General features: G+C 40.9%; 1 protein-coding gene and 1 non-coding gene across 2 annotated transcripts; one reads left to right on the forward strand and one right to left on the reverse strand.

Moving 5' to 3' along the window:
* Positions 1-40,192: 40,192 nt before the first annotated feature.
* DCHS2 (dachsous cadherin-related 2) lies at positions 40,193-106,577 on the forward strand (the record flags this gene model as incomplete). The annotated part of the gene is made up of 19 exons (XM_068136752.1): positions 40,193-40,402; positions 43,771-44,002; positions 57,845-58,081; positions 59,657-60,679; positions 62,199-62,386; positions 62,875-62,974; positions 69,059-69,213; positions 70,591-71,434; positions 72,018-72,257; positions 79,925-80,059; positions 80,289-80,498; positions 81,704-82,561; positions 88,157-88,267; positions 90,092-90,303; positions 91,750-91,901; positions 94,689-94,819; positions 96,460-96,743; positions 99,487-99,625; positions 101,074-106,577. Coding segments are annotated over 19 exons (8,070 nt in total), but the record flags the coding sequence as incomplete, so codon positions are not given.
* Positions 97,341-97,447, reverse strand: LOC137440962 (U6 spliceosomal RNA). Its single transcript, XR_010987272.1, has one exon. It is a non-coding gene; the product is annotated as a U6 spliceosomal RNA (small nuclear RNA).
* Positions 106,578-144,179: the final 37,602 nt, after the last annotated feature.

A 144,179-nucleotide genomic window follows, 5' to 3' on the forward strand; every position in this document is an offset into this window, starting at 1 on the left:
TCACCTCGGAGCCTTCTCTTCTCCAGACTGGACAGCCCCAACTCCTTCAGTCTGTCCTCATAGGAGAGGTGCTCCAGCCCTCTGATCATCCTCGTGGCCCTTCTCTGGACACGTTCCAGCACCTCCACATCCCTCTTGTAATAGGGGCTCCAGAACTGGACACAGTACTCCAGGTGGGGTCTCACCAGGGCTGAGTAGAGGGGGAGGATCACCTCCCTCGACCTGCTAGCCACACTTCTCCTGATGCAGCCCAGGATCTGATTGGCTTTGCGGGCTGCAAGTGCACACTGAGAGCTCATGTTGAGCTTTTTGTCCACCAGCACCCCCAAGTCTCTCTCCTCAGGGCTATCCTCCAGCCAGTCACTGCCTAGCCTGTATTTGTGCCTGGGATTGCCTCGACCCAGATGCAGGACCCTGCACTTGCTCTTATTGAACTTCATGAGGTTGGCCTGTGCCCACCTCTCCAGCCTGTCAAGGTCCCTCTGGATGGCCTCCCTTCCCTCCAGCGTGTCTGCTGCACCACACAGCTTGGTGTCATCAGCAAACTTGCTGAGGGTGCACTCAATGCCACTGTCCATGTCCCCCACAAAGATGTTGAATAAGATAGGTCCCAGGACTGATCCCTGAGGGACTCCACTTGTCACTGGCCTCCACTGGGACATGGAGCCATTGACAGCCACTCTTTGGGTGCGGCCATCAAGCCAGTTCCTTATCCATCTAGTGGTCCACCCATCAAACCCATGTGTCACCAGTTTGGAGACCAGGATGTGGTGCGGGACAGTGTCGAAGGCTTTGCTCAGGTCCAGGTAAACGACATCAGTTGCTCGCCCCTCATCTATTAATTTTGTCACCTGCTCATAGAAGGCCACCAGGTTGGTCAGGCAGGATTTGCCCTTGGCAAAGCCATGCTGACTGTTCCCAATCACCTCTTCACTATTCTTTTGAGCGAGTAGTGACTCCAGGAGGATCTGCTCCATGATCTTTCCAGGCACAGAGGTGAGACTGACTGGCCTGTAGTTCCCTGGTTCCTCCTTCTTGCCCTTTTTGAAGATGGGGGCAATGTTTCCCCTTTTCCAGTCTGTGGGGACTTCACCAGACTGCCAGGACTTTTGAAATATAATAGAGAGGGGTTTAGCAACCTCATCTGCCAGTTCTCTCAGTACCCGTGGGTGTAACCCGTCGGGTCCCATGGACTTGAACACTTTCAGGTTCTTCAGATGATCACGAACCTGATCTGCACTTACAATGGGCAGTTCTTCCTCCCTGTCCCTGGCTTTGACTTCCATAACATCAGGAGTGTGGCTAGAGGCCCTTGCAGTGAAGACTGAGGTAAAGAAGTTATTAAGTACCTCAGCCTTTTCCTCATCACAGGTGACCATGTCACCATTTTCTTTTCTGAGGGGGCCCACACCTTCCCTAGTCTTCTTCTTCCCATTAATATACCTGTAAAAGTTCTTAGTATTCCCTTTAATCTCCCTGGCTAGATTCAACTCAAACTCTGCTTCATGCATGCTGTATCCTAACCACAGAACTTTGCTCTCTAGGCACTGCCTGACCTTGGACACAGAAGGTTTTGTTTAGTTTTTCAGTGCATGTGCCTGATTGAACATGATTCACATGTTTTCTTAGTGACTGCATGGGCTACATGGGACATGGCTGTTTTTCCAAACTTGATGTGATTCAGTGGAATTCAGGCATTTTCATACTGAACATCTGTGACTTGGGGAGGATCCATGCGTTTTCTCAATGAATATGAATGAAACTGGCAAGGGCCTCAGTGTTTCCTTCTTGCTTCTATGCTTGTAATTATCACTGTATATAAATATACAGAGACTGCTTCAGAATGTGCCTAAGATCTAACAAAATCTAGCTTTTGCTCAGCCCTGTCTCTCTGTAAGGAGTCAAATCAGATACAGTGGATGCAATCTTGTGTGTTTCCCCTCCTGTGTATGCAGATGCACACATGCACTAAGACTTCTAGATTTACTTTAGAACCTAATTCTCCTTCTTACCTGGATATGTGGAATTGTTAGGTCATAACAGTGTTGGAAAAACTACTCGTCTTCTGCTTCTCCTCTCCTGCACAGAAACATCAAGGGCTGTTACTGGGGGTTTGTCCCCTCCTTGGGGAATAGGTACTCTGGAAGTGGTAATTGGGTAGTCCTGTGACTGGGGAAAGAGGCAAAAAGCAAAATGCCTGCCCTCCCAAGTGCCCCATATGGGAGGGCTGAACTACTCTTTATTGGTTTTGTCCTGATTTCACTTGTCTGTACTTTTCTCTGACCAACTGCTAGGCTCTTGCCAGAAAGGTGACATTAAGTTTGGTAAAGGAACAGTGTGAACAGCAAGAAACTCGCAACTCCAAGTTGCACTTCGCTTTCACAAAAAAATGGTACTCAGTGTTTACATAATGTTGTACACTCTCAGCGTCGCTGAGGAAACACTAATTCAGCCCTAGCCCATTCCCAGTTAGGTATGGGAGTCAGGAATAGTGAAAAAGGAAAGCAATTTTGATCTTGGTGAAGCTGATGGAAGCTTCTAGTTAAAGCTCATTTCCAGTAAATGCTTCCCTGCTGTGCTGAGCAATGCTAGAACAGCGAGCAAGCCTTTTCATCGTGAACGGTGACCAGAGTACTAAGGTGAGAAAACTCCTGGCTGAATTCAGCAATCCCGTTTATCCTCGCCGATCTGTGTCTCATTTAAATTCCTCTCCTCCGTGAGCCATGCCTCACCGCTTTTCCACATCAGCAGCTGATTCCCCGAAAAATCAATTTCGACCAAAGACGTCTCCGACCCCAGGGCGGCCCCAGAGCAGCGTCGCGCTATACAAACCCTGCGCGACGTGTCTGCGGGTAGGAGACGCCAACCTCCGGGCGCGGGTGGGCGGCGGCCCGGCAGCGCTGCGGGGGGACAGCGGGCCCGGCGGGGCGGGGGCTGTACGGGGCGGCAGCTGAGGGGAGCCGCCTTCCCCGCCCCCTCGCCCAGGCTTGTCTTTCCTAGCACCGGCGGGGCCGTGTACGGGATATCCTCCGGCGGCGGCAGGGTGAAGGCACCTGCCCGGCGGCGGCAGGGTGAAGGCACCTGCCCGGCGGCGGCAGGGTGAAGGCACCTGCCCGGCGGCGGCAGGGTGAAGGCACCTGCCCGGCGGCGGCAGGGTGAAGGCACCTGCCCGGCGGCGGCAGGGAGCGGCGCGGAGTCGACAGCCCTCGATACTCGCTCAGAGGCGCGGTATGGTGCGACGGCTGCAGGGCTGCAGGTGCCGAGGCGGGCGAGGTTGCGGTCCCCCGAAGGGGTGGGCGCTGGTGCTCCTGCTGCCGCTGTGGCTATGCACGGCGGCCGGCGGCTCGGCGCCGGTGTATAACCTTAGTTTGTCAGTGGACGAGGGGCTGCCGGCCGAGACGTTGGTGGGAGACATCCGCGCGGGGCTGCCAGCCGGCGCAGGACCGCCGGGGGGCTTTCTGCTGTCGGAAGGGAGCGGCGAGTCGGCGGTGCTGGCGGACTTTCACGTCCAGCCGGAGACGGGCATCATCCGCACAGCGCGACGGCTGGACCGAGAGCGGCGGTCCCGTTACAGTTTCGCAGCGGCTACGCTGCGCGGCGAGGTGGTGCATGTGGAGATCGCGGTCACCGACGTGAACGACCACCCGCCGCGCTTCCCGTGGGACTGCCTGCAGCTCAACGTTTCCGAGCTCAGCCCGCCCGGTACTGCCTTCCGCCTCCCGGCCGCACGGGACCCAGACGCCGGCCGCTTCGGCACGCAGGGCTACGCGCTGTTGGAGGAGGGCGGCACGCCAGGTGAGCCGCCACTCTTCCAGCTGCGCTACGGACACCCAGAGCCGCTGGAGCTGGTGCTGCTGCGGCGGCTGGACCGCGAGCGCGCGGAGGCGCACCGGATGGTGGTGGAAGCATGGGACGGTGGCAGCCCCCGGCGCCGCGGCCGCCTGCAGGTGTCAGTGCGGGTGCTGGATGAAAATGATAACGCGCCCACTTTTAGCCGTGCCGAGTACCGGGTGCGGCTGCGGGAGGACGCGCCCCCGGGCACTGCTGTTTGCCGCCTGCGGGCTACTGACCCCGACCTGGGCGCCAACGGCGAGGTGCGCTACAGTATCAACCACCGTCAGAGCGACCCCGACGGCTACTTTGCAGTGGAGGAGCGTAGCGGCGTGCTGCTCCTCCGGCGCCCGCTGGACCGGGAGACGCGGTCCCTCCACCGTCTAGTTGTGCAGGCGCGGGACGGCGGCGCTGAGCCCGAGGTCTCTAGCGCCCTGGTCTCCGTGGCCGTGCTGGACGTGAACGACAATCGCCCCACCATCCACCTGCTCTACCTCACCGAGAGCAGCGACCCACGGGTCTCCGAAGGGGCGCGACCCGGTGACTACGTGGCCCGCGTCTCCGTCTCGGACGCCGACGAGGCCAGTCGCGAGGAGAGCGACGGCATCGCGCTAACCCTTCTGGGAGGCGACGGCACCTTCGCGCTGCGGCTGGCCGGTGCTGGCATCTTCTTCCTGTTCGTGGCGGGGCCGCTGGATCGCGAGAGCCGCGACCTTTACGAGCTGCGGCTAGTGGCCACGGACGGCGGCGTGCCACCGCTCTCCTCCGAGGAGTCGTTGCTGTTGCGTGTCGGCGACCTCAACGACGAGGCGCCCGTCTTCCCGCAGCCTCATTATCACACCTCCGTTTCCGAGGCCGCCTCTCCCGGCACTGACGTGCTCCGCCTCAGCGCCTCCGACGCCGACGAGCCGGGCTCGCCCAACGCCGAGGTGCGGTACGCACTGGAGGGCGAGCCGGCCGTCCTGGCTCTGCTGCGCATCGACGCGCGGACTGGTGCTGTCAGCACCCGAGCCCGCCTGGACCGGGAGCGGCAGGCGGCGCTGGAGCTGCGCGTCGTGGCGCTGGACGGCGGGCGCCCACCGCTTTCCGCCACCTGCCGCCTCAGCGTCCGTGTGGAGGACGCCAACGACAACGAGCCACGGTTCGAGCGGCAGCTCTACCGCGGCCGCATGCCCGAGCACGCTCCTCCCGGCCGCTGCCTCCTCCAGGTGAGCTGCCGCCTCGCCGCGGGAGGGGGCTCGGGCGCCGGTGCAGCGTGAAGTAGTCCCGCTGCTGATCCAGTGTCGACTCTCGTTAAATCCTAAGGGGAGCTGAGCTCTGACACTAATTTCGAGGGCTTGAGGTCATCCTCACTCAGAGTAAAACTAGTAAGACCCATCTCTGAGGATGAATGTGACCTGCACGAAAACAGAGAGAAGGCCAAACGATGTAACAGAATTAAAAAGCACTCCTGGGACTTCGTAATATTTCCAGAGAGCTCTGCCAAGGAAGAGGCAGTTCACTCAGCCTCCACGGAAACTGACTAATGTCAATAGTCAAGTGAGGTTGGGTGGAGGCTTTGAAGGGCCAGGAGTTTTCAGGTAGCCCTTTTGCCTTTATCTTGGTAGAACATCTCAGAATTTATACCTTTGAATATTCACTGCAGTTGATCCTAGCTAACAGGTAAAAATGTTTCAGGCTCTGTGCAGAAACTTACATGAATTTGAGGAAAACTTGCTTAAAGGGAAGAGACCTAGGGAGAGCTGTAGTGTGTTTTTTGAAGAAAAATTCAAATTGAAAAGAAAATCCCATCATTGCCTTTTCTTTTCCCATCACCCCTGAGGTGAGATATGCTGCAGTGATGGCCCCAGGACCCCCCAGGGGAAATTTAATAATGCAATTCTAGAAGTTAATCTTCTCTCATGAGGAGTGAGGGGCCCCATGGCAGCCCTAGACACTGCAGGCGAACATGGGAGAGGGAGCAGAAGTGGAAGGGGATGTGAGTGTCCACAGTGTTGAAAGGCAGCAGCGCAGAAGCCTCCGCCACCACGAGATACCATGTCTGGAGATGATGAATAGCCCCTTTTTTGCTTTTGATTTAATCAGGTGGAAGCATCCTGAAGGATTCCGGAAGGATTCCTGAAGTGCTTTAACGAAAATAACCTGTGATTGTGGGTTTGTTTGCTTTCTTGTACTTTTTTTTGTACTAATAGTGCAGATTTTCTAGCAGGTCAAAGGTATCAACACACTACTGATGTCATCTGTGGTCTGTATAATTTTGAAAGTGTCACCCTGCTACCATAATCTTCTTTAGAGAGTGGGAAGAAGTATTTACATATTCGTGGCTGAATGATTAAACCTAGGATATTAAAGAAGACTGAGGCTTGTGTTGGAATAGCAGATGAGCATCCCATGGGCTGCCAGCTGGTGTCTCTGCTTGTGGGTTAATCCTCGTCCATCATAGTGATGTCCAGATTTGATACTAGAATGTATAGTAGGCTTAAGCTTTAAACATGCTCACCTTTTAATCTTTAACTATATCTGTCTTTTAAAATAATCCTATTTTCCTTCTACTCAACCATTATGAGTAGGAAAAGCTATCATGAAGCAGGCAGCTTCATTTGTGTTGCTCCAGTAGGGGCAGCTCAAGACAAGAATGGGAAAAATAGTTTCTAGGTTGACCAGGTTGTTTTTCAGGGTGTGTGGGATGGGTCATGTATTTGTCTGGGCTCTTGAACTTGAAAGCTAGCATGAAAAGGAGGTAACTATGTTAGTGCAATGCTTGGAGAGCTGGAAATGAACCAAAACACCTAAAGAGGTGACTCCTGTCAATTTCTTCCACTCCACAACCAGGGGGGCAACAGAAGAGGACTAGGGCTGTTTATGACACATTTGTGGTAAATATTTGTGCTCTGTTTTATATTTGGATCACAGTCATGGTAGCTGGAAGTCTTCCAAACTTTCAAGTCTTTCTCTGCTGCAGGCAGAGGTGGGTCTTGGAGTAGTGCATCACTGAAATCTTCATTAGTAATGTTTGTTTGGGAACCAACTGATTATGAACTTTATAGATCATGCGTTTGGGGCTTTCAGCCATACTGCTTTGCTGTATCTCTGCCCAGCCACTGACTACTGGACAGTTTATTCCCTTGTGTGCTTGACTGTGTTGGTAACAGGAGATTCCTTTCCTTCTGAGAAATCTTCCACTCCTGCTGTGATTATTGTTTAGGTATGTCCGTATGTCTTTTACTGTTTTCTCCTACTCTGCAGGAGTTTACTGGTTAGAAGAGCCAGCTGTGCACTTGGAAGACATAGTTTTCAGCCACTTTTGAAAATACTGCTTTATTTCAGGACTTGTATGGGATTTTCTGTGGTGACAAAAGGCTCTCCCTCTAGTGCTGATTGACCAGTAAAGGAGAATCTGTGTTTGAAAAATAAGTGGAATTTGTTGACATCAGCTAACACAAGAAATAAAAATCATTAATTTAATGATTGTATCATTGGGGAAAATAGCACAGCTGGAGATCAGAAATCTGGGCACACAAATGTGAGAAAGTCTAAATGAAAAAGTGAAAACGGGGAAGTAAAAGGATGTTGGACATTAGAAAGTTAAGCAAAGGTATGCAGTGAAACAAGTAAGTAGGGTTTTTTAAGATGTTGACAGCATTTGTCACATTTTTGTCCATTTTCAGATACTGAACTTGTGATTTACCACCAGTTATTATTGACACACCTTTGTTAAAAATTAAGCTGTACTGGTGGGATGATTAAAAATAAGCAAGACAAAAAATAATAGAGGCACAGACAGAAGAAGGCGAACACAATTGTAGATCAATTTGCAGTAACAAAAGTGGAAGCATAAGAAGCACTCTTTGTGTGATGTGACATTTCGGTAACACTTTGGATTCTGCAGATGTATCAATATCCCTTTTTTCCCTGTAGAGGTACTGCATATTATTATTTTTGAGTAGCCATTGCTTTATAGATGGCATTTCTTACTCCGTGTGATGAGCTGTCAATGTGTGACACAATGTAATGCGAATCTGTTTCCTGAAGATTTTTAGCATGACCTAGAAACAGGAAAAGATGGAGGAATGGGTAGGAGCACCTTGGTCTTTCTCCTGTTTTTCGTACTTTTATCCCATTCTCAAGAACCAACCTGATCACAAGTGCCTGTGGACTGTTGAATGATGATGATCATGTCCTGTTTTTGCTCTCCTTAGTGCCAGCTTGACAATCTTAGGGTGGATTTAGCATCTGGTGATGTATACCTCTGTGATGATTTTACCTCTGTGGCTCAAGAACGAGGAGCATGACAAAGTGTCTTTCTTCTAAGCCATTTCCTTAATCCTTATGAATAAGTTAAGGAATTTGCCGTAGACCTGCCTTGCTAATACACGTTTAATGCTGATGACAATGTATTTTCAAGCTTTTTAGGAGATTACAGTGCTTCTCAATACTGACTCTTAAGTGTCTCCAAATTAAAGTACTGAGTTGCCAGGTTTGTCAGGATTTTCAATCTTTGAGCCGAAGTGACAATACATTATATTTCTCTCATGGAGCAGGCTAAAACTTCATCTAAAGGGAAATAATTCAGCATATTAGGCTGGTACTAGTTTATCTTATATTGTACCTTTTACCTTGATGAGGTGCAAACACCCCCTTCTGTTTTGTATCCTGCAGGGACTCCTGCATAAAATAATATTTCTTCCTTATTGGGCTGTGCAGAGCTTTTAGTTAGATATTTAGTGATCATGGTAGCTTTCAGCTGAACTCACATTTTGAACTTAACAAAGGTGTTTATTTTGTGTTAATATAGCATAGTACATTCTGTATATGTTTGGGGCTTGTGGGTTAAACTTCCTTCCACTGCCAGGGTATGCTGTAGCTTGTAAACTCTGTGACAGAAATGTCACTTACTTTATACTGTGCATGCATTCTTAAGAAAAATATAATGAGTTCCCTGCAATTGCATCTAAAAAATAAAACCATCATAAATTAGTGACAGACATGTCACTAGGCTTTTACTAAATTTATTTGCTTTTACAGGTTATTAGAAAACACGTTTGTTTGCTTTGGAATCATCCCTGACAGAGCACAGGAAGAGAAAAAAACCATATGTTATCTGTCAAATGATAAAGACCCACATGCATTCCACTGTTATGACAACTTGTCCTTTGCTGGTCTGTTAAGGAGGCTGTTTTAACTCACTGGGTAGAGCTCCTTAGTTCCTTTTATTTAAAAAGAACACACTTTCTGATGCTGAGATTGTAGGAGGTTTGTAAATAAAATGACAGCAAGGGAAGAATTTGTTTAAAGCTCTTAAAGCTAGCCTGGGTGTACCAGAAATTATGGAATAATAAACCTGTCAGGTTTTAGAAAATAATATTTATAGCATATGTAAGAAGGATGTATGTGTTCTGAGGGTTTTTAAAAAAATGCTTAGTGTATTTGAGACAAGTTGTTCTTTCTTGAAATACACATTTTCAAGAGGTACTTGCAGAATGAAAGAGATCTTAAATAAGAAAAAAGCATTTTAATATTAATCTTCCTTTCTCCCTCTGCTTTCTGCAAAAGAAAAAGAAAACTAAAATGACAGAAAGAGATGGAGGATACATCCTTGCTGTGAAGGATGGAGACTTGGAGACTGTAATCAGTTGTTGAACTATTGAGTGTGTAGCAGCTTCTGCTGCAGACTGTGTTTTATTTCCTTTTCTTTCCCTGTATATTGAAGCAAGGAGCTTTGGTTCTGGATCATTTACTCCACACTGCAATTACTGAAACCAGACATGAAGCCAGGAAACTAGGTTCACCTAAGCTATAAAATCCAACTCACCCTAGTTAGAGGTAAGACAAAAACAAGACAGAAGAGATCAAGCCAGGCATTCCTTTGTTGGCTTCTTGAGGTTTCTAGGGCTAATTTTCACTACATCCAACTTAAAGAAGCCAGCTGCAGAGAAAATAGATTGTTGATGTAGAATGCTACTGTGCTTTAAAATTAATACAACTGGCAACAAGATGACCAACCTCCAGACTGAACTAGAGTTATGGGAAAGAAATTTATCATCTAATCTGTAACTATAAAGCAAAACTATTTATTTGTTAATCCAATTCATATTATTATCATACCAAATCTGAAAGCAGTTATGTCATCATGTATCTGTTATTGAAATATCATTATGTATATGATATTTTAGTAATGATTTCTTTTCTTTCAGATAACATGTTTTTTCTCTTCCTCTGCTCTGTCAGGGATGATTCTAAAGCAAATGAATGTGTTTTCTACTAACCTGTAAAAGAATTTGCAACAAACATTCCTTTGCACTTCAGTCGATTATAATAGCTTTGTGTCTATAAAACCACTTTGCAAGGCTATGCACAACTTTTTCTAATCTATTGATATGTGACTTCAGAAATATGGGTGGTCTGGGCTCAGAGATTGATAAATGTCTGTGCGGTAGTCTGATTGCAGTGCTGAGCTGATTTCATGAAGGGAGAAAAAAATCAGCAGTTTATTATTTTAATAATTTTTAAAGTAACTTCAAATGAATAGGATTTCTACATAATCTTAAGAATTCTTATTATGGTGTCCTTCTATTTTTTAACAAAAGGAAAACCATTCCATTTATTAATGTCATTGTTTATAAGAATGAGAGGCTGTTCCTTAATCCTGTCCTTTCAGTGCCAGCATCCAACATGAAATTAATGCTTTGTAGATGTAAGAAGCTCTGATCCTAAGAATGCAAGGATGTGAGAAGTGGGAGATGGAAGACTTTTCACTTCTGCTGTTCTTAGTTTGTAGTTATCTTCAATATGGCAAATGTGTCCAACACCTGTAAAAAACCTGTCTCTGGAGGTAAGTAATTCTCCCCACCACCAAGCCGTAATGCATCTACAGCTGTTTACTATATAAACCCACCACTCAGAGAACATATGAAGTACTGAAACATCAAAAACATTGTCATGGAAACATTTGGCTTTTATTTGAGAATAAAAATTCTGTGAAAGTTTGAGAACAGAAACAGTTTAAAGTTATTGCAGAAAAATGAATTGCTTTTCCAGTTCTCAGGGTAGTCTTTTAATTGATGTCAGCAGGCTGGGTCTGGAAAGAGGGAAATTTTGAAGGCTTGTGTGTGGCTAAGACTGAGATCATCTGCACACCTTGCTCTACAGCCATGAGGAGAGAAGAGACACATGATAAAGATACTGTTAAATAAATTGGATGTATCCCTTTCTTTGAGGTAGTTGAATATGGGTAATGATACTAAACAGTCTTAATCACGTACTTTATATTCTAGAAATCTCTGTTTTAAAATATTTAGCTAAAAGACCTCTCAGAGCACCAGTAGCAAATGCAGAGTCCTTGAATGCTGCTGGCTACAAAGTTTGTAGAGTTTTATGCATTATAATGAATAAACATTCAGTTATGTGTCCAGCAAATGTTCATTCATAGCCACTGACCTTCTGAAATAAGGATGGTGAACTAATTTATTAGATGGAAAGCATTCCAATTCAGTAACGTAGTGGTTTTGCTGGTGTTCACCTTTATATGAAGAGCTGACTTCAGCAGTTGCATTATATACCTGACCAAACTATGAAGAAGCTGTAAATGGCTGGGTATAGCCTGTCTGATAATTTATCAAATATTAATGTCAGTTTATCATCCATATCGGTTTTCATAAATTGCTAGATCAGCAGAAGGCTTAGTCTTTTCCTGGAAGGTTTCCAAGTGTCAGGAAACATAAGTTAGTAATCTCTTCAGTTTCACCTTGCTATGCAAGCAGACTGACACACTGCAGAATGAGCCTTTTTATTTTACTTTGCTGCTCACTTCATTCTTGCAAACAAACTTTTAATTGTGTGCTGAAAAAACATGAATGATTTACAGAGACTGAATTTCGCTTTTAAAATGCATGAGTTTGATTTAGAACCTATCTTGAAGTTTATGGGCCTCAGTGTGTGTGTAGATAGCTTGTAGAAGTTTGTTCTGCAGTGCAATTCTTAGTCCATGTTCAGTGTAAAATGAGAATAGGAACACAGCTGTAGGGAGGAGTGGGGGTCTCTGTCCAGCTGAGTATCCATATCCTGCTGCAGGTGTCAGCTGTGCAGAGGCAAAAATACCAGCTAAAAAAATACTTGGGGGAAAATACCACACAGCCCACTTGGCACGGGTCTTAGCATGTAGGACCCTGTGTATGTATTGTTTTATACTAATATCCCATCTAGCCTGATACTTCTTCTCACTGATGCTAAAAGCCTATGCCCTGAACAAGCATAAGAACAGGGCAAACATACGTGATTCTTTCCCTCATGGATTTTTGGTATCCAACCATTTTCAGCTCAAGGACACCTTTATGTGTTTTTAACCTTGAATGGATTTTTTTTTTATGTAAAACATACCTAGCCCTCAGCTTTTCCCAGTTATCATCAGCCACAGTGTACTGTGGCTAGGGGTGTGCAGATCCATGAGAAATAGCCCTTTTGCTTTTAAGCTGGAGCTAGGGAAAAGGAGTGGTCCAGACTAATCTTATTTCACACATCTGTCACAACACCACTCCATCTTATTTCCAGTATTCATTAGCTGGTGGGGAAAAAAAAACAACCAACAAAAGATCCCAAACAAAACCAACCAACCAACCAAAACCCCAAAAACCAAACCCCAAACCAACCCAAATTAGTACTTGGCCAGCAGCTACCTTTGAGCACTGAATGTTGAATTGTGCCACTGGTGAAAATAGGAAATTAAGCCTTGTCTGCAAAGCATTTTAGGAGGAGTAATAGACTTTTAAAATACTACTTATGAGTCATGGTTCATCCAGTCAATTCTAAGATCTTTGGGACTCCTCTGCAAAAGAAGCTGGAAAATCTCAAGACTTTTTAATTTCACTGTCACTTAGGTGAAATAATTTTGCTGGTGAATGTTGACTTGCGAGGGATTTACATCATGCTAGGAGAACATGTCCAGTGGTAGTGTATTTAGCATTGCAGCAGAAGATATGCAGATACGTCTCACCTTTTAGTACTGAACTGCACCCTATATATGTATTTGTATATATTAGAATATTTATATATGTGTAAAACTGTGCAGCACATTAAACAGTTGTGTCCTAACCCATACATAGCCAAATGTAGTAACTGTCAGCATTTACAGTAACTGCTGCTGCACTCTGTTGCAGAAGGGATATTTGTAAGGACCTGAGTGCTGGTCTGGCTACACTTTGGTGTAAAATCTCTGCCAGTTCCTCTTGATAATTACATGGTTAGGGTTTTCAGAGTTGATGCCAGAGCTATGTTCCAAAGCAGGCTAAGATTGCTGATGAGATTGGGCTGCATATGAAGTCAGTTTGTGTTTCTCATTCCATCCCATTATATCAAGCAGTGTAAAGAAAGTTTTGACTCAGCCTTTTGTGTGTGGTAGCATCTGACAGTGAGAGCAGTTCATTTTTTGAAGGACAGCATATATATTGCAGTGATTTTTGTGCCTGTGTCCTCACTTCCACAAGCTACCCATCGATACATGGGTTACTCTAGGTGCATCAGTTCTATGGACTTTGAAATAGTACTTTGTTCAGAAGTAGCTTTTTGTTCTGTAACTGAAAACACAGCATTAAAGAGACAGCTCTAGGTTCTGTCTTTTCCTCTCCTTTGCACAAAATGAAAACAAGTATTACATTTATGCCAGATTTTAATAGCTCTGTTTCCTGCTGGGTATGACTTCAAATAAAAATCGGGATACTGTCATGCCTCTTTACTTGTGCTCATAATCGGTACTGCTTTAAGCATAAAACTGTTTGAGTACCATCAATATTTGCTGTAATAAAAGCAAATGTAGAGCCTTGACAGATGTCTCAGTCTCCTGCACCGACATTGTGTAAATTGTTTTTGTCTCCCCTGTCCCTAGCTACTTCCCTCATGCAGAGAATTAGGTTGTCATGCCTGTGTCTGCTCCACTTCCACTGGCTTATGGCTACATCTGGTACTGGAAAAGGGGTAACAGGAAGGGCAGGTTTTTAGCTAATGTCCTACTCAACATATGCGAGATAAACAACTTGTATATGCTCTGTTTGTTTTTTTAACATTTATAAACAAACACATATGCTTTAATGCATTGTTCAGGGAACTTGATATATCTTACCAGACAGAGAAACTGCTGGAGACAGCTGTATTCAGCCTCTGGTACATTAACTTATACATGACCTGTTGTTTTCAAATGAGTAAACCACCACTAAATACAATTTTATGCTACATATTCTATTTTTCCGGCTGTGTTTTGTAGTGGTTTTGAATTCTGAACTCATGTCCAGACTTTCCAGAGTAAAGATTTAGCAAATCCTTTTCTCCCAAGGGTCCTTCTGCGATGGGGCTGTATTGATAGCAGACCTGTTACTTGTGCAAAACACTTGTTTCCTCGTAGACTGGTATCAGTCGCAGAAACATTGGTATCTTTATCTCTGCTTCCATACAGAAATGAGTTTACATATGAAACATTCTCCACAGATATATAGGACCCTAATTATGTTCACTTAGAGATAGATTATTAATCTTCTAACATATATCCAGTTTGATTCTGTAAGAAATTCCTAGTGTTTTTATTAGCTAATTTTATGGATACATTTCAGTTTGGTACTTGTTGCTTAAGGACATTTCTGTGAGCTTGACGTGCACTTAGGTGTGCATGGGCTCAATAAAATGTGTCTGTCCTTCTCTTCTGAAAAGATTTTCAGATGTCCTAAGGTGCTCTCAAATGTAGGAGAATAAGCTCTTTGAGAGCTCTGTGTTAATGCTTATGCTGTATGTTGTACCTTAAACACATGCTGTATAGACAAGTTTTTTGGTGTACTGTTAGAAAATTTGGTAATGTCAAGAATGTATCAGCATAGAATTTAAACCTTCACATTTGCAGTTACATTTGGGAGAAGGGAAGCAGTAACCTAAATGTAAGTTGCTCAGTTTTCAACAAGCTGGTGCCCATTTTGAGTGTTTTGTGTACTGTACTGTTACTCTTGCTCCTGAAGGCATCAAACAGAGTTTGATTTTGCAGCTTTTTGAGAAATGAAATCATGGAAAGATTTCTTGGGTCCTGCTGTAATTACTTCAGTGTGGTAGTGTGGCTCTCAGGCAGCTTTTAAGCACCACAGTTAGCAAGGATTAGCTGGTGTTTGGTGCGCTGTGAGGATTCAGTCTCCAACTCATAATGCAAAACCAGGATGGAGCAAAAATTACTCATATTGCAGACTCTTTAACTTGGAGGACAAGATTCAGTAATGCTCAATTTTAATGATGACTGAACCTGGCAATTCCTGCCTGCTTTCTGCTTTGTGTAGGTCTGTAAGCAAGAAGTGTAAAATGCTACCATGGGGAAATAATATAGAACAACATTCACTGACCTGATATCTGCACAAGTTGTGAAGCAGTGGGGAAATAGGAGGCTCTTTTCAGAAAAGCTGTTATGCCACAAGCATACAGGAGGCTTAGGAACAGAAGCCACAAAGGAATCAGCCACAGCTTGTTCTCTGGGGACTTCTCAGGTTCTCTGGATTTTGGTGTCTGGGGGTTTCTGAGGGGAGAGAAAATGCTGGATGTGTGACACTAGGAGTAAGGAGATGAAATAAACTCCCAATACAAATGTGACCTGCTTTCCCAGAGCACAGAACTACTTCTTAATGTGACATATTTTAGAACAATATGTGGTTCCATCACTAGTAATAGTAGAATAATTGTTTTCTGCAAAAGTTTGATTTGAATACAAAGAGCTTGGAAAATTCTTCCTCCTTTAGATTTATGTTTGTATAATTTTCAAAGGATCTAAGGGTTTCATTCTGGTTTTGAAAAGAAAGAAGAAAGGCAGACTTCCATACATTTGACCATTCTTATTTGTTTCACAGTATCACAGTATCACTTAGGTTGGAAAGGACCTCGAGGATCATCGAGTCCAACCTATCAACACAGACCCCATGACTAGACCATGGCACCAAGTGCCACGTCCAGTCTCCCCTTGAACGCCTCCAGGGTCGATGACTCAACCACCTCCCTGGGCAACCCGTTCCAATGACGAATGACTCGCTCGGTGAAGAACTTCCTCCTCACCTCGAGTCTGAACCTCCCCTGGCGCAGCTTGAGACTGTGTCCCCTTGTTCTGGTGCTGGTTGCCTGGGAGAAGAGGCCAACCCCCTCCTGGCTACAACCACCTTTCAGGTAGTTGTAGAGGGCAATGAGGTCACCCCTGAGCCTCCTCTTCTCCAGGCTAAACAATCCCAGCTCCCTCAGCCTCTCCTCATAGGGTTTGTGTTCAAGGCCTCTCACCAGCCTTGTTGCCCTTCTCTGGACACGCTCAAGTGTTTCAATGTCCTTCTTAAACTGAGGAGCCCAGAACTGGACACAGTACTCAAGGTGCGGCCTAACCAGAGCAGAGTACAGGGGCACTATGACCTCCCTGCTCCTGCTGGCCACACTATTCCTAATGCAGGCCAGTATGCTATTGGCCCTCCTGGCCACCTGGGCACACTGCTGGCTCATATTCAGGTGGCTGTCGATCAGCACACCCAGGTCCCTCTCTGTTTGGGAGCTCTCCAGCCACTCCGACCCCAGCCTGTAGCTCTGCATGGGATTGCCGTAGCCAAAGTGCAGCACTCGGCACTTGGACTTGTTGAAAGCCATCCCATTGGACTCTGCCCATCTGTCCAGTCGGTCGAGGTCCCTCTGCAGAGCCTTTCTACCCTCTAACTGACTAACATCTGCCCCTAACTTTGTGTCATCTGCAAACTTGCTGATGACTGACTCTACCCCTTCATCCAGATCATCAACGAATATGTTGAAGAGGACAGGGCCCAGCACTGATCCCTGGGGGACACCACTGGTGACTGGCCTCCAGCTGGATGTGGCACCGTTCACCACCACTCTCTGGGCTGGGGGTGCTTAGCTTAAAGAGGAGGCCTTATTGCTGTCTGTAACTACCTGAAGGGAAGTTGTAGCCAGGTGGGGGTTGGTCTCTTCTCCTAGACAACCAGCACCAGAACAAGAGGACACAGTCTCAAGCTGCACCAGAGGAGGTTTAGGCTGGATGTTAGGAAGAAGTTCTTCATAGAAAGAGTGATTGGCCATTGGAATGGGCTACCCAGGTAGGTGGTGGAGTCACCATCACTGGAAGTGTTAAAGAAGAGACTGGATGAAGCACTTGGTGCTATGGTTTAGTTATTAGACGGTGTTGGGTGATAGGCTGGATGTGATGATCTCAAAGTTCTTTTCCAACCTGGTTAATTCTAATCTATTCTATCTATGGTTCTTTTGACTCATAAACTTGGATGTGAATTAATTCTGTTTTTCTGTGTTTGGTTGGTTTGTTATTTTTTTCCTTTAAATAATATACAGGTTAGCTGCAGTTTTTAGTAAAGTTCCTCCTCAGGTTGTATGTTTCACTGATTGATGTGTTAGGGATTTATTTTGTTAGGCCATTTGGTTTTTAAGCTCTTGAAATCTGAAACTCTGGGGGGTCTCTAAGCACCTGCTTGGAGATACCATTAATCTTTCAAGAGATTGGTATTCAGCCCAGCTCCTCTTGGCTTCTGCACTTTCTGATTTTTCTTTATAACAACAAAGCTTTTCTCACATTTCATTCTCACATGAATCTTACATCTCTCCAGTTAAGACTAGATCTTCTTTCTTCTCTGAAAATTTCTAAGATTGCCCACTATTTAAGATCTTCTTTCAAATCTTGTAAACTTTGTGGTTTATCTGCTCTTAGTAAATTTTAATTCCTTGGGTTGTGGAAAAGCAGGAGAAAACTTTTATCAGCCTCATCCCATGAAACAGTTTTTATTCTCAATGGCCAGTCATTTCTGTCTGGTTGGGTTGGTATGGTTGGAAATGGTAGGCTGAAAAAGCAGTACTACCGAAGGCAATACAAGATACAGTTTTAGAAGTCAAAGTTCATGAGTCGTTTACCGGGAAGGTTCCTGGACTGCCACAGTGAGCGTGGTTCTCACTGTGCTTATCTGGAGTGGAATTGTTAATGAGTCCTTCAGAGACACTCAAGAGTCAGTCACCTGTCATCCTACTTCTAAAACTATATCTTGTATTGCCTTTGGTATTAGTTTGCCTAATACCATTAAATCTGTTTTCATTTGAACCTGTTGGTCTCCTTTTCCTGATTGCCCTTGGTTTCTGGGGAGGGGTGACAGAGCAACTACTAGAGTTGAGCCCCAGATACAGTGTAAATCTAGACAGACATTTTTCCTCTTTATGTATCTGTGTGCTTTTTACCAAGTAGACAATGATCTGTCCATTCAAGATTCTTGTATTCCTTTGTGAAGTGGTAGTGTGACTTCTTCTTTGAAAGATAATGAAAATGAGATTAAATAACACAAGAAAGCATAAGTTGAGCTCTCATTGGATGATTTTGTATAAAATGTGAATTTTGAGAGCACTCTTTCATGTGTAATTCCTTTAGAATTATTCTGCTTGCTGGGTAGTGCAGTTATTCTAGACCTTTTTGTAAACTGTAATGTAGTACACAGATTTAGATACCAAGAACATCATGTGTATTTGTGACAATTTTAGGAGGACTTCATATCTTCAGAAAGTTAGTAGGCTGTAAACATATTAATCTCTTCCAGCTGGGGCATCAATGATGTGGATGATCTTTATGTGATAAACCATTCAAAAACTTTAAAGATGGTTTGACCAAATTGTTTAGATTTGTTTTTCTTCTGTATATCTATGTGTTTTGGGATAATTCATCAATTTGCTCCAGCACCATCAGTCAGAAGTCCTTATAGGTTGATTTTTTTGGATCATCAGTGTGGTGTGATGTTTAGACCAGCAGCACAGAATAAGTAGTAGCAAGATTAGGCTGTTACTGATGTTTTTTCTCTGGCTCACATTTCCAGAGTTGTGGCTTCTGTTAGCTCTTTTATCACACTTACTCAAATTCAGTACATAAGATCTTATCCTGCCTTATCTGAGCTGAAAAATTAATACAAGCTTTCAATTACAGTGAACCTGAAATTTATTTGGTTTTTATATGGTTGTTACTGTTGTTTGTTTGGGTTTTTTTCAGGTTAAATATGACATTAACATGGTGTTGGAGTCTGGCTTTTGGTGGTGGTGTTGTTTGGGGGTTTTGTTGTTATTGTGTTTGGTGTGGGGTTTTTTGAGCCTTCAAGAAAAGCAAAGAAACTCAAGTAAATGATCTTTTTCTGATAGCTCGGTTGCTAATTATCTTGTCCAGTCACCAAGGCAGAGATCAGACTCCCATTATCTGGAAGGAGGTGTGTGATACCTGTGAGATACAATTCAGACTATATTTTGCACAATCACAGCTCTGAACTTGTGCTTGAAAAACGCTTCTACTCTTGAAGGTATTCTTAATCACTGTGTTATTATCCTGGCTGAGGCACTGTAACATGCAGGAACTGATGATAAATTAAATCATGGAATTCATCTTGCAGGAAGAGGAAAGGGAAGAGAAATGTCCTGGACAGGAAAGCAAGGTTGCCTTTCATAATGGAGAGGAGCTATGAAATTTCAGTTTTCCTTGTTTGTACTCCCACACAGTCACTGTTGTTGGTTTGTTTCCCACAGAGGACTCTCTAATACTGAAAGCCTGACTTTATTGTCCTGAATTAAATAGCTCAATATAAAGTGGCAGACACTGAGTATCAGTGGTTGACCTGGGAGGGACCTTTAGTGAAGTTGTAGAAATGGCACAAAAATGTGAAAGTTTTCAGGAACTCCTTTGCAAGAGCACTGGAAATGGTAAGGAGTTACATCGGAGCCTAATTGCTTTATGCAGATGTTGGCAGTCTCAATGGGGACAGTCTTGGCAGAATGTTCATGGTGGGATGTAACACTTTAGGTAGTGAATTGCCTAATAGGTTTAATTTCTGCAGGAGATTAATGGATTCTTTTCCATTCCCTTAACATGCCACATGTGGAGCATTTATGTACCCCCTGCCTTTGCTTGCTAGTGGATTATTATATCACTACTCCCTGTGTTGTCAGTCTTTGTTTAGCTAGTGTGTGTTTTAAGCAGGAAAAAGGGATTATTGGAAATGTAAACCCGGATGTCTCCTGATCACAAAGCTTGCGTTTTGGTAGTTATGCATGCAGGAAGGCTCCAGTAATTTCAGGTATTTGCAAGTCTGTCAGGCAGTATTTTGCTTCAACAAGGATTACATTTTAACAAAGTATGCCTTATCTGTCTTATGTATATTATATGTAATATGTAGTATTTCTACCCTTTGACCATGTGACTAATTTGTTTTTCTTATTTGACATAAAACTGAAGCTGTCTTGGCTTCTCACATCTGTCTTATATGTTCTATCTGGACAGGCATCTTCCTCCCAGAATTACTCACACAAAATGCATCTATTGCTGCACTGTGCTGTAATCCATGAAACTATTCATATTGTAAGCAGTAGCATGGTAAACTAACAGATACATGAACTGTGAGGACTGATTCTGATAGAATGTTTCCAGCTGTATAAGGACATTAATTACCAGGGGTTAATTTCTATCTTTTCATATTAAACTTTTGCATTACAATAATTATCAGCTCAATAGAATTGTTAGAATTTTTCATACATGTGCCAGGATGGTGACCTGCTGTATGTGCCACTAAAAAAACTTGCTCATGTGAGAAATGTTTTTAATAATATAGATGGCAGTAGATTATTGAAGAAGCTTTGTGTTTGTCAGCAACATTCATGCTTTAGCAGTCAGGAACACTTGGTTACATCAATGTGACAAATGCATAACATTTAGTCCTGTTATGATGCATTTTTCATGTGTGGTGGGATTTCTTTTATTTAAGTCAGACAAAGACTGTTCTGTTTCCTTGTCTTTCTGCAGTGTGGTTGGTAAGTCTCAGTCTCAAACAAGATAGTGGTCAGTCTGTTTCATTCCCGCAGAGAACTGCGGGCATGTATTGCAAACTTCTCCAAACATCATAGTATCAGTCAGGGTTGGAAGGGACCACAAGGATCATCTAGTTCCTTCTGTGGTTCTGTAAATGTTACAGTTCTATATCAAAAGCTACATTTTCCTCCTGTATTCCTGCCATCATGATTCTTTGCTTCTAGTTCAATAATTGCAGACTTTAGCGTGTAGTCCTATTTCTTCATTCTTTGTCCCCTCAAGTAGAAAGTTTTAATTGGTAGCAATGGGGTGAAACTAAGCACTCAGGGATGATTTCTCAGTTCCTCTTCCTGCTGGTCTTCATTTTCCCTTTTAATACTGTCTGAGTGGAGGAGAAATGAGAACAAATGACTTTGTCAAAGCTATTGATTACTCTACTTGGGCAATGCTGTCTAAAGTTTTAAAGTAAAAGTAAAATCTCTCTTCCAGTCTAGTCCTGTCTTAAGGAGCACGTTAGGTCTGGTTTATAAAGCTTGTCTGTGTACTGGGCTTTTGTAAGTGTAAGAAAAAGCTTTTTCTTAATTGCATATGTGGAATAACAATACCGCAAAAATACTGTTTTCTTAATGCATCCTTGTGAGGTTTTAATTTAGTAGTTATATAAATTCTTAGCTTTTTGAAGCAGTCATACTGAAAACGTGTTGTACATATTACTTCACCTGTTGTGAGTGATATCTTAAAAAGCATTAAGATCTCCTCAGCTATATTCAGTGTGGTTTTGAAAATGAAGGAGTTTTTTTAGGTCTGTCAGTAAGTATATAGACTTCATAGGTAGTCAGGGTGGGGTAAATAGTGTTGAAAAGGTGAGAATTCGCCTCCATCTCCTCAACATTGTGTCAGATCTAATTCTTCCTGTAGCAGATGTCAGAAACATCTTTTTTTAGGCCACAAATAGCTAATTTTTTTTCTTTGCTGTAAGTCGTCTTCTGTGACTGGATTTTTTCCCTCTTGTTGATGTATCTGTTGTCCCTGAGTGTCCTCTGGACTTTTCAGAATCTCGTAGTGCTTATGGAAGCCTCCATCCTTGCATTGTGGCACCTGACTGATTCTGTAGATTCTTGCCGCTGAATGGCTACTTCAATGTCTAATGATTAAAGTGTTGATCAATGATCAATATAGCCATGGATGAAGTCAGATGATCTTTAGAATTGTTGTTGATGTTAATTCCTCAAAGAATGCAGAGGGGCTGCATATAAAACATGCAGGCATACTGCAAACACATTCACAGTAGGATTTGTTCACTAAAGACTGAGAGTTTCTGCAGTTCATCTTTTGATGTATGTCATTTGCTGTCATGTAATTCTTGATTTTTTAACTAATGAGTTTGTTTTCTCTGTGAGATAACTCTGGAGGAAATGATTATATGATGAGGGGGTATTCATTAAGGGTTTAATTCTTCTACTGAGTTCTGTGCTAATTTTAGTCACTTGAAGAGGCTTTGAACTGCTGTATTTTGCAATGAGAGACATTTCTCACTCAGTCATGAAATGATCCTATCCAGTATTGGCATACTCTCTTTGCTTTTATTGCTGGAAGTCCAGAAATAACCATAGCACTGACTTTTAGAAGGGGATTTTTTACACTTAGTGCATGAATTCTACAGCTTGTTGAATTCCTGGAAAGCATTCCTTTTCCCTTTGCATTCAATATTTGGGCACTGGTAGCTTGAGCTGTGGCCAGGGCTCTTGACTGTAGTATTATCATCCATAGAAGTAATCACGCCTGCCTGAAGTTGCCTAGAAGCAGAGGGCTCTCATGAAGTTGTAGTCCAAAACACCTGCTTGTTCCAGACTTCCTGTCATTCGTCTTTATGCTTTTAGTTTGCAAAACATTGTCAGTACTCAGTAGTAATTTTGCTTTCATTGTCTTTGGGAAAGTTATCTCAATATGATTGATTTGGGCACAGGTACCAAACAAAAAAGCAAAATCATGCTGGCACATGTTGTATCACTGATACTATTGCCATGGAGTGATGTTGTTTTCTATGCTATGTGAAACAGGCCTTGATAAGGCACAAAGTCTTATGTTCCTTTCCCTTTAGATGCCAAGGTGATAATAGTCTAAAGCTAATGATAATTTTTCTGAACATTCCCAGTCTGTTGCTAGCATCTTTAAAAACAGTGGAATTCTTTACAAGGGGAAAGAGAATTAAAGGAGGGTAAATACACCATGGCACAGTTTGCTTTGAATTCTGTATTAATTTTTTATTAATAAAATAATTAAATAAACAAGATAAATAATTAAATAAACAAGAAATTTTATGGGTGTTTCTTGGTGGGAAAGTTGTAGTTGAAGAATTTTGAAAAACTGAAGATGTAATTCTCCTGTAATTCAAGTCACTGAAGCTGGAGGAAAGCTACAGCAACTTGTTTTTTGGTTTGTTTCATTATGCTATAAACTTTAGATGGTGGGACAGATAGGAGACACTTGCAGGGAGGAGAATAATGCTGAGAGAGACCTTTTCTGCATGCTGGCCTGCAAGAAGGGCTTTTATTTTGTCTGGAACCCACAGGTGGTGACAGTGGGGTTAATTTCAAAATGTGTTGGAGTGTAGTCATGGTCAGTTCAAATCAGTCCCTCAGGATTTCATGCTGTAATAGAGAACACTGCCTATGCTGGGAAATGGATTTTCACATACTTTTTGCAAATGCCTTTGAGTGCTACTGTAGTAGTGTTATTAGAATGCTGAATTCCTTGTGCTGCACAACAGTAGGAGTTCACAGAAATGTTTCCATGCTTTTTTTCCCACCCCTTTTGCACAGAAACTGTCATGTTTTCATATTTTTATCTATCTAGTATAGGTTTATATTATTTTTATAGTAGAATTTTGTTCCTTCCTTCCTGTCCTTTCTTAGTGGGTGAAAAAATGTTTACCTGTATTTTTTCTGTACTGTCTCATGGCTTTAGAAATTTTGGTTGGTTGTTGGAGGGTGGTTTTGGGGGGTTTATTTTGTTGTGGGTTTTTTTCAGACTTTCTACAGTTTTCTTTCTGTCCTTGCTTTGGTCTCAGCCTATCCTTTTGCCTTCTTTGTATATTATGTACTTTTTAAAGTATTGGCCTGTGGCCATGTATTTACAAAACAAATTCAATTGAATTTGCTCCTGGGATTTTGAGTTTGCTGTGTATGCAGAGCTGCACATCTTCCTGGAGGAGGTGTGTCAAGCAATAGCAGTGCATAATGCTGGTGTCAGCATCTTTACATGAAAGTTTACTCTTCCCTTTAGTTTTGTTGTTGGGTTTTTTTTGTTGTTGTTGTTTTTGGTGGTTTTTTTTTTGGTGTGGGGTTTTTTTTGTGCCTTACACACCAGCAAAATTTAAATCCAGTTTGCCCTTTCAACTTGTCCAACTTACTCTATTGTTTTGTTTTAAAATTGTCTTTCTAGTGTAATTTAGATTACTAAAGTATTTTTCGTGAACTAAAGAAGCCTTTTTTCCTTCTGCTAGAAGGCTGAGATGGAGGAACCATAATGACTTGAGTGTATTTTTTGTCTCTGAAATGATCTTTGACATAGATGTTTGGTTTTTTTAATGAGTGGGTAAATTACTCTAATTGGTAGAAATGGGTCTTTACAGGATCAGAAAAGACAGACCTTTGTACTGTGGGCTATGAAAAGCCTGATGCCATAGTTCATGTGATGGTAGTATTGAGAGCAACTTCAGTATGAAGGACTGTACCACTAGATACCTGTGATGTGTATCCATTGCTTTCTCTGAACGCTGAAGGTGTGGATTTCTCTGATCATCTTGTTTTCCCAGGGTTTTGTGCTGAGTTTCCGCTTTGCTCCGTTTCTGCTTTTGTAATGAAATTGCACATCATCGTGTTTCATAGTCCTCAGTCTATGGGATGATACTCTCCTAGCTTGTATTTGTTATTACTAACCATGATAATCCGAGTCTTGGGTCTGTATGACTAAGCAACTCCTGATTTTTATGTATTCCCTAGCTTCTTAAGCAGTGCCTACAGATGGCTATAGAACTTTGTAGAAATAAAGTATTTTTTACAGAAAAGAAGGTAAAACACACCACAGGATTTAATAGAGGATCAGTTTGCAGTTCCAGCTTTTTGAACTGCCATAAAGAACAGCTTTTCATAATAGTGTAGGAAATTTAAGAGGTTAGAAATGAAATTAACTTGGAGGGGTAAAAAAACCAAACTGCTTTTTCATGCATTCTGTAGTTTTATTATGATTCTATATTTTCTTCTGAAAATAAAGGAAACATTATTTTGTTTGTTCTTTAGTCATGTCATTCCAGGCCAGATTTAGTACAGATGTGTGCTGTGATCCTGCTGTGATAGAGAAACCACTGATGAACCAAAAATCCACTGTTACTCTTAGGACAAGACAACTGAACCTTCTTACTGTTATTTCTAATTAGAAGAGAGGTCAACTCAAACTCAGATTGGTAGAGAACAGGTGAGCTGGCTCTTCATACTTGCCTGTATTATTGTCTGCTCTACCTACAGTAACGTGTGGCACATATGCAGTAGCAGGTTTAAACTTGACAGACAGTTCATGAATGACTGTGTATGGCACACTAGTGTTGTCTGCACAACTGGAGTTGCTCAGCCACTGTTAGGGATGTATTTTAACTGCTATGATTAAGCACAGAAAAGTAAGCTGAATCCAGCAGAGGAGAGAATGAAGGGGAGGAGGCTGCAGGTCGAGGGAGGTGATCCTCCCCCTCTACTCAGCCCTGGTGAGACCCCACCTGGAGTACTGTGTCCAGTTCTGGAGCCCCTATTACAAGAGGGATGTGGAGGTGCTGGAGCGTGTCCAGAGAAGGCTCTGAGGTGATCAGAGGGCTGGAGCACCTCTCCTGTGAGGACAGACTGAAGGAGTTGGGGCTGTTCAGTCTGCAGAAGAGAAGGCTCCAAGGTGACCTAATTGTGGCCTTCCAGTATCTGAAGGGGGCCTACAGGAAGGCTGGGGAAGGACTTCTCAGGATCTCAGGTAGTGATAGGACTAGGGGGAATGGAATGAAGCTGGAGGTGGGGAGATTCAGGCTAGATGTGAGGAGGAGGTTCTTCACCATGAGAGTGGTGAAACCCTGGAATGGGTTGTCCAGGGAGGTGGTCGAGGCCCCGTCCCTGGGGGTGTTTAAGAGCAGGCTGGATGAGGCTCTGTCCAGCCTGATCTAGTGTGGGGTGTCCCTGCCCATGGCAGGGGGGTTGGAACTAGATGATCCTTGTGGTCCCTTCCAACCCTGAATGATACTATGATACTAAGTGAGACCATATTGACCAGTCGGCAGGTCTCAGAAGGATCAGCAGATGATGTGAAGGCTCTTTTAAGAATAGTTACATTTAACTAATGAATCTGTTTTCTTTGGTTTTACTGGAGACCTCTGAAAGAGTTTGCTGGAGTTAATAAAGGCAACTTCTATTAGCTATTATAGTGTGTTCATAGCACAACTACTAGACAGAACCTAGGCCCTTCTTTGCCTTAATTCAGCAGCTTATATTTTATGAAGTATAGTACTACTGCTTGTGCATGCATGAAACAGTGTATTTATTTGCTTGATATTTTCTCCTGATATTAGCAATCTTTTGTGAATAAAGAATACTTCAGTTCCTGTGGACAGTTTTCAGATACAGAAACCATGTAAAATTGTCATTAGTGAAAGAAAATAAATGAAAATCTTACTGGTTCATCTAACGGTGCCTTTTGGAGACTGCCTCTCCAGAGGCAGATGAAGAATGCATTGTAATGCCAAAGAAAGTTTTGCCCCTCAATGAGAAGACAAAGTATATTTTTCCCCCCTATAAATCTTTATCTTGCTTAAAAAATTGTTTAAGCATATTGCACAGCCCAGCAGATCATTATTCTAACCAATATTTAGCAAACATCCTCTGCAGTGCAGCAATCCTGTTTAGTTCAGCTCCTCTCAAGAAGGAGCATTGTCTTTGTTCTGTGTAAGCTGTTTATGAGTGGGTGTTAGTTTTAAAGTGGCTCTATTAAGAATTATTAAAGACTGCTCACTGTTCCTGAGCTTTGCCTGCTACTGACATAATCGGTGTGCTTCATTGTTTTTTCTAGATGTACTTCCAATTATTTCTGCCTTTGCTTCAAAACACACTCATTCTATATCATCCCACCTGTGCTCCTGGTGCATGCAAAATGCATAGTGTTACCAGATGTACATTGAGACTGGGCTGCTGGAGTGGTAAATTTCAGATGTGAAAGCAGCTCAAATTACAGAGTTATGAATTTTAATGGAGCACAGAGCATGGTGGCTGCGGAGATCATATTTCTATTTCCTGTCACAAAAATCTGCATCTGCAAAATACAGCAGTAGACTGCTTCAGTGTGCAGGCTTCTCTAATTCTCTTAAGTGTGCTTGTGTAGAGCTGAATGCCCAGATGGACTAGGCTGACCTTACAGTAGAGCAGGTGCTTTCCCACCAAACCCTGTCACTCTTAGCGTAAATAACTCTTTCATAAAATTCTGGAATGTATTAACACCATAGAAGAAGAGTCACATTTTTAAATGTAATTTTCCTACCTCTTTCTTGTTAAGATTGCTCTCCTCTCTTATAAGTCTTTGTTTTCACCTCTTTGAAAAGTAATTCTTCAATGGTGGCACACATGTATATTCATGGTGGGTTTTTTCCCCTTGGATCAGACTTCTAAAAATGTAAATTTTTAATTTTTACTTGTATAGTCAAGACATTGTGTCTCCTTCAACTGCATGACACACCCATCCACCCCACCCCAGGGTTAATTTGACCTGCTCAGGTGCCAATGTTTGCTTTAGGTCATGTGTTCTTTCTTTGCTCCCTAATGGCAATTTGTATTCTTCAGCCTTTCTATCAGTTGACTTCAGTCCTGCTCCATGCATCATTACGATGTCCTACCTTCAAATGTACACACCGAGTGCTTTTAGGGTTGCAATAAATGGCGTATTTTCAAATGGAAAGCATCTGCCAGTTAAGCATATTCTGTACTTTATGATTAAGTGACTCTAAATGTCAGAAGTTGTAGGGGCATGCCACAGTGGTGTGTGGTACCAGTTCCCATGATGATAAAGATCTGAAGAAGGCAAACCAACCAGCTCTTCCTTCTTAACCAAGCACTCTGGAAATTCAGGTATGTCCTTTAAGAGATCTCATCGTGCCTTTTCAACTTTTCATGAGTATTTCATAGTATCATAGTATCATTCAGGGTTGGAAGGGACCACAAGGATCATCTTGTTAGCAATGATTAGTTGGTCATTAGCAGTGCTCCTACAGGCTCAAGAGACCTTACTGTAATCCCTGTGGGCAGATTAGTGGATGGGTATCAAGGATTAGTAGACTATCATCAGCGGAGAAAGAGATTGCACTGCACCTCCTTTTTCTACAGTGTTGACCAACGCCAGCTTTGTAATAGGTCAAAGGGTAGTTTTCTTTTTATTGCTGAATGATGAGATTCTGCAGATCCATTAGCCCAGCTTCTCAATGCAAGTTGTGATGGTGTCAAATACTTCTCACCTGAGAAATGGTTAATAGAAAAGAAAGACAGGTATGACTTAAGTTGCCCAGAAAAATTAATGAAGCATCATAGCAGAGAAATTGTGAAATAGTAGATCATAGTAGATATTAGGAACTTTCCTAATAGATTTAGAAACTTTCATTCATCTAAAAGTATAAAATACTCAAGTTGAAAAGGTATAAATTCCAAAAATGAAATAAATTTATTCCTAAAATTCTAGCTGTGACTTGTGTTGGCAAATACTTCGACATCTTTGGAGAAAGCTTGGACACTTAAGCATATAATAAGTAAAGACAGTTCATTTAGAGAAGTTTAGGAAAGAGTAAAACCCTGACCTTGGGTTAATAGCCTATTTAAGTGTTGAATCCTTTGTGGGGAAGGAGAAGAGAGTAGTTTTATTGACTATGGAGTTACTGCATCTTACTTTTTGAACTTTGGCACTGGCTGTTGTTCAGGAACAAGGCCTGGTACTGAAGACTCAATTCATTCTCCTTGTCCGGAAGTTTTCCATCTTTTTAATATTTGTTCAAAAGCTATAGTTTCATTTGGGAAAGAAGGAAGGGGAAAGGTTATAATGTGGTGGGAGAAACTGGGAAACAAGCTGTGATTCTGTGCAGTAGAACAAAATCTTGAGGATAAAATATTCTGGTATATTTACAAGCCAAGTGTAAGCCAGTGCTGCAAAATGGAAATAGCACATGCTGTAGCTCAGCTATCCCTATCTCTCTAATGTTTGGACTCTAGTGTTTCTTGTGTAGCTGAAATACTATAGCTTTGTTGTGAAATTTTAGCTGCTGTGAATCCCATATGTGTAGTTTAACAGGAGCCAGCTCTTTGTAAGAAACTGTTAAAAAATTTAAATAAAAGGGCTGTTGCTAGGTGTCTGCTCTGTAGCTGTTCGGGAGGGGAACCTGCAATTCCTTATGGAGGTGCTGGAAAAGATAGGACCAAGGCTAGGAATGAAAATGACCATGGGGGAAGTTGAGAAAAACAAGCTCTATTTTTGGCCAGATAGTGAAAAAAGACAGCTGAGATGAACTAGTGTCATGAGCAGGTACCAATAGGAAAGATGGAAGCAACTGAAAGCAGAATCTCCTTCCTCAGTAGTTCTCTATTCCAGCATATCTTTTTAGTTTCTCCAGAAAATGGGAGGAAAACCACTCCATAATGAAAAGTAAAGAGCTAAAATTTTAGCATATAGATGTGACAAACCTGCAGGGATCCTTTTGGCTTAAAAATATCTGGTCTGTTTATAGTTCAAATACCATGCTACAAATGGTCTCATCCGTTGGTTTGCAAAAAAATGTAATAAGGAAATGGGTTGTCTAACGGTAGCACATGCGATAAAGTGGTTTAGTATTAGAGGCATACTGTATTAATATCCAGGGAGGCCTCAATCCTCCCTAAACATGTGGCTGTACAAATAGTTGGACATGAACTTCTTTTTGTAGTTGCTGTGTTTTTCCATTTCTGTAGAGCAGGTACTGAAGGGTGTCTCTACTTAACAGCATCATCTCACTCTTGCTTTGACCACTGAAGGGCCTACATCCAAAGTATTCAGAAGCAGTCCCCAGAACAAAGTATTTCCTTTTCTTAAGAGATGGAAAAAGACCTCAGAGAATTCTGGAGCTGGGCAAATGGACCTAGTTATCTGTTTTGCAACATCTCCCACTTCAAACCAACCCTGACTTCCGCTGTGCAAGAAGTATGGGAACATTATAGGACTCCAGTGTCCTGTTTGTGGGAGAATTTCTTATCAGAAAAAAAAGGATGCTTCCATCTGTACCACTGATGTGGGTAATTTATACCCTGTCAGCCCTTCTTATTTCCTTCCTGGAATTTAATCCATCTGCTGCTTTTGCTAATTTAAAATTTGATGCTAGAACACAATGTGCTTTCTTTACATGTTATACTATAAAATATGCTTGAGCTATTCCCACATATGATGTTCATTTTGTTACGTGGTGTATTTTCAAAGGCTTAAGGTTCATCAGGTATTGGATCATGCTATTTAAAAGCTCTTTCACTGCATAAGTTGAGGTATTGATGAATAAAGTAAATGGAGTTTGTAATGCATCAGCCGGGGTGTAATGCATGGGATGGAATCTGCCTGTGCCTCAGGTACATGGCTGCAGTATTGGTTATTTTCTCCCCTTCCTCTTTGCTTTGACCCTCTTAGTTGGTTCTGGACTATTCTGACCTGGAAACTTTTGTAAACTGGCGTTTTTCAGCTGTCTAGTGAGCATGGCCCACAGAGTACTCCTGGGTCCCCATCTGATGATAGGGTCCCTGACATGCTGTCAAATGAAACATGTATGTAATGCACCATCTGGCTGTGTATCCTGACTTTCATGATGTAGTTAATAACGTAGATGGTACTGAATTCACTTGAAGATCTGTAGCTTGTGGAAGGATGTGCACACAGCAATTATTTTAATTATTGGTATATATGACTTAGTTGGCATGGTAGTGCCTAGCAGGTAAATTTTACTAGCTCTTTACTGAACAGGGGTTTTGTTATATACATGCATGTTATTCTCATAATACTAGTTGGAAATGCTAATTAGGATTTGTAGTTTGGAAGCAGGAAATAATTTATGGCAAGCTCTGGTGTAGATAAATAGAAGCATTTAAAAGCTCAGTCTTCATAACGTGTTCGCTTTAGAGTGGTGGTGACTTTGGTGCCTCTATGTGTTGTTGCTTAAACATCATGGATCACAGGTGATGTCCTTTAACTTTTTACCTCCATATACTCAAAGCTGAGCCATCCGAATCATATTTGTGAAAGATACTCGAATCGATTCAATTTTGATAATCGAAATTGAAGAACAGCTCACAGTTTCACCAAGGTTGGAAGAGACCTCAAAGATCATCGAGAAATTGTTGGTTTAGTTACAAACATATTGCGCACTCTGTGTTTTGTATTTCAGACCAAATGAAGTACTGCTGGCTTTTTTTGTTGTCGTTAGTAGCCCAGATTTTGCTTGGTGTCATGCGATTGAAATTAAGATTTTTGTCTGTTCTGTGCCTTTGATTTTTCTGGCAGTTGTTTATTACTGCACATTGTCGTCTGCTTACCTTTAAATTGTGTGAGACTTGTATAGAGCAAAAATAGCTAGAAAGATGTGCAGTGTTGGAGAGTTAGGAAGTAAAATTGGTGTGTATATGGAAAGTTGATTTAGAAGGGAGAGGGGGAAAACTGTTTCTATGCTTTGTCAGGCTTAATTTCTGCACCAATCATTAGGAGATATATAGATCCATTTTTCCTTTTTTTTTTTTTTTCTGTCTAAATTGGAACAAAATGCAAAAATATTTTTTCAACTGCTAAGAATACATTATTCAAGCTGTGAATTTGGCCACTTTTTAAATTTTCCATAACACCAGAAATGAACTAAGAGCTCTCATCTGCTTATTTCCAAATATAAATTTCCTGTGATTTATAAAGCTCCAGTTACACAAAATACATACTTTCTTTAGGGGAGAGTTTATTCTTTTTTGATGCTTAGGGGCACAGCTATTATAGGGAATAACTGAAAGTACTGCAGGCCATATTTCTGAAAGCCGAGCTAAGGGGATTATTGATGATTAGATGTAATAGTGTGATTTTGCACATAAGTGCATTAACAGATACTCATATGGGGATAGAGTTACAGAAGCTTGCTTTCTGAAGAGATTCAGATGCTGCAAACCTCAGATCCCTGTGAAATTTGCAACATTACGTAACTTCTCTGGGTACACAAAACCCTTCAGAAGGGGAAAAAAGAAAAGGGAATAACCCCCCAAAATCCACAACCAAGGTCCAAACCACAAATAAACAAAAAACCACCCCAAGACCCAAAACAAAGAAAACCAACCCCAACCCCCCCAAAACAACCCACCAAAAAACCCACACACAACCCAAAGCCCATTTTTTTCTCCTGCCCCACAAAAAAAACCAACCCCACCACTCCCACAAACCACATGAACCAAACAAAAAACCCACAAACCAAAAATGTCAACCCCCAAAGTCCCCTGATTCTAAATGATGTTTAACTCATCTGCAAAATGGCAGAGCAAGGAGTTGAACATTGTTAAACTCCAGAACAGTCAAGGATCTATTTTTGATTTTTTTTCCCCCTATCTCACATATTCCCTGTGAGGCAATTCAAGGTCATCTTTTATGTCATCTGACCCACCAGAGGACATAGGATAATCAGGCTCCAGAATGTTAATGAGCAGTGTCTGATTACTGGAAGGCATTTTATATTTGTTAATGTTTGGCAAACTGTTTAAATGAACATTCATATTCAGAGCTTTAGAGATACAAAGTGGTAGAAACCTTTTCCTGCCTATGCCTATATGTTGAAAAATCAACATGCATCATTCATAGTAAGGCGTTCTAATGGGAAAAAAGTCCTCAGCAATGAAATAGCCAGTTCCTTGGGTTGTGCTTTCTAAACCATCTTCTGTACTTTAGCAAGGATGTTGACTTGCTGGAACGAGTCCAGAGAAGGGCAACGAAGTTGGTGAGGGGTTTGGGACACAAGCCCTATGAGGAGAGACTGAGGGAGCTGGGGTTGCTTAGCCTGGTGAGGAGGAGACTCAGGGGTGACCTTATTGCTGTCTACAGCTACCTGAAGGAGGGTTGTAGGCAGGCGGATGTTGGTCTCTTCTCCCAGGCAGCCAGTACCAGAACAAGAGGACACAGTCTCAGGCTGTGCCAGGGGAGGTTTAGGCTGGATGTTAGGAAGAAGTTCTATAGAGAGAGAGTGATTGCCCATTGGAATGGGCTGCCCAGGGAGGTGGTGGAGTCACCATCATTGGAGGTGTTCAGGAGGAGACTTGATGGGGTGCTTGGTGCCATGGTTTAGTTGTTTAGGTGGGTTGGATTGGTTGATGGGTTGGGTGCAATGATCTTGAAGGTCTTTTCCAACCTGGTCTGGTCTATTCTATTCTAAATATTTCTTTGTGTAAAATATAGTCAAGATTATTAAACCCATGACTCCTTGCTTTGTGCAGTTAACAAGGAATAGGGAAAATGTTGCTCTCTGCTGTTGCTTGGCAGAGATACTGACTGGGAGCTCAGTAGTTTACTAAAGTTGATGAATAAAAATGGATTTGCACTTAAAGTCTTAACAGCACATAGCAAGGTTTTAGCATGTTATAAAAACTAAAACTATAGCAGAGCATATGAGCAGCATTAATAAATGGGTGGAGCTGCATTTACTGAAAAGCAGGAATCTTGACTTTCATGGTGACTGCAAATATTTGCTAGTCACTTTGAAAAAGAATTTTCCTTCCTCAGAATTATATTCTCTTTCCATTTTTGTTCTTTCAGTTTACACATGCAATAAAAATAGTGTTCTACTTGTTTATATTTGTACCATAAGGAAGACAGGGTAGACCACACAGACTGACCGAGTAGAGGATCCTTTTACTTAAGCTTCCCAATTAAAAAAATGCATTTTATAACCACTGCTTGATGATGACATAATACCTGTTAGGGTCACTGCTGCTTGCTGTGAATTCATACATCAACGGTCTAGATTCTACTGGTGTGTTCAGAGTGATAAAGACGTGCCTTCCAGGCTGGACCTGCCTTCTACAGTTCTGGATCCTGGCTAGGATCAATGGGATCTAGCTGCCTGTGCCGTTTTGCAGGAGGTACAGCAACAAAACTGGAGGCATATTAGGAACATTTTGGTTAAACAGGAGTGAACTCAGGCTCTGGCTAGCATCAGAGCAGGAGGTGCAGATTACTATACAGACTGAAATGTTGATTTCTCTCTGGATCTGAACTTGGTTTGCTGGAATGTGTCTGTGTTTTCATGGAAGTGTCGTGCTGTAATGTACTTAGGCCGTTTTCTCTGGTGATTTTCATCTTTCTTGCTTTCTACAGACCAACTGAAAGCAGTAAATCAAAGATACATCAATATTTTTATTGGCAGATATATTCATTGTCATCAGTTACGCATTCAGCATGCACCTGTTGAGCACAGAGTATGTTCACCCTCTTTCTCTGCTTGTTTAGACTCCAGAAAGATTGACATTAGTCAAATTCATTGACCTTACTAGTACAGTGGAGATATTTTGCTTCAGAGCAAGGATGACTAAGGATTTTGCTATTCCTTGATTTTTAGACTATGTTCTACCTGTATTGGTTGGCAAAGTGAGTACCGATGACAATTCATCTTAAATTCCACATTTTATTTTGATTTGTGGCTTTGAGGACAGGACTCAGTTTGAGGATGAGGAGTGGAGCTTTCTCTGTTGTCAGCACAAGTTGTTCAAGAACAGGCTGTTAAATCTTCAGGCGGTTCCTGTTCTCGAAGTCAAGGCTCATGCCTTTAGGACTTCAGCAAGCAAATTTGAAGCTTTATTCCTGTTTGCGTACCTTAAACGTGCTCTGCCAGCAGTGACCATGGATGTTGAGACAAATAAAAATCCAGAGAAGTAATGTATTTGTAAAAAACTATTCAGGTTTGGTATCAGCATTATTGTTCACACTGTCTCAGGCAGCTATGACTTAAGATCAGTGGTTTTGTACTTTGTAATATTGTACAACCAGGGTTAAGAATGAGAGCATTGAACTGAAGATGTCTGATGGTGTTTCTGGAAGCTTGTACACATGTGAAATTCAGCATTGCAACACAGTTGGCTCTAAGGGTGCATGCTCCAAATCCTGCAAATTGCATAGGTCCTGGCCCTTTGATCCACATCGTTAATAAGATTGCATTTCCTGATACAGTTTGGTGTGTACAAGTAATTTCTTCCATTTTGCGTATCATACTGATTCTACTTTTCAAAATCGATTCTGTCTGTGGGTTGTTTTTTTTTTATATAACAGGAGACAACACCTAGGAAAGAAAGTAATTAAAATGTGTAAATAGTTTCATAGTTTCATAGTTTCATTCAGGGTTGGAAGGGACCACAAGGATCATCTAGTTCCAACCCCCCTGCCATGGGCAGGGACACCCCACACTAGATCAGGCTGGACAGAGCCTCATCCAGCCTGCTCTTAAACACCCCCAGGGACGGGGCCTCGACCACCTCTCTGGACAACCCATTCCAGGGTTTCACCACACTCATGGTGAAGAACCTCCTCCCCACATCCAGCCCGAATCTCCCCACCTCCAGCTTCATTCCATTCCCCCTAGTCCTATCACTACCTGATATCCTGAGAAGTCCTTCCCCAGCCTTCCTGTAGGCCCCCTTCAGATACTGGAAGGCGACAATTAGGTCACCTCGGAGCCTTCTCTTCTGCAGACTGTATAGCCCCAACTCCTTCAGTCTGTCCTCATAGGAGAGGTGCTCCAGCCCTCTGATCATCCTCATGGCCCTTCTCTGGACACGTTCCAGCACCTCCACATCCCTCTTGTAATAGGGGCTCCAGAACTGGACACAGTACTCCAGGTGGGGTCTCACCAGGGCTGAGTAGAGGGGGAGGATCACCTCCCTCGACCTGCTAGCCACACTTCTCCTGATGCAGCCCAGGATCTGATTGGCTTTGCGGGCTGCAAGTGCACACAATAGGAACTTCAGTCTTTTGAAATGGGAGGGTGACATGGTTAAATGTCTGCTTGAGGATGTTAAGGCAGTGGAAATGAAAATTTAAAAAAATAAAGGGTGAGACTTTTAAAATAGCTTAATGTTTAAATGCAATCTGGGCTTTAGGAACTGATAATTCTCTATAATGTTGTTTATTATTCATTTATTGGTAACACTGTGCCATGCTTGTGAAATATGGGGCCATCCTGCCTATTGCTGTGAGTTGTCACCATTCTACTGAAGTAAATGGAATCAGTAGAGGATTTGACCAATGTTTTCTTTTTATAAGCAATAATGTCTTGTGGCAGTCATAGCAATAAGTGGTGTGAGCAATCTGGCAATATAAGCTTAGAGCTTGACATGGTGGTAGGCCGTGCTTAGCATAAGTGTAGAAGTAGTTAGCAGTTTAGCAAAACAGTGCTGTGCCTACAGCACTGTAACTCAAGCAAGGTACTGGTAGCTATAAACAGAGTTATCTTGGAATAACAGGACTCATAGGGTGAGCAACAACTTCACGTGTTATTAGTAGTTTAACCAATAATCTATAATAGTACAATGTGGGGTCACTTGTGGGGAACCAATGAAGCGATGCCAGTGATGCTCTGCCAGTCTATATAAGCTGTAGAGGTTCCCCTAATAAACAAACAATACTAGATCATATGGGTCGTTTGCATTGATTCCATTCTCCATCATTGACAATGTCTCTCCTTTCTCAGAATAGCACTGAAAAATATTTCTATTCCCTCCAGTTTAAGTGTCTTGCCAGCATTTTTTTTTTCCTCCAATCAAACCTACCCATGTGTTACAGGGTTGAGGTGTACCTTTCGGTGAGGTTGATGATCCTTAAAACACAGTGGTTCACTTCATTTTGTTTTGAGATCATCTCCTCTTTCTGTATGCAGATGTTTATTCCAACACTGATTTCCTTCTTTATCTTCTTTTACCCTTTGTCTACTAGTTTCTACCAGGTATGGTCCTCATGTGCTAGTCCGAGCATCATACAGATGGAGCAGCTTTTTAAAGTTGTTCTCCTTAATGTTTTTCTAAGTCTCGCTTTTTCTCTTTCCTGAGAGGATGTCTATGTTCTGACCATTTATTACTTTCTTCTTTCTTGTTGACATTTGTAATAAAAATTTGGCTGCTTTTTTTTTTCTCTGCTCGATTTACAGTCTAGACAGCATACAATGAAGCTAAAGGATGTAGGTTACAGAGAAGTCGTCCAGCCAGTAGCTATCCATACTATGACTTTTGTTGGCTTTTAAAAATGATTCATGGGGAAATACTTTGTCCTGTAGTTACTTTTCCCCAAGTTTATACTTCTTAACATGTGTCTTGCAACTTAGCATATTGAAAACATTCAGTGAAAGAATGAGAGAGGCTCTGTGAGTATAACCTTTCCTTTTACCCTCTTTATTTTCTTCTGGATCTCAATCTAGTATTCAGTCTGTCAGGACAGAAGTGTTACAAATTTGATATTCTTGCCTCCCACATCTCCAAGACACACAAATCCTTTCAGCTCTGTCACCTCAGTGATACTGCTAACATACAACACTCTTGATCAATTCACTGTGAAAATTCCTACTGCTGCCTTCATTTCCTCCTGTTTGGACTGCTGTAATTCACAACTATCAGGCACTTAAGTGCTGTAATAGGACTGGTACTAGCACAGTGTAGTATCATAACCAAACATTTTCTGGGCTGTGATTACTCTGCTTTAATTTCTAAAATATCTGATAACTTAGTCTCTGAACTGTACAGAAAACCTGAATTTGTTAGTATGTTTTCACTGGATTCCTCCTTCTAAATCAGCTTGCATCAACTCACTGATCATAAGGATCTTTTCTAACCTAAATGATTCTATGATAATAGTTAATTGCTACTCTGATCTCAGGTGTAGTGCCATTCAACTTCAGCAGTCTGCTACCGTAAATTTCTAATTCACTTTTAATTCCAGATTCTTCCTTCTTCAGAATAAAGCTTCTATGTTGAATGATTAAAAAAGGACTACTAAGCAGGTGGAAATTGAATGGATGTGAGCAACTTGAACAGGGAGAAAGATTGTGCTTTTATAAATGCAAGAAATGATGCCACTTAGTTCTGCTCCTTGTGATTATTAAAGCAATTAAATTTGATCACAGACCTTCAAATTTATATTGCTTTGAACTGAAGCATTTTTATGTAAATGTGTATTTGTTCTGCCTTTGCTTGTGCTGCTCAAAGTCTGAAGACTGCATAATTTACAAGAACAGGCAAGTCGCTGAACATAATGGGCTGAAGTTCTAACAATACTCTTGAATTTCACACCTGTAATTAATGACACATGCTCAGCTGCAGACAAATGTTAGCATTTACACATGTAACTGCATGCAGGCACCGGGAAACAGAGCCTTTCAGTATTGCACCTGTGTTAGATTTCAGGAAGAAGATACAAATTTAAATACTTAAAAGAACCAATTGAGTTACTGTTCCATAGCATCAGGGTGGCAGAGTCCCAAGAGCACACTGAACTTACGGGATTTTCTTTTTATTTTTCATGACAGAAATGACAAGATACAAGGGTTGTGAAATATGTATGTTGCAGACTTGATTTATATACAGCTGTGAAGCATTTTTAAAGACAGGTCTTTGTTAACTGAATGCAAATGTGAGTTTTGCCTCTAACTTACCCAGAGTGAGTGGCTGTGTATTGCACCCTTGCTGCAGCTGTGGGATACAAACTGCGAGGGTGGGAATATGGGTATGGAGGGCTTTATGAGCATGGGGCTAGGCTGGAGGAGCTTTCTATTTACAATAGAATAGCCTTCAGTGCTGTTAGAAATTGTTTGGCAGGGGAAAAATGCACTGCAGTACGTGTTGCAATTACAGTCACAGTAATACCTCTTCTGAAATACAGCAAATCCCAAACATCCCATGCAGAAATGAAGAAATTCACTTAACCTTTGGTTGTCCTTAAACAACCAACAAACCACAATGAGAAAAAAAAATAATTGAAGTAACACATGTATTTTTTGGGCTGTCATTTAAAAATTCTCACAGAGGTAACTGATGCAGTGTAACCTTTTTGTTTGTACTTGGCTTCTTTTTTCCCACTTCTGTTTTTTAGCCTGCTCAAGCCATGTTTTTGTTCACTTGGTTTTGATTCTGTCCCAGTTCATTATCTTAATGCCAAAACAATTCCTCTCTGGGCAAAGAAGCAAGTGTACTATGAAGGCACTGGCTGGTCTTTAAGGCCGTGATTTTACTAGCAGGACAAGTAAAGTAGAAAATGAACTGAACTGAGGAGGATGAATCCTTTAGGAAGAAGTTCTATACAGAAAGAGTGATTGCGCTATGGAATGGGTTGCCCGGGGAGGTGGTGGAGTCGCCGTCATTGAAGGTGTTCAGAAGGAGACTTGATGGGGTGCTTGGTGCCATGGGTTAGCTGTTTGGGTGGGTTGGATTGGTTGATGGGTTGGACGCGATGATCTTGAAGGTCTCTTCCAACCTGGTTTGGTTTATTCTAATAAAGGTTTATTCTAATAAAGGTTTATTCTTTAACTCTAGTACTGACAAATTAGAGAGCTAAAAATACCGGCATTCTTCATGTATACATATTTTACAAATTATTTTCTTAGATATTGGTAAATTTAAGTAAAGCTTTCACAATAGAACATACCAGAGAAGAGCTTTTGTAATCAGAGATTTTAGGGCAATAAAAGGAACAATGTACGAAACTACTCTGTTTATCAGATATGTATTTAATCAATCTACCCCTGGTCCAAAAAACAAGAGCTGCACACTCGAATATCCAATTGACTTTATATTTGGTGGCTGATAAAACAGCACGGTTATGTCACAGTGCAGCCAGGCAGCTTTTATTCTATGGTCCTGCTTTGGGAGTTGTGTTAGTAGAACTCTAGCGCTTTGGACAGTGGACTGGAGATTAAAACCCTTCCAGTTCTTAACTTGTATGAATCACTGTGCCACCATGCCTTCTTTCTAAATTTAGCTCTGAGGAGTCTTTTAGAAAATAGGTAAGAATGTCTTGCAGCACATTTCTGATCTATGCGTGACATGGGATTTGTAAGACCTACCTCCACTTTTAAAAACAACGTGAAGGGAAAGTAGCTTAAGGTATGGCCTACTGACATGGCTTAATATGTATGACTTTTCCAGTCATGGAAAGTCTACTTGATTGAGGTAACTGCGTGATAAACAAGGAATGTTACAGACAGATCTAATCAATCTTACATGCTTGTTGCAGTAATTACACTGCGAGTAGCAGTTACTGTTTTATAAACTGCAGACAACTTAGGTAGCAGAGTGTGTTTGTATTTATTGTTTTTGCCATTTACTTTTACAATACAAACAGGTAACTTTTGAAAAAGTATCTGATTTTTCGAACAGTAGATTCACTGGCTTTGTTCTTTTGTTGTTGGGTTTTGTTTGGGGTTTTTTTTGTGGTTGGTTAGTTTGTTTTGCTTGTTTTTAATCTGTTGTTTCTTTGCAGGTCAAGGCAACAGATGCAGATGCTGACCAGTTTGGTGAAATTGGGTATTCTCTTTATGATGGATTTCATTATTATGAGAAATCCAAAGCCTTCCATATTGACCCACGTACTGGTCAGATCTGTGTATCTCAAGACATTGACAGAGAGGAGAATCCAACCACTTATGATCTCTTAGTAAAAGCTATAGATGGGGTAAGTTTTGCCTTTCCATACTGCCAAATTTGTGAATGCATTTGTGAACTTGGATGTGCTGTATACTTTTAAATAAGAATGTAATATTGGATTTTGAATAAATTATTATGCCTGTAGAAGGAAGAAAGTGTTACCTCATGAACCATAAATTTTGACCCAATTTGGTAAAATTGCCTGTAAAATCCCTAATTACTCCTAAAGTTGTTAAAAACAATTTCTAGGATGTGTTGGTCTCTGCTGATTTTCTTCCTCCTGTGGGAACAGGTGGAGTCTAGGTTACCCCTGCTCCCTGCTTTTCAAGATTACTACTGCAGTAATAAAACAGTAACTTGTGCCAGGGCTGTGTGGCTACTGTGAGTGCCAGTGATTTTCCTGAATAAATTCTGTATCCTGTCTAGCTAATGATGCCATTGCTGCATCTGTGGCTGGTTACAGCCTCCCTGCAGCAGTATGTCTGAAAGTTTTCCTGCTTTACAAGATGGGGTGCTTGGAAGTGGGTATTCATAAAGCATCAAGCACAATGTAGTTGTATGTGCTTGAAATAGTCCATTTCAGATCTGCTTGGCAAGGATGAGATGTTGATTGTTTAGGAGCACATCCAGATGTCTGGTGTACTCCACCTACTCAGTGCCACATAACAGAAAATTTTGGTAGTGCAACTTCTGGAAAAGACTAGAAGAAAACAGTGCCTTGATTCATTTGGTTGTGAAAGTGTCCAAAGGTGATTTGCAGTGAGAAGCCTGGAATGCATTTCCAAGCAATGCATTTCCTAACTTTCTTTTGCTGTAGTAGTGAACTAGTGAACCACTAGTGAAGTAGTGAACTAGGTTACTAGTTGGCATATCGAAGATGTTTTTAAAATGTAGTTGTGCTAGAATTTCAAATTTTTTTTTAAAGTTTTGTTTTGTTGTTTTTAATTAATGCCTGTGCTTTCTGTTATGGTGCTCTGAAGAAACATAGTGAAGGACTTAATCATTTTACTGAAAGCACTTTGTAGGTCCCATGGATTTCTCTTGTAAAAATGTGCATATCTGATATTTAAATACTAGAACACCTGAATTCAATACAGGCTTTTGTAAATTTTTAGTATTCAGAATTACAGCAGGATGTTTTGTCTCCTGGCATTCCGCTGTTGTTTTTGATGGATTGAAGACATTAGGAATGGATTTCAAAGTAAAGGCTATGATCTGGGGAGAAAAGATAAAGAGGAAGAGTGAAGGGTCAATGTTTACAAAGCAGGAGGAGATGAAAAGGAAAGAAAATAACATTTAATTAGAAACGTGGAGGAAAAGAAAGTATTTTCCAGGTGGTGCTCAGTTTATCTTACAGCAAAAGTATCCATTTCCTCCACCTGTTCGTGCCTACTTCATTACATGGTTTTGGATCTTGTCAGTCATGTCTTTTATGTGTTACATGGAGGAGCATAGTGGGAGAACTGAAATTGCACTCAAGAGCCCATGTAGGGGCAAGTGGAAAATAGATTGTGTTATGCTGGTGTAAATAAACATTCTGTGAGTGCTTGTTCCGGGAGCACTTTCACTGATAAAGTTGAGACAAGACTCATCATCTTTGCTTTAGCCTTTTCAGCTGGCAGCACCATTTGTGGTTCCAAAGTCAACGACTTCACATATATATTTGGTACTCATAATTGAAATGCTTCTATATGAAAAGACATCATGTAGCTAGGTTTATAGAAGGAGGTTTGCACTGATTCCCACATTGTCTGCATCTAACTCCCTCTCTTGAGCTGTGGCAAAGTGTAGAGCTGTTCCTGTAGAGAAGGTGACCCTCCTGTGATTCACATGCCAGCTCTTCCTGGAACATCCCATGTTCAAACTGCATCCTTAGTCATGACACCGGTATTTATGCATGTATGATAGATCAGAAACAGTTTCAGCAGGCATTTGGGGAGTCTTTGAATTTACAGGCAGGTGAAAATTTCTTGTAGTGGTGTTAAAATTGTATGTTTTTTCTCTGTCTGGAAAAAAAAAATCAGATGAAGCTATGTTGTTTGGGGAACCTCCACAAGCCCTTGAGAGAGATTTAGATCACACATACTGTGAAATCTGACAATACTGTCAATTCTGTCTTGTTGCATCAAACAGCAGAATGGAAGCTAAAAATTGAACATTTTAAGAAAGGGAATTTAAAAATTAACTGTGGCTTTCTGTTGCTTGTAACATATTTTGACAAATGTTATTTTTCAGCTAGCAACAGATTTGTTTAAAATCAATCTTCGTGTTTTTCAAGATATGCTATGTCATGCTTGATTCTGAGTAGATTAAGTGTATCCATGTGATTCAAAGTAGAAGCATTTTGTTTCTTCTCACTTGGGATTATAGTTAAAAAATTGTCATAGCCAAAACACGAACTGGGCCATAATCAGCTAACATTGTAAGTTAATAAGTTAATACAGTACTTGACTTGTGTGAGGGGAATGCACTGCTGCCTCAGGAAAAGAAGGATCTCTACCTATTGTAAAATTTGGTCTGTCTCCTGAGAGATCGATTCATTCTAAAGTAAATGGGGGAACCTAATTTCCAGAGACTTTTCAGTGTTTATATAACTCCTTTGGATAAATGCAAATTGGATTGGATTTTTATGTCTGTTTAGCATTATTGAAACTTGGAAAAAGCAGTTTAATACAAGTTCTCATGAACTTTTGCAGTTTGGTTTCATGCTGTTCCAACCATGTTTTAAGATTTTTAATCCTGACCTCACTTCTTCCTTGCCCTCTTTCCTTAATGTTTCTGATTTCTGTCCTAAAGTACATGACAGCTGTGGAGCTGCAGAGCATCTTCTGACAGAGCACATGGGCCTTCCCTTTTAGCTCCTGCACAGGGATTTCCCTTCCCTTTGAAATCAAGGTATTGGAGAAGGGATTCACTCTGAAGTAAGGTTGGCGTATTGGCAGTGAGCCCAGGAGGTCTGCACGTGTCTGCTTCTCCGTATTTGCATGGGGTTTCATGGCTCTCAGTAGTTTTGAGGCTAATGGAAGCCCAGTACTTGTCACAGTGGAGGAAGGAGTGGCATGTATGTAGGTGATTGTAGTAAAAACCGGGTGAGGTTAGACTATCAAGTATTTGACATGCATAATACTTGCTAGTATTAACAAAAATAATGTTTAGGCTCCACTGTCACAAGAAGCTGAACTACTTCTTGTGCTCAGTCAGTCCGCTGGAGTTGCTCTGAGTGCATGGTTGCCTAAATGTGGCATTTTGGGGTATTAAAGTTGATTTTTAACAGACATTTTCATTGCTTTATGTTGTTGAAGTATGTTCCATTTCCTAATGATGGGCTGAAGCCAGGTCTGCACTTCTAAAACTTATCTTGTTTTTCTATTTTTAACTTTTTGCTTTATCCAACAGGGTGGGCTGAGTGCCCAAGCTTTTGTTCGCATTGAGATAGAAGATATTAATGATAATCAACCTGTTTTTGAACAAGAGGTCTATGTGACGAGCATCAGTAGTCACACACAACCAGGAGTAGAGATCATCAATGTTGTTGCCACAGACAGAGATTCAGGAATATATGGCGTTGTCACATATGAACTGGTCCTGGGAGAATTTTCTTCTTTTTTCACAGTGGATACATCCACAGGTACTGTGAGCCTATGGTTCAGAAAAGCTATCATTATACAATATGTGTCTTTACTTTGACTTTGTTTGGGGATTTTTTTGGGTTTGTTATATTTTTTTATTTGGAGTCATGTCGTACAGTTGAAACTTAGATTCTGCTGGAAAGTATTTCTAGAGGAAGATGGAGGGTTTAGGTTTAACATGGAGCCTTTGCACTCACTGAAATAAGTAGGAGAATAGGAAACTGTATGTGCCAGTACAATACAGGGCAAGCAGTATGCCACTTACCCACTGTTTTCAGCTGCAAATCTATTCATCATTGTAGGGAAGTAATGAGGACATTAGTGTTGTATTTGTATAATAATATCCAAATTTCTTACTCTTGAGGAGCAACAGAGATCCTTCAAGATACTTGTCCTTTCATTTAATCTCTCTGTTTCTGTACTAACCTTTTTTCTTCATACTGTGCTAGGATAAATCCCCCCTGGCCATGGCCTTGTTATATCCAGCTGCTTCCCTGTTTGATTCAGTGATTAGCATTGTAAATCTCTTTCCTGCCTTTTACTTCCTAATGTGACTCTGCATGCCTCTTGTTTTTTGAGAGAGCTTCGGTAAAGGAGTGACAATGAGAGCAAGAAAACAATTATAGTAAAAGCAAATCTGGTTGGAATTTTTTGAAGGGCGGAATTTTGAAGGCAGACATTCAGTTACTGTTCCCATGGCCACAAAACAGCCCCTGTTTTCTGATCTTAAAATAATTATTAGCATCAACTGGGAATAACATGAGCAGTGTATCTACAAATGTGGTTGGTTAACCTGCAGCCGCTGTTTTACTTGAGAACCAGCCCTTGCATATGGATGCATCCTGATCAATTATTTTGCTTTATGATGGCCTTGGCACAAGACATTATGTTTTAAGGATTTTTGGGACTGTTGTATGTGTGTATATATTGGCTTTTTGGAATATGAAATATTGCAAGGCTCTAGTCTTTCAAAATGTTGAGTATTTTTGCTTTCTTACATGGTCCCCAAATTACTCTGATGAACAGAAGGAATCAACCTTCCTAGGAAGGAAGTTGGTCTGCTTGTCTTGGCTATTTCAGAATTTACCTAACTGTGGACTTTTAAGTCTGTCAAATCAGAGTCTCTGGGGCATAGCCAATGCCAAAAATACATAGATCAGTCAATAATTAGGGAGCTGGATCTCCACAGTTAAATAATTGGTCATTTGAAAACTGTCCCAATAGACTTGTCGGAGTCCCCATGGTCGATTTATTTTCTATATTATGGCATCTAGATTGCAAATTTGAAAATCTATACATTAGTTTTCTTTCCCTCCCTGATCATTTTTAAGAGAAATGGATAAAATGAAGTAAAAACCATAACCTGAATTCTTCACTGCTATGGCTAACTTAGACTGTTGCTTTATTAAAGCAATTGTATGCGTGTATCAAGAGAGCTTTTAGCTTTGCATCGGAGGCTGTGTTCAAGCTTCTTGAAGGGACTTCATTTTTTGTTTGAAGTACTCTTATAGGGATAATGTATACAGATAAATTTAATGGCAGTGAGAATGAAGAACCTTTTATTGAGCAAATAGATATTCCATTTAAAAGTGTTTTGAATTCTAAACAAATCTTTATTAATGATGCTTGTTTTAGCTTTTGGATACTATGTTTATTGCTTGTGGTAAGCTCTTATAAAACTTGCTGTATTTCCCTTCCCAAGTATTTCTTATTTGATTGATGATAGACTATCCACACAAAAACCCAACAACATTAAAGAACTGTGTGATCAGAAAAATGTATGGATAGGGAACTGTAAACCAGTTTCTCTGCTAGTTCGTGACTCATGCAGTTGTTTGTTTCTATTGTTGGTGTAAACAACATCTTGGGTTCATTATGTTTCCTTTTGTAGCTATCTGATCATCTATGAACAGCATTCATGAATTTATTAGAACAGTACAAGTTGAAAAGCCAATGGGTTTTCCCGTTGATTCCTAATAAACTATCTGAAGGATGCTGTATTTATAGTTAGAGCTAAGAAGGTAATTAAAGATATAAGTCACAGGATACAGTCACAAGTGTGGCAGAAAAACCTGTGCAGTGGACAGCATAGGACATCATTCAACTAAAACGTTCTCTAAGAGATGTGGAGCAGTCTAGCAGCGTAGCCATCTGGGGAAGAGTAAAAGGGACGAACACACCTAAAGACACATGAATTGAAGTGTGTAAGAATTATTAACTTAATTAGCCAAAAGACAGATAAAAGTCCAGTATCCTATCTCTTTAACAGTGCCTGGTAATGGATGCAAAAAGAGGGGTTAAGTGTAGAACTTGTGCAGAACAGTTTCTTTGCTGTCATATTTTTCTTGTTTTGGTAATGTGCAAATTTAGTGCTGTACTGCTTCCATTACTGTACTATGGCACCATATGTAAATACAATTTAATGTCAAACTGACTTAAAATCATTTTTCTAATTGGTTTAGAAGACCAGAATAGATCCATTACAGTTAAGGACTTTGACAAGCTCTGTTTTATTGAAGAAAATGGAAACATTAGTTTTTTAACAGTCACTTCTTAAAAGATTTTCGTTACTTGAAAGTTGTTGTTTTTAAATTACAATACAGGTTGAAACCAAAAGTTGAAATGCAAAAATTTCTTTTTGAGGAACAAAAAACCCAAACTTTCTTTAAATCCATGCATTACACCATGTTAATACGCAGCAGATTGTAATATGCATCAAAGTAAAATGGGGATGCATCCTTTTTTAAAGTAAACAAGGCAATTTTTATGATGATTAATGATGTTTTCATATAGTACTGTAGGGGAAAAATAGTTTATTTTTAAACTACTTTTGGCATTTTCTTACAGCATGGAGTACATTTGCTCAACATATGAAGAAGAGGTTCACATAACATTTTGAATTAGGAGTGTTTTATTTTGGAACATTTTGAGGCCACTTGCTTTTTTTTTGAAGCTGCAGTTTCTTCAATTACTGTTTCTCTGATCTTTCATGTGAAATTGATAGCATATTCATAATGCTGCAAATCAGAGGGACATGTCTAAGGCATTGGTTTAACATGCTGAGTTTTCATTTTGGAAGAATTTTGAGTTAAGTCACAAAGGAAAAAACTAATGGTCTCAGCTGAACAATTTTTGGACATGTACCTTCACTGGAATCTCATCTAATAAGAAATCTAATGTAAAGAATGCAGGAAATGGCATATTCTCCTTGAATCACGCACAATTTGCTGTATGAAGGGTGAGAGTGCAGATTCTGGCCTTTAAAGAAAGCTGTGTGGCAGAACAGTATTAAAAATACATCCATGGTGACAGTTAAGGTGTGTCTTTTGTTTTTATGAATAAAATCCGATAGAACTGACCATCTTCAAAGAGAAAAGTGCCCACAACCTATATGCCAAAAAATCAGCTATACGAAAGTGCAGTGATGTGTACTTGGTATTCACTGTGCACAATGCAATACAAACTGCTTACAAAAATATTCTAACCCACTCCCCTTTCTCGTAGTTAAGTCTGACAGTGTCAGATTGTATAAACAGAAGAACATGCTGAGCAAAGTGCCATGGCATTTTACAGATGTTGTGGGCTGATAACAAGAATGGAGAAAAGGTAAAAAATTACACCCAGACCTCCCATTTTTGAGGAGAGGAATAGTGTAAGATTTGTACAGTGAAGTCCAGACAGTCAACACTTTTCATTGAGAGAGGCTATATGGGTTTAAAGTACACATGTACTTAACATACTTCATGTTCTCAGTTAACCTATAGAAAAGAATAAAGTGGCAGGTCACACAGAAAGCAGACAGCCTTGGCAAAATGCATTCATGCTATTGAACTATTAAAGTGAACGTACTAGGGGAGTCTATGTAGTAGAAAATCAGTTCATGAAGATTAGGATGAGCATCTTGCATGTTTCTTAATGCTTTTACTATAAGAACAGCAAATACATATCATTGTGCTCATATCAGGCTTCATTCTGTACCTGTGCTGGAAACATGTATCTTTTGGTGCGGTGCCTTTAAAGAAATATCATCACTGTTTACCACGGCAGTGAAATTTTACTACCAGACTGTGCCTTGCACTTTCTTTGGATCTGCAGGCACAAACTTCATTGAAAAGGTCTTTGATTAAAAAGATAGTTTGGGGAAACTTCAATAAGATAAATAAGCAAGGTTGACCTGGTGGGGTGATGTGGCAGTGCTTGACCTTTGTAGGTTATGTAGTCAAGGCTCTGCCTTTGCCTTTGAAAATACTGTTCACCAGGCCAGAGTCCTGCTGACTTACTGGTGTATCCTTTGATTTTTGTGGGTTTTTGTTTTGTCTTTTTGTTTGTTTGCTTGTTTGTTTCTCTTTAATTTATGCTTTGTGTGGAAATGTTCTCTTTGTATGTAATAAGACAGCAAACATACTCAGAGTTACTATTACGTCTTTTTAAAGGAAATAAAATAAGGCAGAAATAGGGGGAATGTCCCTGCAACAGCAAATTATATCTCTTTGCTTATATGCTGTTATTGACAATTAGCATTTGAGGTTTTTTGATTAGGACAGAATTATTTGGATGTAATAGTACAGTATAGAGAAAGCTACATCAAAGTAGTATTTTTTTTTTCCCTATATTAAGTTTAGTTTTGATGTCCTAAGGTAAGCCATAAAATGCTTATTGTGCTAACTCGGCATTCCCAAACTCTAGTCCGGTCCTGTAAGGTTCATATAGTGAGATGGCAATGGATTAACATGACAGTTGGTTCATTATCCCCAGGTTTCTTTTAATATGGACTACAGAAAATGAGTGTTTTTGAAGAGTTGAGTGTTAGATTTGACAGTATTCTGAAGAATATGTAGTAAATATACATTTGTTGACAATTTGAGGGGGATTATGTTCAAATTTTAAATTGGAGATAAAGATTGAGCAAAATGTTCCTTTATTTTTAAATGGTCAAGTCAAATGAAAATCAGTCAGTACATTCACAAAGTAAGCAAGGAACTGAAAGCCCCAACAGTTTAACAGCTGCTGTGGTCACCAGAAAGACCCAGTTGGGTTCTTGCTTTGCTTTAAGCTTTTGCTTTCTGGTGGATGTTGTAATCACCTGATTGAAGTTAGTCATTGGACGTTTTTTCCCCCTATTAATATTTTTTCAATCATATTGGACACAGTGGTGCACCTTCCCTGCTCAGGAGAGCTGTGTGTACTGGGGACTGCATAGCTAAAATACTGCTGATTCTTGGTAACTGGGGAGCATGGGGCCATTCTCCTGCCAGCAGCTTGTTCTCTGCCTGGCTTCCAGCTGGAGGAAACGTGTTCAGCTTGCTTTATTTGCCCTTTCTTGAGAGCTTCTTCAATTAAATACTCATTTTGGAACCAGTATAGGGCTTTTGAAAGTTCTGACCAGGCCTGATCAGCTCTGTTTGAGACTTTCTTTGGGCTTTTACTGTTGCATACCTTTTCCTTAGGAATTCATCCTTTGTGAAATCAGTACTCCACCAAACTTTTTAGATACAATAGTATTACATCTGTTGCTCTAAAAAAAATTCCTTTCTTTCAACTCTGGGGGAAAAAAAGCATTACCAATTCTGTTTTATCTGTCCTTTCTCCTGATAGTTATTAAACCAGCTCTTCAAATGTATTTTGCAGAGCGTTTTTGTGTTTACCATCGAAGATGCAACTTCACTAAAAAGGTGCATTTTAAACACAGATAAACTGCTAAACCTGGAAACTAAATGTTAGGCTAAGGTTAGAGAATGGACAATGAGTCAGATAGTTATATAGCAATATCAAGCAGAAGCTATCATTCTTCCCTAGAACAATGCTGGGTTTAAGGTTAGTCTACACCTACTAACTGCATTCATCTCTCAGAGGATCACCCTGACTATGATCATCTGAACATTTTCCTGGCATGTAAAAAGCAGTGCTGTACATGTCTTGGCACTGAGAAGCTGGGGTGCTAGGCTGGGTGAGCCATGCTCTGAGCAGGTCAGTGGGTCAGCATTGACCTATGCAGTATCAAACAGCAGGTTCAGTAGCCAGCTTTGAAGGTGACTTGGGGTGATGACCTATATGTATCCTTTTGCCATCTGCTTGCTGTCTGAGCTGTGTCAGCTCATGATGGCCATGCCTGCTGACCCATCCTAGGATACTTGCTGAAGAAGTACAGCCATAATTTAAAGTTGTTAGGCTGTTCAGTTTTGTGGTCTTAGAGAGCACTGTTGATAGTTGGTGATTTTATTCCTCTTGCCATATTCTATATTTGCTTTTTCATTTCATCAACCATGAGAAAATACTGGAAGCTCTTTAAATGAGTACACATTTCAGAGCTATTCAAAGTTAGCACATTCTGATTTATATCTTTGCCTCTGCAGTGGGAAGTGTGGAAAATGTTTTGTTCCTCTATGAATGACTATAAATATGAGCTGGTTTGGTTTTGTTTTGTTTTGTTTTGCTTTCATAAGGACCCTGTGGAAAAACAGATACATTTTCAAAGTGGTCAGTTTAGAGTAATGTGTGGAAATCCTATTGGGATGGTAGCATTATTTCTGCCATACAAAATGTGCTTTGATTTGGTGATCTGTGCTGTTGTAATGTTTAGAACTGAATACAAGATCATGGAGAAAAAAATATGTTTTAAAAGAACCATTGTATGTGGGCCTATCTCTTGCCTTTAACTCTTGAGAAGCACCATGTAGCAGCTAAATCTACCTGTGGAACAGAGTACATCTTCATAAATGTAAGGTCAGCAAGATCAAGCCCATGAGAATTTATGCTATTGATGGAGAATGGCAGGTACCATGTTTGCATATTCTGTGTGACCATGAGCATCATTGGGAACAAAGTGGAAAACAAGAACTTCAGAAGTTAGTGCCATCACACATTTAGTGAGTGGGAAAGGATGAAGCAGGTCAGTCAGGGTTTCATCCTTCATTCTTACTATATGTTGGTTCTTCAGAGCAGTTCTAACTGCAGTAGCCAGTAAGCACAGATAGTTCTGCAACAAAACATCTGTAATCCACCCTGTGGCTGTGCTGAACTAACCTGCGCCAGTGTAGAACTGTTCCCAAACTCATGCCTGCAGTGGCAGTTGCTGTCATGCAACCAGCATTGCACATTCTGTCTAAAATGCACACGCAAATCATGATAGGCAGTCTTTGAGTCATGGTTTTGAGTTATAAAGATTGGAATATGTAGTCATGACAGTCATGCTGGTCTTGTCAAGAAAATGAAAATGCCAAGGTGTAAGTGAGGCTGGATATTAATACTTCCTCTGCTGTGTATGTGACTGTTCACCTGTGAAGCAAAATGGAATTCAGCTTGCTGTTCTGCAGTGTGGAGAATAACCAGAGGTAATAGAACTAATAAATCATTAGTATATGGAAATTAAATGCTATTAAAGCCAGCAGAAAAGGTTGTTCATATATATGAACAAGCTGCAAGAAAGGCGATGTGTTTTCATGCAGGGATTTCTTAAAGCAGGACCACACTTGTCTGTGTGGTCCTCTGCTGGGAGCTTTGGTCTCCGTAAAACATTCCTCACAAAGGAGCCATCTCACTATTCCTTTTCCATGGTAAAGTGTTTCTAGAAATTGCTTTTCATAATAGAAGCATATATTCTGTACAACAGCAATCTAATTGTCTTTTGAGTTCTCTGAAGACACAAACTGCAGGCTGCAAATGACCGTGGTAGTAACAATAAGCTACTGTCTTTTCTTAATTACAGAACAGGCAGGAAAGGAAAACTGTGACTAGACTTCAGTGTATTATTTAGCAAGGCATACATCTGCTGCGTTTGGCACTTCAAATGTGTGACTTACACAGCTTGTTCCAACAACACACTTCTTACAGTTAGCCCCATGTTTCTGCCTTTGCCATGTAGTACTGGGGGCTCTCCTGCACCATACTTCAGGAGATCCAGTTCACCTAGCCAGCCTGCTCTGAGGAATGATGGCAGCTGCTTTTGATGGCTGTTTGCTGTAATCACAATTCAGTGTATGTAACTAAGTGCATAGAAAGGGGAATCCAAGATGCTGCTTGCTTCTTTCCTGTCACGTGGTGCAGTTGTAGAGCCTAGTGTGTCATGTCCACCAACATGGTAGAGCTGTCTCAAGTGTCTGCACAGATTATGTCTTAGCTACAAAGCTAATGCCCAATCCTACAAATGCTGAATGAAACAGAATGTGTATAATTCGAGGTCAAACTGGGACACAAAAATTTCACATACACCTTGAAGTATCCAAAATAACAAAATATTTTTGGCCTAGTCAATAGAAAAATACACAATTGGTCAAGTTAGAAAAATGTTGTCCATTTGATTGCTTTCCTTTTATTTGACAGCAGCAGTGTTTTAAAATCCATGTTTATGCATTTCCTCACAAGAGGAGGACAGGGCCAGCCCAGCTGAAGTGCTTCTATGCGAATGCGCGCAGCTTGGGCAATAAACAGGATGAGTTAAGGGCCACTGTGCTGCTGGGATGCCACGACATAGTGGCTGTTACTGAAACTTGGTGGGATGAATCCCATGACTGGGATGTAGGCATAAATGGGTATAAACTCTTTAGGAAGGATAGGCAGGGAAGGAGAGGAGGAGGTGTTGCCCTCTATGTCAATAGCCAGTTGGAATCAGTGGAGCTCCAACTGGGGAGGGATGATAAGCTAGTTGAGAGTGTATGGGTCAAAATTAAAGGCAGGACAGGGGAAGAAGATATTACTGTGGGGGTCTCCTACAGGCCACCTGACCAGCAGATCCAAGCAGATGAGGCCCTCCATAGGCAAATAGAAGCAGCTTCCAGGTCACAAGCCCTGGTCCTCATGGGTGATTTCAACCACCCGGACATCTGCTGGAGGGACAACACAGCAAGGCACCAGCAATCCAGGATGTTCCTGGACTGCATAGAAGACAACTTCCTCTTCCAAATGGTGGAGGAACCAACAAGAAATGGTGCTATGCTGGACCTTGTTCTCACCAACAGAGAAGGGCTGGTAAGCAATGTGAGGCTCATAGACGGCCTTGGCTGCAGTGACCATGAAGCAGTTGAATTTAACATCCTCAGGGCAATCAGGAGGAAGTATTCCAAGCTCATGACCCTAGACTTTAGGCATGCAGATTTTGATCGCTTCAGGGATCTGCTAGCCAAAGTGTCATGGGACAAAGCCCTGGAGGGAAGAGGGACCCAGGACAGCTGGTCAGTATTCAAGGACCACCTCCTCTGTGTCCAGGAGCTCTGTGTACCAACAAAGAGAAAAGCAGGTAAGAATGCTAGGAGGCCTGCCTGGATGGGCAAGGAGCTACTGGACACACTATTACTTAAAAGGAAACTCTACAGGAAGTGGAGGGAAGGACAGGTAGAACAGGGGGAATACAAGGAAGCTGCCCGAGCAGCAAGAGTCCTGGTCAGGAAAGCCAAAGCAGAGTTTGAGTTGAATCTAGCCAGGGAGATTAAAGGGAATACTAAGAACTTTTACAGGTATATTAATGGGAAGAAGAAGACTAGGGAAGGTGTGGGCCCCCTCAGAAAAGAAAATGGTGACATGGTCACCTGTGATGAGGAAAAGGCTGAGGTACTTAATAACTTCTTTACCTCAGTCTTCACTGCAAGGGCCTCTAGCCACACTCCTGATGTTATGGAAGTCAAAGCCAGGGACAGGGAGGAAGAACTGCCCATTGTAAGTGCAGATCAGGTTCGTGATCATCTGAAGAACCTGAAAGTGTTCAAGTCCATGGGACCCGACGGGTTACACCCACGGGTGCTGAGAGAACTGGCAGATGAGGTTGCTAAATCCCTCTCTATTATATTTCAAAAGTCCTGGCAGTCTGGTGAAGTCCCCACAGACTGGAAAAGGGGAAACATTGCCCCCATCTTCAAAAAGGGCAAGAAGGAGGAACCAGGGAACTACAGGCCAGTCAGTCTCACCTCTGTGCCTGGAAAGATCATGGAACAGATCCTCCTGGAGTCACTACTCGCTCAAAAGAATAGTGAAGAGGTGATTGGGAACAGTCAGCATGGCTTTGCCAAGGGCAAATCCTGCCTGACCAACCTGGTGGCCTTCTATGAGCAGGTGACAAAATTAATAGATGAGGGGCGAGCAACTGATGTCGTTTACCTGGACCTGAGCAAAGCCTTCGACACTGTCCCGCACCACATCCTGGTCTCCAAACTGGTGACACATGGGTTTGATTGGTGGACCACTAGATGGATAAGGAACTGGCTTGATGGCCACACCCAAAGAGTGGCTGTCAATGGCTCCATGTCCCAGTGGAGGCCAGTGACAAGTGGAGTCCCTCAGGGATCAGTCCTGGGACCTATCTTATTCAACATCTTTGTGGGGGACATGGACAGTGGCATTGAGTGCACCCTCAGCAAGTTTGCTGATGACACCAAGCTGTGTGGTGCAGCAGACACGCTGGAGGGAAGGGAGGCCATCCAGAGGGACCTTGACAGGCTGGAGAGGTGGGCACAGGCCAACCTCATGAAGTTCAATAAGAGCAAGTGCAGGGTCCTGCATCTGGGTCGAGGCAATCCCAGGCACAAATACAGGCTAGGCAGTGACTGGCTGGAGGATAGCCCTGAGGAGAGAGACTTGGGGGTGCTGGTGGACAAAAAGCTCAACATGAGCTCTCAGTGTGCACTTGCAGCCCGCAAAGCCAATCAGATCCTGGGCTGCATCAGGAGAAGTGTGGCTAGCAGGTCGAGGGAGGTGATCCTCCCCCTCTACTCAGCCCTGGTGAGACCCCACCTGGAGTACTGTGTCCAGTTCTGGAGCCCCTATTACAAGAGGGATGTGGAGGTGCTGGAACGTGTCCAGAGAAGGGCCACGAGGATGATCAGAGGGCTGGAGCACCTCTCCTATGAGGACAGACTGAAGGAGTTGGGGCTGTACAGTCTGCAGAAGAGAAGGCTCCGAGGTGACCTAATTGTCGCCTTCCAGTATCTGAAGGGGGCCTACAGGAAGGCAGGGGAAGGACTTCTGAGGATCTCAGGTAGTGATAGGACTAGGGGGAATGGAATGAAGCTGGAGGTGGGGAGATTCAGGCTGGATGTGAGGAGGAGGTTCTTCACCATGAGAGTGGTGAAACCCTGGAATGGGTTGTCCAGGGAGGTGGTCGAGGCCCCGTCCCTGGGTGTGTTTAAGAGCAGGCTGGATGAGGCTCTGTCCAGCCTGATCTAGTGTGGGGTGTCCCTGCCCATGGCAGGGGGGTTGGAACTAGATGATCCTTGTGGTCCCTTCCAACCCTGAATGAAACTATGAAACTATGAAACTATGAAACTATGAAACCTCTGGGGAAAAAAGGGTTAAATCTATTTTTTTTTTCTTTGAGTTACAGTTGCTCAGATTACCTCAGGAAATGCCCACAGTTTAAGTCTTTAGAGGATTGCTTTGTTTGCCTGCCTTAACTAATTGTAAAACCCAGTCATCAGTAGACAAATTTTTAAAAGGCTAAGAATAAGGTTGATTTTTGAAAGTGTATCAGTTATTGGCATGGGAGCTGGATCAGTAAAGATTCAGAATCCATCTGTATATGAGTTTTTACTGTGCTTTGTCACACTGGAATAGTCACACTAACATTTGTTAGTGGAAGGCACTCTTTCTTGATCCTGAATACCCTTCAAATACATTTTAAGCATGTCAAGACACAGTTTATTATTCTGATGTCCTGACGGTATAATTGGATAGTATATCATGTGCACAGTTGAATATTTATGAGGGGTTTATGTATTTTACATCATTATGCTTAAAAATGCATTGTAGCAAATTAGTGTTGTGGCTTCACTATTTTGAGAGTATGCATTGTAGTAGAACCATGCACTGATTGGCACTTAGAGTTAAATTAGATTTTTTTACCTTGACAAATAGTACCACTAGATGTCTGACTTGAATGCCAAACATCATCCCTACTAAACCTTCCTGAAAGCCAGAAAATTGCAAAGGTAGCTCAACATTTAAAGGAGTGGTTCTCCTGAGCTGTTAGAGGCTTTGTGTCTTTACCAGCTTCTACAAAAAAGTATAGATGCTGTCTTAACTAATAGTAACAAATCTCTACATACTGACAAATATTTAAATCTCTTGCATTTACTACAACCTTATTACTTTGCTCACTTCAATTTTAGCATTCAGTTTATATTTAAACTGCGTCATTGCTAAGAATATTCTTGCATTTTGTCTTCATGTTTGTCTTAAACTTTTACAAATAGCTCTCTGTGTTGCAAAATCTGTGACCACCAAAGGGTCTTAGAATGTTGAGTGATTTTTGTCACCTCAGAATAAGTTAAAATGGTCTTCCTTCTGCCCAATGATAGAGAAGATTCTTGAAAAGATAAGACAAAGGGGTATTAATGCTCGCTGAAAGGAGGTTGTAGTGAGGCAGATGTTGTTCTCTTTTCCCTAATTACAAGTGAGAGGATAAAAGGAAACAGCCTGAAGTTGCCCCAGAGGAGGATGCATAGATGTGTTGCTGAGGGACAAGGCTTAGCACCAGATTTGGTAGAGTTGGAGTCAATTATCCTAGAGGTTTTTTCTAACAAAAAATGATTTTATGATTCTGTGATCCTTTATTCCATCTTTTACCTGGCTGAAAGCACCTGATCTTAGTGTGCTTCAGGCTATTAGTTATACATTTACGAAGTAACAAACATACTGTAATCAGCTATATTGCTTTATGATTTAGTGTGCTTCCCTAAAATTTTGAATATTCATGTTCACTTAATCTAGAAAAAAACATTCCAGACTACTCTAAAGACTAATGATGTACTTGTGCATTTGTATCTTAATTTATAAGTCCCTAATATGCTTACAAAGGACAATGAAATGACTGTCTCTCGTGAAACAGTTAGCAAGTAGCAGTCTGGGATAATTGTTGTGAACCTTCATGAATGTCCTATAGTTATAGAGCTATGGTTTGGATGTAATTGTCATTGCTGAGACTGAAATCTTCACTAAAAGTGGGGTTGTTTTTTTATGTTCATAAAAGCCTTTTCTGGAGGAGGAGATGGGTCAGTTTCTTGCCATGTTCATTCTTTCTATCCTTACTGATATTTTAGGTAATTGTTAAATGTGGGTTTCTGTAGAGTATTTTAAAATTGGGCATAGTTATCTGGTATTATAAAAAATTTATTTTAGCATTCAGAAGAGAGTGTATTGAGACATCTAATCCTACTTAAGATGATGAGGATAGAATTCTCTTCTCCTCTGGAGAAGAGGAGGCTCAGGGGAGACCTTATTGCTCTGTACAACTACCTGAAAGGAGGTTATAGACAGGTCTCCTCTCTCAGGCAACCAGCACCAGAACAAGAGGACACAGTCTCAAGCTGCACCAGGGGAAGTTTAGACTGGATGTTAGGAAGAAATTCTTCATAGAGAGAGTGATTGCCCATTGGAATGGGCTGCCCAGGGAAGTGGTGGAGTCGCCATCATTGGAGGTGTTTAGGAGGAGATTTGGATGGGGGGCTTGGTTGCATGGTTTAGCTGATTAGGTGGTGTTGGGTGATGGGTTGGACATGATGATCTTGAAGGTCTCTTCCAACCTGGTTTATTCTATTCTATTAGAATGGATATGTATTTATCTTGAGGAAGGCACATCCAAAGAGTTGTATTTCTGGACAGATTGTAGCTTTTTTTTTTTTTTTAATAATTACTAATTTCATACAATTATAAAAAACATAATTGGTAGCATCTTACAAACTCAACAGACCTTAGAATTTACTATTAACAGGTGTTCTACCAGGAACTTGTGATCAGGCAGCAGATGCTTGCCTCCCAGATACTTTTCACAATGTCCATTACTCTTAAGGTTTGTACTTTGGGGCTTCAACCATGTTTATGTGGCTTTTTTATTTGGAGATTTTTCTGTATACTTACAGGAATTATTTACCTGATCTCATCTCTTGACCACCTGGTTCATTCTGTGCTCTTCCTGACTGTTTCTGCTCGGGATGGGGGTGGCCTTCCCTCTGCCACCAATGCAGCCATCACAGTAAACATCCTTCAGACTGCTTCAGCTCCTGCCATATTTGAGAGATCCCAGTATGTGTTTTCTGTTCCTGAAGATGCACCTGAAGACAGCCCAGTTGGCACTGTAAAGGCCAGAGAGCCACCAAGTAAGTTGCACAGTCAGAGATTACACTGTGGTTTTGTTTTGACCATTAACTAGAACTATCTGCAGATAATTATTACGGTTTTTTTAATACTTATTATTTATTCAATCTGTCAAGCATTAAAGTGAATTTACTACGATATTTACAGCAGCTAGTGTAATCATTACTGTATTGGCATACTCTTCAAAATAGATAGACATTTTTGGTACTCTTCTTGGTGGTCCATGAGGATTAACAACTGCCTCTATTTTATTCCAGATGGATTGCTGGGAAGCACATTGTGAAAGTATAACGAAGAGTGTGCAGTGGTGTGGCTTATGTTAAAGCGCTAGATATGAAAGACGGATCTCAGAGCAGTACTTACAAGCAGACAGTATTCAGAAGTTTCAGAGAATTTATATGAAGGGTTGCTGCCAAAAAAACCCAAACAAACACCACTGCACTTTGAACCTCGAACAAAATCAAAACCCCAAACATTTCCCCATATTAACTTTTGAAGTCTGGATGAAGGTTTATGGGACCTTTTGAAAAATTCATTTAATTTATTTGTTGATTTGGATTTTTTAAAATCATTATTAGAGGAAGATGGATTAGCTTCTGTGAGACCTTAACCATAAATGATCCTGTCATCAGAGCCATATGTCATATAATCATAGAATGGTTTGGAAGTGATCTTAATGATCATCTAGTTCAAATCCCCTTGCTGTGGTCAGGGGCACCTACCAGAAGACCAGGTTGTTCAAAGCCACATCCAATCTGGCTTTGAACACTTCCAAGGAAGGGGCATCCACAACTTCTCTGGATGTGTGTGTGTGTATATACATAAAGAGAGAGAGATTAGATAGACAGACACACACATATATCCAGTTCCTGTGCAAAGTAGTGGGAGTCTAACAGCTTAACGATGGATCTGTATGTGTAAGGTGGTAAAGGCAGAGGTTTTATGTAAGTTTAATTAGTCTGGTCCTTTACAATTGTCCTCAGGGTAAGGTAGCACCTGTGAAGTAGCCTTGGTAATAGTTCTGAACTTTTAGATAGCTTTTGCTTTAGGTAATGTCTGATGTATAAGTGCTATAGCAATGGTAATCCATGAATAGTAAATTCAGTAAAACAGAGTTCTTTCAGAGAACTGACATCTGTTTCATTCCTTCCTATAGTGAATGCCTGCACATAATGAAATTGTCTGTAAAACTAATTTATTGGAGTGGTTTTTCTATATTTTAGATTGAGGAAATCCAAAAGGTCTCATGCTATTTTGTGTATAGAGTTTTACCATACGGGGGAGATGAAAATCAAACAGTGCACAAATGGACAAATCGTATACAGTCAGATCAAGCCTGTGGGGTAGTGTTTCTTTTACTGAAGGGCTCCATGGACACGAAGAAGGAAGTATTAAAAAACCCAGAAAAGTAAAACATCTATGTAGTTTACATCTTATTCTGATGAATTTAATGATATTCATTCTTCACAGATGTTCTCACCAACTTTCATGTTGCTACTTTTGGTTTTGGTTTGTTTGTTTGGGGGTTTTGTGCCTTTTGTTTTTTAACCTTTTTTTTTTTTAATCTTCATTTCTAGATTCTTTAGAAGTGGTTTCTTACAGAATTTCCTCTGGTGATCCACATGAAAGATTCTCTATTGACCCCCAGTTTGGTATCATCTGCACCAAAAATCCGCTTGACCACGAAACTCAGTCTGTTGTGGTGCTCACCGTTCAGTCACAGTTGGGTAACTTGCCTGTCTACAGTAGCACCCAGGTCAACATATCTGTGATAGATGTTAATGACAATGCTCCAATGTTTCTTACCAAATCTGATAAGGTAATTATTTCATATACCCAGCCTCCTGGCACTGCTGTCTACATTGCTCATGCAGAAGACAAAGACAGTGGCCTAAATGGGGCAATCAAATACAGTATTGCAAGCATGCAGTCAAATGCATTTAGCATTGATCCAAGCCTTGGAGTGGTAAACCTCACCAGGACAGTGTTTGCAGATAAGCAGCAGGAATATACTCTACACATAGCAGCTGAAGACTGTGGAAATCCTCCTCTGACTTCTTTGCTGATGTTGACAGTGGTTATTGAAGAGCAGAAGATGGCCCCTACTTTGGTTTTTCAAAACTTGATATATCAAATAGAAATCAGTGAAGCTACCTCTCCAGGTGCCCGAATCCTTCAGGTTCAAGCCCACTCACTTGAACCACATAGTGTTACCTCTAAGCTGGCATATTCCTTAGAACCTAGCACAGATTCTGTTGCATTTGGAATCAGCTCTGATACTGGCTGGATTTATCTTCGGAAACCTTTGAACTATGAATGTGCACAGATACTAAGTTTTAGAGCCCTGGTCACCACCGCCTCCAAGGAGGAAAACCTCAGACAAAATGCAAGTACAGCAGTAATAGTTAATGTCCTAGATGAAAATGATAATTCTCCTGTCTTTATGCATGAGAGCTACTTCTTTGAAGTGGAGGAAAATCCACTCCCAAGGGGTGTGGTTGGCACCATTACAGCAGTTGACAGAGACTCAGGAAGAAATGGACAACTTTCCTATTTCCTCTTATCAGATGGAAAGTATTTCAAGATGAATTCCAACACAGGTAGTATTTTTTCATTTGTAATATGCCTAATACTGCTTTTGGAAAGCATCCTTCCTTAAGAGAATAGAAGTAAAGTGTAAAGCTTTCAAGAACTTCTGTAAATCTCATGAGTTGATATATGTATATTCCAACCTAGAGCTTGGGGAATGTTTGGGGAATTAAATAAATCTAATACATGTCCATGTAGATTGAACTAACCCTTAGGACCTCATTCTGGTCACTTGGTTATGAAGTTCGGTGTTTGTAACAAATTAAAATGAGTTTTAAATTACAGCTTTAATAGGTAACTGACATTTGATAGTTACAGTGATTGAAAATTTGTGAAAACTTCTGTTATGCCAAAACTGAATTAATAAATGTACATGGCACTACAGAAATCACATTGACTGAAAATTTTCACTGCACAGTGTACTCTGCAGTAGGTTGCAAATGCCTTGAGTACTACCTACTATGTCCACACAGTATAGCACTATCGAATACAGCATGGGGAGCCCAGAGAATGGAATCCTATAAGGAACACAGGCATTGTAAATAATCCAGTTTAGCAAAGTGATATGTAATGAGTAAAGATCTGCTGTTTAAAATTCCTGTTCTCAAATATCTTGTCCTCATGAGGCATGAAGAGGCTCTCCTAGAACTTCTCTGTATGAATCTCAAAGTAAAACTGTCATTTCAAAGCAGTAAGATGTGTCAGAAAACAGGTATCATTAATACATGTCAAATTAAATGTAGTTGTGTGTAGTAAGATGAATGCTGACATATCTTTCTTAAGCTGAGGGACCCAGAACTGGACACGGGACTCAAGGTGTGGCCTAACCTGTGCTGAGTAGAGGCAGAATGACCTCCCTGCTTCTGCTGGCCACACTATTCCTGATACTGGCCAGGATGCCATTGGCCTTCTTGACCACCTGGGCATACTGCTGCCTCATGTTCAGCCTACTGTCAACCGGTACCCCCAGGTCCCTTTGTTCCTGGCTGCTCTCCAGCCACTCCACCCCCAGCTTGTAGCACTGCATGGGGTTGTTGTGGCCAATGTGTAGAACCTGGCACTTAGGCTGGTGAGGGGTTTGGAGCACAAGCCCTGTGAGGAGAGGCTGAGCGAGCTGGGTTTTTTTAACTTGAAGAGGAGGTTCAAGGGAGACCTTGCTGCCGTCTACAGCTACCTGAAAGGAGGTTGTAGCCAGGTGAGGGTTGGTCTCTTCTCCCAGGCAACCAGTGGCAGAACAAGAGGACACAGTCTCAAGCTGTGCCAGGGGAGGTTTAGGCTGGGTGTTAGGAAGAAATTCTCCACAGAAAGAGTGATTTGCCATTGGAATGGGCTGCCCAGGGAGGTGGTGGAGTCACCATCACTGGAAGTGTTTAGGAAGAGACTGGATGAGGCACTTGGTGCCATGGTTTAGTTGATTAGATGGTGTTGGGTGATAGGTTGGACTTGATGATCTCAAAGTTCTTTTCCAACCTGGTTAATTCTGTATAGTAAATATCTTACTCTTTCTCCTTCATTTTCATTGTCCATCAGGTGAAATCATAAACTGGGTTGCGCTGGACCGTGAAAAACAATCTCATCATCAGCTGACCGTGCTAGTGACCGACCATGGCTCCCCGCGCCTCAATGCCACCGCAGCAGTGTACATCGTGGTGAGGGACCTCAATGACAACCAGCCCCGCTTCCCGCAGGCGGGGCCTGAGCAGGAGCTGCGCCTCAAGGTGAGTGCTGCTGACTGATCCATTGCGTGCTCTGAGCACCACCCTGTGGCAGGAGCCCAAACCCCTTCTCCTGCGAAATACTGTACAGCACTGAAACAGAAATGTCACCTGTTTTTAGCCGGGACTCAGGCATGCTTGGGAATTTCAGCGCATGGTTACACTTCTCCACTGTGTACACGGTTTGATGTAAAGGATATACATACAGGTACAATTTTATTGGTGCATGCAGTAGAATCTCTTAATTTCTGACCTGTGAGTCTGCTGAACTAAATATTTGTGAATCAGCAGCCTATGCAGACCATAACTGAGGATGGCTACAACTGTATTATTTAACCTTTTCCTGAAATGCATTTTGCGCTGACCTTACATATTATTGAAATGGAAAACAGAGCAACAGCTAAACTCCTGTGTTATGGCAAGGAATTTATTTTAATACTTGCTGTTATCCCTGTGTATTTGCAAGTTATTTCTAAACTTCTTGATGACAGGTTTTGGAAGGGCAGCCACCAGGGACACTTATTACCACTGTCTTTGCAAAAGACTTTGATTCTGGAAACAATGGTGTTGTACTGTATTCAATAGAATCAGGTAAGAATTTAAAGTGCTATTCATAAGAAAAGATAGACTGAAATTCTGATGTGTATAAACACAGAATATTATGTCTGTTAGAATAAAGATGCCTTTGTAAATATGAATCAAGGCCATCATATGTCTTACAAAGTATCTAAGGAGATGCAAACGTCCCTTTTCCCTCTGCTGCATCTTCCTAAAGGTTTGGTTGCTTGTGTGGCTTGACAGAATGTTCAAACAGTACTCGGAAAAGATCAGGACTGTGATCTTGTATTGTACAATTCAGTTTCAGTCAGTTGTTCAACAAGAGAAAGATGGTTTCCCTCTTCTCATGACTACTTGAAAATTTTCCTGCTACAAGAATGGTTCATGACAGTCTGAGACAGTGATTAGATGGATCAGCAGATAATCTGGGCAAGCAATGAGGCTTGTGGGTTTAGTTCGTGTTTCACCCTTTGTTTAGCACTATGTTAGCCTGATACAGTTTGGCTGCGTGCAAAGACTTCTCTCTTCCTACATGTAGTATTTAATTTCTGGTGTAAGCTGTAAAATCTGGTTTTGTTTGCAGTGAAATCAGTAAGAGAGCAGTCATAAATTAGATCATAAGTGGAATTGGGGCATTAATAGTGGTAAGAGACATAGATGCTATCTCCAGGTTTGGCACATACCACTTGCTACATTTCTATGAAAAACAAAACTCCATTTGTAACCAGGGAGAAAACGTCTGGTCCTTCTGCTTTGCTTCACTATTGGTTCAAACCAGCAAGGTGTGCCAAGAATAGAACTATTTCTTCTAATACCTGCTCTATTCTACCAGCAAATCAATACCTTTTAAGCCTATGGTAATTTACACATAGAGCCTACAGTTTTATCAGAGCAAGAAAACGTTTTCAGTGTTTCCATCCACATGGTGCATTTCCTCAGGTGTTCTTTTCTATGAAGGCAGAGCTCAAAGGTGAGCTTGGTTAGTTTAAACTTTCTACAATTGTTTGTCACTGGTGAGTAACTAACAATACTGCAAAGCTACATTACTTCTCACTGTAGCTTCTTTTGCTGAGGTTGAAATTACCAAAATATATCCATGGCTTATGCTATACTGTCTTTACATACCCTTCTGACGTCTGTGGAGTAATAGAAGGACTTTAAGATCCAAACTCACAAGGGCCAGATGACCTAATATAGCTCTCTTCCACCAAGAGATGCTTTAAAAATGAGATATTTTAAAACTCTGTTGGAAATTTTACAGTTGAAGTATATGCAGATCATAAGGAGGTTTATTTTATAAGTTTATGGTTACACTATTATTCTCTTAATTTGGATGAAAGTGACTGCCTCTTTCAAAATGAGATGGAGAGAATTGTGGACTTTTGCCTTGTAGATAATAATATTTTGCATGAAATGACCCCCCCTTAAGAATAGGAATGTATACATCAGTATAAAACCAAGAAATTGAGTATACAACTCTTAGTTTGAAGGGTGATAGCCAGGCAGTAAGGAACATGTTCTTCAGAAGTTTCTGCCTGTCCGTTCATCTAGCTCTATTCCCCTCTTTCAAACAGTGCATCAAATTTTCTTACTGGCTTCCCTGTAGAGCCTCAGAGGGGAGTAAGAACAAATTCAAGTTGTAAAAGCGACTAGCAACACAAAATACAACTGTCTTGCAAGTGCTGTCTCTAGAAAGAACAAAAGGATAAAAACAGACTTAAAAAAATCCAAGCCCTTCCAGCCTTGGAACCAGATATTTTTCCCGATAAACAAATCCAGAAACAGCTGAGCTTCTCTGATACTAATTTTTGTTGTTGTTGTTTGTTGGCTCACAGCCTTTAACATCTGGTCTTCTGTTTCATGGTGAGGTTCTTGTCTGATTTATATTTAACATAGTATTTTCTAGTTCTGGGACATTGTTCAAGACTAAAATATGAAGAAGCAATATGATCTGATTTACAGCCATATTCATTAAACACAAAGACACCAGGTTAATTGGAGGACTGCATGCCGACCAGTGCTCTTTTCAACAGCTGAGGCATGGCCACAAGATTAAGAGCTACAAGTATCAGTGTCAGCTGTTAAAGAGTTATTGAGTAATTGTTAATATTCTTGAGACCTTAAATAAATGCCAAGGTACCAGCAATAGATTACTCCATGCAGGAAGGCTCATGGCAAATGCTAGTAAATTACATAAGTAAGAATCAGTAAAGAACTATGAGGTTTGCACACCAGCTGAATTTTAACCTTCAGAAGAATTGGGGTTTTTTTTCAAAATGTCCCTTGCTCTTTTCAGAAAATGCAAACATACCATCCTTAAACTCATGATCATATGGCCACACAAAAGTGATAACACTTTTGTGTTATCAGTCAAAGAGTAACCTCATTCAGAGTGAGGTAAAATGTGTGTACCATTCCTCAGTGATGCTGGCAATTGAAGTGAGTTATCTGGCCTTCTTTGTGACTGTCAATGGTTATAGAGTAGCATTTATAAATAGAAATTGTCTGTATTTTTAATGCATCATAAGCTATTGCTTTGTGTGTTAAGGAATGACATTGTTAGAAATTTCTTTTCTGACCAGGTCTCTTTTAATTTATTAAATTAAAATAGAGAGATTCTGGTAATTGTTTTTTCCTCCTATCAAATAAACTTAAAACCTTCAAAACTTCTGTGGACTGAACCCTATTTCAGTTGAGCATAGTTGTCTCTTCTGATGCTTGAAATGGAAAATAAGTATTGGTCTCTATATTATTAAGAGGTACTGACTGTCCTCGTCACTTCTGAAACAAGGGTGGATTCTTACAGCCTCATGCTCAGATAGTAGTTATTTACTTGCAATGACTTAATTTTCTGACTATTTAAAAGTAGAGGAGGCTCAGGGGAGACCTTATTGCTCTCTACAACTACCTGAAGGGAGGTTGTAGACAGGAGGGGGCTGGTCTCCTCTCCCAGGCAACCACCAACAGAACAAGAGGACACAGTCTCAAGCTGCACCAAGGGAGGCTCAGACTGGATGTTAGGAAGAAATTCTACACAGAGAGAGTGATTGCCCATTGGAATGTGCTGCTCAGGGAGGTGGTGGAGTCATCATCACTGGAGGTGTTTAGGAGGAGACTTGATAGGGTGCTTGGTTTAGTTGATTAGGTGGTGTTGGATGATGGGTTGGATGCGATGATCTTGAAGGTCCCTTCCAACCTGGTTTATTCTATTCTATTTTTTTTTTAATTCACTTTGGTTACTGGCTCAAAGTTGGTAGAGAAATGAAAGGCATAGTTTCCGTGCACTTCTGTTTACAGGGTGGTTTGTTTTTTGTTAGTTCTCCATATCAGTTATTTTAAATGCCTGTTTTAGCAAAGTATTATAAATATATGCATGCAATTCATGTTGTGTTCCATTTGTCATATCTTCTCTGCCTTTTTTTAGCTGGGATTTTGTGTCACAAAACTTTACATGGAGTAAAACAATGTGTCTGTGGATATAGACATAATGCTGGGACCTAAACCAGAAAATGGATGAGGGCATTGAGTCCATCATCAGTAAATTTGCGGACGACAACAAGTGGGGGGCAGGAGTTGATCTGCTGGAGGGTAGAGAGTCTCTGCAGAGAGACCTCGACAGGCTGGACAGATGGGCAGAATCCAAGGGCATGAGATTTAACACATCCAAGTGCCAAGTTCTGCACATTGGCCACAACAACCCCATGCAGAGCTACAGGCTAGGGTCAGAGTGCCTGGAGAGTGGCCAGGCAGAGAGGGACCTGGGGGTGCTGGTTGATGGTAGGATGAACATGAGCCTGCAGTGTACCCAGGCGGCCAGGAGGGCCAATGGCATCCTGGCCTACATCAAGAACAGTGTGGCCAGCAGGAGCAGGGAGGTCATTCTGCCCCTGTACACTGCACTGGTTAGGCCACACCTCGAGTACTGTGTCCAGTTCTGGGCCCCTCAGTTTAGGAAGGATGTTGACTTGCTGGAAGGTGTCCAGAGAACGGCAACAAAGTTGGTGAGGGGCTTGGAACACAAGCCCTATGAGGAGAGGCTGAGGGAGCTGGGGCTGCTTAGCCAGGAGAAGGGGAGACTCAGGGGTGACCTTATTGCTCTCTACAACTACCTGAAGGGGGGTTGTAGACAGGCAGAGGTTGGTCTCTTCTCCCAGGCAGCCAGCACCAGAACAAGAGGACACAGTCTCAGGCTGTGCCAGGGGAGGTTCAAGCTGGAGGTCAGGAGGAAGTTTTACACAGAGAGAGTGATTGCCCATTGGAATGGGCTGCCCGGGGAGGTGGTGGAGTTGCCGTCACTGGAGGTGTTCAGGAGGAGACTTGACAGGGTGCTTGGTCGCATGGTTTAGTTGATTAGGTGGTGTTGGATGATAGGTTGGATGCGATGATCTTGAAGGTCTCTTCCAACCTGGTCTGGTCTGGTCTATTCTATTCTATTCTATTCTGCAGCATTGGTATTTTGAAGCTGTCAAGAATAATGCAGAGTGTAGAAGTGTCTTGTTCAATACAATTACCTTTACATATTGTTTCCTTCTGTTGGCAATTTCCTTGTTTTCTTCCGCACTGCAAGAGTCAACCCAGAGGGGACTCACGGAGCATTAGAAACCCATAGTCAGTCAAAAATATAGGAACAATATTGAAAGCAACTCTTATTTGTTGATTGTGGAAACCCTGTTTCATAACTAGTCTGCTCAGTGCTTTTTTCAAATTCTGCAGGTGCAAATGTTTTACAGTTGTCAGTGAGGTGATGGGATATGAAATGGAACATCTGTGTGTGCAGCTGACTAATTTACATGGGCTGATTTGGAGAGCATAAACAGTTTCATGCTCACTTAGGTGCATATAGAAATAGAGTTCTTTGTGGGTGTTTTGTGTGCTGCATCTGCACTGAATTTCTTTTTGCCACAGTTGCTTATTTGGCAGCTGTTATTCTGCATGACTTTGTTTAACCCACTAGCCCACCTTATTAAAAATTCACATAGCAAAAAGTTGCTTGTAGTGTATTCTAAGAGAGAAGTAGTTAAGGCAAACCTGTTTTTTCTCACTTTTTGATAAGGTGTACCAAGTAATAGATACTTGCCTAACATTACCAAAAAATTGTGTGTAATTTGTATTGTGTTCCATGAAAATGGGGCAGGTGGGAGGTCAGTCTCTTTGCCCCAGGTAACAAGCAATAGAAGAAGAGGAAACAGCCTCAAGGTGTGCAGGGGAAGTTTAGGTGGGAAAAAATTTCTTCAGTAAAAGGGTGGTCAACCACTGGAACAGCTTACCCACAGAACTGGTTGAGTTACTGTCCCTGAAGGTATTTAAAAGACAGGTAGGCATGGCATTTTGGGACAGGATTTAGTGGTAAGACCTGGTAGTGTTAGGTCTACAGTTGAACTTTGAATTTGAGGATGTCTAACAACCTAATTGATTCTATGATTGAAAGTCACAAAGAGCTATTTACTCCTCTATGGTGGACTTTTTTCTTTGCAAGTCTAGAAAAGTATGTATTATGATGTAGTTGCAAGTAGTAATTTTGCTTACAACTTGCTTGTTACTAGCATGTGGCCAATCCTCGATGAAGAGTATTTCTAGTATTCACATGTTGCTCTGCAACAATTTACTGTAAGGTTTTATCTTCCCCCAGTTAGCTTCTGGTTCAGAGCACAGGCAGGAAAGGCGGCATCACTGCAGATATGGAATCTTAGGGCTCTTGGCTAACCCACAGTCTGCGAAGGACATGAGCCAGCTGTGCACCCTTCATGGCTTTGCTTGACCCTTCATGCCCCTTCAGAGACCAAGACATGGTTCTTTCTCTGGCTCTGCTTGCCAGCTTGTTTTGGAAGTACGAGTACCGGTCCTGCTGCTTTCCTGATGCGGGTGTGAATAAAGCAGTTTCTTTACTACTTCATGGAATTTCTCTCTGTATCTTTCAAAATTCAGAGTAAGTGGTTTATAATAACTAGGTACTCTGTGAAGGAAGAATTGAACCAAAAGAACCAGAGATATAGGTGAATGCAGCAGGTTCCCTTTTCTTTGGGTCCTGCTCTTTCTTAGTGTTAATTATGACGTTTGGTACTATGGAGGCAAGCTGGAGACATCTGCAGTAACTCATCCATTTTTTTCCCATAAAAGAGGATATAGGATACTTCCAGATTGATGCTGTCAGTGGGGAGTTAAGAACAACCCAATCTCTATCACATACTGAGAGATCAGACTACAGAATGATGGTCATAGCCAGGGACCAGGGGATGCCTTCACTTCAAGGACATGCTGCTGTTTACATTGAGGTACTTGTTTATGTTGTATGCATTTAAAAGTTATGTTAGATACTTAATTTCTTTGAAAAAACCAATTTTTGGGAGAAGCTAGGGAAATGAACCAAGAAAGGAAGAAGTTAAAAATTATGAACACCTTATCTCTCAGTAATTTACTTTATCCATTATTCTGTTGAGAGAAGAAAAGAGGGGGCAGAGTAGTTTTGATTTGTTAAAAATACACAACCGTGTTCTGGGCTGTTTTGCAAATAAGTTATGTTTGTGCTTCAGCAAGAGGTCATTGTGAACACTGGAAAAGAGAAGGGAAATATCCAGGTAGACAGAATGAAAAGCAGATAGCAGGAGGCACTGAAAGTGGGGGAGTACTTTTTATTTTATTTTTTTCCCTCCACTCTGTTACTTCCTTTTCTAAATTCTCTCTGTAACCCAGTATAGGATACCTTCATTTTTGCTGGTTTATACTGGTCTGCTCTGCATGGGAATGTGCAGTCCAGCATGTGCTCTTTCCACAACCAGCTGCCTGCTATTCATTGAGCTGTGGTGGGGTTGCTTTGTCCAGCCTGCCTGTGTGCTCCTTTGTATCACAGTATAACTAAGGTTGGAAGAGACCTCGAGGATCATCGAGTCCAACCTATCAACACTGACCCCATGACCAGACCATGGCACCAAGTGCCACATCCAATCCCCTCTTGAACACCTCCAGGGATGGGGACTCCACCACCTCCCTGGGCAGCACATCCCAATGACTTGCTCAGTGAAGAACTTTCTCCTCATGTCAGATGCTGAACATCACCACAGCTGATATTTTCATGTCACCTAAAATGCAGTTAATTGTGGGTAGCTTAGGAAAAAATGCTTCTGTCAAAACCAGGCAAATACAGTTCTCATAGTTAAAGAGATTCTTTCATTTTAAAGCATTAACTTGGAATGCTGCAGTAATCTATAATGAATGAAACCTTGTAACGACATAACTGTCAAAACAAACCCCAGCTATCTGTTGTGTTTGGCAAACTGTGTAATGTAGAGATTCTTTGTCAGATCCATCCTTGTCATGCTGCCCTGTGTGTGAAGACATAGTTGACGTGCTTCAGCGTAGGGGCAGAGATAGCTAGCAGCATTCAAATTGTCTGTCTGGATCCCAGTGATTCAAAAAGCAAGAGACAGTCTTGTCCCTTTTTATAAGATGGGAATGAAAGATAGAATTTATGGAATGACTGGACAATGACTATTTGAGCTCTTGAGAGCATGTTCTAGCTTTGAGGCATCCTTTGAGTAAATTTAGTCACAAATATAATACATTATTAAACTCTCAATTCAGGAAGACAATTTTTATTATAATATTCATAATAACAATGGGAAAATATTACAGTCTTTGTGCTTTTGTTGCAGGTAATCCCACTACCCAACATGACCTTTGTCATCTCTCAAGGTGTCAAGCACTTTGTCATACCTGAAAATTTTAAACCTGCACAAATGTTGAATTCTCTGAAGTGGCCTGATAATCATCCAACAACTAAAAGGAGACTGCATTTCAGTATTGCTAAAGATGGTGATGATGATGTTCATTTTGAAATAGACAGCTTGACAGGAAACCTTTTTCTTTCCAAGGAACTTGACTATGAAACAGCTACACACTTCCTTTTGCAAGTCACTATAATGGATTATAATGATATTCCTCCACAGAATAACACCGTCTTCCTAAGTATTGACGTAGAAGATGAGAATGATCATTCTCCATATTTTCAAGATGACTTTGTAGTGATTGGCATAGAGGAAAATGTACCTGTTGGCACTCTGGTGTATACATTCGATGCAAAAGATGGAGATGGCAGTTTTCTGAACAGCAAAATACAGTATTCCCTGGAAAAGAGTAACATGAGTGAAAATCCATTTCGTATTCACCCTTCCTATGGCACATTGACTACAGCTTTTCCACTAGATAGGGAGACTACTCCCTCCATGACCCTTACAGTGTCTGCAGCAGACCAGGCAATAAACCTAACTAATCGCAGGCTTGATTCCCTGGCTGTGAAAATTGTTATTTTGGATGTCAATGACAACAGTCCCAGTTTTATGTCTTTGCCTCTTTCCTATGTCATGGAGAATGTGGAGGTGGGCTTCCTCGTGCACCACATAATTGCAAAGGATCCTGATGAGGGAAGAAATGGACAAGTCACGTATCGCATTCTTTCAGGCAATGAAAATAAAGTATTTGTATTGGATAAATTCACAGGTACTGTATCTTCTGTTCCTTGGTAATTCTTCAGCCCTCTGAAATTCTCTGGCTCTTGAATGAACTCTGTAACTGTTATATCATCTGCACACAAATGCAAACGTTGCCCTAGCAGTTGCAATATTTTCTAGTTCTGATTCTGACTTTGAATCTACTACGTGATGTGACTGATTTGTAGAGTATCTTCCAACCAGATAACTGTGCTGTGCTATGCTATACTATTCTATTCTGTGCTATTCAGGTATATAACTTACCTGCAAAAGAAAACAAATATTTAAGTTAAAATTAAAGAAACAAAACAAAAAAATCAAACCACAGTTAAATAAAAAGTAATACCTGAGCTTCAGTTGAATATTCCATGAATCTAGATTTCCTCTGATGTCAAAATGTGTATTTCTGGGCCAAGTAGAACCTGAAGACAATCACAGGTAATGGTTGATTCCAGATGATTGAAGTCTGGAAGCCTGGCAGCAGTGGCACAGCATACATTGTGATGCTATGTTGAAGCTGTGGCTGCTGAAATGACTGAGATCCTAACCTAGACCAGAATATTTTTTTAATACCTTCTTTGTTTTTATAATAGGTCTGTTAACTACAGCACAGCTTCTGGACCGTGAGACTCAAGGGTGCTACAATTTGACAGTTATGGCTCTTGATGATGGCAGCCCAGGTCTCTCTGCCACACAGGTTCTAACTATTCTTGTTCTTGATGTTAATGATGAGACCCCAATATTTCTGAAGCAACTTTACAAGACTGCAGTTCCTGAAAACCGAGATCCAGGGGAGTTTGTCATAAAGGTGGAAGCTGTGGACAAAGATGCAGGTATTTTCAGTCCTATTTCCATTCATTTCATTGTGGACTATAGTAGATTCATAAAATCTTTTAAGCACACTGTTGCCTCATTTTCAACTTGCTTTTGACCAACACCTCTAGGTTCTTCTGTGCCAGGCAGCTTTCCAGCCACTTTTCCCCAAGCCTATAGCATTACATGGGGTTGTTGTGAGCCAAGTGCAAGACCTAGATGTTTGTAACACTCCCTAACATACAGGGCAACACCCTCTACCTTTCTTTCCTTGCCTGTCCCTTCTGTAGAGTTCTTAGCCGTCATTGCAACACTCCAGTTGTATGAGTCATCCCACCGTGGGATCAAATCTTGCTGCCTGCTGTGCCAGTGTGTACAGCTTTTGTCCTTTTCCCAAGGTAATGTTTGAATTTTTAGTTTCAAAACATGTCTACCGTTATTCAGGGCTTGGAGGCATTCTGGCCTGCACACTGGGGTAGCTTCAGCTCTAGCTGGTACCTTAAGAATAAAACATGTACTTGCGTGATACCAAGTTGCTCAGTGTACTGTAGCTTCCACGTGAAGATAGCATGCTCTGATTCAACTCAGTCAAAGTTAGATACTTGAACATTTTATTCCTCTCAGAGTATCTTGAATAGTTTGAATCAGTTAAAATAGGCAGGGTTCCTGGTTTTGCAGCAGAACTGGGTACATATGCACTGATCTTTTCTGACCAGAGAGGGGCACTGTCAACCAAGGTTTTCCATCTAGTTTTTGCATAAGTAAGAATGTTAACGCATTGCTTTTCAAAGAGGCAGAGTGGATGAGTAAGAAGGGGTGGTTCGTATGCTTTTTGAATCACAGGTAAGGACTAACCATGAGCGAGTCTTTGCTAAGCAACGAAAACTTCCCTACAGTTCTTCATCTGCCTGCTCTTCTGAAATACCTAAAATGCATATATTATAGGTAGTCTGTGTGCTGGAGAGAATCTTCTCTTAAGTAATGCTCCATGCACAGTCCATACAATTGGTGTAATGTGAAACAGTTACACAGAGTTTGTGGTCTGCAGTGAAGATAAAATCTGGAAAGAGAATTAAATGCCACAGTACTGCTGTAACTGGCCCAAAGGTTGTCTCAGCTCTGAATGACTTTCTTTTTACTGTGCATTAATTCTCTGCACATCTTTAGAATTATTTAAGGTTATGCTATCAAAAAAATAAAGCAATAGATCCTGCTAGCAAAATAATTTTCTGTATTCAGTAAGATTTGTCATCTTACTATGTTGGTTATAGAATAGGATAGAATTAACCAGGGTGGAAAAGACCTTTGAGATCAGCAAGTCCAACCTATCACCCAACAGGTGCTATGTAGAAGAAACATTTCCCCACAAGTATGTATTCAGATATTAGGGAAAGGGTAGATAGAAAGGGGCTACCTCTGTATGTAGCTCTTCCAACTATTTTCTTTATTTTGTAGATCATGCTATTAAAAAAATAAAAGGCAGTATTCAGAGTTAAAATTTTGCAACAGAGAAACAAAGTGGAAATTTGCTTGAATTTCTCTCCCTCATTTTGCCATCTTTTATTTATTTATTGCCTGTCTTGTGGGAAATACAGCAGAAGGGAAATTTTGGGAGCTGTTAGGAGAAGGGAGCAGGAGTGGCTTGGCAGAGTGAAGGGGAAGGGCATTCCAAGTGTACTGGGTGGCATGGTGTGCGCCTGCCTGTGCAGACACTTTGGGCTGGAGCACTGTTGTGGCTGATGTTTCTTTCCTGCTTTGTTATAAAGTACATTTTCCAGTAACCACTATCCTTCTGTTGGTTTTTTCCTAATGTTTTCCTGATTTACCCCTATGGCATGTGATTGTAACAGTATTGCTCCAATCAAATACTGAAGTGATGCTCGTAATTTAAGAAAAGAGTTGTATAAATATAATGCTACTTCTGCTTTGGGGACAATATTTTTGAATTGGATCACTTTTCTCATGATGTTCTTTATTTTTTTACATCAATTTTTTCTTTGCTTTGTTTTTATACACTCTTTAAATTGGCAGTTCACACCTCAGTAATACTTGCATAGTCTCAGTGGAGGACTTTCCTCCATCATGGATATAGTTTTATTTTGGGTTTTTTTGGTTGCTTCATATGTTCCCTGACTGACCACAGGAGGAAATAATTTTTTCTGACAATATCAGACATCATCAACCTTTTCTTTTTCTACTTCACTCACTGTGAAGAGAAGAGGGAAGAAAGCAGCAATCATGTTTTTGTTTCACCCAAGCATTAAGCTTTCTTCTAGTTCAAAAGGTCTTTTCTTTTTGGAAATCACTACTAAAATTTTTGCTTGTAATGTGGATATGCATGAAACACCTTGTTGGGCCTGCTCCCTCCTGCTCATTAGGACAGTTGCACTTGCTGCAACTTTATGTTCCGTTGCTTCCTTAAAGTCCTCTTACCTTGTGGGAGCTCTCCACCTGTCCCAAGGCTAACATCTAACAGTACAACAGAAGTAAATGCAAACATAAAGATGTGTATTAGATAGGTAAATGCTGGGCAAAATACATGGGAAAGAAAAGATACCCACAGCATATTTAAAATAGGTCAGGAGTTTGTCTTGAGACCTCTTTGCAGAAACTCTGTACTGAACTAGCATTTGTCAAGATCTGCTTTTAAGCTGCTGCACACCTCTCTGTTCAGTACTTATGTCTGGAGCTTCAGAAAAATCTCAGATTAACAGGGGCTGTTGACTTAGAGACAGGGTTTACTGACATTCACTAGACATTTTGTTGTGCTCATATTCATGGATTATCATGGTCAAAACAACACAAGCCTTATAAATTAGAGACTTGAGCCTAGATTTGGAGCAGCGTGGACTTTTGTTCCCATTTCTTCTTCAGTGATGTTGGCACTAGATGTATTCAATGTAATGTCACAGCTACTGCTTGTGGGAAGCTGTGGGAGCACAGGGGCTACCTGTGCATGGTTGAGGAGTGGGAAAAGGGGTTGAAGCTTTTCCTTGGCTGCAGCTGAGGCACCATGCATCTACCCTGCCATTTGACCTGAAGAGAAAGGAATCCTTGCCCCAGGGGCTTAGCTCCTCTTCCAGCTCATAATGCTCATTTCAGTTTATCATTTCAGCCCCTAAAATGTGACTAGCAGTATTGAATAATTAACTAACAGCTTGAATTAAGTGCAAACATGTCAACTGTTGTGATACATCATGTGAATGTGTGGAGTCATCATGCTCCTCTCTTAGGCAGATTGTGCATCTTTCTCTTACTGCTAGGTATATGCTCCTAGCAAATGAATATGAGAAAGGAGGCGGTAAGTATTTGGTAAATAAATGTAATTCAAGTATCAAATATCTGTGTCCTTTAAGAATTAAAAGTTTTAAGTTCAACAGTGTGTGAAGTTGGTTGACTGTTACTTTTTTGGATGCTGTTTGTAAATAATGTCTGTTGTGAAATCTGCCAGGCACTGGGTTGCAGCAGTTCAGTTGCAGAACCAACATCTAATAGTTAATATTAGCCCTGCAGCATCATGCATCTGTTTTTTCCATCTGTAGCATATTGGTGATTAAGGGTAAATAAATGCAGGCAGAGCTGTATCTTTTTTTAATGCAGTTGAAAGTTATCTAATGTGGGCATGTTGGTAACCTTAAACTTTCAATGCATTCTTTTTTATTGTCCTTCCTCCTCTGATTTTTTTTTTTTTCCTTTCTTCAGGAAAGCTAGAGGGATTTCTGGATTTTTTTAATATTTTTTTTTCTGCTGTATGCAGTATGAGTAGGTCCCTCCTTTGACTTAGTTTAGATGCAAATGCAGTGGCAGTAATAGTTCTCTAAAATTTCAGTAGCGTTGTCAGCTGTATAGCAAAACTATTCAAAGGCAAACAAAAGACATCGCAGATGGTAAAAACTCCATAAGCTCTGTTTTTCCTTACATTGGTGTTTCTCCATCAACTCCAGTGCAGATTGTCCTGCTTCAACTGCAGCACACGAGAACAGGCAGGCAGTGTTTGAACAGCAGTTTTCATATGACTAGGAGTGCTGTAGTTTTCCAGGTGCAGCGACTGTCCCTGTGCTACTAAAAGACTGATTGTTGGTTGGAAAAACACAGAATGATGGAATGAAACTTATTCTATTTCCAAATTTTTCTAACAACAGGACAAGGCCTTCAAGTATCATGTAGAATTAATCTGATTTCATTTAATAATGTAAGTATGATGGGCATAACATTATACTTTACTCAGGAGCATATGAAACTTGAAGAAATAAGAAACACATTATTTTATTACTATGATAGTTTCAACTCAGGCAACTTTGAAAGAGATTTCTAAAAGCTTGCACAATTTTAGCCTGTTTCCCAGAGAAAGACAGGAAGGCTAATATCCATGTACTACATACAAGTTTAATTAGGAACTGAAAGAAATTGGCATTCAGGAAAAGCTGTAGGTAAGGAAACTAACCTTCCCTTCTGCAAATCCTGTATGACTTCATAAAACCAGGCAATACCATTTCAGAGACTGGCTACAAATTGGAGCAGTCTAAAAGGCCTGATGCTTGCTGTGGGAATGTCCACCAAATTGGCTTTTCTGTTCAAGAAAACTGAGAGATGGCTATCTTGTGATCCATCATGAGACCTGCCTGCTCAGTATTATGAATATTTAGAACTGGTGGACATGCCAAGAACTGCACGTTATCTTTGAATGTTTATTCAGTGTCATACTGTGTAGACACTTGCATTAGCTTTCACTGAAGTTAACTGGAGAACCAGAGCTGTCACAGCAGCCTGATACTTTGCTTGTCATCCTGTTCAGAAATAAACTACCTGCTCAGGGAGAGCAGAAGACGAATGCATGGATTCCATGGTCTAAATTAATACTCTTTGGCACTATGATGATTTATCAGCTTGTTTGGAGACATGCCTTGAGTCCCTGGACATGTGGATGGGGTCACTTTGAATGGTTGGAAAACTTAGACACGAAGTAGCATCTGGAAAAGGATTTTAAAGATCCAAATTTGAAATTTGGATCTCTTGGATGAGGGGATTGAGTAGGTAAATTTGCAGATGACACCAACTTGAGAGCAGGTGTTGATCTGTTAGAGGGTGGAAGTGCTCTCCAGAGGGACCTTGACAGGCTGGACAGATGGGCAGAGTCCAACACGATGGCATTTAACAAGTCCAAGTGCCGGGTGCTGCACTTCTGTAGTGCCACATGTGTTTGTTGTGACTGGCTGGGGACAGAGTGGTTGGAGAGCAGCCAGGCAGAAAGGGACCTGGAGGTACTGGTTGACAGCTGGCTGAACGTGAGCCAACAGTGTTCCCAGGTGGCCAAGAAAGCCAATGGCATCCTGGCCTGTATCAGAAATAGTGTGGCCAGCAGGATCAGGGAAGTAATTTTACCCCTGTATTCAGCACTGGTTAGGCCATACCTTGAGTACTGTGTCCAGTTCTGGGCCCCTCAATTTAAGAAGGACATTGAGACACTTGAACGTGTCCCGAGAAGGGCAATAAGGATGGTGAGAGGCCTCGAGCATTTGCCCTACAAGGAGAAGATGAGAGAGCTGGGGTTGCTTAGCCTGAAGAAGAGGAGGCTCAGGGGAGACCTTATTGCTCTCTACAACTACCTGAAGGAAGGTTTTAGACAGGTGGGAGTAGGTCTCTTCTCCCAGTCAACCAGTTGCAGAACAAGAGGACACAGTCTCAAGCTGCACCAGGGGAGGTTTAGGCTTGAGGTGAGAAGAAAGTTCTTCATAGGAGTTATTTGCCGATGTTATGGAAGTCAAAGCCAGGGACGGGGAGGAAGAACTGCCCATTGTAAGTGCAGATCAGGTTCGTGATCATCTGAAGAACCTGAAAGTGTTCAAGTCCATGGGACCCGACGGGTTACACCCACGGGTACTGAGAGAACTGGCAGATGAGGTTGCTAAACCCCTCTCTATTATATTTCAAAAGTCCTGGCAGTCTGGTGAAGTCCCCACAGACTGGAAAAGGGGAAACATTGCCCCCATCTTCAAAAAGGGCAAGAAGGAGGAACCAGGGAACTACAGGCCAGTCAGTCTCACCTCTGTGCCTGGAAAGATCATGGAACAGATCCTCCTGGAGTCACTACTCGCTCAAAAGAATAGTGAAGAGGTGATTGGGAACAGTCAGCATGGCTTTGCCAAGGGCGAATCCTGCCTGACCAACCTGGTGGCCTTCTATGAGCAGGTGACAAAATTAATAGACGAGGGGCGAGCAACTGATGTCGTTTACCTGGACCTGAGCAAAGCCTTCGACACTGTCCCACACCACATCCTGGTCTCCAAACTGGTGACACATGGGTTTGATTGGTGGACCACTAGATGGATAAGGAACTGGCTTGATGGCCGCACCCAAAGAGTGGCTGTCAATGGCTCCATGTCCCAGTGGAGGCCAGTGACAAGTGGAGTCCCTCAGGGATCAGTCCTGGGACCTGTCTTATTCAACATCTTTGTGGGGGACATGGACAGTGGCATTGAGTGCACCCTCAGCAAGTTTGCTGATGACACCAAGCTGTGTGGTGCAGCAGACACGCTGGAGGGAAGGGAGGCCATCCAGAGGGACCTTGACAGGCTGGAGAGGTGGGCACAGGCCAACCTCATGAAGTTCAATAAGAGCAAGTGCAGGGTCCTGCATCTGGGTCGAGGCAATCCCAGGCACAAATACAGGCTGGGCAGTGACTGGCTGGAGGGTAGCCCTGAGGAGAGAGACTTGGGGGTGCTGGTGGACAAAAAGCTCAACATGAGCTCTCAGTGTGCACTTGCAGCCCGCAAAGCCAATCAGATCCTGGGCTGCATCAGGAGAAGTGTGGCTAGCAGGTCGAGGGAGGTGATCCTCCCCCTCTACTCAGCCCTGGTGAGACCCCACCTGGAGTACTGTGTCCAGTTCTGGAGCCCCTATTACAAGAGGGATGTGGAGGTGCTGGAACGTGTCCAGAGAAGGGCCACGAGGATGATCAGAGGGCTGGAGCACCTCTCCTATGAGGACAGACTGAAGGAGTTGGGGCTGTTCAGTCTGCAGAAGAGAAGGCTCCGAGGAGACCTAATTGTCGCCTTCCAGTATCTGAAGGGGGCCTACAGGAAGGCAGGGGAAGGACTTCTCAGGATATCAGGTAGTGATAGGACTAGGGGGAATGGAATGAAGCTGGAGGTGGGGAGATTCAGGCTAGATGTGAGGAGGAGGTTCTTCACCATGAGAGTGGTGAAACCCTGGAATGGGTTGTCCAGGGAGGTGGTCGAGGCCCCGTCCCTGGGGGTGTTTAAGAGCAGGCTGGATGAGGCTCTGTCCAGCCTGATCTAGTGTGGGGTGTCCCTGCCCATGGCAGGGGGGTTGGAACTAGATGATCCTTGTGGTCCCTTCCAACCCTGAATGAAACTATGAAACTATGAAACTATGGAGTGTGCTACCCAGGGAGGTGGTGGAGTCACCATCCCTGGAGGTGTTCAAAAAGGGACTGGGCATGTCACTTGAAGCCATAGTTTAGTTAGTCATGAGGTGTTGCATGATAGGTTGCACTTGATCTCTCAGGTCTTTTCCAACCTTATTGATTCTATGAAGAAGCAGTTACTGCATTAAAAATCATTTAATCCATAACCTGTTTCCCAGCAAGGGGGAGAAGAGAGACATATCTGACGTGAATGTAAGGAGAGTGGTTGTGTTTTACTAAGACTTCCATTCTGCTTTTAAGGACTGAATTCCTTGCTTCAGTATGAAATCTTACCCGGAACTGGTTTTGAGAAATTCAGGATCAACTCAAGCAGTGGAGAGCTTGTAACAGCTGTATCACTGGACAGGGAAACCCAGGAGGTCTTCAGTATTAAAGGTAACAGTGTGACTGTAAAACAGGAAGTGAGAATGAGTGTGATATTTCTATCAGTGTCATCTTTCTCTGTGCCATCTGAATTAGATGGGAGCAGTAAGACTTCCAGGTACAGAGGAGCATGTGCTTTTTGCATAGCACAAATAACTCTTTATTCTACTATTATTAGCGTACGTCTATTGCTGCACCCACAGCCATCATATAAAATTTGCTTTCTTTTTGTTAATCTTAGTTTTGGTTCGAGATAGTGGAGCCCTATCGCTGTCAAGCATGGTGACTGTTATCTGCACAGTGCTAGATGAAAATGATCACACTCCCACATTTCTCGTTCCTGACCCTGCGATCCAAATTCCAGAGAACCAACAGCCTTCCGTCATTTACATTACCCAGGCTGTAGATATGGATGCTGGCAATAACGGAGCTCTAAGATACAAAATAATTGGTAAGTTACACTCCATCATTTTTGTTAGTATAAATCAAGAAGCATATAAACAGCAGTACGCAAGTTTTAGACTGGTCTTGATTTTACCAGGCCTCTCTAGCTCCCATCTTATCCACATGCTTCTTTCATGTGGAAAAAAAAGATCTTTCACCCTTTTGTCAGTATTAATAAGCACTGTCCAGGCATACTTTCAGTCTGCTTTCTACATTTGAAATAGTACAGGAAAGAAAAACTAATAAATGCTGGAAGGAGGCATTAATCACAAAGGCATAATTTTGTCCTTTTTGTTATAGTTATGAAAGTTCTGAATATAAATATATCTCTGCAAATAACTGCAATATTTAATCTAATTTTATTTATTCTATCTTGAGAGCTTCTTTCATCCAGCAATTAGCAGTGTCATACTTGGGTTTTATACTGCTAAACTCTCTCAGTGTCCACTGTGCCAATGTAAGCACCACAGCTGTCTGAAACCTCCTTTAATGTCTTTGCACAAGTACAAGTTTGCTATGCTTACTATGATTTGTGGCTCTCACCAATAGACCAAATGTAGGCAGATAGCTACTGTCGTAACAGCCAACACTTCTTTTCTTGGAAGAAATGGTTAAGAATTCCTTTGTTTTCTTGGTTTTAATTTCACAGTGCTTTATGATGTTTAGTTATCCTTGGTCTTTCTACATGTTGTGATGTATGTATTCACTGTTACAAAAAACACTCACTTTTCTGTCGACTGCTTCGTATTTACCTCCCAACGCCCTCCAAATCAAGACCTTGCATAACTACTTACTTCCAAATGACAGGTTTGTACAAGAGAACAAGGAACAAGTAATTACAATTGTCAGCGATGCTTTTTAGGTTTCTGGAATTTGTAATAAGGGTTGGGAAGAGGTCACTTCATCCAGCAGTGTAGTTGCAGGAGATTTTATAAGGTGTGCTGCTTTGGGAGGAAAGACATGCATCTGGCAAAATAGCCACTCTGTAAATTGATATGACATTCTGTATTTACTGTCATTGCCACCCACTGATTTAAATGAAATGCAGATTTTAATTCATTTAAGAGGAATAAAACACGTGAAAGGCACATGAATGCACCAGCTGTGGGAGCAATTGGATCTTGTTATTGCAATTATAACGGTAATCACAAGGGATTCTTTTTAAAAAAACCCAGTTGTTTGTGGTAATTTTATTCTTTATCTATTTGAAAGGTGGAAATGATGGAGAATACTTTGCACTAAATAACACTTCAGGAACACTGATGGTCACTCGTAGCTTAGACAGAGAAGACATCAGCAACTTCACTCTCACAATTGAGTGCCGTGACCTAGGCAATCCTTCAAGAAGCTCCACTGCACAGCTCTGTCTTACTGTCTTGGATGAGAATGATCACAACCCATTGTTTGCAAAGACCCAGTATCAAATCTCTGTGAGAGAAGACCTAGAAGAAGGCTCAACCATCCTGGACCTCCTTGCTTCTGATGAAGATGAGGGCCTGAATGGTGAAGTTACGTACTCCCTCATTGACGACACCTTTGGAGTGTTTGCTATTGACACTGTAACAGGATCTATACTTACTACAAAGGCACTGGACCGAGAGACCAAATCCCAGTATACATTTAGGGCTGTGGCAAGTGACTGTAGCGCCGATTTGCCAAGAAGCACCACTGTCAGTGTTGTGGTACATGTTGATGACGTCAACGACAATGATCCAGTTTTTTTGCAGAATCCCGTCAGGGCCTTTGTACATGCTGAAACTTCTGTGAATGAGATAGTAGCCACTGTGAGAGCAGAGGATGTGGATCTTGGGTCAAATGGAGCTGTTGTTTATAGTTTAATGGCAGCAGATACTCTATTTCAGATCAATGTGAAGACAGGGGACATCACTCTTCAGATGCCTTTGACTTCCAAAGACTTCACTAATCAGCTGCTAGTGGTAGCTTCAGATCAAGGTATCTCACCTCGAATAGCCACAGCCGTTGTCATTATCTTGACAGAGGAACAAGAGGAGGAGATTTTATTCAGCCATAGCCTGTATGAAGCAAGTGTGCCTGAGAACAGTGCACCAGGTGGGCATCAAATCCTGGTTTGTGTTCTTGCATTTGCCAATATCCCCTCTTTTTGGAATGGTAATTGTAATGAATCTTGTAGGGAAACCTTTTATCCCCTCACAGAGCAGGGAAAAGCTAATTTGGATGTAGCAAACAGCAGCCTGCCTTTTGCCAGTGCACCAGCATGAAAAAGAAGCATGGTCCATAAGTTGGAGGCTTGTTTGGCTTTTCAGTTTGCCTGTATACAACGGTGACGCCCACGTTAATCAGCAAGCTCCCTTGTCAAAGGTGGTATGTTTCCATCAGTTAGCCTGGGAAGCCCTGAGCATCTGTGGATTCACTCTTTTAACAGAATGACTTTGAGTGGACAGCATTTACTTGTTTCACTTGTCAGTGCACACATGCTCAGATAAGCGCTGTGTACCAGATATAATGTGACATTTCTTGGTTTTTAAAAAACCCTTTGTGGGCTTTAAAGTGTCTCTGAAAACTACTAAAACCTTACTGAAGTTTTGGGCTTTCCAGAAGAATAGAGGGTAGGGTTGGGTGAAGGGGAGGTACTTGTGTGTCTTTGGGTGGAGCCTACACTATTGAGTAGCTACCTGCAGACAAAGTAGCAGCAGTCACAAAGTGCTTACAGACATGTTCAGAGATCTGACCTGCACTATATTCTTGATTCAAACACTGCCTCATGAGGTTCACTCTGAAAACAGTCATTTATCCTCTCTATAGATCAGATTTCCCTCAGTATTTGAAAATAGTCCTTTAAATCTTAAGTGTATTGTGCGACTAGCGAGTTCTTAGATATTGAGTAACAGCTATTATATTTGATTAGTAACTGGTGAAAAAGAAATGTGTTAATAATTCTGGAAGACTAATCAATACTCCTGGATAATTACAAAGTAAAGAATGAAGGGTGCAGATTGCTGTTGCAGTTATTACTGCTGTGGTTGCTCAGTCAAGTCCTTCCTCTGTTCCTATTTGGGATTAAAAGTCAAATTTTCAGTAGTGTATTTTAAGGTAAATGTAATACTGTGAATATTGCTGATGTTTCAGTTAACAGATTGAAACTAGGCCAGAAGGTGAATTTTTTTAAGCAACTTTTTTTTTTTAAACCATGGATGAACTATTTTGGTTTCACACTATTTTAAAAAAGTTGTGATGAGTGATCAAACCGCTGAGTTAAAATATCCTCCTAGCTGTCTCACTGTACATGGGGGGAAAAAAATGTGGGATTCTGGAACAAGTGGAAAGCTTCCAACAGGAAAGAGTGGAACATGCAGTAGCCTTGGTGGTTGTGGTGGGTTAACACCTTTTTCTGAAAACAAAAGAAGAAAGCAGGGTGGAGGGCTTGCGGGTACTTTACACTCCCTGAAGGGCGTCTCCCCCCTGGGAAAGCTGAGTCTGTTCCACTCCCCCCTCCCTGCCCAGCAAGGGTATAAAAAGCAGGACCTCATAGCTGTTGGATCTCCTTTTTGGCTCCTGCCTCTGCTGGATGAGAGCTACTGCAGCTGCTCTCCTGATCCTCAGCCACATGGCTGGACCTGATCCTTCTCCCTGCTGCCTCTGCGCCTCTTCAGAGACAGACTGGTTTTGTATTATTTTTTTTTCTATTCCCCTCCCATCCATTCTTGTTCCTTGCCCTTGTGAACCTTATTCCCTGTTATTGCTATGTATATATATATATACATATATATTTGAAGGAAAAAAAAAAATTATTTGCCTCTCTACTTCCAAGCTGACTCCAGATTGTTGATTAGTGGATTTGCTCCTTACCTTTTTTTTTCCCTCCTCTCCCTGTTTGGAGGGAGGAGGTGGGGGGGAAGTGGGGAAGAGATTCTCAGCTTTTTCCCCATTTGAGCTTTTAACTCTCAGTTAAGGCTCAAACCACTACCGTGGTTAAAACACTCTCCTGAAATATGAAGGGTCTCCTCAGGTAAAGGAGCCTTTAATTTCCCTTTCACTTCATACTGAGCACCCAGAGCACAGACCAGTTGGATTAGAAGTTTTCATTGTATTTTTTTTTAAACCAGTGCTTCATTTATTGCTTCTATTACAAACAACAACAAAAACCCCCAACCAAACAAAAAAAAGGCAAAACAAAAAAAATATCCAAAGCCTCAAACCTGCACACGTATGTCATGATATTTTAAAAAATACTCTTCATTCCATGTATTTGACAAAGATTTAAAAGTAGTTTTAGATACCCTAAAATTGATCTTTTCTGTGAATGTGAGTCGCAGATACCCCAAGGCCTGCAAGCTCTGTTTCACCAGAGTCGGCACTGACCAGTCATTAATTGCGTGTCACTTTGCACAGGAGGATCTGCCCTGGGGGAATTGCTTCTTCCTGAAGATAGTTGCAGAGCAATGTGTGTCATTTTCTGTCTTTTCAATGATCTACTTATAAAGAGTCAATCGTGCTGTATGGAGGCCTTCCATCTCAGGTGTCCAGAAAGTGGAGAGACCAGAGTGTTGCCAGAGACAAGCTCTGGGCTCTCGGTTTTGTCTCCCTCTTGCTGAACCAGGCTTGTATTTTGAGAATGTGTCCTGAGAACCTGTTTGTCAGGTCAAGGCCCTGGGATTGTTTTTTAAGGAGAGATGGGCTTGACCTCTATTAATCCTGCATTAAAATTTCTTTTTCGTTAAGAAAAAGTAATAAAAGAGAAGAAGATAGATTTTGTTATGTTTAAAGAAAGGAATCTATACGGCTTTGTGGCAATAGATAAACTGATTTGATCCTAAGTTTTCCTAAATGTAGATACATTCCTGGGTCAGGCTAGACAGTCTAGCCTGAAATTATGGAAATGCCCCAAAGAACTGTGGTAATAGAATGCCATAGTCGCATAGATAATATCAATAAAATTCTATTTATGTTGTTTTGGTTAAAAGACATTTTACAAAGTTTCAGGCTAAACAGGAGGGTTTAATCCCAAAAAGTTAGTTTGTATAATAAATAAAAGTCTGTTTGCTTAGAAGATCAAAATCTTCTAAGAATATGAGAGATTCAACTGAATACTGTTTTGGCTCTGTCTGTAGTATTGTCTCATGTATGTAAGCATAAGTCAATATCAAATACTTTACATATCAGAGGGGGAAAAAAGAATTACTATAATTATAAACCCCATAGAAGTTCGTTTACAGGAGATCTGTGATCCTGGGATCAGGGCATGGTACCAGTGTATGCCATCCAGTGGATATTTACATTACACACTGATTATTATAGAACTGTTAAGTGGCTTTTCCACCTAATTTTATTTTTTATCTAAATTAATAGGAAAACTCTTAAGTTTATTTTTAAAAGAATGAAAAATCAGAATAGTACATATGACAAAACCCAAAGCCAAGGGCCCTTAGTTTTAATTTAATCTTAACTCATTAGTTGGGTCAGTACCTCAGGAATTGGTCCTTGTGGTGAGATTTTCTTCAAGCATTTGACCTCCAAGTACAATGACATTCAGAAAACACCATTCTTTCTCTTTAATACTGAATATTTAATGTCTTTAAATATTTATAAATTGCATTTCAACAGTTACTTGAAAGCCAGTGAATGAATTATCAAATCACAGTAGTCTCCAGAGAGTAAGAAACCTTTATTATTCATCAAGTTTTCAGTTGAATGGTTGTTTGCATAGTACTTCCTTCATTGAATCATAATATCAGTCAGGGTTGGAAGGGACCACAAGGACCATCTAGTTCCAACCCCCCTGCCATGGGCAGGGACACCCCACACTAGATCAGGCTGGCCTTGGAGACCGATTCACCAGTAAAACTTGTTGACTGTTCTATATTTTTTCTAAAAGGTATAAAATATGTAGCCTCTTATTCTGTAAGTCATCTCTTGCTCTTTGTGCCCAGTTAGCTTTTTCTGTCTCGAGCAATTAAGAGGTCTTGAGAAATAATTAGAAGTATGAACCGGGGTGAGGTGATGGGAGTGGGAGAGACTACTGTAATGAGAGCTGAAGAGAGAAATGATATAGTGATACAGGAGCTCAGTTCTAGTGTATATGTTACATCCAAACATAGAGTGGATAATATTTTGAGCCAATTTGGCCAGGTAGGCAAATACTGTTTGTACTCCCATCCTTCAGTCAGCAGGTATAATGTAAAGGTTGGCAAATAGGCTGTTTAAAGCAGTTTGAGATACTTTCAAATGCAGTCAGATTGTCTATGATTGAACTGATAAAACAGCTAAGTATAAACCTCTCTGTGCTTCCCTTAATATTCTGAACTAATTCAGAAGTTGATTGTATAACATTTCAAGTCAACAGAAAGTTAATTGCTTTCTGCTATGATCTTGATGTGTCCCTCCTTCCTCGCACTAGCTTCAGCGCTGATCTTATCCTCATCCCACCATTTCAGTGTGCTTTGCAGCCAGAAGTCTACCTTTCTTTTAATTTGCTCCAGGTTAAGTGTTACAAATAGACTGCAGATAGCATCAGAAGATAAATAGTGGCATTCTTTGGACCTTGATTATTTATTTTTTTTTATTGTTCTTATTTTTAATGCTGCTCTGAGGATGCTGTGAATGATTACTCTTGCAGACTTTTGTGGTAAATCAAAGTTGTTCAACAATGAAAATTCAAACTGCAACCCCTTATTTTAGTTCCTAAAACAGCCTAGTGCAAAGTTCATTTCAGTCTTGATTGGATTTTGCTTCTGTAACTTTTCTGATAAATGTTTTCTGAATGTACTGAAAGAAAATTACAGCTGTCAAAATTGACAAATTTTTGCTTTTGACAGTCAGATTTTAGGAACAAATGACAAAGCACTTAAAAAAATATTTCCTGTTTTTTTTAAATTAAAAAAAAGGAACAAAGCTAAAAAAAAGTAACAGTTGTAAGAGCAACATTTCCTCTCATTTTTGCACCAAAGATAAGGCCCTTTCTTCTCGCATCCAGGACACTGTGTGTGAACAGCGTGCTCTTTGTAATGCAATAAAATAGCTAGCTGTCTGTAATCATGTTTGGAGGAGTTCAAGTTGCACAGTAACCTCACTCCATCACAGCTGTATAGGATCAGTTACAATTAAATAATTAATCCATTGAAATAAATTCCTGTATATACTAAACAATTTCATAACTCTTGTGAAAAGAATAGTTATTTTGGAGTCTTAGCAATGCTTTAAAAACTTGCTGTAGTTTTGTTAAATGTGGTGATTCTGAACAGTAAAATGTCTTCAGTTCCACATTTTTCTCTCAAACAGCATTTTTATTTCATGTGTCTTGTATTCTCTATTCAATTTTTGGTCTTCTCATGCAATTAGAATTCTGCTTGAATTGACACATGGGTGTGCATGTAGTTTCATCTTTTCATTATTTCTGTTGAACGATGTCTAATTCAAATTTTAAAGAATATTTCCTTTAGAACACTGTTCAAAAATCCAAATTGAACTCAGATAATGGAAAAACAAATGGTGATTCAGGAGTAACATGCATTCTTGTGATACACAAAAAGAGGACTAATATTCTTACAATAATTAATGCAAAGGTGAGATTTAAATGACCAAAGACAGCATAATCTCTGTAAAAATTCTGCTATTAATCACATTAATGTAAAAAGGTAACAAAACCTTTTAAGTGTGCATGATGAAAATGTCTTATTGCTTCCATAGGTACATCAGTTCTAACTGTGGAAGCTTATGAAAGCAGTTTTACAGGAGAAAACATAAAATACAGCATCTTCAGTGACAAGGAAAGCATATTCTCCATACACCCCATTACAGGTAATGTTTTATAAATATGTGGGGCTTGTTCAATAGGCTGTGTAGCATAAACAATATAGTCTCCGAGCATCAGGTGGAATACTGTTGTAACAAGCCATGCTGAGAAACAGTTACATGATTTTTTTAAATGAGTTTCTTAAGCACATTCTTCACAAACAGTGGTGGAATTTCTATAACAGTGGAAGTTACAGGTCTTACTGCGAGATGTATGAGCCATTGTGGTTTCTTCTGTTTCCTTTCTTCAGAAACACTTCTTCTGTTTCTTAATAAACAGTAAGTGAAGGCCTTTCAGGACTCTTAAAAGCAATTCTTATCTCAGCATTAATTTTGACACCAGTAACTCTTTAACTGTTATTTCTACAGCAGAAGTATTTTGAGCTATATAGATGCCCTTTCTGTCTTAGGGGTTCTAAACAGCCAAAGGTCTGTTCTACTTGTCTTTTCAAGTACTGATGTTAGTTACCTCACTATGGAGAAGACTTTCACCTCGCCTAGGGAACTTACTATGTCACAGGATCACATGAAGTACAGTAGGGAGTGACTCAAAGATACGAACTAGTCTGTGTTCTGACACAGAAGGGGAATCAACCATTCCAAAATATGACAGAAGTTTATCAGTCGTGTTCTTAAACTCCCAGTGACAGTAATTCTGTAAGCCTTCAGTCTATACAAGTCTTGGCTGTTGGCAAGTTTTTGTTATTTATGTGAACGTTTACTGAAATTATTTAAACGTTGCTTCTTAACCTAGTAACAAGACAGAGGAAGAAAAGCCCAATCTTTACTCATTTGAAGACTCTTAACCTAGTTTCATCTTCTTGTGGGCTAGAATGAACAACTGGTTCCTTCACTTGCTCCTACTAGGTGTTGGACCTCAAACTTGCTTACTTGTTCCATGCTCTGTTATTCAATCATCTTGAAGTGCATTCCTTCTGTTGCTGTCTTTCTGTATACAGAATGTGATCATTTTTATATGTTGTGCTGAAGACAAACCACCTGCCAGCTTTGAAATCTTTATTCCAAATTTGAATTCTTGAACACTGGACAGATCCATAGACGATATCTAATCATTGCTCTTTAGCTTAGAAAGTAAAAATTAAAAAATACTAGTTTGGAGAGCCACAGTTGATGGGTTCTTATGTTGTCACAGGTTTGGGATATAGATATTCATGGCATCATTACTGAAAAATTCATGTAAAAGTGAATTTAAATTCTAATGAAATTAACACACATATTTACTGTTTGATGTTTGGGTGTAATGAATAAGTTCAATTATAGTGCTGTATTACCCAGAAGATTGAAGCAACAACCACCAATTTCCAAGGACGTTTGAGTCTTAATGTCAGGATGTCTAGTTGTACTTGTTGTCTCCATAATTTTGGTGGAATTTTCAGGGGGTGCTCACTGCATCAGGAGTCAGTATTTTCACTGTATGTCAGTGAGATATAGAAACTGACACATCTATTGCCCATTTTGGATATTTACAGTGTGATAGATGTAGCCACTCTCAGATGTCATGTCCAGGAGCAGACATCATGAAGCCACTTTATTTCTTTATCCCTCTATCAGTAAATTGACTTTGTTTAGGAAATTGCCAACATGGTGGTTGATCAGTGAAAACTTAGCTACCTAAGCTTTGTACAGTAACTAGCATGTGAGAGGTGATACTAGGTAGAGGAAGGACACAGTGGGAAGCTTGCTGGAGTTCTGTCATGTGTCCAGTGAAGGAGACTATATATGTTAGGGGCTTCATAACTGCATTTGTGCAGTTTTATTTTTTTTATTAGGTTTGTCACATCTCAATACTTCATTATTTTAACAAACCAGGTGCAATCACAGTGAAAGAGCCAAAGCTTCTTGATCATGAAGTTAAGAATAAAATACATCTTTCAATTTTGGCTGAAAATAGTTTGACTTCAGCACTCTGTGGAGTGACAGTTTTGATACAAGATGTGAATGACAATGTACCTAAATTTGAGCAAAGCCATTACAAAGCATCGGTATGGGAAGGCCAAAGCCCTCAAACAGACATCATACAGGTAAGTGGAAATATATTTTTCCAAGCTCAGTGCTATAGTTAAAACCAAGTTTGGCTCGTCTGTTCATGACTGCAGTCCTGTCTGTTCTGGATCACTGTCTCTTGGGGTTCTTGGCTTTGCTACTACTGTGCTTGAATATCCAAAATATTAGATGATTTATTGCTTTTTTCTAGGCTACATTTTGAATCTTTTATTTATGTTTAAATTGAAAAAGAATTCTTTATCTTCTTAACAGTTGTGCAGATGAACTTTAAATTATTTTTAACAACATTTCTGTTTTTCTCTTCGAGTAGTGGAAAAATACCATTCAAATCTGTGCTTCTGGTAACAGTATAGACTGAGCCTTGCATTAATGCATCTACTGAAAGGGCTCTAGCAATAAAAAGAATACTTTCAACTCATCAGACTAGTAGAGTCAAACCCGAGTGTTCAATTTAAAATCTGATGCCTACAGAGCAGCTTGTCTTAATTTAAATGTGCAAACACTTCTTCCTATGAATGGATCCATTCTCCAAAAGTGTTTCCAGCTGGCCATGTTAGAGCAAAAGAAGACATCAGTTGGACCAGAAGAACGCATAATTTCCTCAATATATGTTCTTACATTGCAAGTGAGGTCACACTGAGGGTCATGTTAGGTACTAAAGATATTTCTCCTCTAGAGAATAAATAAATGGAAAGCTACAAATGCCTCCAGGGCAAAGTGATTAGAAACTGATGGACATTTTATTTAGAGAAACATATGTCTAGGAATGCTGAAAAATCAGAAGGCAGTCAACCCAGATGTGTAGTCAGAATTTTATAACAGAATAGATTCTTTTTCCTTTATTCAGACTGCTCTGTTTTGGATCCCATACTCACTAAAACGCTTGTTCAGCAACCAGAAGAATACAAAGACGACTCTTTGAATCAGAGGAGTCCTTGAGAAACCAGTTCACTGCTTTTGAATGCTATTTATTCTGTTGGTTTTAGACTTGCCTTTATCTTTTTTTTGTATTTTCTGGTTCATATTTTAAAAAGGAATTAATCAACTATTCCATGAAAGCTCCAAAACCAAATTCATTTAATTATTGTATCCCTTTTCTTATGACAGGAATGCTTTAATGGTCACTCCTTGACTCGTGATAAATTGTGTTTTTATGCACTAAACAGAAACAGCATTCTAACTGCAACCTTAATAGAAGAAATGTGAAATGATTACATTCAACCCTAGCACTTTATGTAGCTGAATTTCAAATTACTCAAGGAAAGAACTCCTGTGCATCCTATTGTGATACATGAACAGATTTTGTGACCTTACATGACGCTCATGTTGGTGACCCACGATTATTTGCTTAAATCTGTGCAGTCAAAAGGAAAGTAACCAGAAATATATGGCTGTAGTGTAAGGTTTTTCTTTCTGAAATATTTTGCCATTCTGAATTAAGCTTCAGTTTGGATCCCAAACAGGTATTTGCAACTGACCTTGACAGTGGGTTGAATGGAGAAATGGAGTACTCAATTTTATCTGGTAATGAAAATGCAGCCTTTCTAATTGATTCAGCACGAGGGATTATAGCAACTAATACAGTCTTGGATCATGAAAATGCTTCGTCTCACAGGTCTGTATGTAGGGTTCATATAAAAATATATTATTATTCTTGTTCACATTAACTTGATATTGTTTGTTACACATTTTATAGCTTTCTGTTGATATTCATTACTCATAAAACCTGAGTGTGAGCCAGACTGCCTCGAGAACAGCCCTAAAGTGCCCATTTGTACTACAGATCCTTGTGTACTCAAATTTAGGGGATGAAATTCAAACTTGTGTAACCAATGGCAGCACTTACAGATGTGAGTGTTACTCACTATGCAAATGATGACAGTTTCTGGATTTTAGTTTGAGAACTCTACAGTCATTCCCTCTCAGGAACCACTTTTTATACATATGTGAAGACAAAGAGAAAACAAACCGAATAGTTCAAATTTTCTTCTCCCTGGTATGATAGCACACTCCTTTAGGCTGTCTCCATCTATAAGCTGTCATGTACTAAGTATTTGCTACTTCCTGTTCTCAAAAAAAGTGTGAGTAAATATGACCAAGGGCGCATGACAATTTTTCTGTACAGATCACACCATAATTGGAATTAGAACGCAAATGAACCATGCATTGAAGAGAAACTACGACTTATTAATACACACTTTGAATGTACTGCAATCTCTATAAAAAGTAAATTTCTGTGTATCTGTCAGTCTAAATCACCTTTGTTTTTCCATATGGTTGTGGCATCAGTTAAATTTTCCTATCCTCTGGGACCTCAAAATTGTAAGCAGAAACCAAAATTCAGAATCAGAATTTTTATGATCTAGAATAACTTGTAGAAAACCCCATCAAAAAGATCAACAGAATATTACTTTTCTGAAAAAAATCAATGTAGTTTTTCAATAACATCCTAAGGGGCAGACTTTGGTTTAACTTAGTATCCACAACACATCATTTGGAGTTTACTTTTCACATTTTCACTGAATCAAAAACATCAGTTCTGATTTTTAGTCATTTAAATAGAGTAATATTATTTGTAACTAGTACTTTAAAAGGAAGCCTTTAATAAATCCTCCAAAGGAGGGATGTTTAATGCTAATGAAGCACTGAAGGTGTAGGCATAATAATTCTTATATCTGTCTTTAACTGGTAGTCTGATTTATTTCAGTATTTATGTTGGAATTCTAGTCTTTCAAACTAACAGTTTGTTCATGGAATCTGAAGCTTCATATTCATTCTCTTTATTAATGCACTATTAATATGTATGTTGATGGGTGAAAAGTGAATAGGAAAAGAAGGTTTCAAAATTGTTTTCCTGTTTAATTTTGAAATGTTACTATTCCTTCTTCCAGATTTGCTAGGAGTTATTTTATCTAAATTGAACATTTTGATCTCCAGAAGCTTTAAGTGCCTTAATAGGTGTTCTAATGAAAGTGTTGACAGAATCTTAATTTTAGTGCCTTGACTGAGATGTTTCTATGAGAGGTTTTTTCCTGAAACTGTGGAAAGTGATTATTTTTAGTAAAATATTTCCATATGTATACCTTATCAATATTAATTCTAGAAAAAGTATGCTTTCTCTATGGAATTATAGCTGGTCTCTGATTGAATTCTAGCCTACAATTCAAGACATGTCAAAATCCACAAGGATACCCATAGTAGAGCTGTTGTGGTTCAGGAATGGAAGTGATGCAATCCCCAGCTTGAATTACAACTTTGGTTTTCCATATTGTCATGTGAACATTTAGCAAGTAACACCTATTTGATGCTTTAAACAAAACCTGTGACTTAGAAGAAAGAGTGATAAATAAAGCATTCAGAAGATCTGCAAGGAGACCCAGAAAATACGACGTCACATGCAGTTATTAGTACACAGAGCACTTAATTGAGATGCCTGGCTCTGACTTGTGTATTCTTTTGCATAGATTGATGTCATCTTCTTTATTTTGTCTGTTCCTGGTTTTTTTTAGAGCACCTATTAAGTAAGAGTTGATTTCCAGTTCCCTTCTGGACAATTTTTAAATACTTGGGAGAGGTGAAGTTGTCTTTGTTTATAATAAATATTTGCTCTTTATTGTTCAGAAGCTAGCTCCCACAGAGTAAACATCCTTTTATCCATGTTTATCAGGTTGTTACTTACCATTTTCTTTGCTACATTGTTTGTAGACATGTGAAGGTTGTTAACAGAATCTACTACCCATCCTTATGCAGGTGTAAAATGGAAGCATACAGGCAGCTTCTCTTAATTTGACAGTAAGATTTTTGCCCCACTAAAGTCAGTGAGAACTTTGCCATTGTCAAATGGTGTTCAAGCTTTCAATTTTTCACTTATATTTATAATAAAATATAGGGGCTATTCGTTATCTCTGCAGACATTTTGGCTCAATATTACTGTGAGTGTTTTCATATTACCAAATTTTCACATTCCTGTTGTCTCATTAAGAACAGTGAGGAGTCAGGTTCTTAACAAGGACAATTTGGTGCTTAACTTTTGATTCCTGCTCTGAATTACCAACTGGAAAAATAATGTCATATTGGAAAGGTTCTTCTTAGCTTGTCTAACCACCTGCATTTGGTATAAAATTGGGTGAAATGAATACGGATGAATGCTTCCTTTTCTTTGTACAATTTTATGGTTTTGTCACCTAGAATCCTAGATATTTTTCCTGCAAGATAGCTAAAAAAAACCCCAACCTCCAGACAGTCAACCTTACAGAAAGATGGAGTTCAAGAATTGCAATGAAAAGCAGAAACAGTTAATCATTTAGTTTGGATTTTTTTTCCTCTGCTCATAACATTGGTCGATAATTTGATTATCTGATTTCTGACTGGTATTGACAATTACTGCTTCCTTTAATTTTAGGCTGGTTGTACAAGCTGCTGATAAAGGAAATCCCAGACATTCTTCTACAAGTCTTGTAAGCATACAAGTGTTAGATATTAATGACAATGCTCCGATTTTCCAACCTCTAGATGAAGTGGAGATCCTAGAAAGTAAGTGTGATGGTAACAGCTAAGTTTTTGTTAAGACTGGGATTTGTCAGACAGTGGTAGTGCTTTTGGTGGTTTATGTAACTAAGCAACTGTAGTAAAAAGGATAATGAATCATATTAAAACTGAAATACTAAGTAAAATGTGATCTGTTTTTCTTTTGAGAGGCATGATTCTTAATCTTTAGACATTGTGTTTAAGATTGGAACAAAACCCATAGGCAATTCTGAAAGACGAAAACAAACTCTGCAGAAATACATCTGTAATCTGTTCATTTTGGGCTCCAGTGTCGTTCTTCAGATGTCTTCAATTTCTGCTCTCTCCAGTAAAAATACTTGGTGTTAAAACCAGCATTGTTATAAATGAGACATTTTTAACTTCACTGTGATGAAAGAAATAATTTCTGTAAATTTGAAGGAGATGTTGAAATGCTCTATAGCTAGATCCTGTTGATCGCGAAGAGGAGGACTCTTGACCTCCTGAATTCTAATCTCATCACAGATTTGTTACTTCGTGTAACATTGGCTCAGCATTTACAGACCTAGAGTCTTAGCAAGCATTTTCAAATGCAGGCATCATACATGTTGCAGTGATACACATTAGAAAATTTATAAAGATTTCAGGTGCTGAAATTCCAGTACACATCTTAAAAGATACAAAGACTGTCTTTCTCGTGATAATGTTTTACCCTTTTCAAAATTTACCTCCCACTCATAATGACAGATACAGGAGTCATGGATGCACAGCAGCTGTAAACTACTGGCTAGTTATTTAGGGTTTTGTATTGCATTTAAGAGCACTTGGAATGGAATGGAGTGGAATTAACCAGGTTGGAAAAGACCTTCCACATCATCGAGTCCAACCTATCCCCCAACACCATCTAATCAACTAAACCATGGCACCAAGTGTCTCGTCCAATCTCCTCCTAAACACCTCCAATGACGGCGACTCCACCACCTCCCTGGGCAGCCCATTGCACAGCAATTTTTGAGGCTTAATGCCTAAGGCATGTAAATGGGAAACAGTTTAGTTTCTGTTAACTTCAGACTTTGTTAGATGATCACTAGTAGGTTTAGTTTGCAGTCCCTGGTACTTCACACATGACAAAAGCTGTCTGTATCCTGTTTCTTGATCCTCTAGACTGTATCTTGAGATCTTAAGATTTCTATGCCATGTAGGTCTGTCTGGAGATCTCATTTTCCTTTAGTGGCATTCTCCTTTGTAAAAGCTTAGAAATTGTATTCACTGGTTGTACACATACCAGGGGACTCTGCCTCATTTAAATATACTTATGGAAGTTTGTGACACTATTCAGTAAATTAACATCACCTACACACTTGTGGAAACCCATGAAACTTCCTGTTACTGGTGAAGAAACAGTTATGGTGACATTGCATCCGGGAAGGTCAGAAGAAGAACTGAACTAAAGTTGGGGTAAAGCTGTTGCGTTTGAAGAAATCCACTGCTATTTCCGTAGCATTTCTGGATATTGGTCTTGTTGTAAAATGCAAAGTCAAAACACACCAAAAGCTAATACACAAAGATTACAGATATTTAAGATTCAATATTACAAAACTGGCAAAATCGTCAGAAACTGTAACATCATTTTTAGCTATGACTTATTCTAGGAATTGTTGTTTCAGGTGCCCTGCCTGGTTTTATAGTGACTCAGGTATCAGCAAGTGATGCAGACTCCAGGCCAGCACTTCAGTTTGGTTTTATTTGTAATAGTTGTGGAATGAAATTTGCCATCGATCAGCACACTGGTGTAGTCATGTTGGTGGAACCACTAGATTTCGAAGAAACTGCTGTGTATAAGCTGAGAATCATCGTTTCAGATTCTGTACATCAAACAGAAGCAGAACTCACCATCATTGTTTTGGATGTCAATGATAACCCACCAGTGTTTACTCAGGATTTGTATCAGGTGGGAATGTAGCAAATAGAAAAAAAAAAAGTGATGCTTTTCTGTCTGTGTCTGTGATAAGCTTGTTTATATTTGTCTTAAAAATGCTTTTGAGCACTGAAAAGGAAGGTCTCTGCAAATCATTCCTCAGTATAAACACAGGAGAACTTTTCTGGGAAACACTAACCACTTCCTAGGAATTCTGTTAAGAGGACTGAGGGTATTGTTCAGTTTTCATGTTTGTAGTTTCTGATTTCAGAAGAAAAATGGTGTGGATGCTAGCTCTACTCCATACGCTGTGCGTTTGTCACTGGGAGTTGCGGGATATAATCCAAACCGATTTGGGGATATAAGAGTCTGGTGTTCAGAGCTTCCTTCTGAGAGAATGGTAAAGAAGTTGGTAGATCTACTCTGGCCCTATTACTGTGGTATAAATATCTTCATTTTCAGTTAGGCAGCTCCACGGAGGTATAGAAAATGCTCTTGCTAGTCCTATGAGCTAGACCAGCTGTTTATACCATGTTGCACCCTAGGCTGTGGTGTACTATCTTGGCTGCCAGAGCACACTGTTGACTCATATTGGGCATGGTGTCAACCAGCCCCCCTAGACATTTAATAAAAAGTAGTGAATGTTTCATGAATATGCATGTCATCCTTGTACAGGGGCCATGCTAGTCTGCTCTGTATCTCTCTAAATTTAGTATATATGCTACTGATATGAGCACAATATCATACACAAGGCTTTCGAGTTGGCTGCTAAAAGGGTTTTGCCCTCACTTCATTGATCCTAAGGTTGTGGGGCTTTGGCATGTGCATGTGGGCTCGGTGCATGTAATGGATTTAGGGTTAAGGATGGACAGAGGGACAAAGCCTAGAGCTCCAGGTGAAGTTAGGCTGCAGTAAGGCATGGGAAAGATGAGGCTGGCACAGGAGTTGCTTTGTTAGGACATGTTTGTGTGAAGCTATGCTGTGCAGCTTGAGCTGAGACCTGAGAGCATCTTGAGAATCTATTATTCAGCCTGGAAAAGGGAAGGCTTAGTAAGGATCTGTGTGTGTGCCAGTATGCGTGAGTGGAGTAAAAAAAGACAGAGCCAGACTCTCTTCTGTGGTCTCCAGTGACAGGACGAGAGGCAGTGGGCACAAGCTGAAATACAAGAAATTCTGTTTAAACATCAGGAATAACTTCTTTTTAAAACACTGACAAGTGACTGAGTAGTGGCATGGTTTGCCTAAAGAGGTTGTGGAGCCTTAATCCCTGCAGATAATCAAAACTCAACCACATACTCATGGGCCCCTTGCTCTAGGTGACGCTGCTCTGAGCCAAGGGTGGGACCAGATGACCTCTGGAGGTGCTTTGCTAGCCTCAGCTATTCTGTGATCCTGTGAACTGAGTTGTTTACTTGACTTGGTGCTTTATGTGTGTGATGGATGTGCTCAGAACCAAAAATATGAAGCACTACAGAAGGCTTGGATTGAATAATGCTTCATGTTTATAAATCTCAGCCAGATTGAATGAAGAAATAAGCCTAAACATTTGGTGTAGTAAAGAAATTTCAACTTCTGAGCATGTACAGGCACAGCAATTTAATTTCTTGGATAACTATGGGACAGGCTGTAAGCACCTGTGAAACTTTCAGGTGCCTGAGTTGTCAGGATTTGTGTAAACTGCCCACTTAAAACCCATCAGTCAAAATTCTGAAAAAGTAATGCATTATTAATGCTCAAGTGATTTTTAGACCTTGCCTTAAGTTTTGTCAGCCCCCATACATGTCTGATTTTAGAGAGTAGTTTGGGCAAGTACTTGCTTGGGCAAGTGCTAGGAATTTTTTTGTCTATTGGAGCAGGCGTTACAGACAAGGTTCTTAACTGATGCAAAGCAGTGTAGCTCTGGCTCTAACATAAATAGCTGAGCTTCTCTCGTCACAATCTTGATGTTTTGGTGTGTTGCTTGGACAGTGAAATGCACTGCTTCTTTCTGGTCAGTGGTATGTATAAATTACCTAGTTGTCATCCTGTAATTTTTACCCTTTTATTGTCCATTCATATGTTTTCATATTTATACTTTCCTTATACAGTTCCATATATATAGCCATTATATACATGCAGTTATTTGAATCTAAGGCTTGAAATTATGATAAAGGTTGCTGCTACATCATACTGTTAATCTGAAATTGCATTTGTATGGTGGAAGCAAACTTTGGTCACAGAAGTACTGTATCTGGACTTCAAATAATAGCAGCTCTTAAGAAGGGAAACCACTTTCTTGTTTTCATAGGTTGTATGAAGAAAAAGGGAGGAGTAATCCAGCAATGATTAAGTGCTCTGGTTCTGGAATTTTCAGGTTACATTTATAGCTTTTATTAATGGTCAATCCTATACTCCAGAGGGGGATTGCAGACTGTATTCCAAGTACAGAAATCAAAATGTTTCTGAAAGCAGGGAGAAAAATCCATTGTAGGTATTCCTTACACTACTGAAAAAAGAGATTCAGTAAATCTCTGAACTCATTGTCATAATGAAACAAAGCTAGATTGATATTACCACTCTCTAAAGTTTACAGTAAATTTTGGCTATACTGTATGTGGTTTCAGTATCTCAACTCTTTTTATAGTTTTGTTCCAGAAGAAAATGAGTAGGTAGAACTTTCCAAAGCTGGTAACTTTCAATAAGATCATTTGAAAGCAGATGTTTTTTTGGTTTTTTTTTTATATTAAAAATATTTTATTGAGTTCAATCAAAACTGGAATTTTGCTTTATATGTCAGGTGAGCTTGCCAGAGCTCATTTCTATGGGTGCCACTGTTCTGACAGTCTCTGCCGTGGATAGGGATTCGGAGCATAACGGAATGGTTTCCTACAAAATCCGCTCTTCCTCTGAGGGGTTTTCCATTGATCACAAGAATGGTGAGTCTGTAAGCATGGTTTATAACTTCAGCTTTTTCAGTGTGAATTGAAGAGTTCTATTGCATTTCCTCACCCACTGCCAGTAATTACTTGAGTTCTGGAAATACTTGGTCTCCTAAGTTTGCCATACATTTTGCCTAAATCTATCATTATCTATCACTGAGAAACTTGTCACATCAGAGACTGTCATTTTCAGGTTGTCCCAGAACAGATAGTTATGGCATCCTATAGGCGCTATTCTTATGATTTTTTATTTGTTAGACAAGTTGCTGTGTGACTTTCATTGGTACATAACTTTTCAGATCATGTACTGAATTTCACTCAAGTTCATATTTTTCAGTATAAGTTGAACCTATCATAATGGAGCTTCTCTAACAGATAGGGCTGTATGCTTTTCATATTGTTTTTTCAGAAAGCTTATGTTATCCTGTACTACCAAATGCAATTTAAATGTTTTCTAAATTGAGGACACTCTTTCCAAAATACATAATTTTCTTCAACAGTTAGGAGATGTACAGACTTAAATTTTCTGACCTGATGTTGTTAAAACTCTAGAAAGTCAGCGTGTCTCTGTATGCATGTGTACATAAGATTTTGGGGAATGTCAGATTCAGAGATTACTAGGCACAGCAAAAATGATGTGCAACTGCTGTTCAGTGAGCAGGCCCTTATCACTTCTTGTTCCCAGGGGTTTACATACATAAGCTGAATATTTGAATGCAATGTTTGTTGAGTGATGGTACTCCAAACTGAATATACAGTTATCTCACCCAGTTACAGCTGCTTTCTTATTGTCCATTTGTTTCTATGTATTCAGCTAACTGTCTTTGTTTGGCTAGTGGCTGTTTCCAGCCTCATCTTTCTCTTCAGCCCCCTGTAAGTATTGAAAGACTACAGTGAGGTCCCCTAAAGCCTTCTCTTCTACAGACCTAACAACCCCAACACTCTCAGCCTGTCTTCACAGCAGAGGTGTTCCAGCCCTCTGATCATCTTTGTCGCCCTCCTCTGGATTTGCTTCAAGTTGCACCCCAACCTAGGTGCAGAACGTTGCCCTTGTTGTTGTTGAACCTCATGAAGTTCACATGGGTGCATTTCTTGAATGCTGGTCTAGGTCCCTCTGGACAGGGACCCGTCCCTCTGCTATGTCAACTGCGCCACTCAGCTTGAGGTCATCTTGCCTGCTGAGGGTGCCTGAATGCCACTGTGTGTGTCACTGATGTTAAACAGTACCGGTCCAAGTGCAGATTCCCTGAAGCTTACCATTCTTCAGTGATCTCCATTCAGACATTGAGCTGTTGAGCCATTACTCTCTGGATGCCAGAGAGTTACTCTAGGGTGTGCAGCCATTACAGTAATTTTCAAATATGATTAGATTTGTCTTTTGAAATCATTTACTTGCCTTAGTGAGTATGAAGTGTGGGGCTTTGTTAATTCTGGTTTATTTTCAGGTTCAGTGTTCACTATGGGACCAGTGACACAACTGGGGAAGATTTCCTGTATTCGACTCCTGATAGAAGCCACAGATGGTGGCAGTCCCACTTTGAGTGCGATTACCTCCGTAGAAGTGCACATAGAAGATGTCAATAACTATGCCCCGCAGTTCACAAGGGTTCTTTACAATCTCAGAGTGAGCGAAGATGCCTCAGCTGGAGAAAGTGTCCTCATGTTTTCTGCTACAGACCATGACTGGACACATGAAAACGCCTATATTGAATACTCCATTATTGATGGCAATGCTGCAAATTTATTCTCTGTGGAAACAAGTGTGGTGGAGTCAGAAACATCCTACAAACTTGTTGGCAGGCTTGTTTTGAGCAATACTCTTGACAGGGAAATGGCTGCTTCACACAGTTTGGTCCTCCTTGCCTCCAATCGTGGAACACCCTCCTTAAATTCAACTGCTACTGTGCTAATAACTGTACTGGATGTAAATGATAATCCTCCAGTATTTAGCAGCTCAGAGTACCATGTTCACATCAAAGAAAGCGTCCCTGTAGGTAGCCATGTCACTGAAGTTACAGCAAGTGACTGTGATGCAGGCACTAATGCAGAGATCACTTATGCTATCATCTCTGGAAATGACAGGGGACATTTTCGCTTGGATGGGAAAACGGGAGCAGTGGATTTGGTGAAAACGCTGGATTATGAGGATACCATAACATTCACTTTGGTCATCCAAGCCACAGATGGCGGAGCTGATGTAAAAAATGTGGCTTTTTCTGTTGTTCTTGTTAGTGTCCTGGATGACAATGATTATGCCCCACTGTTTCTGTTTCCCAGCCTGAGCTGCACTGTCAGTGAAAATCTGCCTACCTTTTCTTTTGTGTGTGCTGTTAATGCACTGGATTTTGATAAAGGCTCCTATGGACATCTTACCTACTCCATCCAGTCCTCGTGTTTGGCTTATCGTGAAGTTCCTAGAGACCATGACATGTTCTTCATTGATCATTTGACAGGAGATATTCTTACGAAGCAAATGTTTGACTATGAAAGTCAGAATAGGTACTGTCTCATCATCCAAGCGAAAGACAAAGGTGATTTGCTGGCTACTGTTACAGTCCAGGTAGATATTGAGGCAACAGATGAATTTGACCCAGTCTTTACACAAGACCAGTATTTCTTTAATCTCCCCGAGAGGAATGAAGCAGGCCAGTTGCTTGGCAGAGTGACAGCATCAGACAGCGATGGTGGACTGGATGGAGTTGTTCATTACTCCCTGCTAAAAACATCTCCATTCTTTTCTGTGAATCAAACCACTGGTAATATTTATTTGACTCAGAGTGTTCACAGAAAGAAAAACAGCAGCAAAAGGAATGATGACCCCCTGGAATTGTTGATAAGGGCTCACAGCCCAAAAATGGAGTCAAAGTTCACAATATGCACCGTTCTGGTGAATATCTCCAATTCTCCTGAGTGTTATCCTATACTGTCAGAGTACAGACTGACCATTAGTGTTTCAGCCTCCTTGGTAGTGTTCCTACTGCTTGTAGTCAGTCTCATCGTGCTTATTCTGAGACATAAGCAGAAAGACCTGATGAACTTTTGTGTGAAAAAAGAAGCTGCAGCCTCCTCAGCTACTGATGTAAATTCAGTCAGTGAAGATAAGGACTGCCAGAAAATCCAGAGTACTGAGAGCAGTATGCTTCCTATGGGTGCTATAGCAGAATGGTTGAACCTAGCAGGAATTGGAGAAGGGAAGGATGATGGTGTCTCCTGCAGGCATTCAGACTCCAGTGGCCATGGTTCTACTGAAGGAGAAACTGCAGAGGATGAGGAAATCAAAAGGATCAATGAGCATCCTTGCAGAAAGAGTACTGTCTCAGTGCTTAGTGAGTGTGGCTCACGGGTGCCGGATTCGGGGATCCCAAGAGAGTCTGATCAGCTTTCGTGTGAATCTGGTGAAATGGATGACATAGCTACCACACAAAGCATGGAGAGTGTGTCGGCCATTAAAGGAGAAGGCAGAGAAGCAGCCTGTGAGATAGTCTATGCATATAAAATGTTGTCTCAAACACTGAAGAGAATGAAAATAAAAGAGAAAGACATAATGACAGACCTCACAAGAGAATGTGTCTTCATGTCAGAGAGGCAAGACTCTGGGTATGATTCCCTTGCAACTCTTAGCACCTCTGATGAAGATTCTGGAGGTGGTTGTAACTGGGAACCCAGATTTCAACCTTTTGCCTCAGTGTTTAATGATATTGCAAAACTGAAAGATGAGAATGTACACATTCATAGCTTCCCTAAGGAGAAGAAGTCTTCTGTTTTCCCTCCTCCCTTGATAACATCAGTAGCTCAGCCTGGTGTGAGGACAGTGCCACCACGAATGCCAAATACAATATCAGGACAAACATTTAAAAAATGTCCTTGTTCTCCCCTTATCCATAGTCCTGAATACCCTCCACCAACCATGACTCCCAGTTTTTCTCCCTCTCTCTCTTTACTCACCATGCAGACACCTACTGCTCCTCCAGCAGTGTCTGACAGGAAAATGATAGGAACATGTCTTATTGATCCAAGCCATGAACTTTCAACAGAGGAAGAAATTCAGGTTTAGGTTATTAACTGACAGTTTATGGGAAAAGGGAAAAAAAATAAAAGGCTTAAAGTGTATTTTGTTATTGTTTCTCAAGAAGAATATGCCTGTCAGAGCTATCTCACCAGTATCCTTTCTCTTTTCATAAGCTGAAAAAGTTGAAATACAAAAATAGCCACAAAGTTGGTAACTATCCATCTTGTTCTTCCCAGAATACACTGTGAGGTCATGAGGCTTCTCTTTCAGCTCCCAACTGTGGTTTCCTATGTAAATAGCACATCAAAGTGCCTGGTAACCAACTTAACTAATTTTACTGGTTTTCTCATAAAATATGTCAATAACAAAACAAGGTAATGAGTCTCTGCTGTGGAAAAGCTTTATTAGCATGCTGGTAGATTTGGACTGTTTCAGTGATGGTATTAGAAGAGGGTACTAGAGGGATGTGCATGTGCAGCAAGATTTGGGGTGAGTATAGAATAAAGCAAGGATGCCTATTAAGCTATTTCTCCAGTGTTTTCTCAGCCTTCCCATATCTCAGTCTCTGGGTCCCAACAAGCTATTGGGCCTGGTGTAGTTTAATCATCTGCCATGGCTCCCCAGTGTGCTTTATTAGCTGTCTTTGTGATGCGGAATCTCACTTAATGGTTTCTGTGTACCTTTTGTTTAACTCCTGGTGTAAAGTCAGACAGTTAAGGTTATCTAAGTAGTAACAGATCACCCTCAGAAAACAGAATAAGATAAAAGCAACTAACTCTTCTATTGCTAGATCTAAAATAGGTACCTATTTTCTTTCTGTCCTATTGCAGAAGCTGTTCTGGTCCCCAGGTTCCTCTATGAACAGTGTTACAGGTCTGAAGGGCTTGTGTGCCTTTATTCTGGTCTTTGGTCCTATGCTGGGCATATCTCTGCAAGACCTTGCTGGTTGTATGCATCATACATAAGGCATTCTGTGTATATGTATATCCAGACACATACACATGCCTATTTTATTGTGTGTGCTTGTATATTGTATCAGATCAATAAAATACACAAAAAATACATCTAGAGTAATTCTGGTTTCTCTTCAGTGTATATTTAGAAGTATTTCACATTATATGTATTAAAAATGATGTATAGGGAAGGGTGTAATCGGTACCTAGGAATCTGTTACAAGTTTGATGTGTACAGAAGTGTATGTTGTGCAGGTCAGAACAGAGGAAGAGCATACAGTGTGGTTAGACCGAAGTAATCTTGTGGGATCAGCATCATGCATGTAGTGGCTTTTGTCACTTCCTTGGCCATACCTGCCAAGATTTGCAGCCTGTGGGCTTATAACCTCTCTTTGAATAAGATCCTGTTTCTAAGGCTACCCTTATACCCATGCTATCATGCCACAGGATTCATGCTTACTACAAGAAAGATGTTGAGGTGGTGGAGCAGGTCCAAAGAAGGGCAAGTAAGCTGGTGAAGGTTCTGGAGAACAATTCTTACAAGGAGCAGGTGAGGGAACTGGGGTTGTTCAGTCTGGGGAAGAGGCTGGGGGGAGACCTTCTCACTCTCTACCTGAAAAGAGCTTTCAGTGAGATGGGTGTTGGTCTGTTCTCCCAAGTAGGAAGTGACAGGATGAAAGGAAATGGCTTCAAGATGTTTTAAGGGAGATTTAGATTAGAAGAAACTTCTTCATTGGAGTATACTCCCCAGGGAGGTAGTTGAATCCATGTCCCTGGAGGAGACACAGAGATGTGATGCTAAGGGACCTGGTTAGGTACCAGGCTTGATTGAGTTGGACTTGATCTTAAAGGTCTTTTCCAACTGAAACAGTTCAGTGATCTTATGCTGCTATGCAAGAATGCTTCTTTTAAAGCTGGTATTAGTTCTTTGTACTACCATGGATTATGAAACAAGACTTAGCTTAGGAATTCATTGAGATAGACAAATGTTATTAATAAAGGAGACAGGATGATGAGTTTTATAGTCAGATAACAGCCTGTGCCAGGGAGAGCAAAGCAAAGAAGAGGAGTCATTCTCAGTTCATATCTGAACATGGAGTACCAGTTAAAGGCCATTATTTCAGAATTAGTATTATTTTCCACCTATTAAACAGGCTATAGACAGCATAATGTTGACTCTTAGGTCTTAACTTGGAATTTCTAATAGAATGAGTGGTGTTCTTTGTGGTGTTCAGTTCTGTGCAGTTAGTTTCAGGAGGAACACATGGCTCAGGACTACCTTTTCTATATAGTCAACAGCTTAGCCAATGTGATTTTGGTTTCAGATTGTAATGGCCAAGTGCCAGCTATTGCGTTGAGGAGCAATGAACACATACTGTGCTGATAGGGAATAATTTTTCCAGTAGGTTATCAGTGAAAGAATAAATGCTGTTCACAGCAACACTGTCTGATCTTTCACATTGATGGATATGAAGTGGTAGCTATGGCCTCATTTCATGTATGGAGTCAAGGCTGATGGAAAGGTAGCTTTTTCTTCATTCGTATTGCTGTTAGAAATGGAATGTTATTAACATTAGAAATCATTAGGAAACTCATTAGAAAAATCATTAGAAAATTCAGTCATATTTAGCACAAGATTTGACCCTCACCATTCTAATATGTGCCTGCTTCCTATAGTTCTACTTAAAGCTTCAGAAAGGCTTGTTCTTGTTTGTGCTCTTTTTTCCTCCTTTGAATGCAGGTTGGTTTTGATGCCTTTCTGAAAAATTAGATATGTTTTACATTGTATTTATCAAGCACATAATATAGGCAGTGCATGCTTTATGCACCTCTTGAGTGTTACAGTGATCTTTATCTCTTACCTATTTGCTCATTCTGTATCAAAGGGGAAGTGACAGCCTGATACATTGTTGTTTTCTGTATAATCAGGCGTATAAATGTGTCCATTGAAACAAGTGTCCACAATAAATCATGTGTAATTCTTTTAGCTTCACTGCTTTCTTTTTCCTTAAGTAAATAGTATAACTTCTATAATTTATCAGAAGTTTAATATCAGCTTGCCTCAAAGAGGCTGTGTTACTTTGCAGTTCTGCACACCAGTTTTAGCACTTTGGAGAAGATACAGAACTTGTTAGTGGAAAATCATATTAAGCTCAAAATGCATAAGCTATAAAATAAAAGACAGTTGTCTCTTCTGGAATTTTGGCTGCCTGCCTTCTGGATTTGCTTGTTGGCAGCCTTGAAAACACTGGTGTAAATCACTACCAAATGGATATCAAAATTCCATCTACCAGTAGTAATCATCAAATTGACATTCAAACAGATTCCTGTGCAGAGAGGAAAGGCCCTCATATTTTTAGTGGATATATAATTTAGATATTATGAAAATATATACCTGTTTTCTAAAATTGTACTAAAACCACTAGTTACCTACACAAGTCCGTATTCCATTTGTATTTCGTCTTCAGCTGAAGACCGGAATTGTTCCTAAAGTAGCTTCAGATATAAACAGTTCAAATGAAACTGAACCCTTGTTGCTAAGTCTCTTGCGCTGATGATTCCTGCTACAATTTATATTTGGTTGCTGTCAATTTTCTGTGCCATGTAGTCACTTGTTTTCTTTAACTGACGTGTAGTTTCCTGAAGAACTGTTTCACTCTTCTCTTTGTGAGACCTCTAAGCCAAGAAGTGCTCCCATGACAAAAGTTGTTACTAGAACGTCAGCTAGCAGCAGACTGTGCCAGCATGGCTTTATACTTTAAAAATTCCCCCTTAAATACAACATTTTTTTAAATGTTGGAAAAAAATGTGGATGCCTAAGAACAAGAAAAGAGGCCTTACAGAAAGGAAAACTTAGATTCGAAAACTTTCTGGTTTAGGCTTGCATTTTACATTGCTATGAGGGCTATTCCTCATAAAAAGACAGATGCTTTTCTTCTAAAATGTATTAAATATGATGGAGCATCTGTAAGGAATACAGAGAGGCATCAGGGTAGGCTGGAGCTGCAGAATGGTTCTGTTTCTTGACACATAGGTGTAACTTGAGCAATGTAGAGAATACAAAATTCTTTAGCTGATGCTAATCACAAAAATAAGAATTGCTGCTCTGTTACTGTGTAAATACTTGGCTGACCCAAACAAATCCTGTGCCCACTGAATCGTTTGATGCCAAATCATAGGCCTGAAAATGCAGATAATCATGGTAAAGGACTGAAGTGATCCACCATGGTGTTCAAACTGTCAGCTGAAAATCTCATTACAATTAGAAATATCAAATCTTTTCAATATTATGTTCAAACCAAAAGGTTTGCCACTCTACAAACTACACTCAAAACTGATGTCCACATCACATTATCCACTTGAAAATGATGTTACACTTCCTTTTGTAGCTTTAGACTATTTAACACAATTTTGGACATTCCTCACCTTCCCTAAGGCTGCTTATGAGCTGTCTTAGAAAACAGAACTTAAGCTGTTAATTGTGAGAGCCTAACCTAGAGGAATACTTGCCTGGAATTTATATGCACCTACAGCATTTAGCTGAAAATTCTCAAAGGAGAATTTCAGAAGTTTCTAAAATGCTCTTACTGGTGTTATAACCATAAGAAATGAATAGCAAGTCAAGCCTGCTTGAATTGACCTCAGAAATTCCTGCCTCAAGCCCTGTCTGGCTGGGTGTAGACTCATTTCCAGCATCTCCCTTTTGACAAACTGTAGGGTTCATTTAATTTCAAATGGTTTGAATATACTGGGTTCTGATCCAAGACTCCAAGACTTCTTCCACCAATTTCTGTGGGACTTGAATAAAAAATGCACCTGAAAGAAATGGACAACATGTGTGTCTCCCTGGTACTGTAACAAGAGTCCCTGGCAGGAGAGAGCTGGCTTCCCAGCGTGCAGGGCTGTAAACCAGCAGGATGGAGCATTGAAAGAAGGGAAATCAAGAGCCTGGAAAAGAGACTAGAACCAGCAGGGGTGAGCAGATTTGGAGGTTCCTTTATGCTTGACTGATGCGAGCCTTGCTTTATATGCTTATTTTGGAGTGACTTTTAGAGAAGTCTGGAAACTGGCTAATGTGATGCCCATCCACAACAGGGGACAGATGGAGGAACCTGGAAACTACAGGCCTGTCAACCTGACCTCAGCGGCAGGGAAAATTATGGAGCAGATCATCTTGGGGGAAATCGCATAGCACCTGAAGGACAGCCAAGAGATTAGGCTCAGCCAGCATGGATTCCGGAAAGGCAGGTCCTGCCTGACCAACCTGATCTCCTTCTATGATCAGGTGACTGCCTGGTGGATGTGGGCCAGGCTGTGGGTGCAGTCTACCTGGACGTCAGCAAGGCCTTTGACACTATTCCCCGCAGCAAACCGCTGGTCAAGCTGTCAGCCCATGACTTGGACAGCAGCACTCTGTGCTGGGTTAGGAACTGGCTGGAGGCATGAGCCCAGAGAGTGGTGGGGAATGGTGCCACATCCAGCTGGCAGCCAGTCACTAGTGGTGTCCCCCATGGATCAGTGCTGGGCCCCATCCTGTTCAATATCTTTATTGATGATCTGGATGAGGGGATTGAGTCAATCATCAGTAAATTTGCTGATGACACCAAGTTGGGGGCAGGTGTTGATCTGTTAGAGGGTAGAAGGACTCTCCAGAGTGACCTTGACAGGCTGGACAGACAACATAGTGGTATTCAACAAGTCTTAAGTGCTAGGTGCTGCAATGTGGTCAAAACAACCCCATGCAGTGCTACAGGCTGGGGTCAGAGTGGCTGGAGAGCAGCTAAATAGAAAGGGACCTGGGGGTACTGATTGACAGCCAGCTGAACATGAGCCAGCAGTGTGCCCAGGTGGCTAAGAAGGCCAGTGGCATCCTGGTTTGCATCAAGAATAGTGTGGCCAGCAGGAGCAGGGAAGTCATTCTGCCCCTGTACTTAGCACTGGTTAGGTCACACCTTGAGTACTGTGTCCAGTTCTGGGCCCCTCAATTTAAGAAGGACATTGAGACTCTTGAACATGTTCAGAGAAGGGCAACAAGGCTGGTGAGAGGCCTCAAGCACAAGCCCTACAAGTAGAGGCTGAGGGAGCTGGGAGTGTTTAGCCTGGAGAAGAGGAGGCTCAGGGGAGACCTTATTGCTGTCTACAATTACCTGAAGGGTGGTTGTAGCCAGGAGGGGTTTGGTCTCTTCTTCCAGGCAACCAGCACAGTCCCAGGCTGTGCCAGGGGAAGTTTAGGCTTGAGGTGAGGAGCAAGTTCTTCACAGAGAAAGTTGTTAGCCATTGGAATGTGCTTCCCAGGGAGGTGGTGGAGTCACCATCCCTGGAGGTGTTTGAGAGGGGATTGGACATGGCACTTGGTGCCATGGTTTAGTAGTCATGAGGTCTTGGGTGACAGGTTGGACTTGAAGATCTTTGAGGTCTTTTCCAACCTTAATGAGTCTATGATTCTAAGGTCTGTAAGAGAAAGGTCACTTACTGTTTCCTCCTTGTACCATGTGCTGCCTGATTTATTACTGCATTTACTGAATGCACAGAATAATTATGCCTTCAGACAGCAATTTCTCTGCTTGTCTTTGTCTTGTGAACACTTCACCTGATCTCAAGTGCTGGGTAGAATTTAATCTTCAAAATGATCCTAATAACTGTTAACATTAAGGTATACAGGAAAGATTTGGGGTTTGTTGAGTGGTTGTTGGAATTTTTAGGTTTGGTCAGGGGTAGCCTTGTTGCTGAATACCATACACTGTGTTTGATCAGTGATATATTTGAACTTAACCAATTGTTCTCCAGAATTTTTCAATATCCAGCTAAAATGTTCCAGTGTTTCAAATCTTGTATGTTTCTTGTAACTTTTAATAATTGAAGATTGGGGGTTCTGATCCCTAATTGGTTAAGGTGTGAAGCCAAGATGTGAATGTTCTGTATTAAAATAATGCGGTATGTTCCATCCTTATAATTAGATATAAATGAGGCTTTAGTAACACATGCCTGTCTTACCAACAGTTTCCGGATGGATTTTAACGAGGTATTTTGTGACTTAAATTGAGTTAAGTAGTGATGTTTATGCCATAGAAACAAAAAGCAACAAGGAAATTTGATTACTGCAAGTAGTGTAAAGATGAAATGGTGGAGCACAGAGGACATCTCAATAATTGAATTTTAAAGCATGACGCCGAGTAAAAGGCACATCAGGTTCACCCGCCTGCTAGAGGCACGAACTGCATAGGAAGAGCCTGCCGTAGTTGAGACTGCTTGATAGTGCTTTGGGGAGTACAGAGCTGTCAGTCCTTTGTTACAGCTCTTTTGGTTTGTAGCAATGACAGTGCTTACAGGTATGAACAAAAGTGTCTGGTATTGTATCCCATGGCAAAATCAGTGACGCTCTGGCAGTAGTAGGAACCAGTAGAATACCATCTAACCCATCCCCTGCTGAGCTGCTTAATTTACAAAAAGCCTGTCTCAAATAATAATAAAAGGGTATTCTTCCTAAAAGAGAAAGTAATTATGAATTAGCAGAATCTAGTGACTGCTGCTTACATGCCTCTGAAATGTGTGTGTACATCTGCTTACCTGTGTGTACATCTAAGCAGAGATGTATCAGCAATGAATGTTTGTGACCAGCAAGGTAAGATGGACTAAACTCCAGTTGAAGGGAAGAGCAAGGATACATACAGACATGGAGCAGATTTGGTAGTGAGGACTTAGTGTTAAGAAGAAGGGAATGGAATGGAATGGAATGGAATGGAATGGAATGGAATGGAATGGAATGGAATGGAATGGAATGGAATGGAATGGAATGGAATGGAATGGAATTAACCAGGTTGGAAAAGACCTTTGTGATCATCGAGTCCAACTTACCACGTAGCACTATCTAATCAACTAAACCATGGCACCAAGCACCCCATCCAGTCTCTTCCTAAACACCTCCAGTGATGGTGACTCCACTACCTCCCTGGGCAGCCCATTCAAATGGCAAATCACTCTTTCTGTGAAGAACTTCTTCCTAACATCCAGCCTAAACCTCCCCTGGTGCAGCATGAGACGTGTGTCCTATAAAAAACAGGACATGTAAGGACATGAGGGCCTTCAAGCTCAGCTGATCCAGAAAACAGCATTGTGCTGCCTGCCAGGGACAGAATTACTGTTGAAGATATGATACTGTGAAATAACTTCTGAGGAATAAAAAAAAAAAAAGCTTCCTTTGCTCACTTGTGGTCTTAGTACAAAAGAAACTCTCTGCTAGAGTCTGTCAAAGATAGTGGTGAGAAGATGATGCTTCAAGACCTTGCAGTCTAGATAGATGATCTTCTGCAGAGTTCTGTCAGTCTCTCAAGAAGGATAGGGGAAGACAGTGCAAAGAAAGTCATGGAGGACACATGTAATTTCTCAAACCTGTTTCTGTTACATGGAAGGAAAAGTCAGGTGAGTAGGGAGGGGGTAAGTGAGAAAGAAGTCACAGAGACAAGAGGAATGGATGAGAGATTTGAAGGTTTACAGAACTAAGTGGAGCCCTGATCAAATTCATGTAACTTTGAAACTTGTGCTGCTTTGAGCAGGAGCTTGGATTGCAAACTTCAAGAGGTCTTTTCTGACCTAAATTATTCTGCAACACTATTGTACCACAGAACGTTGCCACCAAGAATAGTGATCAGGTAGATGATGCAGTAGGTAATGAAAAGTCAGGTATGACATTGAATGAGATTGAACAGCCACAGCTGAAGTTCCTCTGTGTTTCTCAAAAAGATTCTTTGCAGCATGGTGAAATTTCCACTGTTCATGCAAGTGTAATAGTTATAATTAGAACACAAGTGCCTAATAAATGTGTGCAGTCCAGGAGAGCAGAACTAAAGGCAAAAGCTGATGTGTTATCACCATTTATTATTAATGTGATAGGCTGTAATGAAATGGGAAGGTACAGGAAAAATAAAGCTGGTTTGGATTACTGTCACTTTGGAAGAGGGTGATTTTAAAAAGCTACTTCTAGTTTTGGTTACAAAACCTGCTGTATTCTCAAAGGTTGGCTTCTTTAAAATATGGAAGGAAAAAAAAAAACACCCAACCAAACAGACAAAAAAACCCCAAATAAAAAACCACCAACGCCGATGCCCAAAACCTGTTCAGAAGGAGAAACAGGTAACAAAGAATTATTACCCAGCTATATTTAGCCAGACATAAGAACTATATTAGGTCTGAACAGACTGATTTGAATATCTGAAGCTGTACAGCCACATACTTTGCTCCAGCTGATAAATTCAAAGTATATTAGGTCAAGTGAAACATCACACTGGCATAGTTACACTACCCAAGACAGCTTTGATCATATTCTTTTGTGTCATGTAAGCTAAATTCTAGGATTACGGACTTCAAAGAGTAAAGTTTCATAAATATAGAAGTGATGACATTGGGATCCAGTAGTCTGAATGTTGTGGAAGGTTAGAATTGTGTCAAGTTAAAGATGTGAACATTAGCAGGAACTGTGTGAATAGGAAAGACTTTCAAGGGCAAAGAAAACAAGGCATGGACTGTGCAGTAAGGAATGTTTAAGGGACATAATGTAAGGATTGCAAAAAGTCAGTGAATAGACTTAAGAAAATTGCAAATACTGGAGTTTTTTTGTTCATAAAAAGGAAGAAAATTAGTAGGAACCCTGAAAAATGAGATGGTTAAAAATAACCTCTCCTTGCTCAAGTCAAAGCATTTTTAACCTTAATTTGCAGCAAAGCTAGTTGTGATGTTGAGCATGGGATGAAGGGCAGGACAGAGCTAATAGTAAGGGCAGGAAAGGAAAGGAGAGTTATGTATAAAGTAAAAAAATGCCTCAAAGATCTTAATATGCACAAACAGAGGGGAAAGAAATAGTCCTAGTGGTAGGATTGTGGGAAAGTGTGTGTGGAGTTAACATGCCAAACAGCATGGCATGACATGGCCTTTAGATTTCATCAAGGAAGAGATGACAGCATGCCACTAGAAAATCATGATCAAGTTTCCCTAGCAAAGAAGGAGACAATAAAGTGATTCAGACAACCCTCAAATATCTCCATCAGATTAGAATCAGCTTGGGAGGAAAAATTGTGACATGTAGATGCAACAGTATTGTACAGAGGTTTCAGTGTATGTCATGTGCCCAAGCCTTGCATTCTTTGAGATAGATCAATAGAATTAATGTGTTTGAGTTTCAAAAAAGCATTTGATACGGTGCCAAGTAAGAGCTAATTCTAGAATTACAACATTATGTATCTATTGCAGAGTATATTGCCAGATAGCTAAACAGTACAATGGGAAGAGCACGACTAGAGCGGGAGCAAGGGGTGACCTTTAAAAAGGGAAGAACAGAGCCAGAGGTCATTGGTGAAGAGATGTTTCTGGATTACTGTTCACAGATTTTTCTGCATTATTGAATATTTTCCAGTAAAGCCAGTGACAGAAGCAAGCCTGATTGGTCAGTTTGTAAGAGGGAATTTGAATTCATTTCATATATGAATTTATCACACTTCACCTTCCAGCTATCAGTTCTTATAGAATCATAGAATCAGTCAGGGTTGGAAGGAACCACAAGGATCATCTAGTTCCAACCCCCCTGCCATGGGCAGGGACCCCTCACACTAGATCAGGCTGGCCAGAGCCTCATCCAGCCTGATCTTAAACACCTCCAGGGATGGGGCCTCAACCACCTCCCTGGACAACCCATTCCAGGGCTTCACCACTCTCGCGGTGATGAACTTCTTCCTCATGTCCAGTCTGAATCTCCCCACCTCCAGCTTCATTCCATTCCCCCTAGTCCTATCACTCCCTGACATGCTAAAAAGTCCCTCCCCAGCATTCTTGTAGGCCCCCTTGCCTTGTCCTGCTCTAGACTGGGTAATGGTTGTTGTCCCTAAATAATGTTGGAAGTTCTTTATGTGGAAACTGGAAAGATGTACTGAACACTTCTGAATTAATGGTGCTTCACAGTTGTGTTTGAAGAAAGTAATTACTTTGATTGGGACAGAGAAAGCAAATACTGTTGTTTGGGAAAGTTCCATAAAACTTGAATGCAAATACAGGGGAGAATATACTGAGATGATGGTGTCCAGGATTGTTAGTATTGGCATGGACCTCAGTGCTCTTAAAGGCACCATAACTTACAGAGCTCTGTTTAATCCATTAGGCTATCTGAAACTGCCACTTCTCCATGTGAATTTTGGATCAATAGAGTTGTTTCAAAGTTTGCCCAGGAATTCAAATATTTAAAAAATATTTTGCTTCAATTTTCATCATGATATTTTCAAATGTAATAAAGATGATCATACTTAATGAATGAAAATTCAAAGGCAGAGGCATTTAAACTCCCATTTTCACAAATCTACCTCTTTTTCGTATTGTCTTTCCCTGTCTTGCATTGCTGAACCATCTCACTCCATTTTAGAGATGTGAAAGTAAGAAAAGATGTGTATATGGGAGATACATATACAGACTGTAACATTTTCAATAGGGTCTGATAAAGTTTTGCAGCAGTTCTTGGAAAGATGCGTTTTTTCTGACTAAAGATGCTGCGAGTGAGTTATGTAGGTCATCTCCAAGAAGCAACAATAAGGCCTTCAGGGTATTTCACACCACAGTGTGCTCCAGGGATGCCTGATGTTTCACAGCATCTTACTTGTAAAATATTTTAGTAAGTTATAAAGTTTTATTGTTTCTATTCCTGTCTCTCTCTGTAAAGCCAAGCTCCATTAATGCCACAATCCCAGCTCCAAAGGATTCTGGGAGAGGAACTATAAATAATATGTTTAGAAACCTTAAAAAATGATTTGAAGAATTTTAGGCACGCTTCTTAGGGGGGAATATCTCATGATCAGCCGCAGATATTTTTAACCATAGACAGTTAGATAGGAAGAGCTCCTTGGCTTTTTAATGGAATTAAATCTCATTTGCAGCCTAGGAAGGTCATTAAGCTTATCAGTAGGGGTTTTTTTTTGGAGCAGGCTGATTTCCAGGGGCAGATTCATAGTTTATTTTGGGGAAGAGGTGTTGACAAGGAAAGTGGCACCCTGCTTGCAGGGATTAGCATCCAGGGCCCCTGTGCAAATGAAACTACTGCAGCTGGGTCCCAGGTTCGTGGCTGCAGAAAGTCTGCAAAATGTCCTATGTGGCTCAAGGGCTGGATCAGTTACCGGATGTTATGCATTAGAGACCAGAATCTGCACCATTTTGTGTGGAAATTTTGGAGAAAACACCCCAAATAGTAGTATCTTCTTCCCAGGGACTTGCCTAGAGGATTTGTTGTTTTAAATGATTGTTGCTGGTTTAATTAACTGGGCTTTCCTATTCATATTCCTCCCGGTCATAATGGTGTAATACAAACACGATGCAAACAGTGCCCTTCCCCAAATGGCTTTCAAGCTAGAATCTCATTTCTGTGAAAGGATACAGGAAAGAGAAATCACAGTCCCACTTTTTTTTTTTTTTTTTAATTCTCTCTAATATTTTTCCTGCTTCTTGGCATCATCCTCAATGTTTCTTTCTTTTCAATATCTCTAAGTATAAAACTGTAACTTAGCCATCTGGGAATAATACAGTTGAATCCAGTTCTCCTCCAGGGCTTCAGTGGGTTCTGTTAGATAAATGGAAGAGTGCTCACAACATGAAAATTACATCATTTTATGCTCCCCTCCACAATAAATACACCATTTTATGACTTTCACAAAACTCTACTCAGAACCCAAATTTATGAGTCAGAAACAACTTTAATGAAGACACTGTAGACCTAGAGAAATAAGAAGTAGCCTTTCTGTGGGAAAAGAAATGGCCAGTGGTTGAGATGCCTTTGGAAATGTACTAAAGTCCTGGGCAGTTTCACATTCAGATATAGAAGATGTAGCTCAGTGTAGCTTGAATAATTTCAGTAATTCCCTGCTGGCTTTCACTAAAGGAAAAAAAAAATAAATCTTCAGCTTCCTTTATTTAGTTTTCTTTCTTTTATTTGAGACATGCTTTTTCATCTTCTGATTTCCTCACTTTTGGTGTATTTCAACACTGCAAAAGCATCCTCAGTATTGAAGCTGCTCTAAGGACTGCAGAGCCAGATTCTTTTCTTTGTTACATTCCCATAAATGTTAAACGGTTCCTGTCATTTGCACAAGGTAAAGGCAAAACAGATTCCAGTTCAAGGAATAACTCTGCTTGACAGTGGCTGCTGAAGAACAAACCCTGAAGAGGAAAGCTGGAGGCCGGACAAACAGATAAAAAGGGAAGTTAACTGAATGCTCTCTCAAATTCTGTGGTTGTCAGATGTCTTGGCACAAGTGTCAGGTTCCTTTTTTTTTCTTTTTGCTTTTTTGGTGGAGTCCCTGAATTGGAGCTCAAAGTTTTAAGCCAGGTCCTGCAGTTTGTGTCTTTGCAATGTGCTTTGTTCTCTGGTGTGTTCCTGAGGTGATCCACCCACGGCTAGGACAGACTTTAAAGTTGTAATCCAGTCTTTGTGGGATAAAAGGCAACCCATCAAAATGCGAGGGACTCTTGAGGATAAACTCCTTAATCTGTGTCTTGCTTCTTGCAGTCCTGCCCACTTACTGCAAAACTCTTTAGCACATGATCAAAGTCTTTCTATGCTATGGCAAGTGACAAAAATTAAGAACTTAACTAGCAGAATTGGGAGCCCATAAAAGAAAAGGTAATTTAGAGCTTCTTACGGAAGCAACTATGTTTTGTTGCCAAAGGATTTCAAAGCTGACTCTTTGGTTTGGTCTGACTTGATTCTTGCTTGCTTATGCCAAAATCCTTCAGAATATTTCAGCCCTTCCTACACTGGTTATTAGAGGTTGATTAACCCAACAGTAAAATACATTTTGACTGTTTGGGAAAGAACACAGAAGTTGGGGGTTTTTGTACCAGATGCTTATTATACTTCAATCTGGAATACTGCTGAAATTAATATTGAAAGGAATTCTGCATTTTGAAAGAAATAGGAATTGTCATGGACTGGATTTGTGTTAACAGATTTTATTCAGTTATAGCTGTATCTTTACAAAAGGGTTGACACTTGCAAAGCAGTCAAAGCCTAAGATTTCAGAGATTTTAAGAAATTGTCTTTTCTTCCTAAGTAACTTTTCCCCAGGTCATCCATTATAGTGTTTTTTAGTATTGAACATGATTCTAGTACCATGTTCTTGCATTGTCTGTGTGATACCTGGCTAACCCTTTTTGTGCGCTTCATTTTCTCAAGGGCTCAGAATTTGGCATTTTGCACTTTGATGAAGGACAGAATAGATAAATATACTAAACTAGAAGCATAGATAAGCTTTTGAGGGGAAAAAAAGATAAATGTACAGTAAGTGCAAATCATATAAATAACTTCTAGGGGCCTGTGTTTTAATATTGCCTGATAGATAGCAGTATTTCCCAGAGATGCATAAATTCAAGGTAGTAATCTGTCATGCATTGTCCAAATTTTATATACTTTAAAAGCAGGGGGAAAGCACAATAGCAATTTTCAGATGAGTAAGATTGATGTTACCTTTCTTTATTCTTGTATTTATGAATTGTGTCAAAAAGGGGTTGCTGTTGCAATTAGTTGTCCAAGGAAATGATTCCCTGAAGGGGAATCTTATTTTAAAGAGCTGTAAATTGACATGGTGGGAATAGTTTCATAAGAATTTCTTGGAAGACAAATGCAAGAAGTGGAACTTTTCAGGCACTGTGGGCACCAAGTAAACAAGGGTGTGCAAATGAGTGCCACCTAGGTATAAGGAAATATTTCAGGAGACCTCTCAGAAAATGTCATTGGGTGTAGCTTTCTTTGTTTCTTTGCTCAATGCTGTCTTATACAATTTCTTATATTGCTTCAAGCCCAACTGAGCTTTAAAAACAATCAGATGCAGCCACCATCAAAGGAAATACTCCCAAAAGCAGAAAGGGAAGTTCAAGTAGCCTAGGTTGGTCACTGATCATATCCGTTTCCTAAGTATTTGGCCCTGCTAAGGCTCTTGCCTAGTCTGATTTGTATACTCAGAGTATTCCTTATGGACACAGTGGGTGCCTTTGCAGATGTTCTGCTAAGCAATCTGCTGTTTAACTTAAAAGATGAATGCACCACTGTCAGTGTACCATGGAGTTTACAGAGAACAGCAGGAATCTTAGATTGCCTCTGTTCATCAGGACTCACCTTGTTCCCTGGTTGCAAAGGAATTAAAGCACTCATCCAAGAAATAAATGGATGGGGTAAAACCTATCACCTAATCACCACCGTTTTTATTTCAAGGGAGTCACTGACCAGGGGCCACTGGATTTTCTGAGGGAGGACTCTCTTCTGAAGCTGAGATTCTGGAAGGTTTTGCTTCCCAGGAGGAAAGAGAAGGTAATTCTTGCAGCCTGATTAGTGCTCTTACAAAAGATAGTTGTTTTTCTGCTTTCTTTCCTTTTACCTCTGCCTACCCTATTCCCACAGTTTGAGCATGCACAGAACTCTCACACCTGATGGATGTTGGAAGAGGTTCAAAGGCTGCACTAGCTCAGATCTTGTTAAAAGCAAGCCTTGGATGGTGGTGTGGGGTTGTTTTGTTTTGTTCTGTTTTTAAATGTTATATCAATACAAAAGAATTGTTCTTCTACATGGTGATCTCAGTGACTGGCAGGTTTTGCATGAACATTGAGTCTCTTAATCCTGTATGTGTGCTCACAGACCCCTGTATTATGTCCACCTGTAGACAACATCCTTAGCCATCAGTATCCAGCACACTTCTTTTGAAAAGCCATAACTTGGCTAAATTAAAGGCAATTCCTTTCAAATCATGCAAAAGCACTAATTTTCATTGATTACTCGGTCATTTCTAAGTTTCAAATTTCATTTGTTTTTGCTGTAGTTCTTCTGGGAAAAGTTTTGTTAGAATCACTCTCCCATAACCTAAAAATGGTTTCAGGGATTTTGCTTTGACTTTAAGGGGATAAGAAAAAAGCTTCTGTCTTTAGGCATGGAAAACTTCAGCCTGAACAATGAATGATTCAGAAGACTGTGGTTGTGAGAGAAATGGGGTTTTAATTGGATTCATTTTACTTATGTAACCATTTAGCCTCTATCAAGCAGTTGACCCAGTAATAATTTTTTTTATTAATTAACTAATGCTCTGAACCAATACACCTATAGCAACAGAAGTGTGCCACATATATATGCCTGTGTTTGTATGCAGAGTTTAAAAAATTCCCACAAAAGTCTGTGGATAAAACGTCCTCCCAGAGGTCTTAACAGAAAGACATTGCTTCTGGCTCAGGAAATCTTTCAGCCGCAACTGGCTGGAGCTTGGGAACAAATTCTGGAAAAACTAGATTTGATTTAGATGAACCTTTGATCCAGTACACTCAAACCTGGGTGAACAAAACAACAGCAGTGTGAAGAGAAACTTCCTGTGAGAAGATTTGGTATTTACTGCTTTGTCTTGAGTTCCACAGAAGAACAGACTTGGCCCTCCCACTGTGGCTGCTGTCATTGCAAATATCCTGAGTGCTTTTAGCACCCTGCTTTGGCCTTAGATGCACATGCTGAGTTTCTTCTCAGTGAGCTCCTGCACAGGATGGTTGGAGAGAGATCTTACTTTTTTGTGGCTGTATGATGATAAGGAGCTGGGGGTTAGTTCTTGGTTTTGCAGCTGGCTTTGCTGCTAAATGACGCAAGCTGTTAATTGCACTGGGTCAGCCCCAGTCGATAGAAGCTAAGCAGGAAGATTTAGCACTGAAATTCACATCAGTCAAATAATGGAAGTCACAGAAAAGGCAACCAAGTGATGCTTTTATGCTGGTTGATAGTGAAATGCCTTACACTGACACAGTAATCAAGTAGGTTAAACTTATTAGATCATAAGAGTTCCTAACAAGCTACCTGGAAAGGGGCTAGTTTTCAAGTGTAGTCCCCCACGCCCTGGGGAGATCATGTAAATGTAAATAATAGATCATGTGTTTAAATGGAGGCTGTTGGAGTCATCAGTGTGAACTTGTCAGCTTGAATGAACTGGAAAGCCTGAGGTGTGACTCAAGAGTGAATTCAACAGCAGTAAAATACATAATGCCAGTCCACAAAGGCTGAGACACTCTTCAGGTGAGGGAAAAAAGAGTTGACAAATTTGATGTGATAGGCAGTGAATTTGCATGCTACGCTGATGTGAGATTGGTGGTACTGTGCTTGGTTTACTTTGCTGTGTTTTGGTTTTGGCATGAGAAGAGTGAAAAAAATTGTATGACCTAATCAGTGGAATGAACAGGATTGGATCTTGGACCAATGCAGTTAGAATCATAGAATGGTTTGCATTGAAAGTGGCCTAAAATGTCATCTAGTTCCACCATGGCGCCATGGGCAAGGACACTTTCTGATAGATGAGTTTGCTCAAAGTCCCATCTAACTCAGCCTTGAAAAGTACCAGGGAGGTAGCATCCACAACCTCTCTGGGCAACATGTCCAGTGCCTCCCCAGACTCATAGTGAAGAACTTCTTTGCACCCAATACTAAGAAGTCTGCCCCTTTTCAGTTTAAAACCATTACCTCTTGTCCTGTCTATGTGTCCTTGTAATATATCTCTCTCTGGCTTTCCTAGAGGCCTCCTTTAATTACTGGAAAGCTACTATAAGGTCTTCCTGGAGCCTTCTATTCTCCAGGCTGAACACCCCAACTCTCTCAGCCTGTCCTCACAGAAAAGGCACTCTTAATTCTCTGATCATATTCATGGCCCTTCTCTGGACTCTCTTCAACAAATCTATGTTCTTCTTATGTTAGGGGCTCCAGAGCTGGATGCAGTACTTCAGGTGGGATGTCATGAGAGCAGAGTAAGGGGAGAGAATCACCTCCCTTGACCTAAAAAAGTTAGCTGAGCGTTCAGCTTTGCAACTGCAATCAAGGAGATAGTATGTGGTGTGGGAACTTTTTCATGTTTTCACTTGGCACAGTGACTGCTGTGCAAACTCTGTCCTTTCCTGGCACTCGTTGTTCAAGAATGTGTTGAAGATGGGTTAGATTTAGAGGTGAGCCACAAAAGCACTAACAGCATTAAGTGATATTCATTTCCCTTTGCTGAAGTTGTGCCACTGAGCACCAAATAAATCCAGATTCAGTCAGATGAAAAAGGCCTTGTAAGAGTGAGCCTGACCCTCTAAACTGCTGATTAGAGCCTTTATCTCCAAGGTAGCTGCTGACTTGAAGACGCTGAAGCTCTAGAAGGCAGTAGGATGACTCGTACTACACAAGTGAGAGGATGCCTCTTCTGGCATGAGAAGTAGAGCCAAGAGGGCTCTCACACTTGTGGGTGTGATATTCAATGAAAGAAAAGAAGCTCTAGACAGTCAAACAGTCTCATTAAGGTAAAAAAAAACCCAGATCTAGGAAAACATAAGAAATTGTGCATCCAAGTTTGGAGCATAGTTCTCATGCACTCATCATAAGCTCCCTGAATATTTTGAGCATTGGCAGTTTGCCTACAAACTCTCTTCTTGTGGATCAGCTGGATTAGGGAGTGTTAATACTTTGCAGCAGTAAATCTCACTAGGAAAGCATTTCTGAAGTGCAGTAAGCAGGACAAATAGTTATTCCTGACTGTTTGAATGGCAGAGATGCTAAGACAATAAGCTTCTGGGTTTGGTAAGCTTTTGGGTTTGGTAGACAACCCCCAAAACTGGAGGAAGGGATGAAGAAGGTTTAGTAAACTGAGTCATGGTAAAATAATCAGATTAAAAGGCTGAAAACTGTGTGCCACCACCAGAGCTGTGGTGCTTGGTGCCATGGTTTAGTTGATTAGATAGTATTGGATGATAGGTTGGACTAGATGATCTCAAAGGTCTCTTCCAACCTGGTTAATTCTGTTCTATTCTATTATAGACCAGCACACCTGCTGCATTGTGTAATGACTTAGTCACAAGGGCCTGGAAGAGATCAGCAAGCATTGAGTCCTTGAGGAAACACAGCAAAACCTCCATCTTTCCTGCCATGAGAGTTGCCTTTCAAAAAACTTCCCTCCAAATCTCCCATCAGTCACTGCTTGTCCCTTCTAATTATTCCCTTCCTGCAGACATTCTTAAGCAGGTTTTCCTGGAAAAAGAAAGAAGTCAGAGACTGTAGAAAGGCCCTGGTGGACTTTAGTATTTTAAATAATCTGTGCTCAGATTTATTTCTTACTGATGGACAGCATTAGAAAACCCAGTTTGGATAGACTGTGAAGAAACATTTGGGGAAATGGAGAGGAAATTAAAACATATTTCTAAAGATGACATTTTTATTGTGTTTATTTTGTTTCCTTTTTATTATACATAGGTAAAGGAGATGGTAGAGTCCAATTTTTGGCATTTCAAGCTGAAGGTATTTAACTTAAGAAGGAAGAGCAGAAAAGAAATACTGCATCTTCAGTCTGCTGTTTCTTCAGATGTGGCCTCAGTCTGAGCAGAGAGGCATCTCTTAAGGAACTGCCAGATACATCAATGTCTCTGTAAAAATGAACAAAATGGAACTGTCAGTTATTAAAAGTGTAGATGCAGCAACTAGTTGAGCAGTTTGCTGTGTCTGGCATTTCTCGTGAGGAAGTGTGCCAGAAATTTATTGGCAAAACAGTTCAGCTAAGTGATCTCAGATGAAAAAATGACAGTTTCTGCTAATGAACAGTCAGGGCTGTGAGCATAAACATTCATCAATAGTCCCCGAGTGGAGGGACTGTGGTAGTATCTGGCTTTGTGAAGACTCTACTTTTCATTGCACCCATGTGCATATTTAGCTCAGTATTACCCTGAATTGGCACTGGAACTGGAATGTGTACCACCAGAAGAAAGGGCAAAGGGCATGTGCTCCAAGGACACAGCTCAGACACCCTGGTGGTCTCATCCCAGAATGTCAACTTTGCTCCAGAGGCAGCTGCAGAAGGCTTTCTGTATCCACAACTCCCAGGGAAGGCACTGAAGATCATGGGAACCATCCCACGTCCTGCCCCAGCCATGGCCCGCAGTAGATGCCTGGAAGAAGAGTACCAAAACCAACACAGTATGGTCCACTGGGAGACGTGACACATGGTAAGCTGCAAGCTGTATGGGCAAAATTGTGTTTGAGAGCCACTGCGTGAACCTGTTTTCTGTCATCTGCCCTAATCTCATTTTTAATCCCTTTAAACTTCTGGTTTCCATACGGTAAGGATGATGCATTTCACCATATAATTATGCACTGTGTGAGAAGAGGCTTTCCTTTCTCTCTCTGGCATTCAGAATGAATTGGTTTGGGTGGTGTGTATGTTTGGAAATATTTCTGTGTAACTGCAAATGAATTACTAATGTCAATTTGATTTAAAACCTAAAGCATTAGATCAGCAGTTTGTGCACTGCAGACACTAACAAACACGTTAAAGTGTTTTATAGTCAAAATCTTAAAAGAAAAAAGGCAGCTGTGGATATGATGCTAAAGGTTTAGTGCCTTAATTTGTGGAAAGCCCATGTTAACTGGCACAAATAACATCCTAAGATTGCCAAAAGGGGCCTATGCAATGCATTCCCCTCACCTCTAGATGACACACACACAGATGTGTACAGCATTTCCAAACTGAATACAAGCTTGGAAGAGATTAGGTATTTGCAAAAGGCTTTTCTACAGCATTTGAGGAGAATAACTAGGAGTTGTACACATCATCTTGAAATAAGAAAGCTTGCAAAAATGTCTGGTCTCTGAGAAAGTACAGACTGTGGTGGCCGGTCATGTCGTGGGGTTGCGATGCTTCAGAAAGTTCCTGAGGCTCTTAGTGAGCATAACTGGGGCTGTACCTCCCATCTGCTCCATCTAGGGCTTCCTTAGGATGTCTAATGGGTGATTCCTTGGACATAGAGGAAAGCATATTCAAACTTACAAGTTTGGGTAAATTGGAAAGTGTAAAATCAAGGAAAGACATTTAATTCTTTCCGTAAAAGAACAGATCAACCCAGTAAAGCTGACCACACATGCTAAGGATATGTAGCCAGGCAACTGAAAGAATTAGTGCTGGTGGCAAGAAAATTCCATAGCCACTCAGTTTGTTCCTCTCAGTTTACTTTTACTGCAAAATCTGTGTTCTCACTTTAAACAGGTTGTTCATCCCCTGCTATATTTCCCCAGTATAACCCCCCTCCTAGAAGCAACTATAGCTAAACAGGAATAGGATGCATCTAATTCAGTCAGACAAGATTCAACAACTTATTTTTTCTAATTAAATATTATCCACTTCATATTAGCCTTTGGGGCTGTATTGTGCTCCTGCAGTACTTTACATGTCACTTTGCAGACAGGAGGCGTGGGTTTAGGCAATTTGCCACAAAGTGTTTTTTTGGATAGGTAGCTATTTGCCTCTGTTGTGTTCAATCCACTGCTTGGGAGGAAATGTTAGTAAAGAAGAAAAATGCACAGCCATCTATCTATACACATATAATCCATATATAAATGTCAGGACAGTGATGACAAAACCTAGCTTCTCATGTGTGTTTTGAAACAAAAAAATGAACTAGACTTCTGGTCATTTTGGCAACTGAGGCCAGAGAAACTGGAGTATGAACTGAAAAAGGTTAAAGATGACAACAAATGACTGTGATTTGGTATCTCAGGGCACAGTGCATTCACAACAACTGCAAGCATGAGGGATGCCGCAGAAAGACATTCATATCAGCATAATACAAACAGCACTAGATCACCCCAGCATGTAAAACGCAACCAAGTACAATTGCCAACAGCAGTAGACTCACTGTTTTTTCACAGCTGTTCTAAGTATTTCGAGGAGAACAGCAGGTCCAAGTGAGAGCAAAAGGTGCTGTAGGGGTTGGTTGTGCTATGAGTCCTAAGTTTAATAAGTAAAATATAATAAATAGCCTATGTAGGATCCAGAGTGGTCAATAAACATAATTCATGGCCTAGTGCTCTTGATCTAACTTATCAATTATAATTTCTGAGTGATCCCAGCCTTCAAGCCAACCACAGAATGCACAATAAGCTGAAGTAGCCTTACCCTCTGTCCATAGCCTAACACAAAGCTTGTACTGCAGGGTGTCAGCCTCAGTGTCCCTATATGGAGGCACCAGCAAGTATCATCCTTCTATGTGTCTCATTTCTGTTGCTTCAGCAAGTATGGTGGTTATTAGCACATCTTTTCTGGTGTAGAGATATCTATCATACCATGGATGGACTGTTTCCTCTGGCTCTATTCTAGACCAAGAATATTTTCCTATTTCAGAGAGTTCAGGCTTTCTCCAAGTGTTTTTCCAAGCAATTCACTCCTCTGACTTGAATATCCCACATGTGACATCCACAGTCATCCTCTCTGAAGACAGGGAAAATGCCCTTTTCTACAGAAGCTTGGCAGAGGGTACTCTAGTCCTATCTGCCAATTGAACTGTCTGGTATTTTCTTAGCATTTGGGGAGTCTCTGAGCAAAATCACAATCAGTGAATGTAGGCCAAAAGCCACATTAAAACAACTACAAAGCACCTCCCTCCAAATGCAGCAGCACACCTGAAGAATGAGTTTTCTTCATGAGAACTGGGCTCATACACCTTCCAATCAGGTGTGCGCAATAAAATACACAGGCTGTGAATTAATAATGTTACCAGTCTTATATGCTCTTTTGTCTACTGATGTTTATATAAAAATGTTTTACAATTCTTGCTAGATTTCTGGCTTTATTTATTCACCACCATCTGTTCTTTGTCCTTTTCCTCGTTTTCCGAGGTTTGCTTCACCTCCTCCTGCTTGTTTATCTTTCAGGGCAGCTTTGTCCCAACTACGCCCATGATCCTCCCAGTGAGCTTTCCTCCCATTGCTTTCCTGAGCTGTGCTATTCTTTCCCAGGCATATTTTGCATCTGTGGGGGTACTTAAGCTGCAACCTCTTCTTTTATTCTGCAAATGTAGTTCAGATAATTTGGTTCATCTCAGTGGATTTTACATCTTTTTTTGCACTCCCTTGCAGTCTACTGGTGTAATTGCTCTAGTGCAGGGTACCGAGCGGCAGTGTGAGGCTCCTTGGGCTAGTGCTAGGCACTAGGAGCACATCAAACAAGGAGTGTGGTGGTGCTCCTTGCTGTCTCTTGTGGGAGAGAGAAGGGCAGGGAGACAAGGAGAAGTGGCTTAAAGTCACTCAGGTGTCAGATGTGACAGCAGGAATACAAGTAGAGCTTCCACCTACTTCTTTCTTACCTCTGAAAATATTATGAACCGTTACTCTCACTATGGTGTCCTTTAGGCACCTTTAGATATGGGCTGAGGAAGCCACCAAACATTGAGATCATTCTGTTAGGTGTTAAATACAGACATTTCTACCCAATGTGGAAGGAGGAGACTGTAGCCAATTTTCTTTGCTTCAGTCACTTGCAAAGCTGTGTTTTCAAAACAAATGTTAAACACAAAAAGATTGATCTGAGCTGTCTGAGATGATCCATTGCACTTTTTCTGTAGCTAGCAATTAATAGCAAGAAAGTTATTGTTTGCTGTCTCACAGCTAAGTAAGTAACAAAACTAATTTGCCATATTTAAGGCAGCTACTCCCAACTTGTGAAAATTTTGGGAGAATCGCTGGAAGGAAGAAAAATAGGGGTTGAATGTTACTGAATATAAATCTTGACCTTAAACCAATGAAAAAATTTTATTCTCTAAGTTAAAACAGCATGTATGCAATCTGTTTCTAATTCACATTGTCCGTGAAATTGAAGCAATGTATTCATCTTGACTTTCATGCATGTTATCCCTACTAAAAAATTCTCTGCATCAAATGCTCCTTATTTGCTGATGTTGTTTACTGTTAAGTTTATGTATGATTGCAAATTAAATGAGTGCATTTAGACTCCATCACCTAACACATGGCCATTATTCATATCTGGCATGGCCTGGTTTTCAAATGGAGCACTGGGAAACCTCAGATATAGGATTTTCCTTGACATTGAAAAAGTACTGTGCTTCAGATCTTCTGCTGGACAAACAGTACAGGAAATAAGCAGGGGGTTTAATGTAAAAGCAAGCTGGTTTATACCTAAAATAATAATAATTAAATGTGTTCTATGCTAGCAATTGAATGTTATCATTAGCTTAGTAAGAGGGAACCAACTTAATGATCTCATCAATACAGGAGGAGACTTGATAGGATGCTTGGTTGCTTGGTTGCATGGTTTAGTTGATTAGGTGGTGTTGGATGATGGGTTGGACGCGATGATCTCGAAGGTCTCTTCCAACCTGGCTGTGGTGGGTTAACGCCTTTTTCTGAAAACAAAAGAAGAAAGCAGGGTGGAGGGCTTGCGGGTACTTTACACTCCCTGAAGGGCGTTTCCCCCCTGGGAAAGCTGAGTCTGTTCCACTCCCCCCTCCTGCCCAGCTAGGGTATAAAAAGCAGGACATCATAGCTGTTGGATCTCCTTTTTGGCTCCTGCCTCTGCTGGATGAGAGCTACTGCAGCTGCCCTCCTGATCCTCAGCCACGTGGCCGGACCTGATCCTTCTCCCTGCTGCCTCCACGCCTCCTCAGAGAAAGACTGGTTTTGTATTATTCTTTTCTGTCCCACTCCCATCCATTCTTGTTCCTTGCTCTTGTGAACCTTTTTCCCTGTTATTGTTATATATATATATTTTTTGAAGAAAAAAATTATTTGCCTCTCTACTTCCAAGCTGACTCCAGATTGTTGCTTAGTGGATTTGCTCCTTACCCTTTTTTTTTCCCTCCTCTCCCTGTTTGGAGGGAGGAGGTGGGGGGAAGTGGGGAAGAGATTCTCAGCCTTTTCCCCATTTGAGCTTTTAACTCTCAGTTAAGGCTCAAACCACTACACTGGCTTATTCTGTTCTAATAGCTATATGTACAAATATCTAGCAGAATTTGATTCATTAGTTATGACTACATCACATTTGTATTAGAATGATTCCAAGGTTATGCAAATTCTATTTTTTTTAAATAAACTCTTACTTTAGGGTTCAAATTTCTTGGGCCCCTAGAGAGAATAACTTTAGAAAGGATTAATTTTCAGGTTTCTGGTTGATGCTTTATGAAGATGTGATGCTGTTGGAATGTTTCACATTGAACACCTAAGATGTGATACACTCTGTACTGTTAATTTTTAGGTTTGGCCACTTTTGTTCAGAAAAATAATGAAAAAATTATTTAGAAAATCATTAGATTTTCAAAGGAGAAAAAGCCTTTTCCTCCCCACTTTTCTTTGCTGATGAATGACTACTGTCCCTGGAGGTATTCAAAAGGTGGACGTGGCACTTGGTGCCATGGTTTAGTAGTCATGAGGTCTTGGGTGACAGGTTGGACTTGATGATCTTTGAGGTCTTTTCCAATCTTATTGATTCTGTGATTCTATGATTCCATGATAAGGTTGGACTTGCTGATCTTGGAGGTCTTTTCCAACCCAAACAATTCTAGGATTCTACTTTCTAAGTGTCAAACCATGCAAGGACATGAAGACCAGGATGATCTCTTCAAGGCCATATTTTCAGAAGCTTTCAAGTTGGCCAGGATATGCTCCTGGTACTGTGCTTGGCTAGTGGTAGATGTTGGTTCTGCTGGCCATGGATGCTTCCTGCGGCTCAAGACATCTCCTAAAGGGAAACTATGAGTGCTTCACATGGGCTGTTGCTGTGTGCTGTAGGAGAGCTCCCTGGCCGTTTATCTTTTCTTCACCTCCAACTGCTACAACCCATCTATCATGGTAATTGGTTTCTTTCCCTTAGTTAAAGACCTTCATCTGGTCTCTCCTATTCAGAGCCTGATCTTACAGGAGTCAGGGAAGCTGTAGCCTACAGACATCTGTGATGGATAATGCAGTAAAAATGAAGGATGATGTACTGCCACCCTCAAACAAAATCTCCACCTGTCACACTGCTATCTGTGATTCCTTCATATTTCCTTTCTGCCTCTGTCTCTTTTGGAAGAGTGAAGCCCTGTGGTCCTGGAAGCCAGCTGTTATGAAAGCAGTTTTCAAATTGTTACTGGCTGAGAAAAGGAGAAACCACAGCCTCCAGTTTGAAAATTACGTGACAGCATCACAGCATTGGTGCTGCTGCTCACTGTAAGCACTGGATCTTGCTATTCCTGGTGACCTGCCAGCAGGCTTTGCAACAGGGTGATCATTAGCAGGATCGGCAGGGTGAATGGCGTTGAGTCATCACCATGACCTACAGCCATAAACATGTGAAATCACAGCAGGTAGGCCTCCACCACTGAGTAGATGAAAGCTGCGCAATCTGTGAATGGTATGTGACAAGCTGCTGGGGAAGAAGGGGCTGACAGCAAAATGGAGAGTAGTGAGTTTCCACATGGCAGCATGCAGTGATAAAATAGCATTGGGATTTATGTGCCAGGACCTGACTTGTCACTGACTGAGGAGAAACATTTCATAGAACAAATAGCAGTATTCACAGAGCATGCATACGCAACCTAATGTCTATATTTGAGGGCCCCAAGAATGCTAGTGTGATGTAATAGTTGATATCAAGACATGATTGTTTAGCTCTTCATAAGTTTATCTTGGTTTCATCCCTACACAATTCAACCTTCAACTGGCACTGCCAGCTCTTCCCCAGAGGCTTCAGCTGCAGCCAGGATGCACCAACCTGCAGACTGTTTGATGACACTTGGGCACAGTCCAGTACATTCAATTGAAGCACTAGTGAAAGTAAGAGAGGGAGACTTTTCAATTCCTCTTAAAGAAGACCTGCTCTCCAGTAATTAAAATAAAAAAATACAGATAGTTCCATTCATCAGCTTATGTCCTGTTATGATATGTTGATGAGAAGATGGACATAGTATGCTGATATGCCAGGGGTGGATATGAAATCTCACTTCAGAGAAAGCTCAAGAGGTATTTGAAATGCACTCAGTCCTACAAATAAAAAATTGTTTGCTAATTTCTACAAAATATGATTGCTTGCTGTGTTTTTCACACTGGCACAGAGCAAAATGTATTTTAAAGTTTCACCTCTGTTCCCCAGCTCTGGGTAGGGAGATGGTTTGGGGTCCAAGGAAAAAGGCTTCAGGCATCCGAATGAGACAAAATGTTCTTGAGGTCATTGATTTGACTCGTCACTGGTTCAGAGGGAGGCAGGCATAGCTCTTGTGAAGGCTCTGTCAGCACTGAAACTATCTGGGATTGCAGGCAAAATGCACAGGGGGAAAAGTCCCAGCATGAAGAACCTGGTTTTGTGTGGAGAAATCCCATCACAGAGTGTAAAGCAAACCCAGCAGTGCCATCACTTCAGAGGTCTTAGTGCACATTAACACCACATTGCTGGTACACCTTAACACTTCTGCAGTCCATATGGCACAGATGCACAGACACTTACTTCTGCAGGGGCAGGTATGAGACCTCCTGTCTGCTTGGAGGAGCGCACAGGCAGTGGAAAAGGCAATGCTTCCCATCACAGATGGCAGGGAGAGTAGCCTACCACCCAACATGCCCTAAAGCATGTGCCCCACAGCCAAGGGACATTGTGTTCCTTGGAGTATGCGCTCCCCAGGCAGTGTTTTTACTGATGCAAAAGCAAATTATCCATGCTTCAGCCCCATGGGGGAAATTCTGCGGACTGAGGGAGCGCTGGAGGGCAAAAATTAAAATTACATACTTCACCTTCCAAAGAAAATAGTCCTCCTCTCAAACACCTCATTAAAATGCAAATATTTAATATGCAAACAGCAGAAGGCTTAATCATCATGACTCAGCTCATGGGAAAGACATCCAGCATTTCAGCTGAACAGCAGCACATTGTTGGCTTCCTGTGAGGAGACACTACTGTTCCTTTTTCCCTGGAAAGTGCCTGATGTTTTAATTATTGGGGAGGTAAGCAATGGCCTGTCATGTCTCACTTGGAAGGGAAGCAAATTGTGGTGAAAGAAGTGAGGACAGCCAGGAGAACAATCCTGGTGTCAGAACTGAAGTGGAGGTTGGGCTTATAGACCACCCAGATGCTCTTTCCTGCAACATCAGCTGCCCCCAAATCTTTTACAACAGACACTTCTCAGATCTGATCTTGAGTGCCCTCCATCCTCCACACGCAGGCTTGGACAGTGTTTAACTGTCAGCACTTCTGAGTCTCTAACCTGAGCATCTGCAGGTGTATGTCTTGCCCCATTCATGTAGTGCCACTTGGGCAACAAGAGCTTTGATTCCCTTTGCAGCCTTATTCTTGTCTCTCTTGAATCATGCCCTCTACTTGGCTTTTTCTAGGTCCAATTTTATGGCACTCAGCTGAGGCATTATATATTTTTCAAGTAAATTATGGATGTTGGGCACCTAATAGCATGCATGTATGTCTATGTGCATGTCTATATGTATCTATATGTAGACAGGCAGGGGCTGGTCTCTTCTCCCAGGCAACAAGCACCAGAACAAGAGCACACAGTCTCAAGCTGCATCAGGAGAAGTTTGAGCTGGATGTTAGGAAGAAGTTCTTCACAGCAAGAGTGATTGGCCATTGGAATGGGCTGCCCGGGAGGTGGTGGAGTCACCATCACTGGAGGTGTTTAGGAGGAGATTTGATGGGGTGCTTGGTGCCATGGTTTAGTTGATTAGATAGTGTTGGATGATGGGTTGGATGCGATGATCTTGAAGGTCTCTTCCAACCTGGTCTGGTCTATTCTATTCTATTCTATTCTATTCTATTCTATTCTATTCTATTCTAATTCATATTTTTATAGCACCAATCTTATTTTTATATCAGTTTTATGGTATAATATGAGGTCAATCACATAGATAAAATGTAAACATTTAGGCAAATAAACATACTTGTAAATTCATATAAAACTCCATGAATGCTTATGGTCAGAAAAAGAAGGAAAAACAAATGAAAAAGAACACCTTTTTTTCAACATTTGCTAATCAATTTTTTGGTTTTTTTTGTTTTTGTTTTTTTTTTAATTTAATAGTTTTTCTCCTGAAAATTAGTTTGTCCTAGAAGTGTTGAACAATGTAGAATGTTTTAGTCATCTGGAAGTAACCCTGGAAAGGGAAGTATTCTGCTGATGAAACAAATACATGCATTTTGAATTTCAGATCAGTCTGAAACCATTTCCCTTCTGTCTCTCCCAGGTTGGCTGGTGAATTGAAGAGAACTAATTGCATGGCTTCCACTGCCCCTCAACATAGAGGTGCAGGAATCCTTCTACATTGAATTTGTGACCACAGGAGCCTGTGAATCACAAAAGAACATTTAAGCCCAGTGTTCTGACTACAAATGAAAATGCATCTTTGTGGAAATCTAATGAGAAGATAATTCACAGGCATGTTTATTAGTAGGAAGCCATCGCATAAAATGTATGGGTAAGGCAAAACATGGATTAAAATACCACCCAGGTAAATCAGTTTCCAAGGCAAAATATGGAGATTGCTGCCATTTAACCAGTCTGAGGCAGCCAGCAAAAATGCTAGAGCAGCCTGCCAAACAGCTAGATGTTGCTGATGGAAAAAATTAGCCTCAGTACATTGGCATCTGGAATCTGTGACTACCATCCAAATAGAGAAGGGACTTGTGCTGTGGAATATGGTAATTGCACTCTAGAAGCCTACCACAAATCTGCTGTGGCTTTGACAAAAAAAAAGAAAAAAAAGAAAAGAAAAAAAAAGTTTTTAATTCAAAAATAAGGCTTTGAATGTACAGAAAATAAGATGTATGACGTGCAATTAACTGGGTAAAAGACATTTTAGTTTCTCTGTGTGTGTGTGTGAGTAAAACACAGACATACATGCATATGTGTGCATGTGCCAGTTCATATTTCTGAGCATTTGTTTCTGTGTTAACTCTATGTCCATTTCACAAAGAATTATACACTCCATTTACTTGAAATTCCAATGTATATTACTTAGGGGGGAAAAAAAAGAAAGCAATTTCTGAGTACAACCCATGTTTTAGCAATTGTATTTCTTTCTCTCTCCCTCCACCCTCTCCCTTCACGTTTGTGTTTTTTTGTTATTATTGTTATTTGGGGGGGAGCTGTCAGATGCAGGCAGTCACCCCCTGTTGTGATCCCCAGAGTGGGGGTGTAGCTGAAGCAAAAAGAGAGGAGCAGCCAGTAGAGAAATTACCAGTTCTTAATCTGAAAGATTGCTTATTCATAGCAGAAATTGACGGGATTTATCATAACCCTTTATGGCAACCCTTCAGTTCTCTGAATGGTCAGTTGATGTTACTGCTGATGCCCAGGGAAATTACTCTGAAACCACCCTGCTTATGTGTCTACATAGCACTTTCTTTTGGGAAGTCCTTCCCTTCAAAAGCTTAGTGGCCATACTGCTTATAGGTGAAACTTAAAGGAAAATCTACTTAGACATTTTCTCATTTAATTAAAAATGGCTGTGTTTGTAAAGACTGTCTGGGATTAAATACCTTAGGCCTAGTGAGCACCTAGTCCTGAGAGAGGAATATGCTCACTGCCAAGTTACCTGTTTCTAAGAATTGAAGAGTTTATCAATGATAGAAAACTGCATGACATGAACATAAGATACTATTTTACCTGTTATTCCAAATATACATGGATCTGGTATAATCTGATCTCTCCTCTCCCCTAGCCACTGCAGAGGCATTGAGAGGAAGCATATTATTTGACATAGACGTTGAGTTTTAGCAGCGCATAAGTGCCTAAAGGACTATGCATCCTGCACCAGGTACACTTGACCAGGATGAGTGAGGATGCAATGCAATTGCAATGTAACTCGGACTTCTCTGAATGTCTTTTTGGCCTTCAGTGCTATTTATGTGTGTCTGTGACAGTAAACAAACTTCACTTTCTATACAGACAGCAACAAATAAGAGGTGGCTCATACACCACAGCGGAATACCCACAGAACAAGATTAGTGCTTCTGCCTGCCACAGCCTTTCAACACCACAATCCAAAGTGTGGAAATAGTGGGGGGGAAAAAATATGTAGTGGTCACTATTGGGTGAAAAGACCCAGTGACAAGAGGTGGTGTGTTGTAAGAGTGATCATTTTTCGTAAAGTATAATAGATATATTGAGATTGTTACTGTTTAGAGTTCTTGTATAGAGTTCTCTATTAATAGCAGGTAAGAAACTTTAGTGATAAATATTTGGAAATTTTCCTTCCATTTTGGGAAAAGTGTTTTTCCTTAAGATCAAATGAAGCAGAGACAAAATGTATTCACTAATAGCAAGGCAAGACAAAGGTTATTACAGAGGGAAAAACACATTAACTAAAACACAACCCTATATAGCTGAGCACTTAAGCAGGTACTTAAAATTGGGAGTATACCTAACTGCTTTCCTGAGTCACAGCCATGACTACAGGACATTTCATTTGCTCTTTGTAGTGTCCTCAAGTTCAGAGATCTTTTTGCTTTCACAAAGAAATCGCTACAATCAATCAAAAGGCATTAGCATTCCTACCACTGGGATTATGAATGTCATTTCCCTCATCTCCAGCTCTTTCAAGAGCCCTAAAAGTTTTATTTCAGCTTTCAAACTCGCACTGAGGGCTTTGGCTAGGAGTTAGTGCTTCTGGCTCACTTGAGCTAATTTGGCAAGTATTTTTAAAACTATTTCTATTGTACGTAGAGTTGCAGGGTTTGAAATATTGCTCAGTCAGATCTTATTTCATGAATGGTTTGTTTGATTAGGTGCCCAGGTGGAACACAATCAGAGGAACCTGGTGAGCTGTCAGCCCTCAGCAGGGAAGAGGAAATGAAGTGGGTTTGCTTGCTCCTTAGCAGAGCATTACAGCCTCTGAACTGTTGTGTAAAGGGGTAGCGCCTCCTTCTGTCCACCTTTCAAGAGCATTGCTGCTGCATTTTGTGAAGATTCCTGACAGCACCTATTAGGAGTGCCCTTGGGTATCTGCTGGAGTAACCCTCTAAGGGAGTCTCCTCAGTGGGCCTTGATTTGGCTTAAAGTTGATGAGCTGCCAAGGCTTAAAGCAAATCTTGGTGTAGGTAGGATGACCATGCTCAGCTCTTACCAATAGAGTGTCCAGGATTAATATTCTCAGGTACATCAGATGCTTCCTGAGCATGAGTTGTCAGGGTTTGTGTTTCTTCTAAACTTGATCTGAGCCTTACTTTTGGTATCTTGGGACTTTTCTGGGCTTTCACCTCTGAGCTTCCCAAAAGCTGCTTTGGTCAGGATGGACTTAACAGCATTCATAGAGCAATAAAGCTGAGCTGGCAGAAAGGGCCCTCGTTTAATCAGGATATTCAGGGTCTCACCTATTTCTTTCTGGTCATGGTGGACCTACATCAGAGACACAAGCCTTCAAGCTTGAGGTAGATTTTAGGACTTGCAGAAGTATGAGTGCAGGCAACACCCCTCATGCCCTGCTGCTGCAGCTGCTGTGGGGAGCCTGGCTCACCAGGTCTGCAAGGCTGAGGAGTCCCAAAACCACTGACAGAGATCCCACCAATAAAGAATTTACATCCAGCAAGGAATTAATATAAAGTATAAGCATGAGCTGTAGGGAGGAAGAAATGCAAAGCAAACCAAAAACCCCAGAGCATTTGTTTCCAAACTCTTAGCAAAGCAAGACATGTTGTAGCCCAAAGACAGAACAAGAAACAAGACTGGGTTTATATAAAGCTGCATGTGGAAACCTTTCTGGTAAAAAAAAAAAGAGCAATAAAAATCAAATATCAATAAGAATCCAAATATTCGTCTTTAAAATCACTGAGCAGTAAATTACACATCACAGACCTCTTCAGACTTCTGGCAAAAGCTGCACAATGGAAACTCATGAATGCAAATGAAACACAATGTATTGTTTAATTCTGTAGCTAGAGTAAGTCTCTGCACAAGCTACATTTTATACATGGGGGGGTGTCACCTGGGTTGACGATTTCTTTTTTTTCCTAGTACAACCTACAAAGTATTTAATTAGCCCTCCTTGTAAGATTAACATGGCAAATTCCTTCCTGTCTTGCCTGAAAGCAAGGAGACAGGCACGTTTCCGAGGACAATTTGAAAAGATTTGGACCATTTGAAAAGATTTGGGCACCATTCTTTACTGATACCCACAATCTTGAAACAAAAGCCAAAGGAGCCAGGTGGGTTTGGTGTTCGCTCTTTGTCTGGAAATTTTGTTTCCACCCAGGGCTGGATCACATCTTGGTGTCATGGGAGATGGCTTGGTGGCGCGGAGAGTGAGTTGCTGATGTCGTCTTCTGGAGCAGGAGAAAAAGGAAGCTTTGTGCTGCCCTGGGAGGATGAAGGAAGAAATGGACCTGGCGTTTGGGGGATAGCTTGAGCCCATCTTTTGCCAGTAAGTCAAAGTTGTCCCAGCTTATGTCTAATCCTTCAGACTAGTGCTTCACCTTAAATCCTCACTCTGAAGAATTTTCTCCTCTACAGCTAAGGACTATTTCAAACAGGTCAATGCTCCATTCCCCATTTTCCCCACCTTGCAAGTCAACAGCAAGCCCAAGTGAATGCAGCTGTTCAAGCAGCTTCTACTCAATGTGGGAGGCTGTAGGGTCAGGCTGTTAAGAAGCAGGGCTCTTCTCATACAGAGATTGATGGGATGTGGGTCTTTCATACCACTTTATTCCTATCATGATATGACAGGCCTATGGACCTGCCACTCCACAGGTGCTCTGTCTCAATGCTTTATTTGGTGGTGGTGGCAGAGTATCTATGACCTGAACTAGACACAGACAAAAGAACAGTGCCTTTATGAACAATTAGTCATATCAAGAAGACCTTCATATAGCTCATTATTATTTTTATTGATTGGAAATAAAGTGGTATACCACCTGAAATTTTAACATGAGGAGCAGCAGAATAGGCTGGCAAGCCCTTAAAAGCTCTTTTAACAGTTTTCTTTCCTAAACTATTTAAGGTGACTATCCCAGAAAGCTATATTGATGATTTTTTGTGGCTCTTCCGCTATGGTGAGCTGTGGTGAAACCATGTGAAATGCCCATTTTTGGTGTGTAAATAATTGTGGATGTCTGCACAAGGCATTTTAAAGCTTCAGTGACAGATTAGGACCCTTTCTTTTAAAAATGCCATTACAATTTCCCATTATATTGTTGCAGTGGACTGAACATAGCAGCAAACCAAATCCTAAATCCATAAAAGCAGTAAATTAAATGTGGCTCCAGTGGTTTTGGAGCTTGACCAACAAGTTATCTTTATTAATGCATTCAGGGAAAAGGTCTCATTTTATTACATTATTTTTTTAATGATAAAGGCAGTAATGGAATACACAGCAGAACATACCAAAGGAATCTTAGTTTGCTGGCAGTTGGGTCAAATTTTTGTCTGTGTGTGCTTGGTACAGGGTTACAACTTGGCAGTGTCCTGCTCACTGACTTCTGTCTTGAAAAGCACAGTCTTTTGCTGCTTCTCAGTACTTGCTAGCTGACATTTTCTTGGATTCAAATGAAATTTTGACACATAAATCCCACATGTCAAATGATATTGTAAAACAAGCATCCAAGTGTCAGCACATAGCCCAATAGTCTAGGGAGTAAAGAATAGAATAAGGAACACCTTTATGCAGTCTTTCATCTACATCCAGCCATCTGCAAGTAATTTGAAACCGGTTTCAAATGAAGCGAGGTTGTTTGGCCTGTTAACACACAGAAAGCCAAAGCAGAAGTTTGGAGGCTTCATGGCTTTTATTGACTTGCTAATAAGTAGATAAAGCCTTTATTTTCCAAAAGTGTTCTTTTCTCAGATAGCCCATTCCAAAGAAAGCCTAATTGAAATTACAGAAGTCTCTTGCAGAGTGTCACAAAATCCATTTTTAAATAGCCAGCTGATATTGAAAGACTTCAGGATGAGCCTTTCACTTGCAAAGTAGGGCTGGTAGGTTACCTACTGATGAGCTGTTTTGTTGGACTTGGGGAAACGCTAATAGTACCAGGTTCCTACAAAACAACACCAACAAAGAAGTGTGAATTTACATGATGATGGGCTGGCTGCCATTTCATCACTAAAAATACTGCAGCCAAGTCTCTTGTAGCTGCCAATTGCAGTGGGTACTTTACCATGTCTACTTTTCTGTGTAGTATCACTGAAAAAGCAGAACTATAAGTAAGGCATGATTTAACAGGGGTTTCAAGGGCCTTCAGCAGTGCCAAACTGGTATTCAGTAAAAATAAACTGTACATTCAAATGGTATTTTAGATATGAAGCCAGTTATGAATTTCAGATAACACAGAAACATAGACCTTAAAAACCATACCAACAGGATTTAGCTGTGTTCCCAAGATAAAAGGTCCTGCAAACCTCAATGTGCAGGCACACATTGAGCCTGGAGAAGTGTGAAAATGAGTACTGTGACACGCACTGAAGTTTGTGAATGTACCCAGAACACAAGCAGAGGGAGGGAGGCTGCAGATGTAAAGAACCAGGAGATTGGGAGTACCACCTTAATCAAGTGCACTTATTTATATCTATCAAATATGAGACATACATATATGCATGTGTGTGTATGTACATGTCTATATCTACATAATTCCTAGGGAAAAAAATCAATCTGTCTTCAGGCAAGGTCTGTTAGCTCTGACTGAAAAAAGGATATTGTGGAGGCTTAACCTTAAGTTACTGTTAAAGATGAATAAAGGCTGAACATTTGATACCCATGTTGGGAACTGGCTGGATGGCTGAGCCCAGAGAGTGGTGGTGAATGGTGCCACTTCCAGCTGGCAGCCGGTCACTAGTGGTGTCTCCCAGGGACCAGTGTTGGGCCCAATCCTGTTCTGTGTCTTTGTTGATGATCTGGACGAAGGGATTGAGTACATCATCAGTGGGTTTGCAGAGGACACCAAGTTAGGGGTGATTGTCAATCTGTTGGAGGATAGGGGGGCTCTGCAGAGGGACCTTGGCAGACTAGACAGATGGGCAGAGTCAGAGCCAAGCCTTCTTCCCCTTGCAACCAGGATTTTGCCGTGCCTCAGTTCACACAGGACAAAGCAAGTGCCCATCGTGACAGCATCATTAACAGCTTGCCATCTACTGAAGCCAGACCAGCCATTGGAGACTGTGTGGCATTCCTGCCGGCAACCTGCCGTGCCTGGTGCATGAGTGTCCCAAGGCCTCTAATACACAGCAGCAGCACTCCCTACATGGGTACAACCAGCTGTGAGTAACTAATTCATTGCTTCTTTGGCTTAACGGTTCCTGTCGAGTCTACCCCCACCCCGTGTGGTCGAGCGCCATTTTGCTCTCTGGGTATTCTCTTTCTGTTATGTTCCTCCCAGTTTGCATAAAACAGTTAAATTGTTATAATTGCCCAAATATTGCACATTCCCATTGTAAATATATTCTAACCATATGTTGAACCTTTTGATATGTTTTGGCAATTTTCATATTAATAAAAGGTTACTCATATCTTTACTAATGTTATCATATCCGTTATAAATAAAAGAAATACTAATATCCTTTAACAGCCAGCAGTGTGCCCAGGTGGCCAAGAAGGCTGATGGCATCCTGGCTTTCATTAGGAATAGTGTGGCCAGCAGGATCAGGGAAGTCATTCTGCCCCTGTACTCAGCACTGGTTAGGCCACACCTTGAGTACTGTGTTCAGTTCTGGGCCCTTTAATTTAAGAAGGACATTGAGACACTTGAACGTGTCCAGAGAAGGGCAATGAGGCTGGTGAGAGGTCTCAAGCACAAGCCCTATGAGGAGAGGAGCTGGGGTTGTTAGCCTGAAGAAGAGGAGGCTCAGGGGAGACCTTATTGCTCTCTACAACTACCTGAAGGGAGGTTGTAGCCAGGTGGGGGTTGGTCTTTTCTCCCAGGCATCCAGTGGCAGAACAAGAGGACACAGTCTCAAGCTGCACCAGGGGAGGTTTAGGCTTGAGGTGAGGAGAAAGTTCTTCACAGGAATAGTTATTGGCCATTGGAATGTGCTGCCCAGAGAGGTGATGGAGTTACAGTCCCTGAAGTTGTTCAGAATAGGATTGGATGTGGCACTTGAAGCTATGGTTTAGTTGTCATGAAGTGTTAGGTATTAGGTAGTAAGTTGGACTTGATGATCTCTGAGGTCTTTTCCAACCTAGTTGATTATGATTCTATGTGATTTTACTAGGCATTTCTACATGCTATGACTGGCTCTACTTCATTTGCATCATAATTCTGGGGATGGCACGCTGAGATCTGGGGAAGGCTGACCCTGTAGCTGTGATGTTTTAGCTGAGTGTACCCTGAAGACAAGTCCATGTGGCTTTTGACTGTCCCTGTCTGTGGTTCACCAGAGGTAACTGCCCAAGGCTGCTCTTGCTGGCAGCTGCCATCAAAGAATTAGGAGATCCAGCTACTTCCCTACAGCAAAGGGGCAAAAGGGGATTGTGTGCAGCCAGTTTCATCCAGTCTGAGGGGAGTGATTTTGTAAATCCTGGGGCTGGTGTAGGAAGAGCTTGGCCTCCTTCACTGGATGTTGCTAACTGTGTATTTAGTTGTGCAACTAGGCTTAGGGATTTTAACCTTTTTCGTAGCACACTGACTTGGCCCTGGGCTGTATAAAACCCAATAACCCAATGGGCTTTACTGAAAACTGTGTCTATCTAACAGAGAGTGTCTGGAGCAAATGACCCACATCTATGTCATTAAGCATATCCAGTCCATTAGTTAAGTTCTTAGTTAGATAAACAGATAGTCTTTACAGTTGTGATTAAACCTGAAAAGAAACCAGTGGATGCCAACAAGACAAATCTGTATGGACAGGAACTGGGTAGTGGTTCTGGTTGTTTTACAGCCCACTGAGGCCTTTCAGCTGTGTTTGGTGTTTCCATGCTTGGAAAAGTGCCAGGACTGAACAGCTCAGCTCGGCTGGAGGTGCAGATGTAGCTGAGCCTCTCCCATGTAATTTAAATGGTTGTTTGGACTTCAGCTAGTGCCTGAGATGCCTTTAATTTGTGCTTATTGTTTTTAGGGGCAAAAGAAGCCCCCACTCACAGCCAACATATATGATGGCGCAAAATAAAAGATGGTTGTTTTGACAAGCAAATTGTCATGATAGGAGGCTGGAGTTGAAAGAAACTTTTGTGAGCTACTCATATGACAGGCTTTTAAATTTCCTAGTCCTCTTTGGTCTAATTCTTGGCTCTGTGTATTGTGCTGTCTTTTGACTTGTGATTCAGCATGTGTGTGAGCAAGTGAGGAATCAGATGTTGCAATCAAAGGAGGTTTCATCGTGGTTCTGTGGTCCTTAGCTTTCCACTGATGGTGGCCAAGTGCTCAGCAGCTGCATCTCCCTCTGGTGTCCTTTGACTCCCCAGCAGAGAGTGATGCTAGTACAATCCTCTGTCTGGGAGCTCTGAGGGGAATGCAATCCTGGGGTGTTGCACAGCTCATTTTGCATTGAAACATGCAGTGCTCACTCCTCAACACTTGCAAAACCTGTTAAGGAAGCTGCGAAGTGTGGTGGGGCGAGCAGGCAGAGATAGTGGGTGCACAGACAAAAAACAGTTTTCTTCTCCGTTTCACAGAATTTCACTTTTCCAAGTGTGTCCATGAGACCAGAGTGCAATGAACGTTGGAGGAATCGAAGATCCTCTTCTCCAGATCTCAGGCTATTTTCACAAAACTATTTGCTGTGATGATCTCTACAACTACCTGAAGGGGGGTTGTAGCCAGGAAGAGGTTGGCCTCTTCTCCCAGGCAACCAGCACCAGAACAAGGGGACACAGTCTCAAGCTGCGCCAGGGGAGGTTTAGACTCGAGGTGAGGAGGAAGTTCTTCACCGAGCAAGTAATTCGTCATTGGAATGGGTTGCCCAGGGAGGTGGTTGAGTCATCGACCCTGGAGGCGTTTAAGGGGAGATTGGACGTGGCACTTGGTGCCATGGTCTAGTCATGGGGTCTGTGTTGATAGGTTGGACTCGATGATCCTCGAGGTCCTTTCCAACCTAAGTGATACTGTGATCTTGAAGTTCTCTTCCAACCTGGTCTGGTCTGGTCTGGTCTATTCTACTCTACTCTACTCTACTCTACTCTACTCTACTCTACTCTACTCTACTCTACTCTACTCTATTCTATGAGCAGTTAAAGCAAGTGCACCTCTTAGAAGATGCATGCTGGTAAATAGAGGTCCACCAAGGACATAGCAATCCCTTACCCCTGTGCCTAGGAACTGTTTAGGAGAGCAGGTAGGGACTGCTCCAAAGATGTTTCCTGGCAGTGCTGAGTTACAGCCTACGGGAGCCTTGTCTGTTATCCCTGTAGAAATTTAGCCATTATTGTAGGATTAGATTCTAAGCATCACTTTTGTCAGAATTTATCCTGCTATGTTGTTTCAGAAACACCTATTTATCTGACTTGAAAGTAATAGCAGCTTTGCCTTCCCCATGCCCAGTGTAGCCAAAGCCTTGTAATATAGTGCACTGTATGGCGTCTGTCTTTGCTCAGCTGTGCAGTGTAGAAATGTGATATAACAGACATTTCCATGAGAACTTGTGTAGAAGTATTTACTTAGTTACTTATTTAGCATCTAGTGACTCTCTGCTTCTGGCCAACTGTTTGATACTTTCTTGCTATAACTCCATTGAGATCCATGCAGCTCCTGTTAGGGAATACTTTTATTCACACAAATTTATTTCACATTCCCCAAGTGTTTTACATTAATGAATTATGAATTTCAGACTCACAGTTTTAGCATGAAGCTGAGGTCAATGATCATGCAGAAAAATTACAGGACCAAGTGGAAGATGTGGAATTGAAGACATGTAGAGCTCAATCCATTTTTGAGGATAACATAATCACAGCAAAAATGAACATGTTCCATTTTATGTACTGATCTCATTCAACAGCTAGCAAATTTGTAAGTGTGTTTTCAGTGATAAATTCCCCATTTTTTCCAGTGAGTGGAAATGGACTTTTTCCAACACACTCAGTTTCTCCAGTTCACAAAGCTACACCAGAAACTAGATTCATTTCATACCTGTGTGCAGCCAGCAAAACATACCAGCACACTTAAACAGTTTATTGGTCTTGGCTGTTAACAATGGCATCACTAAACCAGTGATGTAAGTTGCATTTTTTGGCATTTCAAAGTTCTGTTCTTCCATGCTTTTAAACAATATGCCTAACAGAAAGGGGAAGGAACTAGCAGAAAGGTATATTTCTTCAATGACCGTGTGTTAGGCCAACACAACCAACAGTTTTATGAAGTTTAACTAGCTTCACTTATTTTATAATTAACAGTTTTATCAATTTAGCAGAGAGAATGTGTTGTGTCTTTGGCTTATTTTCTTTGCAGTCCAAATAGGAGACTAACACTATCTCAAGGCATAACTTTCTGTTGCAAAGTTTACACTCAGTGCTTTTCCCCACAGTTGAATGTATACCTTTTTTATTGCCAGGACACAGACAATGGTAAGATACAAAGTGATATTATTTTTTTTAACAAAACTTGGGTCTTCTTTCATAATACTGAAATGTATAGCAAGCAGCCTGCTATGCTTTCAAGAAATTGATCATCAGAGATTTCCTTATCTGGAAAAATAAATGCTCCTAAGTTGTGTACAGGCATAACAAAGAAGCTTTCTTATTTTGCCATCTTGACAATTACAGAGTTCATCCACATTTTACCTCTTTACATCTACATGTAGATGAACATAATAAACTGAAGAAACTTCCTACTGTCCCTTTTTCTTATGCATCAGTAGCATTGTATAGTGAATTCTCTGAAGAGTATGAGCAGATCAGCTTCATGCAACA

The sequence above is a fragment of the Melanerpes formicivorus genome, unplaced genomic scaffold (assembly GCF_026170545.1).
Source record: "Melanerpes formicivorus ecotype bairdi unplaced genomic scaffold, bMelFor1.0.p_v2 SCAF_4, whole genome shotgun sequence".
In the NCBI taxonomy this organism is placed as follows: domain Eukaryota; kingdom Metazoa; phylum Chordata; class Aves; order Piciformes; family Picidae; genus Melanerpes; species Melanerpes formicivorus.